The sequence below is a fragment of the Phyllostomus hastatus genome, unplaced genomic scaffold (assembly GCF_019186645.2).
Source record: "Phyllostomus hastatus isolate PE091 unplaced genomic scaffold, TTU_PhHast_1.1 phas_scaffold_55, whole genome shotgun sequence".
NCBI lineage: Eukaryota > Metazoa > Chordata > Mammalia > Chiroptera > Phyllostomidae > Phyllostomus > Phyllostomus hastatus.
This window is the reverse complement of record NW_025334035.1, coordinates 1,030,200-1,166,893: the sequence shown is the minus strand read 5'-3', so window position 1 is coordinate 1,166,893 and position 136,694 is coordinate 1,030,200. Positions and strand designations below refer to the sequence as shown.

Below are 136,694 nucleotides of genomic sequence, written 5' to 3'. Positions count from 1 at the left end.
GTTGGGGCATGAAGACCAGTGCCCCGCCCCTCCGAGACCTGGCTCCATGCCAAGTGGAGAAAGGCTCCTGCTCAGCTCATCTCTAGTCTCCCTCCCCCTACCCTCCAGCTCATGTCCCGCCCAGTACCAGGCTGTGAGGGAGGTGAGGGCTGATGGGCCTGAATGACTCCCTCCACATTCACCAGCCCTGATGTCAGCAAGCCTGTCAGGCTGCCTCCCACCGGGTCCTGGGGGCTCTGGCGCCTGCCCTCCCAGCTCCCTCCCAGCTCCCCCTCACCTGGCTCTGACCCCTCAGCTGCCTGCCAGTCCCTAACCTGCTCTGATTCTAGGCTAGAAGCAGGATGTGTGACAAGCCTTCCGAGTTCCCCTGCCAGTCAGTCCCCTCGTGAGATCAAATCCTTGCCAGGACAAAACCACAAAGTCAAGTTAGCTAAAGTCATGGACCTGAGATGGGAAAACTGAGGCTCAAGAGAGACAGGGACTGACCCTAGGCCACACAGCAAGGCATACAAAGACAGAACTGGAACCAGGGCCCCAGCCCCAGATCTGAGACACTTCTTCCCGGGTGCTGTTACCCCAGCATGCCACCCTGGGGCAGCAGTCAAATCCAGCCAAGTCTCAGAAGCCCCTCCCTGCTCTCAGCTTGGTTGGAGGCTCCACTCCTGTGGAATTGCTCCTCAGAGGTCTCCAGGCCCCCATCCCATGGGCCTGTGGCCCCTAAGGGCCAGTCCTTCCTCTTCCTCCCTCTAGGCTCTCACCTTCTTGCTCTTTCCTCCCTGAGGACCTTCCAGAGTGACTGTTCTTTCTCCCATCCCTTTTTTAGAGATAGGGAAAGGGAGGAAGAAAGAAAGGGAAAAAAACATTGAGGTGGCAGAGAAACATCGATTGGTCACCTTCCATACGCTTCCTGATTGGGAACAAACCCACAACCCAGGCATGTGCCTTGACTGGGAATTGAAACCTCGACCTCTCAGTTTGTGGGACAATGCCCAACTGACTAAGCCACGCTGGCCAGGGCCACTCATCCTTTATCTATGGTGGTCCCTAGCACTCTGACCTGGGCCTAACCCCCTTTCACCTGCACACCCTTCCCAGGGCGGGGAGGTCACCATGCTGATGACTCCCACTTCCCCACCTCTCATCCACCCTATTCCACCCCACTGTCCTGAAGGACCCACCCAATCCCCAGACTCCTCAGGTCCTGAGAATGCACACAGGCATACAGAGTGAAGGCGGGACATGAGAAGTGGGATGGCTTGGTTCTCCACAGGCCTCTGCCCACTGGCCTGGCACTGCCCCCACCCTCTGCACCAGGTCCATGAGCATGGAACAGCACTTGCACATGCTTGCATGCTGGCGTCAGACCCCACCCTTGGAGTGCAGGGACTGCCTGCCTCAGCTGTTCATTTATCCCCACACCTGGAGTACAAGTAGCTTTAGAAAGTGCTCAACAAACATTGGGTGATTAAAAGTCTGTGGAGAGGGGACCACTGGAAAGTCAGTGAGACCAACAGGACTACTGGATGGATGGACAATGGGAAGGAAGGCAAAGATGGCTTCAAAATGCTAACTCGGGTATCTGGGGGCTATGGAGTTACCACTCACCAAGATAGGTCACAGAAAGGGTGCATTAGAGGGCATGGGAAGCCATGGGCATGGTTCACAGGTGCTACCCAGAACCTATCTCCAAGGTCAAATGAGCCTTTGCACGGGGTCAAAGACAGATGCCAACCTCACTGGTCAGCTCACCCCTCCAAGTCTCTCTTCCAGGAAGGGCTCAGGTTGGACCATCATAGCCAGGTCAGACTCATTTTCTGTCAGGCCCTAATTGGCCCTATTATACCCCCAGTGCAGCCCGAAGCTTGCTGGGGCAGCTAAGAGGCTTCATAACTGGGAAGGTGCGTGGAAGCAGCTGTACCCCACTCCTCATTGTCCCAGCTGCAGGCACCCAAGAGGAGCAAGCTAATGAGGATTCCAGAGCACACTCCAGGACTGGACACCCTGGCAAATGTACCATCCCCCCTCCTGTCTCCTCCCAAATCCTGAAATCCAGCCTCTGTCCTAGAAACTGTTGCCTTGTTATGGGATCCATAGGGGTGGGGATGCAGGGCTTGTATTTATCTTTTCCTGCCAGGTTGCTGGGTTCAGGAGCCAAGAAGCGTGCTCAGGAGGGAGTCAAGAGCTGCAGTAGAGGCTGTGCCGGAGCAGACGCTGCAGGGTGGGTGAGTCTTGGAGCCGCCAGGCCTCACCTCCAGCCAGGACCCGGGAGCGGGGCTCATGGGGTTCTGCCCACTGCCCCACCACTGGGAGCAGAGCCCCTGGGGCTGATTCTGGGCAGTGGGGAAGAGACATCTGCCCCTGGTCACTCCAACTCCTCCCTACAAACCCTTCTTTAAAGTTCGTCCCTCCACCCCAGGGCCACTGTGCCAGACACATATGTAAACTCATAGTGTTCATCTTTCCCCATGTATCTGAGGGTTTATCTGAGCATGAACTGTGCTTGTACATATGTGTGTGGGGTATCTGTGTAGAGGAAAAATGTGGGAGTTACAGTTCTAAGACCAGCACACATATGTGGCCTGTGGGGTGTGTGCACATTTGCAAGAACCAATGTTTCCAGGGAGGATATTTGCACATTTGCTAGTAGTGATTAATGTATTTATAGACACACATATGTATGCATGCCTGCAGTACATGTCAGCATAGACATCAAGACGTGCCCTATGCTGTTGATAACACACACATGCTTATACACATATGTCATTTGTGTAAATGTGCTTACACATGTCAAATGTCTGTGTGGGTATCACTGTGTGAGTGTGAGTGTTTGTGTGAATTTAACCACAAGTGTCACGTTTCTTGCTGACTCTTTAACCAGACCTCAAAGTCTGTTTCTACATGGTACAGATTCTGGATACTCTGCCAAGACTCTTGTATATAAAATTCTAAGGGTGCCCCTGATCTGGGAAGGTGGTAATAGAAAGCAGAACTTCCCGCCCTCCTGGACCAACACTGGGCCCTGCTGGTCCTGTTAGCGGTGAAAAAGCAGCACCAGGTGTTAGACCTCAGCTCAGCAACCTCAGCACTTAAGTTCTAGCTAAGAAAGAATTTGATCGTGGCTCAGTGGGTTGCATACTGGCCTATGAACTGGAAGGTCACAGGTTCAATTCCCAGTCAGGACATGTGCCTGGGTTGCAGGCCAGGTCCCTGATTGGAGACGTACAAAAGGCAACTGATAGGTGTTTCTCTCTCTTTCTCCCTCCCTTCCCCTCTCTCTATAAATAAATAAAATCATTTTTAAAAGAAAGAATTCAGAGGCAAGACTCAAACTACAAAAGAAAGTTCGTTTAGAAAGTCACAGAGGTAGAAGAAGTGAGCCATAGAATAAATGGGCACAGAAAACAAGTTATAGCAAAAGAAGGGCCCTTAGAGCTAAGGCGAGAAAAGAGAGAAAAGACAGACCAAGCACCCTGGGGAAAGAAGGGGCTGAGGAGAGGCTTGGCGTGCTCCTGTTCCATAGGGACAGCCGAGCTGGTCCTCCATCCTGAGGGCTTTTATCTGAGGTCTCAGAGAGGATCTCTGTAGAATATTCATCAGCTTTCCAGGTGTGCCCACTGTGGTCTCCACTGACTGGTCTGAGCCAGGAAGTCATTAGTCAATGCAGCTGGTCCCGATGTCAGCCATGGGGTCATTCCGTCTGACTTTGCTGCTTCTCTGGGCCTGGAGCTGAAACACAGCTGAAGCCAAGATGTCATCTTCCAGGAGTTAATGCTTAAGGGAGTGGTGTGCAAGGGAGTGTAGTTTTGTCCGTTGCTAGGCACCTGGAGCTCTCTGCTCTGGGAAGCCCCTGCACCTGACCCATCATTCCTGCTCTGCCATGCCTATCTAACTGCCTACCACAATCCTAGTGGAGGAGGAATTTCCCACAGGCCTCTGCTAAAGCCCAGGCTACCCAGAGAGCAAACAGCATGCATCCCTGCATGAAAGGGCCTCTGGTTCTCTCCACAGAGGTGGGGGCTGCAGAGGGTGTGGAGTGGAGACAGCTGCTTCCACCCCAGATAAGGCTATTGGGCTGTTGGGCTCACATTTTCCATTTCCAGGATCCTTTGCCTCAGATCCCAGCCCCTACGCCCTGGCCCACAGCCAGGAGAGGTCTCTGCTGACTCACCCCAGTCCCCCACTCCCACTCTGGGAACAGCAGAGCCCAGAGGGGAGATTGAGGTCAGGAGAGGCATGCACCCCACCAAAGCCATGGGGGACTGGGGAAGTGGCCTCTGGGGTAGGACAGGCCCAGCCTGGGGCCCTTACCACTAATATCCTGACCTTTGGCCTCCAGAAGCCCACTCAGAGATAGGAGGAAGGAAGATAGGCCCCTCCTCCTATAACAACAGTCCCTGCCTGTGCTCACTGTGCAGCCGGCTGCCCCAGCACAGAGGACCCTGAGACCCAGAGGGCAAGCAGTCACCTGAGGGCGGAACCTGGCTCACACTCAGGGCTCCTTCTCCCTTTTCCCTGCCCCCTCCACAACTGCCCACCCAAAGGCCTGGCCCCTCTGGCCCTGCCTGGGCTGCCTCCCCTCCCCCTTCCTAGGCTATTTATAGGGCCTGGCTCAGTGGCCTCCAGGACTAGAGGAGCCAGAGCTCCAAGGCTAAGGCTCACCTGGCCTCCCCCAGGGGCCCAGCAGGCTGGGAAGTGTCCGCTTTCAGTCCAGCAAAGCAAAAGGCCTGTCACTCAGAGCAATCAGTGGGGGTGGGGAGGCCAAGCTGAGTCTGGGGGCTGGGCTGAGGCCTGGTCCTGGGGCACCTGCCAGGGCCTTTTGCAGTCCACAGCCAAGATGCACTCCCCCAGGAGCATTTTGGTGGCTCATGGGGGCTGGAGGCTTGTCCTGGAGGTCTCAGAGGGCACCAGCCCCTCCTTGGGAAGGCAGTGACTAGCATCAAGCTTCCACCTCCCCTGCAAGCCCCCAGAGTCACCTTTCTCTAACCAAAGAGTCCCTCTGACCCACAGATTCCCTCCACCAACAGGGGAATGCCTGAGGGTGCCATTCAAGCTCCTTCCAGGAAAACGCACAAAACTCATGCTTCTGCAGTTATGCCTGAGCTGGTCCCTCTGCCTGAAGCGTCCCTCCCACTTGCCATCCTGTCCGACAAACTCCTGCTCATTCTTCAGCTCTTCAGAGCCCGTCTTCAATGCCGCCTCTTCTGGGAAGCCACACCTGATGAAGCCACCACTGCTCCTCACCTCAACGCCCTGTCCCACCATGACCTTTGGAAAACTTCCCTCCCACCCTTCCCTGGTCTCCCCAGCCTCCCTCCTTCAGCATGGGGCTTGTATGCCCTTGAGTAGTGACCTCTGTTTGGGTGTATCTGTGAGACTCCCTGTGGCCCTCAGGCCAGGGACTCCAGAAAGGGCAGGACCCCATCACCTTCATTCCTCTGCCCCGTGGCCCAGGTCCCAACTCCATCAGCCAGGGCTTGTTGAATGAGCGAAGGAAGGGGGAGGATGCTGAATAAATGAGTGCATGAACTAGTGATCAAACAGGGAATGGCGCCAGAGAGCACAAGGCAGAAAAGACCCCTTCTCTATCTCCTGAGCCCGAGTGACTGCTTGGTGTCTCAGTGGGCGGGAAGGCCATGGAGCAGCCCAGGCCAGGTCTCAGTGACATGGCTTAGCCCTGGGAAGCAGCCAGATCGGCCACTGTCATTCTTTCCAGATCAAAGTTCCCCCAGGGAACAGCCTGGAACCTGACACGGGTGGGGGTGGGGGTGGGGGTGTGAGGGCAGCTGGCCCCATTCAGGAGGAGGGCACGGAGAAGCAAGGCACCTGTCCCCCAGCTCCAGGGACACCCGGCCAGCAGCCCAGGGAGGAGGCTGAACACACACACACATACACACACACACACACATACACCTACTCCAGCCCCAGCCCCTCCCTCAGGTACATGGCCGCTTCGGCAGGTAGGGAACCCCTGGCTCCAGGCCCTTCAGTTCCAGACTTCTCAAGGGCTCCAAGCCCCCCAGGACCCCAGGGTCTGAGCTCCTGGCATTTCACCCTCCGTGACTCGCCCCTGCCCCACCTCTCAGCAGCTTCCATCTCAGTCCCCCTCTGTGTCTATCTCTCTGTCTCCCAGTCCCTGGGCCTGTTTCTGTCTCTGCACATTTCTGGCTTAGCTCTCTATATTCTCTGCATTTTTTGATCGCCTTGGTCCTTGAATCTCTGTTTCTTTCCATTTCTCTGTGTCTCCCTGTACATGAATAATAATGATGGAGTGCTGTGTTGTTAGCCTTTCTTCGGAGGGGGAGCTGTGCTGCATTCCTCTCCCCTCTCCAGCCCTGGTCCCTACAGTCTGCAATGAAAACATTTTTCTTGATGGTGGGACAGGGGTGGAAGAGGATGAGAGAGGACAGAACCCATTGTTCCTGCTGCAACCAGGCTTTCCTGGTGCCCGAGGGCCGCTCTGGGCCAGACCTAAGCCAGACCTAGGCCAGACCTAGGCCAGCCCCGCAGCCACCGGGGCAGAGGAATGAGCAGGCAGGGAGGAAGTGGGCAGAGCCGGTCTAGGGCAGGAGGCCATGTCATCGGGCCAGGTTCCTGAGTCTGCCATTTCTTTGTCCTCTTCCTCACTCTATGGTGAGCTGTGGAAAGTCACACCACAGCCAGAGTTTGACTTCATGCCCCCACCCCCACGTACAAACTAGCATACAAGCACACACATGCTGCACAGGACTCTGAATCTCAGTCACGGCTCACTATCCTTCACATCTCAGTTGTCTTATCTATAAAATGGGGATGATAATAATAGTATCTGCATCCTAAAATTGTTGTGAGTATGTTAAAGGCCCTTGGCAGATAATCATACACACACACACACACACACACACACACGCGCGCGCACGCGCGCTTCAGACTTGACTCTCAAAAACTAGGGCTTTCTCCATCTTCATCCTGCTGCCTGAGGCCAAGCCAGCCCCTGGTCACCAGCAGGTCCAAATAGGCCTGGTGCCAGTAGCTGTGATTCAAGTTAAGGAACAGCAGACAGTCCTGGGTGTGTGCATTTCTACAGATCTACTTGTGCAATGACACAGAGTTAACAGGGCTGTAGGATATGTGCGGAAGTCATATTGCTTCTGGTAAAAGATGGTTGAAACCATCTCTTCTGGATCCAAACACACAGACATGAGATTTTAAAAAATTAATAATCACACAAATGCAATCAATAACAAGAGAGGGACATGTTTGTAGACAAGAAAGAGAGATTTCTCCTTAAAAGAAAGGCAGGCAGTCTGAGGGGCCAGGAAGTGAGCCAGCCGAGTGTGTACAGCGTGGGCCACGAGGTCCATGCTGAGCCAGGCTGGGGCCCGAGCCCGGACGGTGTCAGGACCTGTCCTGCCAGTTGATGACCATAAACCGGAGCAGCTATATCCACAGGTCAAGGTCATGGCAAAACCCAAAGCCACAGGCCTGTGGTTGGACCGTAAGCAGAGCCACCAAGCTCCAAGGGACTGTCCCAGAAACATGTCACTCACATAATGTGGAGTCCACCGTGGACACTTCTGAGAAAACCCTGGGCTAGAGCCCAGCCACATACAGACCAAGCGAAGGCCACTAAGCACTGAGGAGGCAAAAACAACAACAAATACCAAAGCCTCAGCAAATGGAAGAAATGATAGCTGAAAAGTAGTTTTAGAGCAATTTGGAAAGTACTTTAAAGTGGGTATCTTTAAAGTCTTCAAAGAAATCGAAGGGGTAGCAACCACAAAACAACAAAAAAGTCATGAAATAGGCACAGGACAGATGAAAAAGATTCCATTAGAAATATGGGAAATTAAAATTATAGGAAAAATACTCAAAAGGTAAGCTGAATACCTGACTGAGTACAGGTGGGGAGAGACATAATGAACTAGAAGACTGAATTGAGGAAATCTTCAAGAACATATCACTAAGAGATCAGGAAGAAAATATGAAAGAAAAAAATTAGACACAAGGAGAATAGAAATAGATATATCTAGAACAGATAGGTAGAAAGAGTGATGGAGAGAAATTGCTAAAGAGGTAATGGCTGAGGATTTTCCAGAAAGTAAAAAAAAGAATCCAAAACAGAAATCCTTACACTGGGAAAAAGTTTCACCACATGCTAAGCATGATAAACAAAGAAAAATCCAGACTAGTTTCACTTTAGTAAAATTTCAGAACATCAAGGATCAAGGGGGGGGAAGAGGGACAGAATCCTAGTACCAGAAAAAGAAAAGGCAGATTACCTAAAAACAATAAAAAAATCTGACATCAGTAACACTAGAAACCAGAAGACAATAAAATAATATTTTCAAACGGATAAAGGAAAATAAAACTTGAACCTAGAGTTGTGGACACAGCAATACTATCCTTTAAGGGTAATGGCAAATTAAATACATTTTCAGACGTCATTTAAAAGAAAAGAATGAGCCTCCAAAGGAGCCGTGGTTGCAGTAAGCACCAAGGAGCAAATAAGTCAGCTAAATGTATTGGCAAATCTAACTAACCATCATTCATTTTATTATGTTTCGCTGCTGGCACTAAAATTTTGGATTTCAAGAATGGGGAGCTGGGAGACAGAGTGCAGAGGGTGGTGCAGAGACCCGTGGGTCAGATGCTGCTGCTGTGCTTAGCACACCCTCAGCCTCATCTCCAGTTCCAGCCAAAGCTGCAGCCAGCTGTTGCTGGGGGCTCAGGACAAGGGGCTCTCTCCTCAAGTGTGTTTCACTTCCTGCTCCCAGAGCTGACGCCTCCAGAGGCGGCCCTCCACCAGTGGAATGGCAGCTGATGGACAGATGCTTTTCCCACTAACTCTGCATGCAGACAATTTTGAAAAGGCTCTTCAGATATATTTCTAAACAAAGTCCCCTACAGGAACTGAGCGTAAAATGCCCCCAGGAGAGACCTCAGGAACACACCCAGTGTGGCTTTCTCTCCATCTCTCGCTCTCTGGTCCCTCTCTCCAGCTTCCTGCTGTTATTTCCCAGATCAGCTTTCTAACACACAAGACCTTTCACAGGCTTTGCTTTCAAAAGGACTCTGAGCCAAGACACCAGGGTTCTTGTCTTCTACAGAGGATCATAGAGACACAGATTATTTGTTTATTTTTTTATTGAGATAATAGTTCATCAAGTTAATTTTATGGATGTAAAACCAGTGATTTTAGTATATCCACAGGGTGCACAACCATCACCCCCACCTAATTCCAGAACATTTTCATCACTCCAAACAGATATCGCGTACCCATTAGTAATCACTCCCCAATTCCACCACTGATCTACTCTCTGTCTCTGGATTTGCCCACTCTGGGCATTACATATACGTGGAAGCACACGCTCTGTGGTTTCCAGTGGCTGGCTTCCTTCACTCGGCATGACGTTCCCAGCGCTCGTGTGGGCCGCGGTTTGCACTGGAGTGCTTCTCGTGCCTTCCTGTGGCCAAAGGACGTCCCACTGCTTGGCAGAGCAGGCCATGGGAGCATGGGGTTTAGCAACAAGATAATTGTTTAATAATCAGGAAATAGCACACAAACATGTTATTTAGAAACATGGCAGCACTTTTTTAAATCAGCTGAGAAAGAAATAAAAAAAGTAATCGCCTGTGGGGAAGAAGTAATGGAAAGGAACAACATACAGACATATTTCTAAACAAACCTTGAAAGAAATTAATGCCTTAAACTATGTGCATATGTAACTGACGGAAAAGAAAAATAAGAAAGTATGGTAAATAGAAAATGTAAAATAAATCCAGATGTATCAATCACAATATATTTAAATTCACTTAGTAAGAAAACTAAGCCTTTCGAAATGGATAAAATCCCACTATATTCTGTTAACAAGAGACATGCCCAAGAGCTACTACAATGTGGGAAGATTGAAATGTAAAGGACGGACAAAAATACCCTTTTCAGGCAACCACCAAAGAAAAAGGAGAGCTGGTAGGGCAGTAGTGATGTCAGACAAAACTGATTTCAGTCCAAAAGGCATTAAGATTAAGATGGACATTTCATGCTCATGAAATGCACAGTCCACCAATAAGATTCAGCAATGTGAATGTAACAACGATGCCCTTTTTTGTTGTAGTAAAAAACACAGAACATAAAATTCCCCATCTTCATTACTTCTAAGTGGGCAGTTCCGCAGTGTCAAGTACAGTCACAGGCTGTGCAGCCAGGGCCACCATCAGTTCCAGGATTTTCCATCTTGTAAAATTGAAACTCTGTCCCCATTAAACAGTAGCTCCCCCTCCCCCGCCCTGCAGCCCATGACAACGGCTGTTCTATTTCCTGTCTCTGAACGCAACGGCTCTGAGTACCTCATGTACATGGAATCATATCGTATTTGTCATTTTTTGACTGGCTTATTTCACTCCACATGATGTCCTCAAGGTTCACCCACGTTGTAGCATGTGTCAGAATTTCCTTCCTTTTTAACGAATAATTCCATTGTATGGGTATACCACATTTCATTATCCATTCAGCTGTCTACACTTGGGTTGTTTCCCCCCTTGGGCTGTTGCAAATAATGCTGCTGTGAACATGGATGTGAATGAATAAGTCAATAAGTCAACTAAAAGTCGCTTATTGAACATTTACCACCTTCTCGTCACCACCCTGGGTGCAGGGAATACAGCAATGAAAAAGAGGGCACCCAACCCTCAGGGGCTTATATTCTGGGGTAGGCAGACCTGGAGCGCGCAAATGACGCAGTCACGTGATGCCAGGTGCAGGTCAGTGCCAGGAGAAACGTGAACATGGGCCTATGGGTCACAGACACTGGTGGGGTGGGGGCTGCTTTATCTAGGGTGGTCTGAGAAGACCTCTCCAAAGAGAGTAAAATTTGAGTTGAGACCTGAAGCGTAAGAATGTAGCTAAGACCTGTGTGGTGACGCTCATTCCAGGCAGAAGCAGCTTCAGAAGCAAACCCCTGAACCTGGATCCAGTTTGCAGAATTTAGGAGCAGAGACAACACTGAGCCTGCAGGGTTGCACAGATCTGGGCAGAGGGAAGCAGGACCAGGTGAAGGGTGTGGCAGGGGCGGTTCTTAAGGGCCACAGTGCAGGGAATGAGAGCTTTGGAGGATCTCAAGCACGGGGAGGGCCTGATTTGCTTTAATGTCACATGGAGGGTGGATTTTAATGGGACCAGAGAGGAGGTAGGGATTCCAGTCAGGCATGCACATAACTCATCCCTGAAGCAAGGAAACGCCAAAACTGGTAGAACTACAACAAACTGAGAAATCTATTAATCATAGTGGGAAGTTTTACCTCTAGATAAAGAAGCACCTCTCTCAGCCCATCCCATGTTGCCCTGTGTTTCCCACCTTTTCCCAAGCCCTGGAGGCCACCCCTCCCCATGCCTCACCCCGACTTCTTCCCATTACCTCCCTTTTCTTCCCAGAGTCTTCGAGCTCCCCCTCGTCCCTGTGTGTCACCACAACATCTTTCCAAATCCTTCCCGCCTCCCCAGCCTCTTCTACTCTCCTCATTCACCCTTTCTCTTCTACACCCCTGCTTAGCCTCCCCTCTATGTCTCTTACTCCATCCCCCCCATTTGAAATTTCAACTCCTCCCATCTCCTTAGGTTCCTCCCATTCCCTGCCCTCGCCAGCAGCTCAAATCCCAAAATCATTTTCAATTGTATTTCATCCAGCTCCCCAGTCCCTTCCTGACCCTTCTAGACACTCATTCTTTTTATACCCCAGGCTCCAGACTCCCTGCCAACTTCCACCCATTTCCCACACTGTGCTCCAGTCCCTCTGGTCTACTAGCCTGGTCAGAGGCTCATTTTCTAGGTTCTCATGTGGGACCAGGAGATTACTTCCCCACTTCCCAGGGGGGCCATTACACGGAGACCCTCAGTTGGCCAGATATTAGTAAAACACAAACAAGGTTTTAGGCTGCCTCCAGCCACTTCTAGACCCAGTAAGGAGGAAAGACGGGGTCCCCCAGGCCCCCTTTCACTTCCCACCCCAGGCAGGATGCAAGGGTGCTGACCACAGGGTGAGGACAGAGCCTGTCTCCGCAGCCAGGCAGCTTCAGGTCAGCCAGGGGAGGGTCCCAGCCGCTGTCACCACACAGGCCAGGGAGAGCACAGGCCAGGGAAAGCATAGTCCAGCTTCAGCAGGTGGTCTTGCACAGGGGATCAGAGGGCTCTGTTTCAAGAGGGGCTGTGCTGTATCAAGATGACCAGGCTTGTGCTCCCCTCCTGACATCCATCATCACTCAATTCCTCCAAACTCCTCTCAGCCCCTCTGAGGCAGGAAAGTTAGCACAAGGAACAGGGGTCCCGGGTTCCCCCCTCCCCTGCTAGGTTAGGACACTGCCAATGTGCCTGCTCCCCCACTGCCCACCTGCCGGGTCAGAACACTGAGGATGTGATGCAGCCACCCCACTCCCAGTTTCCTGGGGTAAAAAATAGTTGAGACAAATAAAGACCAGTCTCAGCCATGGCTGGCAGCCATGTTGACCTACATCGACGGTTTGAGGCCACTCTGCTCTCCAGATCACAGTGACATTTCCAAGAAAACCAAAGGAAGAGCACCATTGGAGGGGGGGCTGAGATGAGCTGGGCTGACCACTACCCCCTCCACTTCAGAGACCACAAGCCACCCTCATTCCCCACTTGCCCATCGCTGATAAAAACTCTCACTGAAATTCCATCGGGGTGACTGGTTCTCTGAGCTCTCCCACACTCCCCTCCATCCTGAGCGCATCATTCCAGCAAATCTGCTGTGCTTCTCTGAGTCTCTCTGTCTTGTGCCTGAATTCTTTCCTGCACGCTGACAAGAACCTGGGCACAGCTGCTGGGCTGAGGCCTCTCTGAGCCTCCCTGTGAGCCCTCAGGCACCCCCGCCCCCAGTCCTTTCCCAGGCCCTCTTAGCCCCACCCATGCCCCCAGTGCCTCCAATTCCTCACAGGGCTTCCTAGCCTCTCCTTCACCCCCCATGTCCCCCAGCCCCTCCCTGCCTCCTAGTCCCCGTACCTCGGCAACAAAGATGTCTAGGGACAAGGAAATTATGGTTTGAAATTTTCTTTGAGACAAAAAGCAGAATAGATGCTATGAGAGGCTGGGAGTAACGAGTGTTTATTGTTTAATGGGTTTCTGTTTGGGAGGATGAGAAAGTTCTGGAGATGGATTAGGGGGATGGTTGCACAACATTGTGCATATACTTAATTAACCTGTACAATTAAAATGTTTTAAATGGTAAATATTATGTGTATTTTACCACAATAAATTTAAATATTTTTCCTCTGGTCACTCCCAACCCCCACCTAGTCCTCTCTAGCTCCCTCTAGCGGCTCTTTGGCTGCATCTCTCTCCCCATGGAAACCAGATGTGCCCCCAGCCCCCTAGTCCTTCCAGCCTCCCTTGCTCCCCATCCCTCTCGTTTTCCCCATTCCTTCCATGACCTCCAGCCCCTCTAAGCCCCCTACCCACCCTAATCACGCCCACTACTCCCAGGGTCCCTAGAGCCTGTCAGTTTCTCTCAGCCCCCCAGCCCTTCCAAGTGCACTCCATCCCGGCCCCAATCATACCCACCCCTGTCCAGCAGAATCTGTCACTCTCCTACTCCAGTCCCACTCAATTGCCCTAATTAGGTCAAAATTATCCAAGTGTCCCAGGAGGTATTTTTCCTCTCAGAGCTTATATGAGTTAGAAATTGTGACAGGAACCTGCTTGCAGTGGTTCAAACGGTGTGGCAGGACATGGGCGCTCGTCTCACCAATGGCCCCCACATTGCAGAGCAGGGTGACACCACCAAGGCAGGACTTACCAAGGTGCGGTTGACAACCAGTTTTTGACCCTTAGCTGAACACCCCGTCAAGCTCACAAAGGAGTTGGAGAAGCTAAGAGGGGCTAACAAAATAGAGGTAGCATTTCTTTGGAGAGATCTGCAGAATGATTCCCACCACCAACCTCCCCTGAGCAAAGGGGAGGGGGTGGGGGTGAAGGTATGTTTGTCTCTTGCCACAGATCTAGGGACAGGGGCTTCAACAGGACCACTGGAAAAGGTTGATATGTATCAGTCAGTCATTCAGAAGCCATTGACGGTTCCAAGAACTAGGGGTTCAGCTGAGAATGCAGTGGTATTCCTCAGTAACTCAGAGAGCACAGTGGAATGGTCTCTGATACATGCCTCAGAAATCTAATAAGGGGAACTTCCACTTCTGCCTGTGAAGGGTTACCTGCCTCAGGAATTGCCCCTCCTCCTGTAAATAATTAGAAACCTGGAGAAAATATGTGAAGGATACTTTCAGGCACTGAACAAGTAGCACAGGACTGTGATCCCTGAGAGAGGAGAAACAAAGAATGTTAATCCCCTCTCTCAAAGCCTGGAGGCAGCTTCTGAGCCACAGTACAGGGAGCGGGATCCTAACCAGAGCCCAGCAGTCCCACTGGAGTTCAGAGGTCAAGGCAGCTAGAATTTGCAGGGCAAAGTCCTGAGGAGGAAGGAGTTTCCTAGAGATCTGTGGAGCACCAGGTATCTGCAGAGGGGACTCCTAGAGGTCTGGAGTAAGAATTGATATATTCATGTATGAGAGGAAATTACCCAAGGCAAGGGAAAGAACCACTATAAAATAGTAGACCAAACAATTTCCGGAGTTCACACAGAAGTGAGAATAGTCCCTATTTCCACCAGCCAGAATGGAGAGACCTCATAATACAGCAAGCACTGCAGCATTATTCACAATAGCCAAGATACAGAAACAACCTAATTATTCATCAACAGATTAATGGATAAAGAAAATGTGTATTCATATATATAAGTAGACCCAGAAATGACAGAGATGATAGAATTAGTAGATAAAGATTCTAAAACAACAATTTTATTTTTTTTAATTATTTTATTGTTGTTCAATTACAGTTGTCTGCATTTACCCCCCGCCATTCCCCCTCTATCCCAGCCTAAAACAACTATTTTAAATCTCATAAATGTGAGGCCTTAGTCAGAACAATAAGGTGAGATTAAAAAAAGGCTTACAGATTGGATAAGAAGTAAAGCTCTATTCACAAAACATGATTGTTTATGCAGAAAATCTTAAGCAATCTATTTTTAAAATCTACTACATGCAACTAATAAATGAGTTTAGTGAGTTCTCAGGATATAAGAATCAAGGACAACATACAAAAGCCAATTGCACCCTGACCGGTATGGTTCATTTGGACATCATACTGCAAAACAAAAGGTTGCCGATTGGATTCCTGTTCTGGTCAGGGCACAGGCCTGGGCTGCAGGTTCACTCCCCGGAGGGTGGGGGGGTGGACGGGGAGAGGCCACCAATCAATGCTTCTCTCTCACAACAGTGTTTCTCTCCCTCTCTTTCTGGTATTTATAATAGCAGGAAACACAATACCATTTACAGTAGAAGAAAACTCAAAGCCATTCAAGAATATATTTAGCAAAACACTTAACAGACCTGTACATGGAAAACGACAAGATCTCGCAGAGATAAACTAACCAGGCCCTAAATAAACAGACAGCTGCACCATGGTCACAAATCAGGGGAATCGATGTTGCTGTCAATTCACCCTAAACCATTGAGTCTCACTATCCCACTCGAAATTCCTGTAGGCTTTCTTTCTTAAAAACTGATAAGGTCCCTTTAAAATTTATCCCAAAATTTAAAATATATGCTGGAGGATCTAAACTACTCAATTTTCAGACTCCCTCTAAAGCCACAGTAATCAAGGTAGAGTCTCCCTGTTCAGGGCAGACACCAGTGTCAATGGAACAGAATGAAGGGTCCAAAAATCAGCTCACCCGTGTATAGAGTTGATCAATTTTCAAGAAATGTTGAAAAGTGGGCAAGAGATAATCTCTCCTAAAAATGGAGCTGGAATGGAATAATTGGGCACCTGTATGCAAAAATAAAATGAACCTTGACCCGTACTTCACACCATAGCCCAAAATTATTTCAAAATAAATCTTAGACCTAATTATAAAAGCTAAAAATATAATACTTCTAGAAAAAACAAAAAAAGCAAAATCTTTATGACTTGGGGTTAGGCAAAGCTTTCTTAAAACCAAAAGGATATAGTTTTACCAAAAGCAAAGTTTTGATCTTCAAAGGATACCATAAGGAAACCAACAGGTGGCAGAGCCCTCCCTGGTCTCCTGCCTCAGCAGTGTTTTCACAGAGCACACCCCACACCCAGGTGCACCCCTTCTTCCAGCCTCCGGGCACCCTCCAGTCTATTTTCCAGGCACCACCTTCAGAACCACCTCAGCCATCCTTGGCCTCCAAGACCGGCCAACACTGTTTTCTTACCTTACTTCCTTAGTTCTGAACAACTGTGAGCTCCCGAATGTGTCAGAATTATTCCACCCAGGTGAACAATTCTGTCAGCCGCCCAGTCACCCTGCATCTGCGGGCCTCCCACATCTACCTCTCTCTGAGCTTCTATTTGGACCAGGACAAAGTGGCTCTGGAGGGCGTGGGCCACTTCTGAGAGTTGGCCAGTTGGCCGAAGAGAAGCGCAAGAGCGCCCAGCGTCTTTGTAAGATGCAAAACCAACACTGTGGCTGCGCCCTTTTCCAGGAAGGGCAGATGGCTCCTAAGGTGAATGGGTGACAGGACGCCATGTGAAGCCGCTGTGGTCCTGGAGAAGAACCCAGACTGGGCCCTTTTGGATCTGCATGCTTCTGGTTCTACCCACACAGACCCTCAGCTCTGTGACTTCCTGGATGAGGAGGTGAAACTCATCAAGAAGCTGGGGGACCACCTGATTCACCTCCCCAGGCTACTCGGCCCCCAGTCTCAGATGCACCGCATCTCTTCAAAAGGCTCACCCTCAGGCACAACCAGGAGGAGCCTCTGGAGCCCTGAAGCCTTTGAGGGGCTCCTTTGCATCCCCTTGGTATCTGGCTTTTGCCTGAGCCTCTTCCCAAAACCACTAAGAATCCTTTTAACCACCCCAGAGCCCTGTCCCATGCATTGGACCAAATGGAATCAATAAAGCTTTTTGGAGGGAGGGAGGGAGCGAGGGAGGGAGGAAGGAAGGAAGGAAGGAAGGAAGGAAGGAAGGAAGGAAGGAAAAGGCAAACCACAGACAGAGAAAACATATTTACAAATCATGTTTATCCAGTAAAGGACTTGTATCTAGAATGTACAAGGATTTCTTAAGACTCAATAATAATAACTTATTTTTTAATGGACAAAAGATTTGAACAAACACTTCACCAAAGAAGATATATGAACAAAAAATAAGCAGATAAAATGATGTTCAACATCATTAGACATTGGAGAAATGCAAATTAAAACCACAATGAGACACTCCTACACATATACACACACTAGAGCATCTAAAATTTCAAAAAGCAATGATACCAAGTGATACCCAGAGCACAGAGCAACCGACACTTTCCTCCATTGCTGGTAGGAATGCACAGTAGCACTGCTGCTTTGGAAGATGGCTGGGTAGTTTTTCATTCAGTCAACTGTATACTTACCATACGATCCAGAAATCCCACTCTCAGGAATGGAAACCTGTGTTCACACAAAGACTTGTACACAAATGTTTATAGCAGCTATATTCATAATAATAAAAAATTTAAAACAACCCAATCTCCATCAATGAGTACATCAACTGCAGTATATAGGTGCAACAAACACTACTCAGTAGTAAAAAGAAAAACCTACTAACACTTGCAACTTGCGCATGTTTCTCAAAGGTTTTGTACTACGTGAAAGGAGCTGGATAGGAACAGTTGCATATTGCATTGTTCCATTTATAGCGTGTAAAGCCTCAAACCAGGATTCTTTTGACTAAGGCGAATGTACAAGGCCAGCAATCAGGTCCGTAGTTGCAAAGGGTCAGAGGTAGGAGGTGAGGCAAAGGGACACAGGATGATAGAAATGTTCTTTATCTTGACTGTGTCTGTAGACATTAAAATTGGTGGATTTTACTTTATGTAAATTACACCTCAGTAAATCTATTTTTTTAAATAGATTCATGACAGACTTGCTGGCCTATAGTGGTTCTGATAATAAAGTGAAAGTAGTTTACAGCATTGGAAACTGGTCCCCCTAATACCTGTTGAAAGGAAAAAAGGATGTGTGATTTGCCATGATCCAGAAGTGAGCAATTCAAGAGTAATGACCTGCACAGAGCTGTACAAAAACCTGTCCAAGAGTGCCACCTGGAGGAAAAGTGGGACCTTACCAGCAGAAAGCTACAGTCTGAGCTGCCTGTGAGCCAAGGAGAGGTCAGCTACCAGCCCACACCAAGGGCCCCAGCTGTGAGTGAGAGCCCTGGGGAATTGTGTGGGCAGAGGGTTTTGGAAGAACTTGCAAAAGAGCCCCAACAGATGAGGAATCAGCCCTAAACACACACCGAGCCTGGGGAGAGCATACGGCAGCTCACACAGTACCGATCAAAATAAGACCTTTCTTGCCTGTCTTCCTCTCGTTCCCATTTCAACTCTGGAGGAATGAACACAGCAAAGTCCCTGGCTGGTGTGGTTCACCTGGCTGGGCATCATCCTGCAAACTGAAGGGTCGCTGGTTTGAGTGGCAGTCAGGGAACATGCCTGGGTTGCGGGTTCCGTCCCCAGTCACGGCATGTGCAAGAGGCAGCCAGTCCATGTCTCTCACGCAGCAATGTTTCTCTCCCTCTCTCCCTCCCTTACCTGTTCTCTATAAACAACTTTTTAAAAAAGCAGGCTGGTAGGTGATGAAGAGACTCTCAGGGTAGTGAGCAGTGAGGGAAGGGGAAACCAGGAAGGAGATGATCAGATAGGCACACGCTCTCTCTCTCTCTCACACACATCCCCAAGCTTGTGCACAGTCATGCACACTCATGCCCTTTTCCCTGTTGCACGCTGCCTACCCAAAACAGACCAAAAAGGTGCTGGGAGAAGTTTTTAACCTTAAATGAACTTCTACACTTTCTCTTTTTTTATTGTGATAAAATATAAAAAACACAATTTACCATTTTAACCACAATTCAGTGACACCAAATACATTTATTGTCCATCCATCTCAAGACCATTTTCATCATCCCCACCTGAAACCTCTCCCCACTAAAGAGTAGCTCTCCCTACCCCCGCCGCCACCCCTGGCAACCGCTATTCCACCCGTCTCCACGAGTCTGCCCACTCTGTCTGGTTTTCTGAAGTGCCCTTACTAGAAGAAGGCTCTTATAACTGGAAGTGACTGGGAATTTCTGAACCAATGGAGAGTGTCCAGGGAAGAGGTGGACCTGCCCCGTACTCAGTGTGAAGGGTGAAGATAACCAGCCCCACAGAACAAGTTTAGACCGGGAGACCGGGGATAAAAATAAAATCATGTTAGGATGGTGCCCTGTGAGTCCTGTCTGTCCAACCTCACGCCTCACAAACAAGGGGCTTGTTTCCTGGACAACAGTCTGGGGTTTACAGCTGGTGGAAAAGCCACTGAAGCACAGGCTCCCCTTGGCTCCTTACTGCACCATCCTCAGTGTGGCCTCTGCATCCCCTCGGCCGAGCTCCAGGAAGGAAGAGAAAAGGCAAATGCTTTGGGGAGAATTGGGGGGAAATTGTCACTCAATCACTCTGTGTTCTGTGGTTCCACACATAACCTGGATGACAAAACCTGCTCTAAAAGATTAAGAAGCCAGGAGCATGGTGATGTCCCTTGGAGGGCCAGACTGATCGATGATTCTCAGCTCCAAACAGTGAAGGAGTCACTCACTCCAATTAAAAAACCTGAGGGCTATTGTGTAACTGGCTGAGTCTTGGCCACACGTCTGTACCAGTTAGGTAGCTCAAGGAAGGATTTGCTCCCTCTGCTTCTATAGGGGGAGAGAGTGGTGAGAGGCAGGCACTTGGGATTTTCAGCCTCTGTCATATAAGTGGGCGATAGAAGACCCCTGTGGGCTATGGATTGGCCTCCATGGTGTTTATTTCTTCATAGCAGGCGGGGAACTGATAGCTCAAAAGACCACCAGAGGCAAACTCAAAAACCATGTGTTTAGCCTGCCTGCTTTGCATACCTTGCAATACTTCACCCTGATGTCTGCTGCCCACAGATAAGACAAACTCGGCGACTGTTTGACCCCAAGCCACTACTGCCCTTCAGAGTTCTCAGACCCAGAGATGCCCCGTCTCACTTACGCATGTGCATAAATCCCCTCTCTGAGTCCCTTCTCCTCCAAGAGGTCCTTTGCCCATTCCCCTTCCAGGTGGTACCCAGCACTATCCCTAGGAGGTCGGCTGCAGGGGGAACTTCCCCTCCATGCAGCCCTGCCCAGGCACCACCCAAATACAGCTCACTGGGTGCTACTGCCATCTTGTGGTCATGTTCCTGTTTTCCCTTATCAGCCCCCAAACCTTGGAACTTGACAGGACTCCACACAATAGGGAGGAGTGAGGGAAGGGAATAATTCCCCTGGGGAAAATATAGATACTATTAGGAAAGAGAATGGAGAGTAGACAGCTGAGAGCCTGACAAACCCACTACAGTGGGTACTGTCCAAAGGGTTCTTGGCAGGAGGATAGGACTGGTGCCCAAAGGCAACTGGAACACTTTTGACAAAAGATAAAAGCAATGAATAAAGAGCTAGATGCTGCCAGTAAAAGGACACCAAAGGTACTTCCTAATTCAGGTTTTCTGGTTTAGAAATATTCAGAAAAGAGCTCTAGTTGGTGTGGCTCAGTGGATTGAGTGCCAGCCTGCAAACCAAAGGGTCATTGGTTTGATTCCCAGTCAGGGCACAAGCCTGGGTTCCAGGCCAGGTCCCCAGTAGGGGGCACACAAGAGACAACCACACATTGATGTGTCTGTGCCCTTTCTCCCTCCCTTCCCCTATGTCTATAAATAAAATCTTTTTAAAAAATAATAGTTATTTCTAAAATATATAATAATAATAATAAAAGAAATATTCAGAAAAGGAACTGACCAATGATCTCTTACTGGAATTGAACTCCCCAAAGCCTGGCCCTGAGACACACTCTTCCTGGGAGCCAGCAGGGGCAGGAGAGCGCACATGTCCTCCTTGTCCTCCAGGTTTTTAGGGCCTTTGAGTCAGTGTCAATGTGCTGCTTCTGCCTGGCACCATACCTCCCGCCCCCCACACCCTTCGCAAGCGCCTGTGATGTCTGCTGCCCTCCAGAGACTCCTAGCTGTCTGTCCACCTGTCAATGTTACTAGCTGTAAGCAAGGCCACACGTCCGCCTGAATTAACCAGAAAACAAATTTATAAAAGGTCTGTGTGCACACAGAAAGTGGGGGGCAGTGCTGTCTGAGTACCAGCTCAGGGGACATGCAGTATGGACCAATGCTCAGAATCATGCCACAAAGAGGCCTGGATAAGGCACTGCTGTTCCCACCTCATCTGGGCGCCTCATCTGAACATTGCACACTGTGCCACTGTAACTCTAAAGCAAGATTTTGAAGGTGTACTGCTATCCCTACTGGGTGAAAACAAATGACTTCTGGATACTCTGCTTACTGGGACAGAGACTAAAGCATTTGCCTGGGGCTGTGTTGATTTTCCCAAATAAAGAAACACCTGGAATGGCAGCTGCAGTTTGACTTACCTCTTATTACTACAACTGACCCCTGAACAACATGGGCTGGAATTGCATGGGTCCAAATCTATAATCAGAGTCAAATCTCAGCAGGTCCCAGGGGGCCACTTGTAAAGTTGACACACAGCAGGTCTGAGCCAGAGCGGCAATGAGCAGGCAAGTCAGCTTGAGGGGACTGGCAAAAGTGGACCGCTGGCCTGTGGGGGCTCTTCTGGTTGGAGGGAGCAGCCGGGTCTGCTGGACATCCAACCTTTAGCTGACCCCGAGCTCCTCACTGCCCTCCTCAGGAACATGTACCTCAGAAGAGGTACTCAATGAATGCCTGAGAAATGCTCCTGTGAGGGTATTATTTATAAGCAGCAATTCTCAAACCTGGCTATACATTAGAATCACCTGGAGAGCTTTAAAAACTCTTATGATGCCCTGACCAGGTGGCTGAGTTGGTTGGAGCATTGTCCCATACACCAAAAGGTCACAGGTTCAATCCCCAGCCAGTGCACATATAGGAGGCAACTGATTAACATTTCTCATGTTGATGTTTTTTTTTCTCTCTCTCTGTTTCTCTCCCTTGTTCTCTAAAATCAATAAACATATCTATCCTAGGATGAGGATTACAAAAAAAAAATCTCATGATGACCCAGGCTGACTGCCAGAGATACTGATGCCCTGGGTGTGAAAATAGGGGAAAAGGAGGGACCAGCAAATTGGTACTTTTTTAATCCCTGGTAGTGATTCCAGCTGCAGAAATCACTGGACTGGGGGCCCAGATAAGACAGTGAGTGGTTCACAGCCTTGGCTACACACCAAAAACACCTGAGGGTTTTTTTTAATTGCTTTTTAGAAAGAGAGGGGGATGGGGGAGAGAGAGAGAAACATCGATTTGTTGTTCCACTTATTTGTGCATTCATTGGCTGAGTCTTTTTTAAATCATTTTTTTATTAATGTTCAAATACAGTTGTCTCCATTTTTTCACACCCACTTTTCCTCACCCCACCCCCCACCTCCCACCTCCCACCCTCAATCCTACCCCCCTTTGGCTTTGTCCATGGGTCCTTTATACATGTTCATTGACGACCCTTTCCCTTCTTTCCCACATTACTTCCTCCCCCACCCCCAACCCAGCTCTGGTTACTGGCAGTTTGTTCTTAGACATTGGTTGAGTCTTGTATGTACCCTGACCAGGGATCAAACTGAAACCGTGGTGTATCGGGACAACGCTCTAAGCAACTGAGCTTCCCTGCCAGGAACACCTGGGATGTTTTAAAGGCAATACCAATGAATCTGCAACCTAAAAAGTCAGATTTAATCATTTAATTGGTCTGCCTAGGTATTAGGATTTTACCAGGTGGTTCTGCTGTGCAGGACCATTAGGATAAGATTGAAAACTATTAGGATAAGGGAATGAATGAGCAATGAGAACCATCAGGACAGGATAAGAGAATGAGTAAAAGATAAGGTGAGGACGTAGATGAAGGCAGAAGTGACTCCGTAGTTCTGTACTCAGGCTTAGAGCCATCCTGAGTGGTGTGTGCGCACGTGTGTGTGTGTGTATGTGTGTGTGTGTGTGTGCACGCATGTGGTTTCAGGGGTGGGGATTACCCACATCATTTCAGTACTGTGATATTCAAGTTCATGGAACAGAGAGCAAGGAATTCATGCATTTTGGAGGGGCCACTCTGTCCCAAACAATGACCTAATGCTTTAAACGTGTTTCCTGTTGAATCCTCACAGTAACCCTAGGAGGACAGATATGGTTAGACTTTTTTTTTTTTCAACAGAGTTGGAGTCAAGACTCCCAGAGGTTAAATGGCCTGCTTGCAGTCACGTAGTGAGTCAGTGGCAGAAACTAGACGAGACCCAGGTGTCCCGGAGCCAGTACCATCTCTGACTGCCGCTGGAGTGCCTGGCTCCACTGCCCCGGAGCTGTCTTGGCCTGACCACCGTCCATCTCCAGAGCCTGTCTGGCGTCTAACTGAAGCTTAGCTAACAGTCATCTCCTGGAATGTGGGGCAGTGCTGTCCAGGCCCAGAGCTGCCAGAGTGAGAAAGACCATGTAGGGGAAGGTCCCCATGACCCAGTCAGTGGGGACCTTGGTCCCAAAGAGCTTGTCAGGGCATAGCTCTAAGAGCAGAGGAATATTGGCTGGACAGGGGCCAAAGGGTCATGTCTGCTGGACAAATGGAGCCAGCGCTAGGAGCCCGAGGCCAGACTGGAGATGGGGCAGGAGACAGGGTAGTGGCGCAGACATACTGGGTTCCCAACGGCATTTTCTTAGGAAGAAGGACTGACCCTCATTCTGAGGCTATAACTTGCCCACAGAGTGTTAGCAGGAAGTGAAATGGAATTATTTTATTAAACAAGAGCAGATCACAGTTGGGAATCCGGTAGCCCCCCACCCAGCGCCCCCCCTTGGTAGAAAGGAAAGGTGACAGCCTGTGCTATCTCTGTTGGTTTGTTTCTCTTTTTTTATTGGTGTAAAAAATCAGAAAACCTGGAAACCAAAGGTCTCTCAGGGAGGGTTAGGGATGGAAAGCAGCTGGCAGTGGGCCGTGGGGGAAATGGGAAGCCAGGCAATGGAGACAGCAGGTACAGACAATCTTCTTGTGGATCACCGCCACTCAAAGTATGGGGTCACCTGGGAGTTAGGAAGGCAAATTGTATCGCACCTGCAAAGTCAGACTCTCTGGGAATGGAGCCCAGCAGCCCGGCTTAACGAGCTCCTGGGGGATCCCAGTCACTTCGGCACACCAAAGTCAGAGGGCCAACCCTCCCTGCCTACGGAGAGGCTGAGAGAAGCACGTGGCTGGGGAGCCAAGTGGGATTAAAGGATCATTTTTGTGGTCGGCATTTTAATGTAGAAAATACTTGAGCTTTTTTTAAAAAACGTCTTATTGAAACAAATAAAGGTGGGTGTATCATAAATGGACAGCTGGATGCCCTTGCACCATCAGCACACTCATGTCGCCAACATCAGACTAAGAAACGGAACATCACCAACGTCCCAGAAGCCCTCTCACCTTCTCCCGACGCCACCTGACTTCTAATGGCAGGAACTAGTTCTACCTGTTCTTGTACTTTATATAAATGGAAGCAAAAAGCACATACTCTTTGGTGCCTGGCTTTTTTCACTCTTCACTGAGTTTGTAATCATGTCCCTTATCGCATACACTTGTAGATCCCTGCTTCGCACTGCTGCGGAGAACTCCACTAGGAGACCACCCCACTCACACTGCTGATAATGGGTGCGTGGGCACTCTCCGGTTTGGGGCTGTTCCAATCAGTGCTGCTGTGAACATTTCAGAACATGTCTGTTGGGTCCATACCTAGGAGAGGAGTTTCTTAGGAGAGAACTCAACCCTTTGTAAACGTTGTTGAGAAGGAACCGGGAGAGAAGGTGTGAAGCTACAGGACAGAAGGGGTCAGAGAGAGAGAGAGGTCCTGGGGAAATAGGAGGCAAGAGGTGGGAGGGGTTGGGCCAGAGCCAGAGGCAAGGAGTGGCGAGAGGTGGGGAGTTCAGAGTAGTGTGGCAGAGGGGTCTGCAGTTGGGATGGATGTAGGACGCTTCTTGCTTCAGCTTTGATTTGGCCACGTGAAGCAGCAAGCAAGAGGGTGGACTGAAGTGCAGTGTGGGAGGGTTCAGGGTTTGAGGCAGGGAAGAGGGAGGTTTGAGGCCGTCATAGCAGAATGGTCAGCAGAGACATGACTAAAGAACAAATGAGACTGGAGTCCATAACTTGTCCTGCAACACTCTTTGGGATTCTGTGATTTTGCCGCAGAACAGGTCCTTGGTGTGAGTCCAGGAGTGAAGGAATTTGGAAACACCGTTTCAGGCTGAGGCTCCCTAAGAGGGTCTGTAGCGCCACCTGCAGGTAAAGAGCCACATGACTGTGCCTTCACCTCCAGATGCTTCCCAGATAGAGAAACCCAGACCCCTGGAGGAGCCTCTGGCTGAGCCCTGACCCCAGCCAGAGACTAGACACCTCTACACAGAACCTAGTCACAAGCTGAGCCCTGATCCAAGCAACAAAGTAACTGTAGTTCCAATTCAAGTTCCACTGTCTCTAGAGTAGCGTCCCCAACTGGCCTGGGGGGCCCGGGGCCGCATCCCCTAAAGAGGGAGCCAGCAAGCATCCTGGATCTCAGGGCCTATGGCTGTGGCCCGAGGATTGAGCTCCTGCTACCTCCCTGAACTGTATCCCTGATAGAGTCCTTGCCATGAGAGCCCCTAGGTCCCTGTGCCCTAATGGGACAGGCACAGCCTCCCTGGCCCCATGACCCGCCCAAACCTGTTCCAGACTCCACAACACCCTTCCCCAAGGCTGCCTCCACCTCCCACCTGCCTGGCTTGGGCAGGGCCTCCTGAGACTCCGCTGGGAAGGCTGGCAGGCAGAGAAGCTGGGGCAGGCACTGTGGGGCCATGGAAGCCACAGCAGGGCCCGTGCTCTACCAGCAGCTGCTGCTCTGGGACCAGAGTTTAGAGTCTGAGGACGAAGAGGAGGAGATATCAGAGCCACTTGTTCCTGACCCCTGGAAGCCCCAGGACTCCTCCAGGTGAGTCAGGGATGGGTCTGGGCACCTGGCAACTCAGGACTGAGGCCAGTAAATCCCTCCCTTTGGGGCCCCTAGCAGGGCCAGACTACCCTCTTCTTGGCTGAGCTCCAGGAACTTTCTGGTTGAATAGGAGGAACCCAGGCTGCAGCCCCAGGCCTGGCCTGAACCAGACAACTCACGGTCTGTGTGTCTGAAGGAACATTTGTACTAAGCCAGCCCTGCTCTGTCAAAGGTTCCCAACCCCCACCCCCTCCTGCAGGAGGCACCTGCTAAGCAGGTTGGGGCCTGGCTACACCTGGCCGGGCCCTGTTCCTGGAGCCTGCCAAGCCCTTGTCAGGCTTCTCTCCCAGCTGGCTCAACCCTGCCTCTCCAACCTTCTCTCCAGAGACTTTCTCTCTAGCTGTCCCTGGTTTCCCCAGTCTTCATGTTTCTGTTCACACTGAGCCATCTGCCAGAGAGCCCTTCTTTGTGGCAGACTTATACTCCACTTACAAGCAAGATTGACCTTTTGGGAAATATTGCCTGGATTTTCTTGGGGTCCATGGGTGTTCCCCCTGCCTTGGCCCTGGCTCAGGATACTCTTTTCTCTTGAAGAAGTTGGAAAGAAGTTGGTGCTCGGCCAGGGGCCTGGGCCCAACTAGTTGTCGCCTTGCTGCTGCTGGCCACTGGCTTCTCCCTGGCCACATGGCAACTCCACACCAGAGGTAGCACTACAGAAACCTTGGGCTCTGTGGCCCCTCCACCCAGTGGACACTCCCACCGCCCCGGCGTATACCACCATGGTGCCATCATCAGCCCTGCAGGTCAGTGATGAGAGCACCCCGGGGGGGGGGGGGAAGGGCTGGTGTCACTGGTCCCAGGCCCCTCCCCATGACAGTCCCTTCTTTGCCGTAGCCACGTGCTCCCACCTGGGCCAAGAGCTGCTTGTTGCCGGGGGCAATGTCGTGGACGCTGGAGTTGGAGCAGCTTTGTGTCTGGCAGTGGTGCATCCTCATGCCACAGGCCTAGGTCAGTGACCCACGAGCCTAAACAGTGGCCCCACCCCTGGGCCCAATTGATGATCTGGAACCCAGGCAGTCAGTTGCCCTGTCCTCAAGGCTGGTTAGTGAACATGACCTAAGACTTGGCCAGTAGCCCCAACCCTAGACTGTGACCCTGGATTCTAGGCCCATGTAATCTTAACCCCTGATGGGTCTCCAGGTCCAGTCAGTTACTCCTGACTCCAGGGTAAGTCAGTAGCCCTTCATCTGGGGCTCTGAGTGACCCTAACCAGAGCCCTGACCCTGTGTGACACCTTTATCTCCCCCAGGTGCCATGTTTTGGGGCCTCTTCCACAATAGCTCATCGGGCAATTCAACTGCCCTGACATCAGGCCCAGCCCAGAGCCTGGTCCCTGGCCAGGGGCTGCCCTTGGCTCTGCCTGCCCTGCACTTGCTGCATACACGCTTCGGCCACCTGCCCTGGTCTCGGCTGCTGGAAGGCCCCACCACACTGGCTCAAGAGGGTTTCCTGGTGGACGCACCCTTGGCCCAGGCTCTGGCAGCCCATGGCACAAAGGGCCTCTGTCCACTACTTTGCCACTCTGATGGGACCCCCCTGGGCCCTGGGGACCAAGCCACCAACCCAAAACTGGCAGCTGTGCTATACAAGGCAGCATCTGCCCCCACCCCAGACTTTGCTTGGAATGCCCTACTGAGTCTGCTGGCCAAAGACTTGGGGCTGGAGGGACACTCAGCAGAGCCCATGCCCACCTTGGAGCCAGCACTGAAGCTGCCTTTGGCCCAGGGTGTCTTGTTCACCACCCCTAGCCCCTCAGCTGGCCCAGAACTGCTAGCACTGCTGCAGGCAGCCTTACAATCTAGAGAACCCAGCTCTGACGCTTGCCCACCGCGCCTACAAGCTACGGAGACCCCTGTAAGCAGTGCCCTGGCCACTATGGACAGCAGCGGCTCTGTGCTCCTTCTCATCTCCTCACTCAACAGCTCCTTCGGCTCTCGACACCTGTCCCCAAGCACTGGGGTTCTACTCAGCAACCTAGTGACCAAGTCTGCAATTAGTACATGGGCCTGCCCCCTCATCCTTCGTGGCAGCCCAGACGACACAGAGGCCGATGTGTTAGGGCTGGTGGCTTCAGGGACCCCCACAGTAGCCAGAGTAACAACTCATGCCCTCGTCAGCCACCTGGCCAGGCCCCAAACCCAGGTCCAGCACCAGCATCAGCATCAGCACCAGCACCAAGCCCGGCAAGGACCGACAGAGAGTCCCAGTGTTTGTGGCCAAGGGATTGTGCTCCAGGTGGCAGCCCATGCAGAGCATGCCCACGTCTCCAGTGTACCCAGTGGCTGCTGCCCCTACCAGGGATTCTAAGAGGACAGAGACAGAGCAGGCCCAGCAGCAAGCGATGGAGAGCACAAAGAGTATGCATGGACTACGTGCTCACTGCTGGCTCAGGCCCTCAAACTCTGGTCTGGTCAGTTACCTGGACTGGCTCTTCTCAGCTAAGAAAACAAAGGATAATAAGAAAAGTGCACCAGGGCCTGGGGCCAGCCCTGTGTTCTGATCCAGCTCTGGGAAGGAAAGATGGAAGAATACAATCTGGGCCCCATGGGCAGGGCAGGCAGAGCCTGGGTGACTGCTGGCATCTCCGGCCTCCCCTTCAGGCCACCCTCTGCTGATCTCCCTCAGTGAGGCTGGAAACAAAATAAAGATAAAGTCCCACGGATGCCATGTGCCATTCCTGCTTTTTGGTTAATTTCCCATAAGCCTTTGAGGTGCTTAGTGTCAGGGCTTCCCTAATGGGCAGCACAAGAAACCCCCACCCAGAGAGGCAGAGGCTGGGCTGATGTCTTTCAGCTCCCACCTGCTCTGCTCACCTGCTGCTTCCTAGGGCACCATATGTACAAGGTAAACCTCTCAATCTCACTGTCTAAAACAGACACACAGAGCAGGAAAGAGGTTGAGAAGGTGAGTAGGAGGTTCCCCAGGGGGCTGGGTACAAAAAAGCCCTGACCACCCCACCTCCCTGAGGGCTGGCATCTCTCTGGACTACACCCTCCAGAGAGAGCTTCTCAAGTCAACAAGTAGGATGACCAATAGCACCTCCACAGTGTAAAAGGTATCTCTGATTTAATAGACCTCTTGATCCCACCACCTCCATCTCCCCCTGCCCGGCAAAGGAAATTCCTCCCCTGCTCAGTAAATGGTAGCCCAACCTACTCACTTATTTTAGCCCCAAACCTGGCATGCCTCTCTTTTTTTCTCCTCCCACATCCATTATCCCCTACCAGCTCCAAAGTAGCTGGAATCTGACCTGTCTATTCTCCTATTACCCTGGTTCAATCCACTATTGTCTCTGTTCTTTCTGCTTCTGCCTGTTCTGTTCACTCCTACAATCCATCTCCCCAAAAAAGCTGCAGAATAACCTTTTAAAAATGTAAACAGAATCAAGACTTGCCCCTACATAAAACCCTTTAAATTCACTCAGTTCGCCCCATCACACTCAGAATAAAATTTAAACTCTTGGTTCCTTGTAGTGAAAGCAAAGGAGTCAGACCTTTCCCGCCCCGCCCCGCCCCGCCCCGCCCCGCCCCGCCCCGCCCCGCCGCGCCGCGCCGCGCCCCGCCCCGCTCCGGCCCGCTCCGCCCCGCCCCGTTTCGCCGCGCCGAGCCCTCCCACCCCGGCTCCGCCTTCCCCAGCCCACCCAATCCAGTGCGCATGCGCCGCGACCTGACCCGGAAAAGGCAGCCTTCAGAGCCCCACGTGTTCGTGGAGCGTGGCGGAGATGGAGAGTGAAAACGTCGCTGAGGCTATGTCTCCGGGAGAGGCGACGAAGAGTGGCCCTCGGCCTGCCGACCGTCATGGCCTGCTGAAGCACAGCCGCGAGTTCTTGGACTTTTTCTGGGACATTGCGAAGCCGGAACAGGAGACGCGGCTTGAGGCCACGGAGAAGCTGCTGGAATATCTGCGCGCAAGACCAGAGGTATGATGGGGGAGCCTGAGGCAGGGAACTGCGTAGATTTCAGTAGAGATGGGGAGGCCGGCCACAGGAATTGGGGATTGGGGGCACGTGGTCGGAACCTGGATGCCCAGGTGAGGGCGGGTCGATGGTTAGGGGTAAGCAGGCGCGGTGCGATTCTTGTCACTGGTCGACCCGGGAATGCACTTGGTTCCGCAGGGATCCGAGATGCAGTACGCCCTGAAGCGCCTCATCACTGGACTCGGGATGGGGCGAGAAACTGCCCGGCCCTGCTACAGTATGGCCTTGGCCCAGGTGAGGTGGTGACTCTTGAAGGAGACTAGCCATGCTGGTCAGAACGGTGGGGAGTGAGGAGGGCAAGAGTCTCAGCTGCAGGTGAGGAGTCAGCGGTCTCCGGGGCAGGAGAGGTTGGGATGGGTGACACCTGAGCTGATGGGAGGCGTCCCCACGTGGAGGTGGAGAAAGTGAGAGCCAGGCCTGTCAGAGAAGCCCCTGAGGATGGAGTGGGAGGTTAAGCAGTTTCCTTCTTGGTGCATGGGTTGACCGGCCTCTGAGGCACATTTTACTGGGAGTAGTAAGCTTTGGAGTGGGTTCCCTTACCTCTGAAATGTTTGGGACCCTCCCCTCACAAGGGCCACTCAGCAAATTATAGGCCACCTCTGAGGAACTTCAGCAGCTGGAAGGGCAATAAAGACCAGTCCTCGAGGATCAGCCTGAGGGGAGCTCAGAGCAAGCTGTGGGGATAGTGTTTGGGAATCTAGGGGCCAAAGGGAGTACTTTCTGCAACTCGAGCAAGCATGGGCAGGGAGGCAAGATTGAGCTCCATATGAGTTGCAGGTTCTGTTGTTAGTGCTGCTTGGAGGGGCATGAGCAGCTTCACAGGCATCCTTGTGGGAGCAGTGGCCCAAGGCCCATGGGCAGAAACTGAAGGGAGTCGTGGGAGGAGGTTGAGGTCTGTTGGGTTGTGGTTGGGTCACTCCTCTGAGCCCCTCTCTTCCTCCTGCCACAACTCCTGGCAGCTATTACAGTCTTTTGAGGACATCCCTTTGTGCAGCATCCTACAGCAGATACAAGAGAAACATGACCTGCAGAAAGTTAAGAAGGTGAGAACTAGTGTCCCTGGGGAGGTCAGCGGCCCCGGGTTGGGGAAGACTTGGGCCCTCTCACCAGTGACTGGAATCCTTTTCTAGGTAATGATGAGACCTGCTCTTTTTGCAAACCTGTTTGGGGTGCTAGCCCTCTTTCAGTCAGGCAGGCTAGTGAAGGTAAGAGCTTTGGGGTAAGAAGAGGTATGTGGACTGGCTTGGGAGTGGCAGGGGACAGTGGCATGTCCTGCTCATACCTCTGCCCCTTTGTGGGTGCTAGGACTCAGAGGCACTGATGAAGTCTGTGAAGCTGCTGCAGGTCCTGGCCCAGCATTACAACCACTTGCATGAGCAGCCCCATAAGGCCCTGGTGGACATCCTCTCTGAGGTACGGGCTTGCCGGCTGTGGGACCCTGGGTAGCACTAGTGGTTACAGAAACATGGAGAAGACATGAGTTAATATGTGGAAATGCTCTATAGAGCAGCAAGATCCCATAGAAATACAAAAGTGTATAATGGACACATTTTAGTTGCTATATTGAAAAGGTAAAAAGAAACAAATGTAATTTAATAACATAATGGGCCTATTAGGTTACCTAAATAATAATCTAAAGTGGTATTTCAATACATAATCAATATACAAAGTTGTATTGCTTTGACCTATGTGGCTCAGTGGTTTTGGGCATCATCCCACAAAGCAAAAGATTGGTGGTTCGATTCCTGGTCGGGGCACATGCCTGGGTTATGGGTTCAGTCCCAGTAGGAGCACATTTGAGAGGCACTGGATCAATGTTTCTCTCCCTGTCTTCTCCTCTCTAAAAATAAATAAATATCTTAAAAAAGAAAAAGTTGTAGAAGTAATTGTGGGAGTGGAGGTCACATTAAGTTTTTGAAAGCTGGTATGTATTTTACACTTACAGCAAGATTGCATTCATGTTAGTGTAACCCGAGTGCTCAGTAGCCACTTGTGGCCAGTCTGCCACATTGGACAGTACAGTCCTAGAAAAGTACCTGGCAAGTGGAAAGTATATTAAATACATTTGCCATTGTTGTTTTTGGGCAGAGTTGGCTTCTCAGGGACCCCCACTGCCCTTCTTGGGAAATGGTGGTAGACTACTAACTGGAATCTTCTGCTACTAAGGAAAAGGCAGGGACAGCAAAGTCCTGGGCCCCAGCTTTCTGCAACTCTGGCTGCAGAGCTAGAAGGACCTGAAGCTGAATCCCAGCTCTCTACTTGGGGCTCCTTATATGAGAAGTAAGCTAGTTGGAAAATCCCAAAAGAGGAATAATTAAAATGGTGACCTCAGGCTAATTAGCATCAGTGGGATGCTTATTTAAAACACAGCTTCCTGAGAGTTGGAAATTTGAGCTTTATAACAAATACTCTCTGGTTATTCTGATGCCTACCTAGCAAGGTGGATTGTGGCTGTCCCACCTCAGACTGGCACTGCGCTAGGGCCCTCAAGGGAGCCTGGCAGGTAGAACAGGGACCATTGGACTCACTTCACAGGAAGAGACGAGGGTGCTATGAGGGAACCACCTTCCTCACCCCGTCCCCCCACACCAGGTCCCGGACACCATGTTGCAGAAGGTCCTGCCTAGGGTTCTTAAGGCCGACTTGAATTCGGTACTTGGCACCCCTGAGCATCTGGAGATCTTCCTCTTGGCCCAGCAGAAAGTGCCCGCGAAGCTCAAGCAGCTCATGGGACCGGTCAACCTATTCTCAGATGAGAATATCCCCAGGTGTGAGGGACATGGGTGGGTGGGCTCCCTGGGGCCAAGGGGCTGCGTCTGGCCATCCACAGATTTGTCGCATGGCCTGGGGCTGTCCCTGCTTCCCTGGGCACCCTGACCCTTGTCTGTTCAGTGGATGCCACCTGAGTCCCCTCTGACCTCCTCCACAGACTGGTGAATGTGCTAAAGATGGCTGCCACCTCGGTGAAGAAGGAACGCAGGCTGCCCGCTGTGGCTCTGGACCTTCTCCGCCTGGCGCTTCAGGAAAACAAGTTCCCGCGGTTCTGGAAGGAAGTTGTGGAACAAGGGCTACTGAAAAAGCAGTTCTGGCCGGCCAGGTGCCTATGGCGCTTGTCCACTCTCGACCCCCTCTTTCCTGTTTGTTAAGCAGAGATGGGTTGGCAGTCCCAAAGTCCACGCAGGGGAGCTGACGGCTCTGACCAGGCTCTGTCATGCATCCCCTTAGCTACCTGTGTTTCCGCCTGCTGGGTGCATCCTTGCCCCTGCTATCCAAGGAACAGCTGCAGCTGGTGATGCGGGGAGACCTGATCCGACATTATGGGGAACACATGGTCACTGCTAAGGTGGGTGCCTCCCCTGTAGCCCAGCACTGCCAGAAACAGCCAGCCTTCCTGCCAAGAAGGGGGACAGGCCGCCTTAGGTGTCAGTCAGCTTCTGGAAAACAAGGTTGCTCTTTGCTCCAGCATCAGGGGTCTTCCTGCCTCTGGTCCTGCCTGGTATGGGCAAGCACAGCTGCTATTGGAAGGAGCCTGGGACCTGGGTGTCCCTTCCCTCTGGGTAGAGTGAGCTACCTCAGTCCCTCCACCTCTTCTTCTCCTCTGAGCAGAGTTTTGGCAAGGTCAGCCCTCCTGCCCTCAGGCCCCTCAGCAGAGGCATTACAGCCAACAGTCTTTCCAGACCTCCATCTACCCCAGTGTGGCTCCAAGCATTGTCCGTGGTTCCCACACTAAGCTGAGCACTGGACAGGACAGTCAGGTGGTGGTTAAGAGTGTGGGATGGGGGACCAAAACACCAGGTCCCAGCCCTGGCTCCCCTGCACACTAGCTGTGTGACCTGGCACTGGTGGCTTCCGTGCCCCAGGCCTGCCTCTCCCTGTCTGTGAGATGAGAGGAGTGGTACTTCCTCAGAGTTGTGAAGATACCCAGTTAATACCCAGGGTCGCTTAAAGCAGTGCGCACTGCACAGGAAACAGCTGGGCCTGCTCCTGTCACCAGCTCACTTGCCACCATGAGCAGCTTCAGAGAGCCACGTTCTTGGTGGAATTCTGGGAGAGGGACAGGTCAGAAAGTAGATAGCAGTGAAGAGCACAGGCTGGGAGGCCAGGCTGAGTGGGCCCACATCCCAGGTGTACCACTTGGAGCCCCCAGAAATGACCCTTGTCAGCTCTTCTGTACTAATCTGTAAAATGACAAAAGAGGCCCACTGCAAAAAGTTGTTACAAAGATTAAACAAACCTTGACACAAAAACATCTGGTGCCCAGCACTCAGAAAGCATGCAAGAGGGGTTAGGTTGTAAGCCTCACTATGACACAGCTAGGAGCTGGCAGACGTGGGATTTGAACCCAAGTCTGTTTAGTGGGCCAGGTGGAGTCTGAACCACTGCTCTGCCAGGCCTTGCACCCAGAGAACAGCCTGTCCTGACCCATAGAGGGATGGAAAGAGGTTCCTTCTGGGGCCAGAATTGTGGAGGGAGACCGTGAGGATAGGCAGAAGCACTGGGGTGCTGGGGCGACTGGGCCTGGCTGTGCAGGGCAGGAGGACCTGCTGGGTCTTGGTGTACCCTGTTGTGGAAGGGGCTCTCGGGGCTGTTGGTCACTGCTGTTCCTTACGCTTGCAGTTCCCAAGTCAGTTCAAGTTTGCTCCAGAGATGAATGAGTACGTTGGAACCTTCCTGGAAGGCAGCCAGGATGACCCCGAGAGGCAGTTGGCCGTGGTGGTGGCCTTCACATCTGTCACCAACCAGGGCCTTCCTATTGTGCCTACCTTCTGGCGGGTTGTGCGGTTCCTGAGTGGCCCTGCCCTCAAGGGCTATGTCGCCTGGCTGCGGGACATGTTTCTCCAGCCTGACCTGGATGCCTTGGTGGACTTCAGCACTGGCAATCAGAAGAAAGCACAGGATGCTTCGCTCCATGGGTGAGTGGGACCTGCTGAGTCCAAAGACCGGATCCCTCCTTCCCACAGTGTTGGGGTCCATCGAAGGGGAGGGGAGGAACCAAGCTTCTCTCTCTAAGTGGTGCCTGTGACCTGGCTTCTGCCCTCCAGGCCTGAGCGAGCTGTGTTCCGGCTACGGAAGTGGATCATCCTCCGCTTGGTCAGCATCGTGGACAGCTTGCACCTGGAGAAGGAGGAAGCCTTGATTGAGGAGGTGGCCAGGTGTGCAACATGCTCAAACCCCATTCCCCGTGGGCAGGACAGCTGAAGAATTGGGCCTCTTACCTAGTCCTACTTTCGGTCCCCCTGGAGCCAGAAGTGTTGGGGTCCAGTTATCCATTAAGGGCAGACAAGCCATTTCCTTGGGAGCCTGTGAAAGGAAGGGGCTCTGGAAGTGTGAGGCTGCAGGGCCCTCACAGCCTTGGGCTGGCTCTGTGTGTCCTGCAGGCAGCCTCTGCACGTTGGCAAGAGGCTGTGTCAGGGATGCCTCTATAGCGGCCACACCTGTGCTGGGTACTCACTCAGCTCTCACTGCAGTCCCCAGGGGCCAGCCCGGGTTGGCAGAAATGATGGTGTGGCTTGGGTGAGGCCACACAGCCTTGAGTCTGTCTTGGCTCTGAGAGAGGGATGCTGGACCCAGATCTGAGAAATGTCCACTCCCTCTCATAGCCAGAGTGGCTCCCTCTTTCTCCTCCAGGTCTTTGGTGAAACCATGAGGAGGGGCTGGTGAAAATGGGTGGCACTGAGGCAACATAGCTTGATCTCCCACTCTCCCCAGGTTTTGTTTCTTCCACTCATTCTTTGAAACAAAGAAGCCCACATCCCAGATCCCGGAAACAGAGCAGCGGTTCTCCTTTCCTTTGGAGGGCCGGGTCCGAGAGGTGGTTGGCAATGCCTTCTTCAGGTAGGTCATGGGCAGCCTGGGAGAAGCTAATGGTGGGCTGGCAGGGTGGGAAGGCGGCCTTGAGGATGCTTGCTCCCTCCAGTTCTAAGCTGGGAGAAATTGTAGAGCTCCTCCCTCTCAGAGTTTCAGTGGGGGTGGGAGGTACCTGGCCATGTTTACTAACCCTGCCTGTGACCTTGACCCTGCCCTCACCTAGCCTGCTGCAGACTCTCAGCACACAGTTTAAGCAGATGCCAGAGCAGACCCAGGACAGGCAGCCCTGGACCTACCGCCTGGTACAGTTCGCAGACGTGCTGTTGAACCACAGCCGCAACGTGGCCCCCCTGACACCCTTCACTACACAACAGCGCCAGGCCTGGGACCGGTGAGGGGTTTGATTTCCATGGGGTAATGGGTGGGACACTCTGAGGTCTGACACTGGCAGCAGTGGCCTGAGAATATGCCTATCTCCAGGATGCTACAGACTCTGAAGGAACTGGAGGCTCGCTCCTCAGAGGCCAAGGCCAAGGTCACTGCCTTTCAGCACTTGCTACTCCTGGTGGGCATCCACCTCTTCAAGGTATGGCAGCCTAGAAAGGAGGAGGGGTTATGGACCTGAGGTCTGGGCCACTACAGGCTCCCTCTTGGGAGGCTTAAGGGCTCTCCCAGGGAAGGCTCTGGGGAGCTGAACTCGTCAGGCTTCCTAGGCCTGCTGGTCCTGGTGGAGCTCAGTGCCAGCAACTCTTTTGACCCTGTGGTTTCTTCTTGACTCTGAACCTTCATTTCTCCAGAGATTTTCCTCTTGTATCACATGTGGCTCTTAGGAAGCTGTTTTGAGCCTGCCTCTCCCTCCCTCTCTCTCCCTCTCTCTCCCTCTCTCTCTCTCCCTCTCTCTCCCTCTCTCTCCCTCTCTCTCCCTCTCTCTCTCTCTCTCTCTCTCTCTCTCTCTCTCTATATATATATTTTTTTTTTTCAGTTCTAGTTGACACACAGTATTAAATTAGTCTCAGGTGTGCAACACAACGATTAGACATTTCTGTAACTTACAAAGTGATCCCCCCCAGTGAGTCTAGTACCCATCTGACACCCTGCATGGTTATTGTGGTGTTACTGATTATGTCCCCAAAGCTGTACTTCACATCCACGTGACTTTTTATAACTGGCAGTTTGTTCTTCTTAATCCCTTCCCCCTTTTCACCCAGCCTCCCCCATCCCCCTCCCATCTGACAGGCATCAAAATATTCTCTGCTTCTATGAGTTTCTGTTCTGTTTGTTCATTTGTGTATTTTATTATTTTTAGATTCTACTTACAAGTGAAGTTATGTGGTATTTGTGTTTCCCTGTCTGGCTTATTTCACTCAGCACAGTTCCCTGTAGGTTCGTCCATGTCTGGGCAGGTGGCAAGATTTCGTTCTCTCTTATGGCTGAGTCCTATTCCATTGTATATCTGAACCATTTCTTTATCTCTTCATCTGTTGATAAGCACTTGGGTTGCTTCCATATCTTGGTTGTTGTCGATAACGCTGCAATAAACATAGGGAGGCACATGTCTTTTCACGTTAGTATTTTGGGATTCTTCAGATAAATACCCAGAAGTGGTATTACTGGATCTCTCTTTGTCTCTTGTAGCCTTTGTTTCAGAGTCTATTTTGCCTGATATAAGTATTGCTACTCTAGTTTTTTTCGTTTTGTTTCCATTTTCATGAATTTTTTTTTCCTGTTCCTTTACTTTGAGTCTCTGTGTGTCTTTTGATCTGAAGTGGGTCTCTTCCAGGCAGCATAAGTAAGGGTCATGTTTTCTTATCCATTCAGCTGCCCTGTGTCTTTTGATTGAAGCATCTAATCAATTTGCATTTAGAGTAATTTTTGATAAGTATGTATGTAGTTAAATTCGTATTTTTTATTTTCTTTAAAGAAGTTTCTTTTTTGTAAGATTTTATTTATTTTTAGAGAAGGGAGGGAGGGAGGGGGAGAGAGAGAGGGAGAGAGGGGGAGAGGGGGAGAAACATCAGTGTGCGGTTGCTGGGGGCCGTGGTCTGCAACCCAGGCACGTGCCCTGGCTGGAAATTGAACCTGCGATACTTTGGTTCGCAGCCCGCGCTCAATCCACTGAGCTACGCCAGCCAGGGCTAAGAAGTTTCTTTAATATTTCTTACAATACTGGTTTGGTGTGATAATCTCCTTTAGCTTTTTCTTGTCTGAGAAGTTTTGTTGTTTTGTTTTTTAATTTAATCTTTATTGTATTTTTTACATTACCATTTAGTCCCCTTATTCCCTCTGCCTCCCAGGAATCACCATACTGTTATCCATGTCCAAAAGTCCTTTTTCCTTTTTGCTTGATCCCTCCACCTCCTAACCCCCACCCCTTACTAGCTGTCATCTGTTCTCCATCTATGAGTCTGTTTCCATTTTCCTTGTTAGTTCAGTTCATTAGATTCCACATGTGACTGAAATCATACGGTGTTTGTCTTTTCTCTGACTGGCTTATTTCACTTAGGATAATGTTCTCCAGGTCCATCCATACTGTTGCAAAGGGTAAAACTTTCTTCTTATTTCCAGCTGAGTAGTATTCTGGGAAGCTCCTTATCTGTCCTGTGATTCAAAATCTAGCCTTGCTGAGTAAAGTAATCTTGGTTGTAGGTCCTTGCTTTGCAAAATCACTTTGAAGATTGCATGCTAGTCCCTTCTGGCCTTCAGAGTTTTTGTGAGAAATCAGCTGACAGTCTTACGGGAGCTCCCCTGTAGGTAACTAACTGCTTTTCTCTTGCTGCTTTTAAGATTCTGTCTTTGTCTTTCACCTTTGGCATTTTAATTATGATGTGTCTTAGTGTGGGCCTCTTTGGGTTCATCATGCTTGGAATTTTGCTTATGTCTGTTTCCTTCAACAGTTAAGGGGAGTTTTCTGTCAATTTTTCTTGAAATGGGTTTTTAATCCCTTGCTCTCTATTCTTTTTCTAGTACTCCCATGATGCGAATGTTAGTTTGCTTGATGTTGTCCCAGGGAGCCCTTAAACTGTTCTCATCTGAAGGATTCTTTTTCCTTTTTGCCTTTCTGACCAGGTGTTCTCCACTGCCTTGTCTTCTGTGGTTCAGTCCCCTGCTCAATTAATCTACTCTTGATTTCCTCCAGTGTGTTTTTCACTTCAGTTATTGTATTCTTTACTTCTGACTTTTTAAAATGCTTTCTATCTCCTTTTTTATGTTTCCTATCTCTTTGTTAGAGTTCTCACTGAGTTCATTGAGCATCCTAATAACCAGTGTTTTGAACTCTTCATCTAGAAGATTGCTTGTCTCCATTTTGTTTAGTGCTTTTTCTGGGTTTTGTTGTGCTCTTTCATTGGGGACATGTTTCTTTGTTTCCTCATTTTGGCAGCCTCCCTGTATTTGTTTCAGTGTATTAGATAGAGCTACCACCCTGCCTGGCGTGGCTCAGTGGATTGAGCATGGGCTGCGAACCAAAGGGTCGCCAGTTTGATTCCTAGTCAGGGCACAAGCCTTCGTTGTGGGCTAGGTCCCCAGTAGGGGACATGTGAGAGGCAAGCACCCAGTGATGTTTTTCTCCCTCTATTTCTCCTTCCCTTTCCCCTCTCTCTAAGAATAAAAAAATAAAATCTTTAAAAAAGAAAATAGAGCTACCATGTCTCCTGGTCTTGACATAGTGGCCTTAGGTAGTAGGTGTCTTGTGGAGCCCAGGGGTACAGCCTCCCTGGTCACCTGAGCTGGGGCTCCAGATGTGTCCCTCATGTGGGCAGCATGTGCCCTTCTGCTGTAGTCGAGCCTTGATTAGTGTTGGCATATCAGTGGGAGAGATTGAGCCTTTGACTGATTGGCTGTGGGGACTGGTCCACTATAGAGTGGAGGAACTTGTGTGGGGACTGACCCCACACAGCAGGATCCGCTTTAGCAAGGCTCTGATGCCTTCTGCGTCGGCCCTTGGAGTGTGCCATTTGTGGAGGTGGCTGGGTGGTGCTCTCTTGTGGTCTGAAGCTGGCCACTGTTAGTTCTGGGGCCTTTTGGCAGGTGCTGTAATTCAGGCAAAGTTCAGCACTGCCCTTTGCTCTACTTGGGGTCACCTGGTATGAACTACAAAGTGATCTGCAGGAGGTTGCTGCTTGTGTTGGGCTTGGAGGTGCCTAGGAGAGGCTAAGCTGCAAACTGAGGCCCCCTGCCTCTAGTGCCGTGCTTGGAGCTGCTTAGCAAGAGGGTCAGGGCACATCAAGGCCAGAGGCTACTTATTTGGGATTTGTGAACCTTTGAGAGACTTTAGAAAGGTCTGTAGTATGAGCCAAAACAAGCTATTAGTATGGAAAAGCCACTGGAAGCAGCTTGAATGAGACTAAAAGTTGGGTAGGGCAGGGTCTCAGAATTACCAGGGCTGGGGGAACAGTGTTATACAGATTGATAGAGACTCAGATATGACCCCCACCTGCTCGTTCCGTGGAGCAGAGGTCTCAGCAAGGGAACAGTAGCCTCTACCAGCACCTCTGTCTGAGAGCAAGCCACCCTTCCAACCCTCACCCTGACGCCAGACAATTATATCCCTGGCACCTTACAAGCCGCTGGAGCTCAGAGCAAGAAAGTCCAGTAAGCCTGTTCGTGGGCCCTTTAAGAGGAACTCTGGCCTGGGACTGCAGCAGCCCTCCATGCCTCACCCATAATCGCCACTGGTTTTCACACCCAGAACTTGGGGAGACTTGTCTTCCCATCACTGGAACCCTGTGCTGGGTAGCCCATTGTGGTGCTGGGACCCCTCACTTGTGGGGAGGATCCCAGCAGCTGAGGTATTCCTCCAGACTTTTAACCACCACGTGTGAGTGTAGGACCAGCCCCTTCCACATCTCTGCCCCCCACCAGTATGGCTTCTTCTCTGTGTCCTTAGTTGTAGGACCTCTGTTCAGCTCGGCTTCAAGCGGTTCTGAATGAGGGGCAGTCTACGGTCGTAATTTTGATGTGGCCGTGGGAAGGGGCGAGCACAGCATTTGCCTGGCCCTCCATTTTGACCGGCTCTGAGGAGCTGGGCTCTCACGACTGTGGGTTTTGTTTTTGGGCCCAGCCATGGACGGGTCGTGTGGGTGAAGTTTGGCCACAGTGCCCCTTCTGCTCCTTGGCAGTGGGCTTCAGGACCCTGGTGACTGGGGACATGTTTGAGCCCACCCCAGACCCAGGGTGTGTCAAACCCCCGGGTAAAAGGTGCTTGGCCAGGGCTCTGGGCTTCTGTTGTGGCCTTCACTCTACCACCTCTGGCCCCAACATTGAAACCCCCACTGTGCTGTGAGGGAGAAGTCTGCCTTTTCAGTGCCATGATCACACGGGCCGTTTCTGGAGGCCTCCTGAGGGTGGATGAGAAGGATAGGTGGCTGGAGTCTGGGCTTGTCCCCAGAAAGATTGGTTTAAATCAGTTTAAATTAGCTAAAATTGCTGTATTTTCCAAATATAATGTGCACCCACATTTTTGTGTGTGTTATACACAGGATTTTTATACCCATGGTCTGTAATCATTATAACCATATGTAATGTGAATCCTTATTTTTCCCTCAAAAATTTGGGCAAGAATGCACAATATACATGGCAAATACAGTAGTGATTTTCAGTCTTTTCTGTGTAGTAATATTGAGCCAGGTGTAGGAGGAAAAGTCTAGAATTGTGAATCGTGAGGCTGGGGCCTGCTGGCTTCCTGTGACTCGGCGCCAGCCATCCTTGGCAGGTTCTCTGCCTCTCTGGGCGTCTTGGGGTAGTTGGACTCGGTTTCCCTGAGGGCCCTCCAATCCTGTAACTGTACGTTGGATGTAAAAGGGCATCACCTCCTGGGCTGCTCCCAGGGTCTGGCTGGGGTCCTCCGTTCTGGATGGCGAGGGTGACTGGCCAAGGCAGGCTGGAGTGTTCTCAGCATCTAGTGAGAATACTCCACTTGACCAGCCCCTCCCCCGGCTCAGCAGAGGCTGGGAATGGGGCTTGGCTCCTGATTTCTGCCCCACACACAGTCCCCCACAGAGAGCTGCGACCTCCTGGGTGACATCCAGACCTGCATCAAGAAAAGCCTGGGGGAGAAGACCCGCCGGACCCGCTCCAAGGCCGCTAGTGGGTCGTTGCCCCTGGGGTGGGGGGCAGGGCATGTCCTGGGCACAACAGAGACCCGCAGTGGGGCAGCAGTGCCCTGCTCTGACTCAGACCTCCTCCTGCTTGCAGACCCCCAGGAGCCGCCATGGGTGGAAGTGCTGGTGGAGGTCCTCCTGGCCCTCCTGGCGCAGCCCAGCCATTTGATTCGCCAAGTGGCCCGGAGCGTGTTTAGCCACATTTGCTCCCACCTGACTCCACGTGCTCTGCAGCTAATCCTGGATGTAAGTTGGGGACCTCTGGGGAAACGGGTCCCAGGATGTGGCTGCCCTAGGACCAGGCTGCGCCGGTGCTGTCCTGTCAGCCCCTGTCCTTGCCATAACCTGCAGAGTGGGGGGGGCCTCACTCACACTCTGCTGCCGTGCAGTCCTGTTCCAGGGCCTGCTGAGCAGTCGTTGTGTCTGTCAGGGTGCTGGCACTGGCCGTTGGGTAATGTCGCCTTGCCTCCTAGCCTTCACTTTCCTCCCTTGACCTTTTGGCCAAGACTGGACTGAGCGAGGTCAGGGAAGTTAGTCAAGAGGGCCCAGTGTTCTGAGGAGAGTAAAGGGTCAGCCATCTGGGAATGCCCTGCAGGTGCTGAACCCCGAGCAGAGCCAGGACGAGGACGACAACGTGGTGATCATGGACGATTCCGAGAAGCAGCTAGAGGATGAGGAGGTACTTAACAGCAAGGGGCAGTGCAGGGTGGCCGGAAGCATGGTGTGCAATGGGGAGGGACTACACACTGGCCACCCACAGGACAAGAGCTCGGAGGGCGAGAACAACAAGAACTCCGAGAGTGAGGAGGAGAGCACCGAGGAGGAGAGTGACGAGGAGGATCGGGACGGGGATGTAGACCCTGGCTTCCGGGAGCAGCTGATGGCAGTGCTGCAGGCAGGGAAGGCGCTGGTGAGCAGAAGCTCCGGAGGGACTCCTGTCATGGTTTGTGTATGCACGTGCCCACGAGCTGCCAGGCTGCTCACTGGACACCTGTCCCTCAGGGTGGAGCGGGTGACGACGAGGACGATGAGCTGGACGATGAGGCCATGATGGCTCTGGACCAGAACCTCGCCGGCCTCTTTGCTGAGCAGAAGCTGCGCATCCAGGCACGGAGGGATGAGAAGAACAAGCTACAGAAGGAGAAGGCGCTCCGGCGGGACTTCCAGATCAGGGTGAGCCTGAGAACCGGCCTGAGTGCACTCCCCAGCCCAGTCGCCTTGCCCCTCTACGCCCTCCCACACCTGACGGAGCCTCCTCATCCCCTGCCACAGGTCCTGGACCTGATAGAGGTGCTGGTGACCAAGCAGCCCGAGAACCCCCTGGTCTTGGAGCTGCTCGAGCCACTGCTGAACATCATCCGTCGCAGCATGCGCACCAGCAGCACCAAGCAGGAGCAGGACCTCCTGCACAAGACAGCCCGCATCTTCACGTGAGCACGGGTGGGGTAGGGGCGGGCGTTGGCACGTCCCCCGACCAGTGCTCAGAGGAGTGCCAGGCCTTTTGGGTTTCCCAAGTAGAAAGGCTGGAGCCAAGCTTCCAGAGTGGGCCCCCTTGGCTCTCAAGGTTCACTGCTGTCCCCAGAGCCACATGTCACCCAGCAGCTCACACACAGGCCTTCATTCACCTGTCCATCCTCTCATACTTAGCAGCTCCGCACTACACCAGCAGTCCTCACTGCAGTTGGGGAACCAGCCTGGTCATCCAGTGTCCTGGGGCTGTGGTGGGGGAAGGTAGTGGATAAGGGGCAGCAGGCACACAGGTGGTGGGTGCACTAAACCCACTTGAGCTGCCAGGAAGGCCTCCTGGGAAGGTGTCAGCAGTGCTGGGAGCTGTAGGTTCCATCGGACCCAGAGACCACTGGCAGGACAGAACAGGTCCAGAAGGTTTGCAGCTGGGAAGTAACAACCCTGTGGACCCCACCCTAGCTGTGCCAGGAGCCACAGAGGTGTTCTTACCAGAAGCATAGGTAGGGGGTGGAGGCTGGTTTGCCTTTTAAGAGAAAGGTGGCAGCGTGGGCTGTACGAGAGCAGTGAGCCAGCCAGAGGGACGATGCAGGGGGCAGATACAGATCTGCCTTCCAGAGTGCAGAGTAGCTCGGGGACAGAAAGTCCTGGGGCCTTGAGGTGCCGAGCACAGAGCAGAGCAGGCGGGCAGAAAGACGCGGGCAGTGCTCCCCCAACAACTCTCTCACGCCGGCTTCAGGCTCCACCTTTTCCGCTAGTTTTCCCTGCCACGTGCTTGGGCAGTGCTGGGCTTACTCAGTGCCCTGCCTCTTGTCCCCGCTCTGTTCCCAGCCCTGCATGGCCATGCAGGGTTCTGAGCACACACATCCTGGTCTTGCTTCACAAAGGACTGGAGCCAGTGTTTCACAAGAGACAGATGTAGATGGGAATGTGGACCAGTCTGGGGGTGTTCGGCCCGTGGTATGGCCTCAGCTCGGGGAGCCAGTTTCCCCTCTGGCTTGTCCTCAGAGCAAATCTGCAGGTGGCCCTGGGCCTCCTTCTGCAGCCTTGGTCAGATCCCTTTTCCTCCCCAAGTGTCTCCCTGCCTATGAAGTGGGACTTGGGGTCCCTACACTTAGGGTTGGCTCTGCTGGGTGGGAACGTGGGTGGGAAGAGAATGTGTGACCAGCTCCACCCCTTCCTGCCCCACAGACACCACCTGTGTCGCTCCCGGCATTACTGCCGTGACGTGGGCAACAGCCTGGAGACTCTGTATGCCCAGGTGGAGCGGCTGGTGCAGCAGGCCAGCCACCAAGCCGACTCCTCTGTCTCCCTCTACTACTTCAACGCCTCTCTCTACCTGCTCCGGGTCTTGAAGGGTAACGCTGCTGAAAAGTCCACCCGCCAGACCCAGAAGAAGGAGAAAGCAGGTGCTAGCACCAGCACAAAGCCCAAGGGCCCCGAGGTGAGCAGACCCTGGCCCAGGAAGGCTCAGCCTAGGAAGTCCGGGGCCAATAGGTAGGAGCAATCCCAGCAGTAGGCCCGGACCATCTGTCGGTTTCACAGGTGGGGAGTTGAGGCCACGACTCCCCAGGGACCCAGCTTTCGGCCTTCCCTCTCCCTGGCATCACACTGACTCTTTCTCAGGTGGCCCAGGCGGCCAGCTGCTTAGATTTGAACCTCGTGACCCCGATCTACTCATCAGCACTGAGCTCCTTCCTGACCAGGCGCAACAGTCCGCTCACCGTTCCCATGTTCCTCAGCCTCTTCTCCCGACACCCGGTGAGTGCAGGGCCGGCCCGCCACCGCAGGGCCCCTATACAACTCAGTGCCCCATCTCACAGCCCTGCCATTCCCTCCCTAGATGCTCTGTAAGAACCTGCTCCCCGTTGTGATCCAGCACGTGACGGGCCAGACACGGCCTCGCCATCAGGTAAGGGCCTGTCTGAGTCCCCTACTTGGCTCATTCTGGTTGGGTGTCAGTGAGGCCCAGGAGGGCGGCCCTGGTGAGAATAAGGGTGAGCAGGCCCACCCCACCCCTTCCTCCCTGCCCTGGCCAGCCCATCCCTCACCACAGGCACACTGTAGCTATGGGGGTGGGGCAGCTTTGCCCCAGTACTTCCACTTCCCACGTGTTGGAGCCCTCCGACTACTTAGCGCTCACACTTCAACCTGCATGGGGGAAGGCCCTTGGCTGTCTGCTTGGGTGTCTGGCTGACAGGGGCAGGGTGGGGATAGGGACGAAGGGACTGGGGAGGCTGGAGGATGACAGTACCGAGTAGTAAAAGGGTGTCAGGCACTGTCTCAGTCCAGATTGCTACCTCTGTCCAGCTGAGAGCTCCTGCTCCCCCACACCCCAGGCCTCTGCTCCCTCACCTGCCTGAGAAGAGGGGACAGGAGTGGATGAGTACAGACCCCAGAGCTTCACAGGAACAACCCAGGCAGGATGGATTCAGAGCAGCAGGCTACCCCTCATTCAGGCTAGGGTTGTCTTGGCCTTAGCAGCTGCCCAGCAGGCTGCCAGAACTCTTGGGGTCCTCTCGGGCACCTTAAGCCTGGCTCAACATGAGAGGTCTCCTGGTGACCACATTCCACCTCCACAGGCGCAGGCCTGCCTGCTGCTCCAGAAAGCCCTACCTGTTCGGGAGCTGAGACTGTGCTTTGAGGACCCCGAGTGGGAACAGCTGATTGGCCAGATCCTGGCAAAGGTCACAGAGGTAACAGCCATGGAGGTCCCTTCCCACACCCCCATCAGGAATGGTTCAGAAACAGGGAGCAAGGATTTACTGGGACCCCAGTCCTCGGGTGGTTTGGGGTTGCCCCAGGAAGGCGTGTCTTCTGTCGGGGCTTTGGTCTCTTGTGTGGGAAGGGGCTTCGGCAAGCGCTGCGGAGCAGCTCAGCATGGCCACCGCCTCCTCAGAACTTTCAGGCACTGGGCGAAGCGCAGACCAAGTCGGAGCAACTGAAGGAGCGGTCCTCCTTGGAGCTGCTCAACACTGTTCTACGGATTGTTCATCATGAGGTAAGCCTTGGGTTCGGAAAGGAGGTCACCAGGCAGGCAGAGGAACTAGTCTCGGCAAAGGCCTAGGGGCGGGCAGGTAGCCATGTGGGGAAGGTTCTTGATGCCAGGGGAGGAATTGGGCTGTTTTTGTTTGCGGGGCTAGAGAGCCGTGGACACAGGTGATTGGTTTGGGTGGTGAGAGAGCCAAGCCAGAGTCTGGCTGGGCTGGGGTGAGAGGGGGCGCTGTTGTTCTTTGTGCTCTGGTAAGGAAAAGCTGAGCAGGGGCTGGGAGGGCCCGGGGTGAAGACACTCCTGGTGGGCAGCTGTCCGGAAGAAGCCAGGTCTCCAGGCCTGCGGGAGGGACAGGAGGCAGCTGAGGATGAGTGGTTCCCTCAGTCTGGCCCAGAGGGAAAGGTCTGGGAGCTCTAGTGTAGACACTGGTCACAACCCACTTGCAGGGCAAGCTTGTTGAGGGGGTCCTCAGGGAGGGGACAGGGCCCAGGCTGGGGCCTTACGGAACAGCCAGTGGGCCTGAGAAGTGGTGCCCTGAGTGGCAGTAAAAGGCCAGGACAGAAGGGTGTGTTGGAAGCCAGTGGGTCTCAAAGTAACCCAGTCAGATATGTTGGCAGGGGAGAGGGAAGAATGGCTTCGGCCACCCTGATGTCATTGCATGGTGCCCTCAGAGGTGGCCAGCGCCACCGAAGGCAGGACTGAGTGGGAGGTGAGGACATAGAGATTGGGGTTTCTGGCTGTGGGGCGAGGGAACAGACATGGCCCCTGGGGCTCCTTTTTCTCCCTAAGGCAAGTGACAGTGGTGATTCATAGGCAGAAGGATTGACTGAGGGTGCAGAAGGGGGTGTGGGGTCACCAGAGAGGCAGTAACTGGGCAAGGGTGGGAGGACCGGCAACCAAGAACTGGGAAGAAGCCCTGCTTCCCATCTCTGCTGTAGCCATAGCTTTGCCACCCTTTGCAGAAGATGACCGTGGACCTGACAGTCGTCCAGGGCGTGCTGCAGAGCCAACAGTCAAAGCTGCAGCACAGGGTGCAGCAGCGGGAGCACTCGGCCGGGTCCAGCCGCCTCTACGACCTCTACTGGCAGGCCATGAGGGTCCTCGGGGTCCAGTAGGTTCTGGGAGCGGCCCATACCTTGGGAGGGGCTGGAGAGACCCTCACGCTGCACACATCCTGCTGTGCATGCTCCAGTGTCAGAGCTTTGGGCAGTGGGTCCCATGGGACCACGGAGGTGGAGGGCACACCTGCCCTCCCTGGACACTTCCTTACTTGCTCACTTCCTCCCAGGCGCCCCAAGTCGGAGAAGAAGGATGCCAAGGAAGTCTCCACTGCCATGCAAAGCCCCGTTAGCACAAAACGGAAGAAAAAGGGATTCTTGCCAGAGACCAAGAAGCGCAAAAAATGCAAGTCAGAGGGCACCACACAAAAGGATGTGCAGCCTGCAGCCACCAGTGGGGACCAGCCCCCCAGCGCAGGCAAGAAGAGGAAAAGGAAGAAGGCTAAGGTCGCAGCCCAGGCCCAGGTGAATGGGACCCCTGTAGCCAAGAGCCCTGCCAAGAGTCTGGCCCCAGAGCCCCCTGCCTGGAGCCCCAGCACCCCTGCCAAGACCCCAAAACTACAGAAGAAAAACCGGAAGCTGTCCAAGGTGAATGGAGCCCCTCCCATGTCCCCCACGGAGCCTGCTAGCAAAAAGCAGCACCAGAAGGAGCTGCCCCAAAAGGGGGTCTCAGGCAAATCGCCCCAGTTGGTGCTGCCACGGAAAAAGGCAAGATTGTCTTTGGCCAGCAGGAGCCCCAGCCTTCTGCTCCAGAGTGGGGCCAAGAGAAAGAAAGCACAGCTGAGGAAGGGGGCAAAGTCCTGAGCGCGGGCCCTCTCCCTCAGCCCCTCCCTGTCAGCCTTAGAGACCCCTATTTTTTCACCAGGATTTTAATAAACAAGCCACTGCGTGAGGTACTGCCGTCGGGCACTGGGGCGGAGGCCCTGCCACAAGCATGCCCTGAGTCGTCTGCATGGTCCCATGGGGGCACACTAGCCGCCGTTTCTCAGGACAGAGCACATCTGAATTGTGAGGGCTGGGACCTCGGCTCCCAGCCTCGTGGGCCAGGGCCAGGGTTCTGGTGTTCAGGCAGTTAGCACAGGTAGATGCCACCAGTGCAGTGCCAGTCACCGAGCTGGCTGAGCCCAGATGTGACCACTCCTTGTGCACCCCCCCCCCACCAAGGCTACTTTCCTGCAAGAGGCCCCAGGGCGTGATTTAAATAGGTTTATTTCTTCATTTACAAGAGGAATATATTTGGCTTCTCTCTTAAGACTCTGAGATTCACAATCAGCAGCTCTAAAAAATAAAGGAGCAGTTTGGCTTCCGGAAGGAAGAGGAGGCAACACTTGGACCTGGTTCTTGTACAACAAGAAAACATTGCTGGGGCCCCAGTGGAGGCTGGGGTGAGGGTGGAGGCCAGGCCGGTCTATGGGGATCACACCCCCTTGGTAGGCCCCTCTAGGGTGCCCCAGAGCTCGGTGGGGAGTGGGTATTCCAGTAGCTTACACCACTGAAGCCACACCAGCTGCTAACTACAGGGCAGAGAGAGCTGGCTCTTAGGGTCTCCCCCTGGCTGCAAGGGGCCCCCAGACCAGAACCACCTCGATTCCAGCAAATGTGCAGGGAGGGGGTGTGGAGTAGAGGGGATGCAATGTGCTGCCCACTGGGCGCCAAGGTCTGGTGTGAAGTTCAGCAGCTGCACCCCACAGGTGGCTGTGAGGATGGGACAGTACGCAGATGGGACCACAAGTGTTCGTGGGCTCTGTAAGCAACAGCGCTGATGCTTGGGTGGAGCTGGTTCTGGGGTGTCAGCCTCTCAGGCCTCAGCCTGCACCAGCTCTTCCTTGGATCAGGAGCTCAGCGGTGGCTGCTTCTGGCTGTCAGAGCCCTGGTTGCTGCCCGTGGTTTGGGGAAGAGTCCCCCTAGGCTCTGCCTGTGGGATAAGCCTGTTGTGGGGCAGGAGTAGGTTCTGGCTTCTGTTGGGGGTCCAGGAGGATAGGAATGGGTTTTCCAGGGACTTCGAGGAGCTCTGTCTCCCAGGCAGGCAGCCCCCAGATCACAGGTCTGGGGGCACAGGTGGTATGTGGCAGCCACCAGGGCCTTCACCCCTGGTGATGCTAGCTCCCCACTGGGATGGTTCCCCACCCTGGAGCCGACCCAAAGGCGCAGAGACGAGTGACCAGCCAGGCTAGGGAGTTCTCAGTGTCGGTGCCAGATTGAGTCTGTCCATGGTCTCTGAGGTCAGAGGCCCAGCTGAAAGGCTATGGTCCCACACACCAGGGAGCCTCAGAGCCTAAAGTGACACCCTGAGGCCTGGGCCACCCTTGGGTGCAATCCAGGAGCTTCTGGGTCTTCAAAGCTGCTGCAAGTGCCGTGCCCAGCCAGCCACGTAGGCAAGTCCAGCTCCCTGGCCCCACGGTCTGGAGAAGGCAGGGCCTTGCCCAGGGTCATGTAAGCTGGTGGCAGGCCAGACTCTCTCCACACACCTGGTGGGGGCTGCTGCCGCCTTGGGTCCCAGGGGCCCTGCAGCCCTAACCCAGGGCTGGGGGTCTGTCCAACTGTGTGGCCCCAGCACACACTGCCCTCCAGGTTGGTTGAGGACACAGCTTCCTCTTGGAGCCATGGCCACCCAGCAGTCCCAGACCAAAGATTGTGGTCGTCCAGCCGTGGGTCGTGTGGGAAGCTAGACAGCCCCGCAGGGCTAGGGCTGGGACGCTGAAGGACACCTCCCAGACTAAGTGGGAGGGAGCGTTCTTCATAGTTCCAGAGGCACCTAGAAGGAGGGGGGGTCAGAGGTCAGAGGTGGGGCTTTGGGAGGAGTCATTTAGAGCTTCCTTCCTTCATTTTCCTTGCTGTTTGGAGAAATGCCTTTCTCTGGCTCTGGTGGCGTGTGGGTCTCCTGGGGCCTGGCTGTGCGGTGGTGACCTCAGGTCTCGCACTGCTGAGAAGTGCCCCTCCCAAAGGAAGGTCAAGGTAGGAGTCGGGCCCTGGCACCTCTAGGAAACCGGAATGACGGAGTCCAGGACAGCAGGGAGTCCTGGCTAGCTGTGGCCCTGACCCATGCCCCCACCTCTTCTGAGGAAGGAGGGGGTCTGGTTTACTGGAAGAGGGAACCTGCACCCCGCCCACAGGTCCTCCAGCCAACTTGGGCAACGTTTCAGGGGGAAGGACTGCCTAAGTGCTTCCTCTCCCCTAACCCTGCCTTCCCCTCCCACCAGGGTTCCCCCCAACCCCCCCACCTATGCCACCCCCCACTGGCCTGCACTCACCGCCTCAGACCTTCATGGATGCGGGCGGCATTGCCAGCTCGTTCGCCCTGGGGGAGAGACGGGCAGGGGTCAAGGCGGCGGATCAGCGGGGGCTGAGCCCGGGCACTGCTCTGGCACATCGCATCACGGGGGCCGGTTGACCGGACGTGCTGGGCAGGGACCTCGTCAGCCCCAGGGGGAGGTGGGAGAGCCCAGGGGTGGGGAGAGGAAAGAGAGAAGAGTAAAGAGAGGAGAAAGAAGTCAGAAAATGAGAGGAACAGAAGAGGGGTCCCAGCTCTGAACACCATCTCTCCAGAGAAACCCAAGTCTAGAACCACCAGGAACACCCCAGCTCACCGTGGACTCCCCCAGCTCCCAAGCCCGCTCCGGGAGGGGTGGAGGCCTGTGAGCTGCAGGCCACATGACAAGGTCAGGGAGGCTTGGGAGCTGGACCGACACCCCAGGGGCCAGGTGACCCGCCCGCATTCCCCTCGCACCACCAGACAGGGTTGTGGCAGCGCAGGCGACAGGCCCACCCTACCCCACTCACTGCTGCTCGGCCTTGGCACGGTCACTGAGGAAGAAGAGAGCAGTGGCTAGGAAGAACATGCCACCCAGGACCACGACGAAGGGGCAGAGCATGAGGGCGTAGCCCAGGCTCAAGAACTCCCAGAGCGGGGAGTCCTTGGTGCTTTGGCGGATCAGGTCGGAGATCTGCGAGGATTGTGGGGGGTGTCAGGGCGGGCCCGCCACCTGAAGCCCATCACCCACCATGGCCACCCTGCCCCGGGAACTCACAAAGCCGATGAGGTAGGGGCTGCCAGCATCCCCCAGCAGGTGAGAGGTGAAGCTCTGCAGGGCCATGGCGGTGGCCCGTCTCGTGGGGATGACCACGCACTATGGAAGAGGTGACAGGTCAGAGGCCAGAGGAGCCAGGGCCACCCACCTGGCCTCGTCCCTGGGGTCAGGACACTTGGGAAGCCCTCATATTGTCAGATCCCTTCTGCCCATGAGACCAGGCTGCCTTAGATTCTGCACTGGGCACCTGGAGGAGAGCCAACTGTGGCCCAGGGGGACATCTCACCCACCAGTTAAAGATCCGTCTTGGTCCCCTCCGTGAGGTTGACCTACAGGGGAGTGGGCAGTAGGACATGTCTGGAGAGCCTCCACCTTTAGCCATGGGCAGCCCTGGGACCAAATGCTAGGAGCCGCTGGGCTCCAGGAACCCCTCTCAGACCCAGCAGGCCCTAACCACAGGGGGCACAGCTCCAAAGCTGGGCGGGGCCAGCAGCAGCACTCACAGTGGACCCCCCAGAGGCCCTTGCCCCCGAGCTCTAGATGCCTCAGCCAGTTAGAGTGCCAGCCATCGGACAGCCTGTGAGAGCAGCCTGCCCCCCACCCCCCACCGGCAATCCATCACAGGGAGCTGGAAGGAGACCTGGATCCGATGGGATGATGTGGCCCCATTTCCAGCAATAGTCACACGGCTGAGACACTTAATAAAGTGGGACACGATTTCCCTCGGACCCAAACCCTGTCAGCAGCTGGGGCTGCCACTGGGGCAGAGGCAGGGATGGGGGTTCTGTCCAGCACCGAGGGCACTTGATTCAAACAGATTCCTACTCCTTCACTCCAGGCACGTGCAGTGACCACCCCCCAAACCCACCCCCGCCCCCCTACCTGGCTCCATGTTGAGAGCTGAATCAGACCTCCCCCTCCCCACCTGAGCCTTCTCCAGCCCATGGACTGGTGTGGGCAAGAGAGTGACCATCCCAGGTGAAACGGCTAGGCAGGGACACTCTGGTGAGGCACGGCAGCCTTCCCAGAGGGGCACAGCGGCCCGTTGAACTCTGTGCCCGATGAACTCTGATCTCCTGGGCTATCCCATATTGTGGCCCCAAACCTGAGTGTCCTGAGGGTGGCCCATGAGGAGCCCTTCAGCCTGCTGCCTCCAGGGCCATCTCAGCAGCTCCCAGGCCCTGTCCCCACCCCACCCCACTCCCACCCCAACCCTGCTGGTCCTTGCACTCCCTCCTCCCAGTCTTCTCCTGACACTGACTCGGCAGGGCCCAGAGGACAGGACCTGGTGCCACCCCCAACCCTCACCACCCTCCAGACTGCTGAAAGTCTCCAGGTCCGCAGCCCCCTCCCAGCTCCTCCCAGGCTGCACCGCACCCGCCCAGGGACGCAAACCCCTGCTGAGCTCAGACAGCCCTTTGTCCCTGGCCGGCTGCTCTGGAGCCCATTGTTGGCCCCGTGAAGACGGCCTCTGTCCGCCAGCCACAGCCGCAGGCATTCGGGCAGACGTGCCTGGGCCCCAGGCTGAGCTGGGCGGATGGCAGTGCAGACCCTGGGGGAGGAACGCTGGCGGGCAGCACCCCCTCCGTGCCAGCCTGGCACTGCCAGCCTCCCGGCCACAAACCTGAGCCTGCAGACTCCCCCACACACACACCCAGTCTCCACACCCACTCCTGCTCGGCCCTCTGATTTCAGGCCCTGCCCCATGCAGACCCCAACAGCCCTGATCCCCTCCTCGCCTCCTGGCTCAGCTTCCCAGCCTGCCGCCCCCCAACCCCACCACCAAGTCCTGCCAGCTCTTCCCTTCCTTCACCCTGCCCAGCTGCCCTGAGAGGTCTAGAGGCCTGGTCAGCGGAGGCGACCTCAGCCTGCCTCACCATGAGGATGTCTGCAGTGATGGCCCAGTTAGAAAACAGCAGCGTCTCCCCGACAAAGATGCAGATCTGCCCAGGAGAGACCAGAACAGCCGTCAGGAGACATTCACCCACCAGCAGCCTCAGGTTGCTCCCTGCCCCCTGCCTGCTGGCAGAGAAGCCTCCCACCCCTCCCCCTGGGGCCTGCATCTCTTGGCAGTCAGGCTCACGAATAATTTCTGGCTTATCGAACCAGGCCCACAGCCCAAAGGGCACCAGAGCCCTGGCAGGGCCTGGACAGAGCAGGGCAGGCAGATAGGAGCCTTCCCATGGGGATGGAGGGCCCCATAAGTCAGACTGCATCTCCTGCCGGGCCACGCCCCCCACCACCCTGCACCCCCCCACTGCACTCACATAGGCCCCCACAATGCTGCTTTTGGCGGCCACAAAGATGAGGCAGATGAAGATGGCAGAGCCCAGCATGCCCACGGCACACACCAGCGGGTCAGCTCGCTGGGTCCGAAGGCGGCACCAGCGCGTGGCTCCTGCCCCCGTCACCACACCCAGGAAGCCCGTAAAGCAGGTGATGGCCCCAAAGATGAGGCTGTGGGGACAAAGGACGGTGGGGTGTGGGCTGACAGGAAGAACAATGCTGGGGCAGAGGGCTGGCACTTCTGCCCATTGTCCCCGGCCACCCTGCTGCCCACCACCCTCGCCCGGCCCTGCCCCACCTGTCCTTGGCCCCACAGGGCGGGCTGCTGCATGTCTCTGCCGTCTTCTGCACGACCTGGGCACGGTACAGGTAGAGCGGGATCCACATGCCGAGGGCCCCTGTGGCGAAGGACACAGCCGACGTGGCCAGGGAGGAGAAGACGTAGCTGCGGCTGGGGAAGAGGTTGGGGCAGCGACACTGAGTGGGGCCAGGCCCCCTGCAGCTGGTGGGCAGCAGCCTTTCCTCTCTGACTGCTTCCCCAGGGTCAGAAGGCCTCTAATGTCTTCCCTTACAGGTTCTGGGCGGGAGAGCTATGGCTGCAGAGTAATAAACACTAGTGGCCAAAATGTTGCTCCCAGCACTGTTGGCAGCGGAGACAGCAGGGGGTCTGGGAGGGGGGTGCTGGGTAGACCGCCCTGCAAAGGGTGCCTTCTCATCTTGGCACCCCACCCCTCCCCCCAACCCCCTCCCAGCAGCACTCACTTGCGAATCAGGGCCTTCATATCTCGGAGCCACGAGGTCCGTGCCTTGAGCTGCCCCCCGAGCTGGTCGGCATGGCCTCTCTTAGTGGCCGGAACCAGGACGAGGATGAGTGTTCCTGTGATCATGCCCACAATGGGGGACACCTGATGGGGCATGGAGCACCAAATCAGGATACCAGGGCCAAGCCAGCTTTGTCTCTGCTGCACCAGGTGGGGAGTGCAGGCAAATCACACTTTCCCTGGGCTCTGGGTTCCTCCTCTGGGCTCATATCTGCCCAGCCTTCCTGATTGGCCTGCTGAGCAAAGCCACTGGGAATGAACTCAGCTAAAAGGGCTTAGGGGCTCCAGCTGCAGTGTCCACAGCAGGGGCAGGAGGGGAGGAAGACTGAAGGGAGGGATGGGCGGTCAGATGGATCGAGTAGGGAAGACAGATGGCTGAATAGATGGACCGAGAGATGGACAGGTAGATGGAAGGATGGAAGGATGGATGGAAGGATGGATGGATGGATGGATGGATGGATGGATGGTGAGTGAATGGAAAGGAAGACAGATAGATATTGGACAGACATATGGAATTGTGAGTGGGAGGGGAGAGAGTTCCTGTGGACAGGGAACCAGATACCAGCCCTGCCCAAGCCCCTGGGTCTGGGAAAGTTTCCTAAGGCAGACCCTCGCCTCGGAGGGCACTGGAAGGGGCGGGCTGGGAATGGAGGATCAGCAAACAGATCAGGTAGGTTTTCACTTGGGACAGGCCCATGTGGGCCCCAGGAGAAGAGGCTCAGGGCTCCCTTTGGGTGCTTCCTGTGTCCTGCCCAGTGGCAGGGACAGAACCACCAGGCCCCAGGCCTCTCTCCAGACAGGGGGACATCCTGGCAGCCTGGACTCCAAGATGTCAGTTCCTTCACCCGCTGATGAGACAGGGAAACCTGCTCCCATCCCACCAGGCCTGGGAGCCAATGGGCTGGGGTGTTCCTCTCCATTTACTCCCACCCCCATTAAGAAATTCCACGGAGGCTGCTTCCTTCCTGCTTTTGAGGAAAAAACACTTTGTCTTAAGCTTCCTCTCCTCTGTGAGACTGGGGATCTCTGTTTCCTCTGATTGCACTGGTCGAGGCCTTGGCATACTTGCCCTGAATCCTCACCAGGGACAGGAAGTGGCTGCAGACCTGGGGAGGCCGGGAGGCCCCCCCCCCGCCACAGAGGTCTTGTCTCAGCCTCACCCCAGCACAGTGCCAGGGCTCAAAGCAGGAAGTGCCATCGTGGACCTGGAATTTCCTGATACAGTGAGAGAATTCGTGCTCTCAGCCAGGGACCCCTGGAAGCGGGGGCTGTTGGGCTCTGCTCTCACTTGGGCCCCTTGACACCACAATGTGGACTAATCTAGAAGAGTACAGGCCCATGATATGGGGAACCTGGAGGCCAAGGCCTGCATCCTAGCCCGGGTTCTGCCCCTGAATCTCTGGGTGACCCTGGGCTAAACTGGTCTGGGGGCGTCCTTACCCGCAAGGCCCAGTGCCAGTCTCCGGCTGCCTGCTTCACACTGGAGCCGGTGATGTAGCCCAGGCCGCTGCAGAGAAGACAGGCACAGTCGTGAGGACAGGTAGTGGTGGCGGGCAGGGGGTGCTCACTGCCTATGAGGCAGGACACCTGCCCACCTACCCCAACTACCCAGCCAGCCAGTGGGGGAGCAGATCCAGCATTTCTCCAAGGCTGACCACCCATGTGTTCAGGCCACAGAGGGCCGAGCCTCAGGGATAGGGGGAGGTTAGAAGTTCAAGCGGACCTTGCCCAGATCCTCACCTGCCCAGCGGGATGGCAAAGTAGAAGACAGACAACATGAGCGTGCGTGTGTTCTTGGTGAAGAGGTCGCCAATGATGGTGGGCGCGATGGTGGAGTAGCTGGCCTCGCCGATGCCCACCAGCCCCCGGGACAGGACCAGCAGCCAGAAGTGCTGTGGGAGAGGGGCAGGGAATGCTGGGGGGTCTGTCCTCCTCCTCCGCCCGCTCATCCTTGGTCCCCACTTTGCTTCACCCCCCGGCAGGGCCCAGGATCTAGAGGAGAGGATGGAGCCCAACCCCTGCCTCAGCAACAACTACATGGCCAGGCCACTGTGGGCCTCAGCTTCGCCCTCCATAGAGCAGGTCTGCCTGGGCCTGGAGTGCTGGGATGGGACTTGACTTCACCAAGTAGAGAGCTGTAGGTCCGGTCCAGACAGGCACCTCAGTCCTTGTGAGCATGGAGGACATGAGGCTGTGTCTTCACACCCCACTCCAGTTGGGGGACTTCCTCCCTGAGTTCTGGCCCCACCTTGGGAGCCTCGAGTCACTCCCACTATGTGTCCCACCCCAGGCAGGGCAGCTGGGCTGACCCTGACAGCACTGAGGATTAAGTGTGAGGGAAGAGTGCGAGGGGCAGCCCAGTGGCTCGGCGCCCCTCCCCACACACACACATCAAAGAGCAAAGCCCCACTGAACTGGGAAGGGTGGGGTCATGCCAGCTGCCAGTGGTACTATGCCTTTGATGTGGACCCATCCCCTCTGTCCCCCCAGCTGCCCAGAACCTGAGAAGCCAGCCTGGTCATCTTTCCCCGGCCACACCCTGACCACCCATCCAGCCAGCATCGCCCACATCCAGCCCTCCTCTGGGCTCTCTGCTTCCCTCTCTCCTTCTTCCCAGCTCTTCCTTGGCCCTGCTCAGCCACCTTGGTGCCTCTCATTTCTATAGCTTGTTCACTCTCTCCGTCTCTGAGTCTCTCCCTAGGCCCTGGCCCCTGTGCTCCTTTTCCTGGGGATCACCTGCCTACAGCCTTTGCCTATTTTTCTGTTAGATTGTCTTTCTTGCCTTGAGTGCTAATAGCTTTTTATATATCATGGCTATTGATCCTTTATTACGTATGTCACAAATATTTTCCATCATCTTTCTTTCCACTTTGTATTTATGTTGTTTAATTTGAGGGCATCCATTCTGCTAATTTTCCCTTAATGGCTTCTGGATTTCCCATCTCGTTCAGGAGGACCTATTCCATCACAAAATGATTAAACTATTCTCTAATACTTTATGTTCGTTATATTTTAGAGAGAGAGCAAGGGACTGGGGGTGGGGGGGTCCTCAGCCATTCTCCTTGGTACAAGAGCAGGCAGATCAGACCTCTCTGACAAGGGACCCACTAGCTTGTGCATTTGTTTCTGCACATCCACATACTGACCACAAAGGAACAAGTCCATGCATCTTGTCCCACAACTTACTTTTCCTCCCCTTCTTATCTTTTAATTATATCTAGTTCATTCTTTTGTGGTCAAGAGTCTCATTAGGTGAAGACACCCCATTTTATCTGGGCTTCCCTCAGCCATGCTCCTCTCGGCCAGCCATTTCCCTCTATTCTATTTCAAGACTGCGACAAATACTCTTACATGCAACCTCGTGTCCACCAGTCAGAGTTTCTGTCTTGGGCATCTAACTGGAAAGTAGAAGAAGGCTGAGCCATAGGATGTGCACAGCTAGAATTTTGCAAATTCCTGCCAGTTTTGCTGAGAGTATCAATTTACACTCCTCCCAGCAGCTTTAATAACACCTGGTATTGCCAGCCTTTTTAATTGTTGCCAATCTGATGGGTGTGAAATGGTATCGCATTGTTTTAATTTGCATTTCCCTGATTCGTCCAGACAGTACTGTCTCTTCCTTCTTTCATTGCCCATGGGGTATCTTCTCCTGTCACTATCCTTTGCCCATTTTTCTACTGTGCTATTAGTCTTCTTATTGCTCTATAGTTCTAGGTTTTTATTGTTTGCTTTTTACTTTACTTTGACCTATTTGGAATTTATTTTGACACATAGCTTGAAATACAGACTCAACTTTATTTTTCCTCCAGATGGATAGTCGATTCTTCCAAAACCATGTGAGATGCAGCTCTCGTCCCACACTCAGTTCCCTGGGAGGGAGCCTGTCTCACTGATCTGTCCCTCTGCTGTGTTAGCTAGAACGGCCATATTGGAAGAACTGATGGGGCAAGTCCCCTTTCACTCTTAGTTTTCACAATGTTCTTGGCTGTTCCTAGGCATTTTCTCTGCCAAATTAACTTCAGAATCAGATTGCCAAGGTCCACCAAAAACTCCTGCGGGACTCAGATTGTGGTTGCAATGAATTTATAGATCAATTGGGGTGATCTGTCTGTATTTCTCTCTGCCTCTGCTCATCTTCTCTCCCTACCCCTTCCTCCCGCCTACGCACCCAGAGGGACCTAGCACTGGCATCATGGTCCTGGACTCACTGGTCAATCCCAGAAGAAGCACCAGGGGTCAGGAGACCAGGGGCCTGGCCAAGGGCAGAACAAGGTCTAGAGGGGCCCTAGAGGCTTGCTGTCCAGGCCCCATTTTTTACTGTGGGTGTTGGGCTGACGCTCCAGGCTTTAGAGCTTCCCTGAGCCTGACCCTCCTGGGAAGCTGCCCCATGAAGCGATGCTGAAACCCCAAACCTGCTGATTCTCTCTGCACTTGCCTCCAACCTCCTCTCAGTCAGCATAAACCTGAGTCAGCTTTTCCCTTCTTCACACTCTCCCGGGTTCCTGCGCTGCCCTCAGGAGGAAGCCCAGGCTCTGCAATCTGCCCTTTGAGGCTCTCCGTGACTGGGTCCCTGCCTTCCTTTCCAGCCAAACCACTGTCCTCGATTTCTCAACACACTCCACCATTTCTGCACCCATGAGTTTGCTCCCTCTGCCCATGCTCTCTTCACCTAATGTTCCTGTCCTGCTTACCCAGGTCAAACGCCACCTCCTCCAGGAAGCCTTCCCTGACCCATGGATTTTAAAAGACTGCTCTCTCTGCATTGAGGACTCCTGTCAAATCTTCCCATCCCCAGCTTGGGTGCTCCCAAGGACAGAACCAGGGTCTCCTCTTTCATCCCCCAGGCTGAAAACTCCTTGAGGACAGATCCTGGTATTTTCCCCTTCTTCCTCTATCTCCCTCTACACTAACCATCATGCGATTGTCCTTCCTCTGCTTGAACATCCCTAGTGATGGGAAGCTTGCTACCTCTCAAAGTAACATATCCCCTTTTTAGAAGACAGAATAGTGATAGTGATTTGCTGAACGCCTGCCATGTTCCAGGGCCTGGATATTCATTAGCTCAGTTATTTCTCATAATAAATCTTTACATTGAGAAGGCTTATCTCCATTTTAAAGGTTAAATAAATTTCTCCAGATCACAGGGCTGAGTGGGCAACAGAGTTGGGATAAGCAAACCCAGAACTGTGGGAGCAAGTAAGAAACATCTTCCTTATGTTGAAGGGATGTTTACTTTCCTAGGACTTTGTCCCCCATAGTTAGCAGGCGGTCAAATGAAGAGTGAACTGTGGGAGGCCCAGACAGGGGGAGTGGCTTCCCTACCGTCACACAGCAAGATGATGGCAAAGCCAGGACTAGAACCAGAGGGTCCTGACCCTGAGGCCCAACTAGTTGCTCTGCTCCTTGCATCCTCTCCACATCAGAGGTAGCTTAGAAAGAGTCAGGGGTCCACCCTGGGGTGCAGGTCCCTCAGTTCAGGCCAGCGTGGAGAAGGCTCTATTTGCAGGACCAGTTTATAAAAGTCTCCAAAGACCCCCTCATCCCACTATCTTCGGAAGGTAGTAGTAATCTGGGGTTCAAGCAAAGGGGCTGGTCAATCTGACTGGCCACCCACTGGAGGAACAGATGGGACACTGGGCTGCCGGCTAGGAAGTCTGCACAGGCCTCACCTGCTGGGAGATGAAGGAGCTGGAGAACGTGACTGCCGACCAGAAGAAAATGCCGCAGCTGAGGATCACCTTCCTGTTGAAGCGGTCGCCCAGGTAGCCAAAGACGGGGGCAGCCACCATGAAGCTGCAGATGAACACTGTTCAGGTGGAGGAGAGCGTGAGGAGTGGTGCAGAGTCCCTGTGGCTGAGCCCACCTGCCCACACCACCCTGGTTTGAGGCCGAGAGCCCAGGAGACAAAGCTTGGCCTGCAAGGGACCGAGGAAGCCACCCCACTGAGGAAGCAAATGTAAATGATAAATGTCCATGATAACGAGGACGCAGCCTCCACCAGTCCTGGGCCCAGGGCAGGCAGGCTGGGGCCAGGTGATGCTCCCATGACGCCATCCTCTTTCACGCAGGCCCCCCATTGGTCCAGCTGTAAGGGCTCGGCGCAAAGCATCTCGTGCATCCTCCCACCCCGTCCCACCTCGCAGATGGGAGACAAGCTCAGGGAGAAGTGACGGCCCAAGGCCCCACCAGCAGTGAAATGGCCCAGGGGGGATTTGAGCTTTGCCTGTCTGACTCCAGAGCCAGTGTTCCTTATACTTGGCCTCACTGCTTTCCTCGTTAGACTTGGGGAAGAGAGGGGAAGGGAGATACCCAAGGTCACAGAGCAAATCAGGGCAGAGCTGGGCCTGGATCTCCAGGTCTCATACCTGGCAGATCACACTGCCACCCTCCCTCCCAGCTCCTCAAAGGCTTTCTTGACATTTGGAAACATTTTGTTCATTTGTTCCCTCCTTTCTTCATTCATGCACTCATTCATCCATCCATCCATTCATTCATCCATCCATCCATGCATCTATCCCTCCCTCCCTCCATCCACCCATCCATTCATTAAAAAAACAGACAAAAATTCCTGGCTTCTGATCAAGATGGCAACATAGGCAGACATGGCTTGCCTCTTCACATAACCACATCAAAATTATAACTAAAATATAGAACAACCATCACTTAGAACTGTCAAAAATCGAGTTGAATAGAAGTCTGACAACTAGAGTTAAAGAAGCCACATCTATCCAAATGGGGCCAGCAAACTGGTGCCATATCTGAGACTCCATCAACCTGGCTAACATGGTTTGACCTGCCTTGAAGATTGCCAGCGACTCCACCCCTCCTGACTTAAGGGCCCACCCAAGCAGCTTTTCCACAAGAATGGCTGGTCTTGGGTCCTGCTGCACAACTTAAATCCTCTCAAACAAGAAATAGCTGACCTCAATGAGCCCCAGGCCCAGCACTAACAGCAGCCAGCCTAGATTCACAGCTTCACTTCACCAGGGAATCTCCAAGCCCAGCACACACAGTAGCCATCTCAGACTGCTTTATAGCTCAGGAAGGGCAGTCCTGGGCAAAACACAGGCAGAGGCTGACCTTGGCCTGCACCACCCAGAAACCCCAGAGCCTGTGCATGCAGTGGAGAGCTATAGACCTGGGAGCACCACCACCCTGCCCCTGCACAGTTGACCCTCCATGGAGGGTGGAGGTTAGTGAACAGTGGTCACAGACAGTCTTTGCATGTAACTGGCCTGGGTAAATTCCTCCCATTGACTTGCCAACAGCAACCAAGGCTCAACTACAAGAGGAGGGGGTACTCAGCCCACACAAAGGGTGTACCTCAAGTACCCAGCTTGGGTGATAGGGGAGGCTGTGCCACTGGACCCTACAGGACACCTACTATGTTAGACCACTCTACCAAGATAGAGTCAAAGCAGCTCTACCTAATACATAGAAGCAAACACAGGGAGGCTGCCAAAATGAGGAGACAAAGAAATATGGCCCAAATGAAAGAACAGATCAAAACTCCAGAAAAAGAACTAAATGAAATGGAGATAAGCAATCTGTCAGTTGCAGAGTTCAAAGTACTGGTTATAAGGATACTCAGGGAACTTAGTGAGGACCTCAACAGCATAAAAAAGATCCAGTCAGAAACGAAGGGTACACTAGTTGAAATAAAGAACATTTATAGGGAAACAACAGTAGAGTGGATGAAGCTGAGAATCAAATCATTGTCTTGGAACAGAAAGAAGAAAAAAAACAACCAATGAGAACAAGAAGAAGAAAAAAGAATCCAAAAAATGAGGATAGTATAAGCAACCTCTGGGACAACTTCAAGAGGTCCAACATTTGCACCATAAGGGTGCCAGAAGGAGAAGAGAGAGAATAACAAATTTGAAATTTTGTTTGAAAAAATAATGAAAGAAAACTTCCCTGATTTGGTGAAGGAAATAGACATGCAAGTCCAGGAAGCACAGAGAGTCCAAAATAAGATGGATGCAAAGAGGCCCACTCCAAGACACATCATAATTAAAATGCCAAAGGTTAAAGATAAAGAGAGAATCTTAAGAGCAGTAAGAGAAAAGAAGTTAGTTACCTACAAGGGACTTCCCATAAGACTGTCCACTGATTTCTCAAAAGAAACTTTGCAGGTCAGAAGGGATTGACAAAGAATACTCAAAGTCATGAAAAGCAGAGACCTACAGACAAGATTACTCTACCCAGCAAAGCTATCATTTAGAATTGAAGGGCAGATAAAGAGCTTCCCAAACAAGGAAAAACTAAAGGAGTTCATCATCAACAAACCATTATTACATGAAATGTTAAAGGGACTTTTTTAAGAAAAAGATCAAAACTATGAGCAATAAAATGGCAATGAATACAAATCTATCAACAACTGAATCTAAAAAACAAACTAAGCAAACAAGAAGAACAGAGACAGAATCATGGATACGGAGAGTGTTTTGATGGTTGCCAGATGGGAAGGGGGTGTGGGGAGAATGGGTGAAGAGGTGAGGGGATTAAGAAGTACAAACAGGTAGTTACAGAATAGCCATGGGGATAAAAAGTCACTTAGAGTCATGACCCGTGGACATGAACCATGGTGGGGGGATTGCCTGAAGGAGTGGGGGCTACTGGGTGGAGGGGGGACAAAGAAGGAAAAATCAGGACAACAGTAATAGCATAATCAATAAAATATAATTTAAAAAAATTCCTGTTCTCTTGGTGCTTTCATTCTACCGAGGAGAAACAGACCATCAAATAAAAACTATAGTGTGCCAGACAGCAACAAGTGCTAAGGAGGGCAAAGGGCAGAAACAGGAGATAGGAAATGTGGAAAACAGATACTATAATTTTAAATAGAAGGGTCAGTGAAAGTGACATTTTAGCAAAGACCTGGAGGAGGTGAGGAAACAAATCATGTAAATACTGGGGCAAGAATAACAAGTACAAAGGTCCTGGGGCAGGAGTGTGCTTAGCATATTAGAGGAAAGGCACAGAGGCCAGAGGGCGGGAGGCCAGATAGGGTAGGCCTTGTGGCCCATTGTGATGCTCTGGCTTCTGAAGGTGAGAAAGGAAGACAGTGGGGAATGTTGAGCAGAAGAATGACCTGACCTGATTTTGTTCTTGCAGCACAAGGGAAGCCTCAGGGGACTCTGAGGGGATGTCACTGCCAGTGGTGGGAGGAGCCTCGGAGGTCCCAGGTGGGATAAAGAGGGCAGCAAGCAAGGGCAGGCCTGGGTCACAGGCAAGGCAGCCCTGTCTCCTCCTCCTGCAAGGCAGCCCCACAGCTGACGGGCAGATGGTCAGACAAAGGCTGGGAGTGGGCAGACAAGGTGGCCAGTGAGTGGCCTCTGACTGCCAGGCTGAATGTGCACATGGACTGGGCTGCTCTGGGGCAGACCTGAGTCCCCAGGGAGGCAGGAGGACAGGAGGTACACTAGGAGACAGAGGGTGGACTGGAAGAGTGTGACTGTCTCCCTTATCTCAGGGACAACAGTGAGAGTGGGTGGGTGTGCAACTGGGGCCTTGGGCAGAATCAGCGGAGAGGTACACAAACGTGGGCACGCGCAACACGCTGCCTGGGCTCGAATTCAGCTCTGCTCCTTCCCAGCTGGGTGACCCTGAGCAGTCAGGGCCTCTCTGTACCTGTCAGCGGTGCACTGAGAAATGCTGCACCACTGGTGCTCTGGACGTGCAGTGTTTGCCTGTTTTCACCATGTGAATACTCTGGCCTGGGCTGATTTCAAACCGCCAGTGTGGCGTCACTGCCCCACACAGCGCTGTGTGCGCAGTATTCCTACCAGACAGATATAATAGAAGTGCGTAACCTTAGGAACACAGCTGAGTGAAACCTAGTAAAATAATTAGGGAGTGATGGATTGTATTTATTACCTTTGTTTTTAACCCTACATTTACATGATTTTGTTTTTAATAAGCCAGCTCACATAATTCCTGAAAAATCTAACAATTGACTGTCCTGAGCAGGTCTGAGCCATTCCCAGCAAGCCAACTAACTTCCCCATCTGTAGAATGAAGATAAAAATAGCAGCTCTCCAGTTGTTCTTAGCAGTGGATGAAAGAGCGTGTAAGGTGCTTAGTGCCACACCCTGCCCAGGGTGGGTCAGTCTCAGTCAACACTGGGCCCTTGTGTAGATTAATCAAGGCAGAAATCATTTCCTCATATCTAGAAAAAGAATTTTTCCTGCTGGGCTGGCCTCCCAGGACCTGCCTGAGATCAGGCAGGAAAGAGATTTTGGTCTCATTAGGACGTACAGGTGTCAGGGGGAGGAGGGAGAATTGCTCCCTCTGTGTTCGTCGGTGCTCGGTGGGGAGGGAACAAAAAGAATCTGAGTGGCACTGTGGCACTTGGACCAGCTTAAAGGGCTAAAATGCCAAGGAACCAGCAAGGAAGGCCAATTCCTACCCGTATCGTGAAGGGAGGCTTCATGGAGGTAGTGATTTCAGAGCTGGGCATTGAAAGATGCATAGGAATCTACCATGATGATAGTAATTAAAATCAAGAGTAGCCCTAGCCAGATAGTTAGAGCCTCGCCCAATACACCGAGGTTACAGGTTCGATCCCCAGTCAGGGCACATACAAGAAGATTCCACCAGTGGGTGCATAAATGAGTGGGACAACAAATCGATGTTTTTCTCTGTCTCTCTCTCCTCCTTCCTCTGTCTCTAAAATCAATTTTTAAAAGTGTTTTAAAGAAAGAAGAAAGGACTCAGATAGTTATTTGCTCACCCATATTCATAGCACCATCATCCACAACTTCCAAAAGGAGAAAACAATCTAAATATCTATCAACAGATGGATCGATCAGCACAATGCAATCCATCCACACATATGGCACAGCAAGTTGGCGCTTCTGCTTGCCCTCTCCCTTCCTGTCTCTCTAAAAATCCATAAGTAAAAAAATTTTAAATCAAGAATATATATACTAAAATATAGATTACAATCTCATAAGTAATGGTTAAGGAGCACAACGCTTATTGTTAATAATAACCTTGGTTATCATATACAGAATATTTATTACAGGCAGGGGCCAAGGATGTGGCCTGGCCATAAGCACACACAGGTGACCTCATCTGATTCTCTCTGTTATCTTCTTCATCTTACAGAGGGGACAGCAGGGGCTGAAAGCAGTGACATCACACCACAGTGTGTGGCTGAGTCAGAATTTAAACCCCAATTTGTCCGACCCCAGAGGCCTTGCTCTAAATCACACTACAGACTGCCAGCCGGGAAGGGGGTGGTCTCCCCTGATGTTCCCAAGGTCAGAGAAAGTACAGGGTGTGCTGGGGACAGCAAGAGAGGAGTTCAGGCTGCAGCGTGAGGAAGCTGTGTGGGGAGTAGCGGGAGATGAGGCTGTGGAGGGAGGTTGGGCCCTAAACACTAGGGCCAGGCTTGGCGTTCAGTTAGAGGGCAGTGGAGAACCACAGCATGCGCCAGATGCGCTGGAAAAGCCCCCACAGGGTGGGTGGAGAGGGGCTGAGGGAGGTGAGCCCGCCTTGGCCAGACCCCAACCCTCCTGGTTCATGCCCACCTGCCTGCCCGTAGCGAAGCAGGGAGGCAGCCCCTGCTTCTCAGCCCGGCTCTCTGCCTGCTGTTCTAGGTGGGCAGGGGCATCCTGGGCCACAGGGGGGCTCCTCCCAGAGCAGGCACACCCTGTCCGCACCCCTAGATCCAGCCTGCTGGGGGTCACCAGGCTCCACCCTGAGCGTCCTTGTGTCTGTCCCATTTTACAGCTGAGGCCACTGATAGTTAGGGGAACTTGCCCAAGATGAAACGGTGACCCTCCTGACCCTGGACTCCCTTGTCCCTCCATGCCTTCCTTGGGGACAAGGAAGCCCAGGGTCAGGGGGTCACCATGTGATCTTGGGCAAGTTCCCCCACATACCTACTACTGGCCTCAGCTATGAAGTGGGAGACACGACCTTCTCTGCAGCCCTCCCCTGTGCTCTGCGTGGGGCATGCGAGAGAGGACTCTCCTGGCCTTCAGGGATGTCACAGGCCCATGGAGGGGGCTGAACACCCTCACAGGAGGGGCAGGAGGAAAGTGTTGCTAGCAGAAGGAACAGCACAAAGGCAGGGACATATGAACCCGCCCCAGACAGGGGCACAGAGGCCAGTCTGGCCAGCAGGCCGCTCTGCTGAAAATAAAGACCAGCAGGGCTAGAAGCTTCCCTGTGCCCCCACCCCCCACCGCACAGGCTTTGTTTGTCTGAGGAGAGCTTTCTGGGCAGCCTGGCGGCCCCACCTCTGCTGTCCCTGGGGTGGCTTTCCCAGCAGCTCCCGAGTGAGGACATCCTGTGGCCTGGGTGTGGGGAAGCCCTCGCTCAGCTCACATGTGCTGAGCCCACAGGTCTGGGACAATGGAGTGGCCGGCAGGGAGCCAGGGGGTGGGGTGGGGGCGGGGCAGAGGCCGGATGGCAGGGCAGAGAAGTCGGGCCTTTGGCTCCACATGAGAACCTGGGCTGAGCTTCACTCCTCTCTAGTGAGGTGGGCCATGCCCCTACCTCCCAGGGCTGACGAGAGTCACCAGGAAAATGGCTTAGACAACATCTGTCAGGGCTGTCGGCCTCTCATGTCAGTCCAAGGGCTTGGGCCACTGGCTGAAGGCCCTTTCCCCTGTGGGCCCGCAGAGGGACCGGCACCCAGGAGCTCAGAGTAGCCCTCCCTGAGGACTCTGCACTGGCAGGACCCCCACCAAGAAGCTGCTGGGCCACCCTCCGTGCACACGTGGTCCTATTTGACTCCAGAATGGGTCTTGGAAGAGGAGTGGGTGAGGTCTGAGCTGGGGGAGCCCCGGGCCCCTACACTGTGGCCTTGGAGCCCGCATCCAGCCCCTTCCGTGGCCTGGACTGAACCAGGACTATTTTTACAAAGTCCAGATCTGGCTAACCTGTGTTATTTGGAATTGATCTGTCAGCCTTCACATCCTGTGGGCAGGCCCACGGTGGGCACGGGTCAGGCTCTGCCTGAGTATCCTCCCTGCCCACTGGATGTGGAGGACGGCAGCCCAGGCCAGCCTGGCCCCACTGGAGCCCAAAAGCTACCACGTCCAGGCTTCCTGCAGGAACCACTGCTCCTTTATAGCCTGCTCAGGATGTAAGCCTCAGGTTGGCCCCTCAGGCCTCAGGGGGGCCCTGCGGGAATAGCCACAGGGGCTGCCCAGCCTTGTCTTCAGAACCCAAACAGAGGATGTTACTAAGTTGGCAGAGTGGGGAGGGGAGCAAGGACAGAAGGAGACTCAGCCCTGAAGCAGAAGCGCTGTCTGGTTTCGGTCTGACCTGGCTCTTCTTCAGCCCCCACTACCCCCACCGCACCCCGGACCCTGGCACTTCCCCATGACCCCATGCTCCCCAGCCCTGAACTGCCTTCCAGCCATTCCCACCCTGGGCCCCAGAGTGAGTCCTGATGCACACACCTTACAGGGACCTGCCCCACTCTGATACACTCTCTGGCTCCCCACTGCCCCAGGACGAAATCCAGATGCTTTCCACCACTATCCAGCCTCCTCTCCTCCGATTCTCCCCATGCTCCAGCTGGGGCTGATGGACCGCCGCCACCGCCACCACCAGAGCCGGGCAGGACCACAGCCTTCCTTCTCCCTCCCCTTCCCCTGAGCTCTATTTTGCTGATCCCCTCAGATGGGTAACATGCCCTTTTTTCCTCAGCTGGGCATAGTCTACCTGTTCACAACTCTAATTTTTTATACTTTTTCATTTTAATACATATATTTTTTCAGTAGCAGAATTTAAAATTTAGGTCTTTTGGACATCTCCCTGTTTGTTTTAAAGTAAGGCACTGCTCCTGTCCTGTATGTTCTGCTCTGTCCTGTGGCGCTTCGACGATTCAGTATACGGCAGCGGGAGGCCCTCGGGAGTTCTGCTGTTCTTCGGGAGGCAGTTTTCCCATTTTCTGGGCCAGTGGACTCCCTCCCACAAAGGCGGGCTTCCTTGCTTGCTCTATCCACTTTGAATCAGTTTGTCTCCCGCGGGAACTGTCCTCTGCGCCTCACGCAAGGTCCTGACCATTAAGGCTTTCCTGAGGCGCAGTTTTGGATTTGCCCCTGCCGGTGTCCTGAAAACATCACGTCTGCCGGGAAAGGCAGTAGGAGTCCCAGAACTGCACAGAGCGGGGCTGGGCTGGGCTTTGCACAGAGGCACAGCCGGGATGAGATGCTCTTTCACAGCTGGGAACACTGCTACTGGCCTGGGGGCACAGACTGAAATCGGGGCGCTTGCCCTGGGCTCTGAGTGGAAACCAAGTCACACGGACCACACTGGACCCCAAAACTCCACCACCCAGTCCTCAGAACAAAGAAATCCCTGAACCTCAAAACTGGGTCAGACTGGTATTACCTGATGAATCGGGGTGATGACTATATGGAGGTTCATTGTACTGTTTATCTACATTTTATGCATATTTAAAATTTTCATCATGAAAAACACTTACATTAAAAATACTGTAAGGACCTTCTAAGTCCTACACTGGTCCCCGAACACTCTGCATCACTTGTCTTCAGTGCCAGCTCCCACTCCTGTTTCTGAGCTCAATTCTTTGCTTCTGGCGCCTGGAAATTTCCCTGCCAGCTTTAGCTTTCAAGCTCAGCTATGTAATTCAAATGTTTCTTGGCATAATTTAACCAGCACAGAGGGGAAAGGAGGGCTTCTGACATCTACTCCATCTGACAAACTGACTGCAAGTGCTTTCCCCTGAGTGAACTCTAACTCCAAAGTCCCACTCCAGCGGCCCCTCCTCGAGGAAATCTCCTCCGCCCGCCACAAGGCAGAGCGCTGTGTGCACTCACGCGGTCTCCCCTGGGCTCCCACAGCCCCCCTGTGCCAGGGTGGAGACTGGGTATGTCTTCTGTTCCCATCAACACAGGGAATCTACCTGAGTGCAGGGACTGAGTGAGTCTGTGGCAGAGCCCAGCACAGGGCGTGCCCTGCAGGAGCGTCAGAAGCAGCTGCCCCTTTAAGTGCGGGTTGTGGGGGCTCCTGATTTCCCAAAGCAGGGAGCACCAACTGCTACAATACTGCTGTGGGCTTTCACAGAGGCTGAGCTATGGCTGCTTCAGGAGACTCGGGGGTCAGCTGGGAGCTAGCAGCAGTCTGCAAGGGGCTACATAAAGTAAGCTCTTCCCAAGCCAGCACTCATGCTCTGGTCCCAGGGAAAACAGCAGGGGCAGGCCCAGGCCTAACCCTCAGCCACCTCCCACCCTGCCTCCGGCCCAGGAGCCCCTGGTGCCCAGAAGTAAGCAGACAACCCGGCTTTCAGCCCTGGCCCTTTGATCCGGGCAAGCACCAACACCTGGCTGGCACCCTCCACCTGACTCCGACCTTATCAGGGCTTGGGAAGGAAGCAGGTGCCTGGGGCCAGGCCAACTAGGTGATTTGCCTAGGTGCCGGATGGGTCACATCCTGGTCTAGCTCACCTGGCTTCTTGGCTCACATGGCCAAAGGGGTGAGGATGTTCTGGGGAGCCATCCCAGCTGTGCTGGAGGAAGGTGGGAGGGTGACTGTCAGGAGGTAAGACTGGAGGACCTCTCAGGGTTCTGGGACTCTCATCATGGCCCAGAGAATGCCGAGATGCTAGACCCTCAGACACCTGGGACATGACTCACCAATCCAGTGGCCACCTGGGCTCCCTCCCCAAGCCAAGAGGACAGCACATGAGGAGTTCCAATTCCAGGCCTGCTACTCTCTCACCATGAGACTAAGCAAGTCATTTCCCCTCTCTTAACCTCTGTCCCTTCATCTAGAAAGTGAAGCTTGGAGGAAGAATAATCAGACAAGATGATGCCTGTGGAGTATTTGTCCACCTCTGGCCATCTTGCCAGGGATTGTAGCGACTGCCATGCCTTCTCTCTCTTAGCCAGCAGGCAGCCTGGGACATAACCGTGGCAGCACTACAACCTCCCACCCACTCCCTGGGTGGCTGCACAGGTCCTGACCTCACTCAGTGGAGGCTGAATGGTGGAGACTGGAGCAGAGCCTTGTTGTCCATCAGTCAGCAAAGCCACGACCAGGAGGGGATGAGGCTCGGCAGGTCCCCAGTGACTCATGGGCCACAGTGGGTGGGGTCTGGGTGGCTAGGCTCTCTCCTGCCCTTTCCTCACCAGCTCAGCAGCCTGCCCTCTCCCACGCTCCCATCTAGCTTGAACTCTCTTCCCCTCTATAAGTGCAGAGCTCAGGAGGCTGCAGGGACCTGTCCCAGGCCCCAGGGCAGGCCAGCTTGCTCTGGCGCGGCCAGGGACACCCAGCAAGGGGGCAGGGGCCAGGTAAGGGTTTGGGCTCACATCCTGGGTAGAGGTGACGTCTGCAGTGGCAGGCACCTGGCCACCCTTAGGAGGGGCTGCCTTGCCCTGGTCCTAGTTCTGTCAACCCTCACATGCCAGCAATCATCACACCCCTCTTTCTGAGCTCCAAGGCCCTATCTGGGGCGGGGGTGTAGGGGGCCTGGCTCTGTGAGCTCATTCTGGAGGCCTGGCATTGTTCACACTGGAATGCCACCTAGACAGGTCAGGCAGGTTCCTGGAGAGGGCCGGCTCCCGCCACCCCTCCCTCCCAGGGAGCCCAGGCAGGAAAAGGGTCCCCAGACCAGAATATAGACTGGGGACTTCCTCCTGTACCCCTGACTGGGCCTCACACTCAGCTGAACTCCTGCACCCAGGGGAACCAGGGCCAAGGGGACTGGGCCCAGACACACAGCAAGGCTGGCAGGCACTGCTGGCTCTGAGTCTCTGCCCTGGCCTAAGGGGCCTGCTGAGGAGCCAGCCAGCATGGCCACAGTGAGTGAGTGGGCCGGGGAGCCAGGGGCTCAGACCCACCAGGGCCATGGCGTGGGCAGGGACAAAGGAGGCAAGGACCCTAGCAGGAAGGGCAGACAGGCTGGGATAATCGCTTAATGACCTGCCAACTGCCCTGGCCCAGGGGGCATGGACCCTAACGCCCCAAGCATCACACGAGGGAGACAGGGCCAAGAACCCCAGGCCCAGGGCTTGGCTCCCGCCCTGAGTCTGAGAACGGCTCTGGGCTGCCCAGGGGGTTTCCTGATTTGACATCTAAGAGATGACTCCCAGGTCGATGGCAGGAAGGAACTGGGGGTGGGGGAGGAAATGGACATGAGGTTGCCAAGGCTCTGCTGACAGTGCCCAACTTATTGACCTGAGGAGCCCCCTTCACCAGCCTCTGGATGAAGCCTGGACCCCTGGGTCCCCATGAGGCCCCAGGAGTCACCTCCAGGGCTCCAGGCCTGTACACTGATGTATCTCCCACAGCCTGGCAGGGCAAGTGCAATTTGTTTTCTTTTGCAAGAAGAGAAGCAGAGGCTGGAGAAGGGCTGCCTTTGTGAGTGGCAACCGTGGGGTTTGCACACAAAACCCACCTTCTCACCAACCAGTCAGGGCCAGTACAAGAGCCAGCAGAGAATGACCCACCAGGAAGGAGGGGACCAAGACCTGGCCGGGGGTTGTGGGCCTCACCTGATTGCAGCAATCCGGCACTTTGGTCCTTGACCCCGAAGTGCTGCTGGATATCCAGAAGGACGCCTGGAGGGGAAGACAGACAGTGCTTACCAGAGATGTCTGATGCCTGGTACCCCTATCCCCCGACCCTACGCAGGTGACCCCTACTTCCAACCCAGCCCTCTCTCCACATTGCAGGACCCAGCCTGACCCCATCTGTACAACTCCACCCTGCCCAGGTCATTGAGGTCACTGGGAACCTCGGAGGCCAAGCTCCGTCCTATCCCACTGTGCCTCCCGTGTTCCCTCAGCCACTGCAGGGGCCTGAGGCACAGCCCAGGTTCCCCTGTGGTCACTCAGCCCAGTGAGGCAGCCAAGCTTCCTATCTGCCCACCTGTGGCACAAGCCTAGACTGAGTGACGAACAGGCACTGAACCTGCAGCCCAGAGAGCAGGTGGGCAGCCGCTGAGAGCTGTGAGGGAAGCTCTCTGGCTGGGCCGGGGCTGAGGGGGCTTGCAGGCAATGCTCGCACCTGCTCACCAGCACGTGCACACAGGCATGTGAGCGCACATGCACACACACTCAGCCAGTTGTCCTCAGGATTATAACCAGGACACCCAATTTTCCGATGCAGAAGGAAGCAGGTGGGGCTCCAGGCTTGCTTTTTCTAGGGGAAGAAGATTCCTTTTCCCAAGTCCCAGCCACCTCTCTCTCCCTTTAGGGCATTGCGGGGGAGAGGCCGGCAAGGCAAACAGAAACGACCCCTAGCTGTGAACAGACTGAGCCATGGCTGCAGCGGGGCCAGCAAGCTCCTGGGCCCCGCTCCCCTCTCACAGCACTCAACCAGGGCCCTGAGTGAGCACAACCCCAACCCCGAGGGCCCACAGCACCACCACCCCAACCTTGACTCATCTCTAAGGACACCAGGACACTGGGCCACAGGCCAGACTGCCCTGACCACCACATGCCTGAGGAGGGAGGGCAGAGAGGAGGAGACAGGGCCTTGTGAGCTCCCGGTGCAGGGGAAGGGACCGGACCCTGCCTTCGGGGGATTCCCAGGTTTTTCATGATGAAGATGATGATGGTGAAGACAATGATGTCAGCATTTGAAATGATGGTTCAAATCATTGAGCAGTAAGTGCTTGGCTAGTTTAATCCTCACACAACCCTATTATGGTACGATTATCCCACTGGACAGATGAAGAAACCAAGGCACAGGAAGTTAAGCCACACACTCAAGTTCTACCATGTGAAAGTGGAATCCCCAAGCACTGTATGAGGGTCCCATCTGGTGGCCGGGGCTGTAAGTGGGGTGAGAGCAGGTCACTGTCCCTCCCACGACCCGAGGCTGGGATGCTGGGCAGTTTCCTGGGGCGCGGGTCCATCCAGCTGCTGTCCTAGCAGCCTAAAGCTGAGAAAAGCTGCTTGTTAATGTCCTCCTCCTTGTTAACGTCCTCAGTGGATTTACCATAATTACCCGTAATGAAGAGGCCGTGTGGGGCCCAGTTAATGACTTAATAACCAGGGCGGGCTGTGGCCTTGCCTTCGAAGCAGAAGCCAGAGACCAGGCCTGGGCCTGCGGAACGCAGAGCCACCGAGTGGGACCTCCAAGGTGCCCCAACTTGGCCTCAGAGGCCCAGAGTTCCATCAGGGTGGCGGGTGGCACTGTTGGGCCTGATCTTGGGGAACCGCCCACACTCACCTCCCACCCCACAGTCCACTTCCACTCTGGAGCCAGGACCTGTTCCCTCCTGATGAGTGGGTCTGATCACATCCCTTGCATAGTCACTATCAACTGTGACTCCCCAGGGCTTCAGGAGGACACAGCCCCTTCACCAGGCCACCAGCTGCAGGTTCAGCCCTGCCAGCCCTGCCCACCCTGCCTTCCAGCCTCACACCTCAGGGCATCATCCCTCCACCCCATACTCCAACCACCTAAAACTACTCATGCCCCCCCACTCCCCATCATTTATTTACTCATGCTTCCTCTTCTACCCTGGCGCAACTATGTTGGCTTTGCCGATTCCTGCCACTCCTTCAAGACTAGTTCAGGTGCCTCTTCTTCTGGGAAGTCTTCCCTGATTTCTCTCCCTCCCACCAACCTCAATAAGCTAGTCGCCCCTGGTCATCCTTGCTTTAGCATTCGTCATACCAGGATTAGTTAGCCCTACAGGGAAGACACATAGGGACCTGGGTATGAGCTCTTTGGACCTCTTGTAGCCAGGGGCTAAGAGCCACCAGTTATTGGTTCCTGCTAAGGTCCAGGTACCGTGTGAGGCTCTTCTGGTGGTATTTCTACCTATGCTCATATCTATGATTATCGTCACCTTGCTGCCTATGCTACTAACTACAATGATTATCCCCACTTTACATCTGAGGAAACTGAGGCTCTGAGAAGGGGAATGGTGTCAGAGGTGAGATCTGAAACCAGGTCTACTGCCGGAATGGAAGCTTGCTCTTCTGCCACACTGCTTCTGTGGGGTTGGCTTTCATCCCCCAGCCCGGGGCCCAGCACACAGCCCGCCCACGGTTACTGTGTGTGGAGCGGACGCACAGACATTCGTGAGTGTCCACCTCCTCCCTGACCTGACCTGGAGCCCCTTGCGGGCTGGAGCCATGGCAAGTCTGGGTCTTCAGAACCCAGAACAGGGACTGTTTAGGTCCTGGGTGAGGATGGGTGGGATTCGGAAGTGGTGGGAGGACAAATTCCCCCTGTGCCCCCGAGCCCCTGAATGGTGGGTGCTCACCCCAGCCACATGGAAGGCATGGATCCAGAGTCACTGCAGGCCCGCTGGTCACCATGAAGATGGCCTGTGTGCGCAACCGACAAAAACACTCTTGCTTCCTCCCAAGGCACATTCTGGCCACCTGCCTGGACACAGTCTCCATCCCATGACTTCAAGGCCCAGCGGTTACCTCTACCTCCAGGCAACTTCCCCGACCTCCTCTACTGCAGAGCTCCTGGCAGGGGGCAGGAACCTTTCTCCACATCCAGATGGCACCCTGGGTCCCTGGCTGCTCCCACACAGTCTAGGTCTCAAGACACTGGAAGTGTTGGATACCCCCAGCACCTCCCAGAGCCCAGGCGTAGGTGCAAGGCCTCAGCTCCAGGCAGAAAGCCAGAGAGAACCTTCCCAGGAAACAGGGCCTATGCAGGCCCTGCCCAAGCCTCACTGGGTTGTTTTCCCTCTCACAGGCCTGGAAGGGGCCATAGCCACAAGTGGATGAGGTCCCACTGGCCACTGGCACGGGAAGCGTGTGTCACAGCAGCCTGGCCGGTCGTCTCAGACTTTCCTCTGGGATCCAGCCTGGCTTGGGCACCCACAGCCCCCGCCCTTCTTCACCACAGCCTTATTTTTAGCCTCTTTCCTGGAGGCTGAGGTTTGGTGGGTCACAGGATGGGCCTCACGCCCAGGAGGAGCCTCCTACAGCTCAGGCCAAGCCCACTCCACCAGCCCCACCAGCCAGGGGCAGGCAAGGTGGGGCTCCCAGCCCACACGCAGCCCCCAGCCATCCTATAGCCACAGGTCCTGCTCCGGGCATCTCCAGGCCATCACCCCAACTCCACAGCCAGAATCACCCTCTGCCCACAGGGTCCTCCTCCCTGGGCCCAGAAAACACTCTGGAACAGCAAGAACATCCGAATTTTCTCACTCATTGATCCCTGTTACAGTCCTACTGAGCCCCTGAGGGTCCCGCCTCTTGTCTAAGGCTAACTGTCCCCTCTAGGCTGGCAGTCCCTCCGGCCTCCCAGGGATCTGGCCTTGGGCCTGCCCCTGGCTTGAGCCTATCCTCTCAGCCTCTCCCTCACTGCTGTCTCCTGCACATCAGCCTGCAAAAGTGCTCACACCTCTCTCACCCTGGTGGTAGAAGCAATCCTAACTTGTCTCTACCAACTGCTTCTGCCCTCTCCCTCTTCACAGCTAAAGTTCTTACAAGAGCCCTGCCTGATGTGACTCAGTGGATTGAGTGACCACCCATGAACCAAAAGGCTGCTGATTCAATTCCCAGTTAGGGCACCTGCCTGGGTTAGGGGCCAGGTCCCCAGTTGCGCGTGTGCGAGAGGCAGCTGATCAATGTATCTCTTGCACATTGATGTTTCTCTACCTCTCTTTCTCCCTCCCTTCTCCTGTCTCTAAAAAGTAAATAAATAAAATCTTAATTCTTGTAAGAAGTTCTTACAAGAATTCTCACCCCTCCCCAACTCGATGTCCTCACCTCCATGAAACCAACCACCTCCTGGTGGCTTAATCCAACAGACTCTCATCCCTAAGTGACCCAGCCACCTGGATTCTGAGTCCACTGCTCCACCACCTGGTCCCCATTCCCTGAGTGGTGCCATAGCACTACCCAGGCCAGATACCTGGGGGTCAGCCATGACATGCTCTCGCCTCCCACAGGCCCATGAATGGGCCCAACGATCCTCTCCTTCACCACCTGGCCTCCTCTCTGGGCTCCCTCTTCCAGCCTCTCCTGGCCCATCTAGCATCCCTCCCGCAGCCTGATCTCACAAGCCCTTACTGGTGTACTGAGTCCTGGGCTGTGAGACCACAGACAGTGACTCAAGGATATGGGGGTTGTCACCTGTGGGTAGGACTCACAGTTACCCATGTGTTCTCCAAAATGCACTGGCCCAGACCACTGGCACAGTAATACTACTACTAATAACAATAATACTCTGGATATTAACATGTATTAATGCGTGCTATGAGCCAGACACTGTTCTAAGAGTGTTACCTGCCTTAGCTCAGTGGTGTGTCTGCCCAACAATGCTTAGTGTCTCCCCTTTGCTCCAGCGAAGGCCAGATTTCTTCTAGCATTTGAGGCGCCCATGACCCACCCCTGCATAATCACCCTGTCTAGAGTGAGACGCGCAGATCTGTTAACACGCAGCCCAGGTGATTGGGAATCACTGGTGGGGCTGATCTGAGGCTGCTACGATGGCACATCACAGCCTGTGGACTTCCAAGTCTTGACTACAGCCATGACCCCTTTCTCTGTCAGGGTGTCCACATCTACTTGTTAAGATGCACTTCATCTAGTCCTGGCTGGTGTGGCTCAGGGGATTGAGTGCGGGCCTGTGAACCAAAGGGTCACCAGCTGGATTACCAGTCAGGGCACATGCCTGGTTTTTGGGCCAGATCCCTGGTAGGGGGTGTGCAAGAGGTAACCACACATTGATGTTTCTCTCCCTCTTTCTCCTTCCCTCCCTGTCACTCTAAAAATAAATAAATAAAATCTCTAAAATTTTTTTTAAATAGTAGATTTCTCTCTTTAAAAAATAAAGAAAGAAAAGATCCACTTCATCCAGAGCCCAGATCCAAAATCACATCTGCCAGGATGCCCCACCCCCACCTAACCCCTGCTCTGTGGCTCTTGCTGACCACGGGCCTGTAACCTCGAGGGCAGCCCCAGAGCTGGGTGGCATCTGGCCTGGCTCACCCAGCCAGCTGGCTTACAGACACTGACGGTGATCCCCCCTCACTGCCAGTGCCCTCAGTAGCCCTGGTGGAGTCAGGTCTAGACCCAACCTGCTGACATCACAGAGTCCTCAAAAAGGCCAAGGCGTACCAGGGAACCCACAATGACCGCAGGAGCCCCCAGCTAAGACCAGCCACTGTAGTCCCGAGGTCTCTTCTTGCCTCATCAACCCGGCCAGGCCACCTGCTACTCGAGCTCACTCCTCCAGCACAGTCATCGTTGCCCCCCATTCACCCTGCCTCTCTCAGAGCAGCAGACAACCGAGCTGAATTCCCAAGAACATGGGCTCTAGAGACAGATCATCTCAATTCAAATCCTGGCTTCTCTACCTTCCCTGCTGTGTGACCCTAAGCAAGTTACTTAACCTCTCTGTGCCAGTTTCCTCTTCTGTAATATGGCTTCATTTTAAGATCTGCTTTCTACAGTTGTTGTGAGGCTTGATCCACATAAAGTGCTTAGAATGATAACTGGCAGATAGGTGGTAACCAATAACAGTTATCATAGATCAATAACTCATGGGGCAGGAGCCCTAGCCAGGTCAAGACCAGTGGGAACTCCTACCTCAGGGATCTTTTCTCCAGAATGGGGGTGGATGGCTAGAGAGACAGAGCCTAGGGACCTGAAGGGATGGGCCATGACTGCCATTGGTTGTTCCTCCTAGGAGGGGCCCTGGTAGCCCTGTGGAGCCTCAGGGCTGGCTTACTCTCAAGTCTCACCCCTGCTTCAACACTGGGCCACAGCTCCCACCCCAGTAATTACAGGGGCCCGAGGGCCTGGCTCTGCTGACCTGGCTCTAGATAGCTAAGTCAGGGAAACCACAGCCTGGCCCTGCTGACCACACACCTTCCCCGCCCCCTGTCCCAACCTTTAGCCTGAGAGGACTGGCCAAGGTGGACCCTGAGCTGGAGACCCAGGCTCTCAAGCACACACACTTCTACCTGCCCCAGAGCTTCTCCAGGACAAGATCCTGCCCCCCCAGCCATCCACAAGGACAAGGACAAGCTGAGTGACCTCCGGCAGCATCTGGGCCCTGCTCTGAGCCTCAGGTCACCCATGAAAGTGACCCAGGACCCCCATACATCCCTGCTAGGTCCAGCCTAACTCTCAACCACATTTGTTCTACATATGCTGACCCTGCTACCACCATGCTGCCCTACGAACCTGGTCATTAATGTCAGGGCAGCTAAGTGGTCATCTCAGCAGGGACTGTGAGTACAAGGACCCAAACCCTCCCTGGACGATCTAGACTCCATACTTGTCTGCTAAAGAGCACTCCAGCTGGAGGCCATGACACCCCTCCCTGCCAAGAGCCCAGCCTGCGAGCCCTGGAGAGGAACCACCCCCAGAGCTCAGAGAGCCCTCCCTTCTCCCCACCAAGTCTCTATGCCCAGAGTGGGCGGGGACAGGCAGCCTGGCCTCTGTCCTGTGGTTCTGGTCTATCATTTGGGGCCAGCTTTCCTGGAATCAGGCTCAGCCTTAGCAATTTGGGGGCTTTGCACAGCCACTCCTTTCCCAGCTCAGCCTCCCTGGTCCGGCCCTGTCCTACCTCTAGGGCTCCCAGGACAAAGGACAAGGTGGCCACATCCTCATCATGATCCTCGGAGGGCGTGGCCTGCATGATCACAGGACCCCATAAGATAAGGGGAGGTGTGGGGAGAGAGATAAGAGACCCCCCAAATGGCACAGCTCAAGTCCACAAACCCCCAGCTTCTCCTGGTGTGCTGCTTCAGTGGCCAAGGGACCAGTGACTTCTGCTCCCACTTCTGGGGTGGAAAGTTGAGATTCAGAAGGTGAAGGGGACAAAGGCCAAAGAAACAGGCAGGAGCGAGGCTGAGCTGGCCTCCAAGCTCCAGACCTGGCCTCCCCGCAACAAAACCCAGAGAAGAGGTTGCAACCAGCCCCTTCTTGACATCCACATCCACAGCCCTCACATGGGTACGAGAAACAGTGAGCGACCAAGTAACATGCCCTCCCCAGGCACTGCCCTTTACACTTTACAAAGCCTAATCATGCTCCTAGCCTCCTGGGACCCCACTGGAAAATCCGTGCTTGACAGTGAAGGGACCATGAAGACCTCCTGGAACTACCAGGTAGCAGGGCCACCCCAGCAAGGTCTCCATGATGGCAGAGGATGAAGGGAAGGTAGGAAGCCGGGACCCAGCCTGAGCCTCCAAGCTCTGGCAAGTACATGGTTCCTGCTTACTTCTTGCTTTAATGCAACTGCTTCTGCCCACTGCTACATCTCCGCCAGGCTCCTTCCACCAACTTCCCAACTAGCTACCAGGAGAGGGCCAGGCCCAGAGCTGACTGTCGTAGTGTGTGACCTGGGACCAGCCATTCGCCTCTAGTGCCCTCTCTGCACAAGAGGCTGAGCAGGGCCACCACAATGCCCTCCTGAACATACAGAAGCCACTCTGCCCAGCATGTTGGTGAGGGGGCCCCACTGCTGAGGCTGAGAGCTGGGCAGACCACGCAGACCACTTCTCTGATTTCCTTCCCAGAGATGTAAGGTCCCACAGCTCACTGTGTGACCTGGTCAGAACAGAAGAGTAGTGCCATCCACTTTGAGAGAAGCCCTGGCCTCGGTAATAGGGTCCTGGTCCTTATCTAGGGTTGTCCAAACCTTTCCAGGCCCCTTCAGTTCAGAAGGATGCGCTTTGGGGGTCAGGCAGGTCTGGGTCAACCCAGCTCTGCCACTCAAGTCCATCAACAAGGGCCAAGGCTGTGCCAAACCTCCACACATATTGGGATCACAAAGATGACCAGGCTCAGCCCCTCGAGGCTGGAGGAAGACGGCCATGCTACACACGAGGGTAGGTGCTGTGGTGGATATGGGGTAGGGTGCAGCTGAAAAGCAGGAGCTAGGTGCCTGGCTCAGCCCAGAGAGCTGGGGAAGGTTTCTTAGAAGGAGGGCAGAGGCACCACTGAGAACTACCCAGGAACTGAGGTTAGCTGCTGCAGCCCCTGGGGCACAGAGCTGGTTATCCTGGGGGAGGGAGGTGCAGGCTGAGCAAGGGGCCAGCAGACACGAGTTCCTGAGACCAAGTGCCCCACGCTACCCTCGGGAGCAAGACACTGATGGCAAAAAGAGAGGAGCAAAATCACCTATGGTGGATTCAGAGGTCAGAGAGGGTCAGGATCTGCATCAGGTCACACAGCAAGTTTGGCAAAGTTAGGTGCTCAGCCCAGAAGGCAGTCAGAGCCCAGCAGGGAGCCCAGTCCCCAGGCCCGGGGATCACACCAGCTTCCTCTTTGCCTCCCTCCTCTCACTCCCTTTCTACTCTCAGGATTTCAGGAGCCCACACTTGGGCAGAAACAAAAGCCACTTCCTTTCTGGGGAAGGGACTTAGAGCTCCTTCCTGTCTGAGTAGCTCTGACCCGGCAGCTTTACTAGCAGATCAGGCCGTAACCTACAGTCCTGCAGCCTTCCTGCCGCACTCATAAAATGGGAAACTAAGGCACAGGCTGGGGCATTAGATGGCCCTGGGTCCCAGTCCAGTAGTGAGTTTCAAGACACTTCCTCGGATAAGTCAACAGCACCGCCGAGGGGCTGGCGAAACCAACCGCAAGATGCCTGAGGAGGAACAAGGATCAAGGAAATGGGCAGCTGGCAGTGAGTCATTAGGGTGCTGGCATTCCAGGCTGGCCTGCGGTTCACCTGGGGGCTGACCTGCCAGACAGGTGCTTTGGAATGCGGCCCTGGGACACCCTGCCCTGCAGACTATTGATAGTTATGATGTGGAAGAGGCCAGGGCAGGGCCACCTGAGGGGACGATATGGAGGTGGTACTGACTATCCTTATCCATAGTGAGAACCGGAAAGGTGAGGCTTAACTTGGCCTCTACCCACACAGGTGATCCTGTAAAAGACCCTGGGCCTCCATTGCCCCATCTGTCAGCTCTGTACAGACTCAAGCAGGCAGACAAACAGAAAAAAAGGAGCTAGAACACCCAGCCTGGCAGTCCTCTCCTGTACCCAGCTCAGGTGTCTGGGGAAGCCCCCAGTCCCTGCCAGGCTTGTGTTCTTGGCTGGGTCCCTATGTTCAGCTACCCTTCTGGGTTTGTGTTAGTGAGTGGTTGCCATGGATACCAGTCTCAGCTTCTGTGGCAGAAAAGGACTTCCCCAGGGCAGGGTTCTGCCTCTCCTCAACAGCCCCTGCCCCACTCAGTTTCAAGCGCCAATCTACATGGGCTGGATCAAAGGGAAAGAACTTGGGAAGGGACAGGTACCCCCGAGAAGTTGGGGAAGGATCCCAGGTCTCAAATAGTCATTCTCCACCCACGCACCGGGCCAGCACCAGCCCCCTCCTGCAGGGCCTGGTTCCAGAAGCAGAAGGCGGCCACCTACACCCTCAGCTCTGCTTCCATTTTACAGATGGGAGAATGGGAGGCTAGGGGCAGAGGCAACCCTGGCACTAAGAAGCAGAGCCGGGAAGAGGGGACCCGGGACATTCACCTGAGGGCCTCCCTCCTTCTCCTAACCTGGCAGGCGCAGGTGAACGCAGAATGAAGAGTGGGTGGCCGCCAGGCTGGTAGGGGCCATGGGAGCAGAAGCCACACACCCAGGGGGGCTCAGACTGTCTCTGTCAAACTGAGCTGAAATTAATCGGTGTAGATAAGAGTCTGGCCAGCCCAGTCTCTGAGCTTCTAGGCCAGAAGCAGGGGGCATGTCCCCACCTCCACCAAGAGAACACTGCACTGGGGGGTTCTGGTTTGGCTCCACCCTGCTGTGTGACCTTGGACAAGTGTCTGCACTCTCCAGGCATCGGTGTCCCCATCCGCACAAGGAGGCAGAGGGCAGAGTCCAGAGGCAGTTGGTTTCTGGGCTACCTCAATTTCATCCAACTGAAGCAATGCTCAGGAAGGAAAGCAGGAGCGGGAGCCTAGCCCTCCTCCCCTGCTCTGAGGCCTGCTGCCTGCAGGGGGTTCTCAGGGCAGGGAGGAGAGGCCTTAATTAGCTGGATCACTGGGTGGTGCTGGGAATACTAGGGCAGAGGCAGAACCTACTGTTGTTCCCAGGATGCAGACCAGTCGCCCTGGTGGCGGAGGGAGAGGTTCGGAAAGGTGTCCTCAGAGAGACTGTCTGAAACAGAGATAAGTGGGCAAGGTGTAATGGCCGGGCACAGATTGAACAGAGGCATAGAAGAGAAGGCAGCTGACATTTGTGAAGCTCTCCTAAGAATCTGGCCTTGTCCCAGAGGTCTAAGAGACAGTCCCATTTGCTCCATACAACCCAGGAGGTGGAAAGGAGGAAATGATCACCCGGAAGGCTCAAGCAACATCCTCAAGGTCACGCAGCTGGTCGTTGAAGAGCCTGGATCCAGACTCTAGCATCAAAGACTCTAGAGCTGCACCATCCACTGCAGTGACCCCAGCCACGGAGTCTGCTGAGCACCTGAAATGCGACTTGTCTAAACTGACACGCGCTATAAATGTCAAACACCCACAGAGTCAGAACTCAGTGTGGAAAAGAAGGCAAAGTATCTCATTCATAACTTTTATATCAACTACATGTTGAAATATGTTGGGTATATTGGGTTGAATGATACCTACTAATTCACTTCACTTACTTCTTTTTACCTTTTTAAAGTGCCTACAAGAAATTTTTAATTAAAAATGGGGTTTGCATTCTATTCCTTTTGGACAGAGCTGATCTATATCCTGAAGACAGAAATTCCTAGGACAGATTTCAAGGGAGAGAGTGGGAATTCCCTTTTATGAGGGGGCAGCCAGGACCAGCGTGTGAGGTTTTGGGGGTGAGAACATCAAAGTGACTGAGCAGTGGACTGTCAGCATCCTCACTCTCTTTCAGCTGGGCCAGCCAGCAGCAGGTGGACTCGGCCTGGAATGAGCCTTCCCCTGCCCCACCCCAAGACCATCAAGCCTTTGTAGTTTCCATAGACACAGTAAATCTCCCTAAAAACTGAACTCCGGGCTAGGGAGCGTGGGGGAAATCTACCATAAAGCGAGGGAGAGAGAGCCAGGCCTATCCGGAGAGGAAATTGTGTATGTTGTGTGTTGGAGGCGGGGCGGTGCACGAGCTCCGGCCCTGGCTGGGAAAGGGAGGGATGCACAGCCCAGGCTGCTGTTTGCACAGGGCTTTCCGGGCCTTCCTCCCTACAGCCCACACCCCTCTTAGCCACTGCTCCCCATCCCCCCTACCAAGTCACCAGAAATGTCCTATCTTCTTCCCCCATTCTGAAATTCTGACTCTGTCACCCAAGCCCACCCAAGTCGGGGTGGGGGCAGATAAGCACCAGACCTCCCTGATCCCACGCTCTCCCCATCAGCCCCTGGTAGAGTCAGCTTCCCTAACAATATCAGAAGGGGTGGTCTGGGGCTGGAAAAAAACAAGTTGGGAAGTGCTACAGCACCAGAAAGCAGCACCATCCATTGGTCAGCTGAGAAGGGGTGGAAAACTTCATCCTAGGCGAGTTTTACTGGTAGATCTAATGCCATCCTCTTGTGCACTCTCTGGGCTGTCTTGGCCTTGGTTTCCCCACCTGTACACAGAGGTCTATTTTGCACTGACTATAGGGCCCCAGTGTTCTCTGACTTCTGTCACCTTAGGGTGGCACTTAATTTCCCAGGTCCCAGGCTGGAACATGTATGACAGGCTGGTGCACCTGGGCTGTACTCGGTATTCCTGCTCACCAGAGAAAAGTAAGAGCCTCCTGGGCAGAGCCCACCCCAGAAACAGGTGCCACTGGTACCCACTTCCAACCTGCAGTGGAGGGATGGAGAGAGTCAAAGGTTTTGAAAGCAGGGGTGAGGGAAGGGAAGCCTCCACTCTCCCATTAGAGTTCTTCCCTTCCACTTGACACAAAACCCCCATCCACAGAGGAGGAGACAGAGGCCCAGAGAAAGGGACCCAGGCAGCACCTGCTTTATGCCATGGCACTCCTCTCTATCACCACAAAGTTCTCTTTAAAATCCATCCAAAATTCCTCCAGCTTTTTTTTTTTTTTGGTAGTTCCAGATTTTACTAAGCCGTAGTTAGGCAGGTCTAGATCAGCATGCCAGGAATACTGTCACAGCTCTCTCCAGCAAGGGGCCCCCACCTATGCCAGTCTGGCCAGAGTCCTTTCCTCCAAGGCTGCACCATCCCCACCTAAGGGCAGCTCAGTCTAGGGAAAGTCCCTACTGGAAGATACTGAGAACTGGGGGAGGGGAGAGAGCAGACTGGAATTCCATCCCCAAAGGGCCCAGGAATCAACCACCTCACAAACAGGGAAACAGACTTAAACACAAGCTGAGACTGGCCCAAGGTCACACATAAAACGCAGGAGGGGCAACCTGGGACTAGAACCCGGTTGTTCTATGGACCCCCATCCCATCCCAAAGGCTGGTTCCTACAGATGCTCGCAGAGGGTAAGGCAACCCTTCCCTAGCCTCAATGTTCTGCGTCCTACCCCAGGCCCCAGGCGCCATAGGGCACCCGGAGGCGTCTACAGGCCTCTGGCCAGGGCCAGCTGCAAACCTCATCCTGGGTCCCCAGGCGCCACGGACCCGCCCCTCCCCTCCCTCCTCTCCCCGCAGCCCAGAGCCTTTGTCAGCCACGCGCTCGCACGCTCACACACACATCCACGCTGTCCCCGCTTGGTCTCCCCTAGCGCACACCCGCAAGTGGCGCGCGCACTCGCCGCAGGGACGCAAGGGAGTGAAGCCAGCGGAGGAAGGAAGGAACTGACCGGCTACGGACCCACAGACCGCCTAGGCTGGGGGAAGGGGAGGAGAGGCCCGAAAATCTGAGGCGGGGGCGGAAGGGGGCGCAGAGGCGAGAAGGCAGAGAGACATAGAGGAGACTCTCGGAAAAGAGGACAACGGATGGGACGTCAAGGGCTGGCGAGGATGCGTGGGCTATTCCAGGGGTGGGGACTCCCCCAACCCTTGGCCCTGGGTGGGGCTTGGTCCCTGGATTGGACCCGTGGATCTCCGGGCATCACTTGCCCAGCTGTGCCTGAACAGAGGACCCTTAGGGACCCCACGTAGGCTTGGATATAGAGGGTCTGGACCAAAGGCTCCCCGGGGTACCTCGAGGCGGGGGGTCCTGGTTGTCGGGCTGGGTGGGGCACTAGCTCACCTACTACGGTGTACCTGTCCAGGTAGTTGAGCACGTTGCCCAAGCTGAGGATGGCGGCGGCTGCCCCTCGCCTGCGGCCCAAGCTGGCGGGTTTGGGCTGCTGCGCGCTCGGGCCCTTGGCAGCGGCTGCGCAGCTGGGGGTGCTGGGGGTGCTTGGAGGTCCCGACGGGGCCCGCCTCACGCTCCCCGACAGCGTCTGCACCTCATCGTCGGCGGCCGCGACTCCAGCGGCGCTCGCTGCCCGCGCCCCGCAGCAACCAGCTCCGCTAGCTCCTAGCTGCGCCCCCCGGCGCCGGCGCCGCTCCGCGTCCGCCTCCTCCTCCTCCGCGCCGCCCGCCGCCGCTGAGGCGCATTCCAGGCACATCATGCCGGCCGGGATCGCGGCGGCGGGGGGCGCGGGGGACGCGCGGCCCAGCTTGGGCCCACTCAGTGCGTGTGTGCGCCGCGGAGCCGCCGCTGCACCATCCCGACCCGGCCCCGTCGGCTCCTGCGCTTCAGCCCCGTGTGCAGCGCAGCCGAGGTTCAGCACCGAGCGCCGTCGCCGCCGCCGCGGCTGTGACAGCTGAGGTCCGGCTCCGCCCTCAAGGCTTCGCCCAATCAGCTCCAAGTTGGAGCCACAACTCCGCCCCGCACGTGCCGAGCCGTAGAGTCCGATCTGCCCGACGGGGGCGTAGACTTGCCGGGGCCGCGCGACCTCGGAGGTGGATTAAGACCCTAGGGGGCTTGTAGGAGCTACGGAGTTAGGAACGGGGTGCAGGAAGCAGGACTCCCCTGTACCTAACTCAGTGCCCTCCCCCCGCCACTCTCTACCACGAGAGTGGGCTCTTGGCTGAGACTCTAGGAAACAGCTGAAGGCTCGAGCTCAAGGCACATGCACATTCTGGACAGAGCGTCTCAGTTGAGGCTCGGGCTTCTGTAGAAGAACCCGTGGTCACTCTAGCCGCTGTTCACTCGCCCTGATTTAATCAGTTCAGGGAGAGCTGCGTAAGAACCAAGAAGCATGACCCGGGTGCCTGGGTCCCAGGACTACAAGAGACACAGAAGGGTATGTTGGTAACCTCTCCAGGGAAGCCCAAATCAGCCTCCAACGGGAGCTCCCCCTGGGCCCATTCCCGTGTGTGCACTGAGACCCTACCCCTGTCTCACAGAGAAGCAGCCGCTGGCAGGGAGAGCCAGGGCACTAATTGGAGCCCACTAGAAACAGGGCATTAAGAAGGGTCCTCCTCTCCTGAGGGTGTGGCATTCCCAAGCCTCAGACTTCCAGCTGTGCACTAGGTATGGGACAAAGCTGAATGGAAGACAGGAAGCTCGGTCCTAGCCCAGCTTTGCCCCAGAGGGAGGCATGGCCCTGGACTAGAGCCCTAACTCTCTCTGGGTCTGTTTATCTCTGGGTCTCAGTTTTTCTCTCTGGGGTAGGTAGAAAGATAAGATTTAGACAATCTGGAAGTCAGTAAGTGGTTAGTGGAGGGAGGAGTCCTGTCTCGAATGTGTAGCTTCTGTGTTCAGGACCACAATCACCACCCTCACCCGTCTCAGAGGTGCCATGGTTCTGTGCCCGCCCCCCACCTCACCTCACTCATCTCTTTGAGGCTTTGATTGAAATGAAAATTCTGTACAAACAAAGCACTGAGGACAGAATGGTATGAGGCTAGACAGAACCTGGGAAACAAGAATTATTCCTGTGTTTCACAGACAGGTCTCAGGGCCCAGAAGTCACCCCGTCACGGATATGTGGCTAGTTAGTGGCAGGGATGGTGATGACCCACAGCTCTGATACTAAACCCCTGAGTTAGAAGCTCAGTTCCTGCTGCAGGCTCCTCCAGACCCAAAGCCCGAGGGCAGGGTATCGGCTACAGTGAGTTATGACATAGCAAACGAGTGACACAGCACAAGGCAACCCCCCCCCCACACACACACACACACCCCACTGTCTCTTGTGAGCAGAGTTAATCCCCAAGTTGGTGGGGTTTGGTGCCCTTGAGGTATATTTTAAATTCTACGAGGTGACTAAAAATAGGCTTTGGTGTGTTGGATATGAATGACTGTGATGGAAGGGTTAGAAAAGCAGATTTCATTCTGAAAGTTGCCTTGCTGCTTCTTTCCAGCTTGCTGAGCTCAAGCCTGCCTAGCCGGACAGGGGAAGTTCCAGTGGGTGGCCTAGGGTGATGGGTGACTAAAAGGCAAAGACAGACCCAAGAGCTCCATGGGGCTGGGGCCGGGCCCTGGCAATGACTCTCATATGTGACGGTGATGGTGCCAGCTGGAGCAGTGTCTGGCTGTGAGACTGTCTCCCCCTGTGAAGGAGGCATAACCATGACTCTAACCCTAGCCTTAAGGACCCTTCCCACTCCCCCAAATTCCTCATCTTTTCAGCCACAGCCCTTTCTGGCTGTGTGGCCCTAGGAAAGTTACAAGGGCCTCCTGACAGCCTCTGGCAGTCTCAGAGGACCACTGGTCATAGGACAGCTAAGATTCTTACCTCCATATCACCAAAGAAGAAACTGAGTTCCAGGGAAAAGAACCAACCTGCCCAAGATCACGTATGTAGTAAATGATGGGGTTTGCACTAAGCCGTCTACCCCCAAGCCAGTGTTTCATCTACTGCCCCACGATGCTGCTCTTAACTTCTCCAAGCCTCAGTTTTCTCATCAGCATAATGTGAGGCTGAACTCAGTGATGGTGCAGAGACCTTCTGATAGTCATTCATTAGGTCTAGACCATAACTTCAAAACAAATGGGGCACAGGACATTAGTGGCCAGTATTCCAAGGGGAAGTACATTTGGGAAGTGGTGGGGTAAACACAGAGAAGTAGATTTCATTACTGAGGGACTTTTCAGAGCCTTAAATCTGAGAGTGTACACTGTAAGTCTCCCAAGGGGAGGTACAGGCTGCCACGGCCCCATGTGTGCTGGACCACAGAGCATCTTGTAAGATGACTAGAGCTTTGCAGAACACAGTTTGAAAAACACCAACTCCCCCAAGGCTGGTAAGTGGGAGCTCAGTCCACCTCTTGTCTACCCATCCTCCTACATGAGAGTGTTTCCAGGGCTTGGACCTGTCTCTTCCCTTCTCACTCGGCACGCCCTCCCTTGGCAGCCTCTCACCTATACATGGGCTCTCAGCAATCATCCCGTGCCCATGACACACCGGTTTCCATCTCTGGACATGGCCTCATCTCCAAGCACCAGGCTCATATGCAGTCTTCTGCACATTCTCTCCTAGACATCCCACAGCACTTTGAACTCTGCACATCCAAAATGGAACTCCTCACCTTTCCCCTAAATCTCTCCCACCCCAGAATCACTTATTCCTTGACAAATAGCACCATCATCCACATTGTCACCAAGGAGGAAGCCTGGAAGCCATTTGGGGCTCCTCCTTCTCCCTCAACTCCTATGTCTAAGTCCTGTCCATTTCTTCTTTAATGTCTCCCAATGTCCCTATTGCTTACTAACTTAGTACAAACCTCTCAGTCTCGCCCTTTTAAAGCTTAACACCACCTGCCCCAACATCTCCCTCCAGTCTTTTCTCCATACTTCTTGCCAGCAATCTTCTAAATCAAACATATGACCCCACCACTACCTTGTGCCAAACCTTTCCATGGCTCCTTACTGCTTACAGGGTTGAAAGTACCTAAGTTCCTTAACATGATCTCCAAGACCTTTCATAACTCTTTATGACCTGTGCCAATCTCCAGCTTCAGGTACTACTACCCATCTCTCAAAATTACATTCCATCACAGTGAAAATTGAGCTCCCTAAACTCACTCACAGTTATACTTCCTGGAACCTAGAGGAGTGGCAGGAATTGGGGGCACTTATGTGTATGAGGCCTGTTTGGAAACAGTCCAGCCATTGTTAATACAATGAGGACAGTTTGCACAACATCGATGTAACCTGGCAGCCAAGGAGAGTGGACTGGAATTCACATGTGTGAATGATGACAACTTCACTGTACTGGTCAGTGGGGATGGTAGCTGCTATTGGGTGAGCATGTGTACTGTGTGGCTGTCACATTCAAAATGACCAAGCAAGTAGATCAATGAACCTGCATCAAATTTTGCATTAAGCTTAAACATTCCTCTGCAGAAACTATTCAGATGATTGAGAAGGCATAGTTTTGGGCAACTGGTAATTGATTGGCAGCTTCATCATGACATTTCACTCATGCATCACATCTTGTGCAGAGTTTTTTGGAGAAACATCAAATCACCTAGGTGACTCAGACCCTCTACTGCCCAGATTGGGTGCCTTGTGACTTCTGGCTTTTCCCAAAACTAAAATCACCTTTGAAAAAGAAGAGATTTTAGGCCCTCAGTGAGATTCAAGAAAATACCACAGGGCAGCTGATGGCATTTGGGAGAATTATGTGAGGTCCCAAGGTGTCTACTTTGAAGGGGACAGAGGCTTCACTGTCCTATGTACCATGTTTCTTTTATCCTGTATATTCTTTAATAGATGTCTCTATTTTTCATATTACATGGCTGGATACCTTCTCTACAGACCATATTTCCTGCTCTCCCTTCAACACAAAAGCCCTTGTCCTACTAATGCAATGATGGTTCAGTACCACGGAGAGCGTCATATGGGCAACGCCCTCACCCCAGGCTCTTCAGTCATGCTCTGCCTATGCTGTCTACCTAGTTCCCTCCTACCTGTCCTTTAGAAACCCAGCACACACATAACTTCCTGTAGGAAGCCCTCTCTGACTCACCTGAACAAATGTCATTTCGTCTTCTGGACTACCTGTATATCCCTTCATCACACCAAACACATCGTGCTGACTATGTTTGTACAGGAGTCCACCCCCCACCCCCACACACACCCACACCACAACAGACTGTGAGCCTGGAGGGCCCATTCCCTGTCTGATTCATCTCTGCAGATTAGTACAGAGGAGGTGTTCAGAGAATGTTTGTTGATTGAATGAGTAAATGACATTTAGTAGGTGCTCAGGAAGTAGGTGTTGATTTGTATCACGTGTATGTGTGTGTTGCTCTGAGTGACTCAGAAACCAGCCAGATTCCTCTCCTGGCCCCTCTGGAAAAGGCATTTTCTTCCTAATTGACTCCACCCTCCATTAGCTTCCACATGCCATTTGCATCCACCCTTTGATTGCCTTCTCCACAGGTCACCAGCCCACAGGCACCTCCCCTCTGCTCCTGGTGTTGCCAAGCTGGGCTTTGTGGAGCCCCTGCATCTCCCAGCCCAGGCCTGACTTACAAATTTTGTTCAGAATGCTTCATCTCTGCCTCGCTCTCCTGCTCAGAACAGATGGCTCTGAGTCCCCACAAACACAGACATTTCTGTTTTGTCATCTGGACATTTTTAACACTTTCTAAACTATAGAAGCTTCAGCCTCCTTTGATCATGGCCTCAGACCATCAGAAATAAAAAACCCCTTGAAGGACATTGAGTGTAGCCCCTTCCCTTTCCCATGGAGAGAAGGCATCTGCCAGACGACCAGTAGCCTGCCCAAGATCATCGTAATGAACACCGTCTTTGCTTTGTTTTTGTTTTCTTTTTTTGGGGGGGGTCTTTTTTCCCTTTCACTGCTGTCTTGTTCTGATGCTCAGAGTCCATACCCTTTCCTAATAGCGCCCTGGTTTCCTGGTCTTAATGGAGTTATAAGTCAAGGCATGGCACGGGATCCAGCAAGCCCCTCTTACCCAGTGTTTGAAGTCTTGAGTAGTGTGGCAAAAGAAATAGGGAAAATTTGTCTGGAGCAGGGGGAAGGCCCCCCAGTAAGAGGGCCCAAGGAACCCTGGCTCTTGAATCTCTAGTTTTCCCATGGATTCTATGAACTCCTGATATGTTTCCAACAAATTTCTTCCTCACTTAAGATAATCAGTTTCTGTGGCACACAACCCTACAACTCTAACAGATAAGGCCACACAGAAGAAGCAGCTGCAGTCACATACCTCTTGCTGCCTCCTGACAGCCCTTTCATTAGAGTCAGCATTAAAGCAAACAACCTCACAGGCCCACCCAGGCATGGAGGAAAGATAGACGCTTCAGGGAATAAAACAGACAGCCTGATGTCTGGTGCTGCAGGGGAAAAAGCCAGGGTTGGGGGATCACCTCGATGCATATGTGCAACCTTCCAAGCCTGAGGTCAGGGTGGTGGGAGAGTTTTCATCAATACCCCACAAACACTGCTCCCCACATGCCGTGCACCAATGCAGAAGCGAGCATGTACAGGCACACGCACACCGACAGGCACACTGGCATGCCAGGGTGACGCCTGGAATCTGGAATGCTGCATGTATCTGGAAAGAGCAATTAGCACATTATGTGAGCAGGCCAGGCTTGAGGACCGAAACCTGCTGAGCAGCATGTTCCCTCATGACATTCCCAACAAACAAGTCCAGAATATCAGGGGCTGGGATTACAAAGCAAGGGCCCTTTGAGCTAGACAGGTGTGTTCTAGTAGCTGCTCCCACTCTAGGCTGAGTGGCTGAGCTCTCACAGACCTACACCTGTGACCTCAGCCCCCTGGGGCCTGATCTGGTACTGGTCTCTCCCTCCAGAGTCCACCAGTCCCGAAGTTCCCACCTTGCCTCAAAACATTTTAGACATCACATCCTATACACTCCTGGCTAAGCATTTTGTCTAGCTCAGTCCTAGCAAGCACTATCTGCCTGGTCTAGTGACCCAAACAGGGGAATGCACTGGAGTCAGAAGAAACTATCCCAGATTACAGGATTCAAACCCCAGCTCCTCAGCTGACATCTGAGCCCCTCTGGTCCCAGCCAGTCTCACCTACCTCCTTTCCATCCCATAAAACACACACACTCTCCTCTCCATTCACCCCATGCCCCTCTGTGATTCATCCCAGATCTGCTCCATTCCCCTGTACCATGGCCTGGGCTGTTCCTTCCACTAGGAATTCCCTTCCCCATACCTTCTCCTGCTATTTGCCAGCTCCTAGGCCACACGCCCCAACCCACCAAGACTTCTGAGGGATGTAATCCCTTCCCCTGCCCAAAGATGTGCCTCCCTAGACCTAGCAGAGAGTTTCTCTGTCTTATCTTGGGTTGTGAGGTCCCAGGGCAGGGCTGACACCAAGGTGGGCATCTGCAGATACCAACACATGTTCCGGAATGGGCACAAGTGAGGTTTCTGATCTTTCTCCCCAGCCACTGGGCTCTGAGGTGGGGGAGGTGTGGGTGGCTGGTGTTTGGACTCTTGGGAAGCCCTCACCCTTTTCTGAGAGCCAAGCCTTGCGGAGCCAAGCCTGTGGGGAGGAAGGTTCAGAACCCTTTGCTGGGTTTCTGCGGGTCTAGCCCCAGCCCATGAGAATCACACAAGGCCTGGGCTGGAAAAGCCACACTCAACACACTTCTTAAATATAGCTGGGGACTCTGAAGCTCAGAGAGGACAGGGAAGGGCCCAGGTCACACAGCCAGTAAATGCTGAAGGGACCATGGCATCATGGCCCACAGACTGGCCTCCTCCTTCTCGGGAGAAACAAAGTGTGATATTGTGATTTATAATAAGTATGTTTCTGGCACAGAGCTCCTAAAGCCCTTGGAATTTCCTCAGTGATAAGAACTCTAAAAGTGTCTTGTTTGTTAATGAGGTGACTTTTGGACCCCTCCTAAGGATGGGGGCTGGTTGCCAGGGGAACCAATCATGTGATTAGAGGGTTAGAACTTTCAGCCCCACCAGTCCCCCAGCCCCTGAGGAGGGTAAAGGTGCTAGAGGTTGAGATCAAGCGTCAATGGCCAATAATTTAACCAATCATGCCTATGTAATGAAGCCTCCATAAAAACCAAACAGTTTGAACTTGGGAGCTCGGGCTGATGTGCACACGGTGACTGGGGAGAGTGGCCCCTGGAGTGCACATGGCAACTCCCCCCCTTCCCACACCTTGCCCCACGCACCTTCTGCCTGGCTGTGCCCAGTTGCACAAGAGCATCCTGAGTTCTGTGAGCCACTTTAGTGGGTTAATCAAACCCAAGGAGGGGGTCAGGGGAACCTCTGATTCATAACCGGTTGGTCAAAGCACAGGTACCAAACTGGACTTGGGGTTGGTGTCTGAGTTTGGGAGGTGGTAGGCTTGTGGAACTGAACCCCTAGCCTGTAGGATCTGACACTCACTATCTCTGGGTAGACTGTCACAATGGAGTTGAATTGCAGGACACCCAGCTGGGGTCAGAGAATTGTTTGGCAGTGTAGGAACCTCCCCCTGACACACACTAATTGTAATTGGGCGCAGAACCCTTTCTGAATATCCTCACCAACCCTTTTTGTTGTAGCAGGGCAGCTCCCCCCTTTTCATGAGCTCCAAGTGTCAAACCGTGGGTTGAGGGCCCAGTCAACCTGCCTGGCGATGGCCTCTCCTGAGGGAGGGCTGATTCTGGGAACAAGCGTGGGCTGAGCTGGAGAGTCTGGCTCCTGCAGCTTGTCCCACCCATCAGTAGGCACAGGCACAGGGAGGACACCGCAGGGGGCAGGGATGGAGCAAGCAAGGGTCAGGAGGTGAGTATGGGGCTGGGTCACTGCTCTGCCCACGGCTTCTGGGAGGCAGGCACAGCCTGGCACACAGTGAGGGGGCCACCGGCAAGTAAACAAGTGATCGCCTGGCCGGGCACCAGGGGAGGGGGAGAGAAACCCATGCTCACAGGCAGAAAAACATGTCGTCCCACTGCTGCCCACCTGGAAGCTGTTGATCTCCTGCAGGGCCTGCTGTGCCCAGCTGCTCTGAACCCAGTAGCAAGTGCGAGTCCCACAGAGCCAGCCCTCCCCATGGGCTGTGCTAGGGCCAGAGCATGGGCTGTGGGGGTGGGGCACCAGGGCGCAGGGCGAGGCACTGCCTTGTGAGCACTGCGGTTGGGGCAGCTGGCTCTGGGCAGGCTTAGGCGCTCCTCCACATAGTTCTCTGAAACCTGAAGCCACACCTCCATCCCAGCACCCTAGTAGACATCTATCTCCAAGACTACAGATTTGACCCCCACTTTTTGTTCAGAGGATGAATTCCCTAAGAGGGGTGTCCTGTGCCCACCTGACCCTGTATAGTGGGGAGGCTGAGCCACAGTGGGAGGTCTAGGGAGGAGACACCTAGAGACCCATCTGAGCAGCTCCTTCAGTTTCCCCACTTCAGGGGCAGCCCTGCCTCCTTGGCCAGGACTGCCCACCTCTTCCTCTCCTGCTCCCACTCCAGCAGAGTATTATCGAGACTATAAATAACAAAATTGTCCAAAGGCCTGAAATCCACGAACTTTGTACCAACTTTACTTTAATCAGGGCCCACTGGCAAACAGGCTAAGAACCTCAGGCCGGAGCAGCCCCGTGCTGGGTGCAGGCACAGGCCCAGGCCTCCCACGGAGGGTGCTGATCGCTCAATTCCCAGCCCTACCACAGGCACTGCCAGATCCCTGGCTGGGAGCGGAGATGTGGCAGGTGCAGCTCGGCCGGAGCCCCTGAGCCACAGCCAAAGGCAAGCAGAGGCACCGACACCATGGAGGCCAGCAGGAGGGCTGCAGCCAGGGCCCTCAAAAGTCCTCTGTGGAGGCCCCTGTGCTGGGAAGCAGGTGTTGGCTCTCCACGTCCTCGCTGTCCAGGGTCCCTGTGGAAGGAAAGCAGCTTGGCCAGTCCCAGAAGGAGCAAAAGGGGTTTGGGACCAGCCCCGGGTACAGTCTGTCAGGAAATCCTCTAGTTTCCATTTTCAAAATAAATTCCAGATCCAACCCCTTCTTCAGTGCCACCGTCATGGCCCCACCCTGTGGCTCCCCCTGATGGTGCAGAGCTTCCTGTGGCCTCTCTGCCTGGATGCCAAGCCACTACAGTCTGTTCCCAACACAGCGGCCAGAGTGGTGCTTCTGCAGGGTAAACCAGTTGCCTTAAGGCTCATTGCAAGAAATCCCACAGGGCTCCCATCTCAGAGCTAAGGCCATGGTTCTGGCCAGGGCCCCTCAAAGGCCCCTGTGCCCCGGCCCCATCACTGTCCACCTCGTCCTTCTTCCCTCATTGCCACTCCAGACCTGCTAGCCTCCTTGCCAGCCCTCAAACACAGTCCCACCTCAGGGCCTCTTCAGGAGCAGCTCTTCCCCACGGAGAGCTGCATGGCTCCCTCCCTCCCCTTCTCCAAATCTTTGCTGCAGTCTCACCTGTGCAGTGAGGACCTCCCTAAGCATCCTTTCAAAAACAGCAAACGGCCCCTACCTGTTCCTCTCTACCCACTTCCCTGCTTTATGTCTCTCCATAGCACCCATCACCTGAAACATACTCTATCTTTTGCTTTTGTTTGTTTGTTTGTTTCATGAATGCATCTGCCTTCTAGAGCATCAGCTCCATGGGAGCTTGGATGTGGCATTCTTTCTGCAGCATCTGCAACCTTGCCTGGCAGATGGTAAGGGCATAAGACCTATTTTTGAATGAATGAATGAATGAATGAATGAATGAACGAACAAACGAACGAACAGATGAATAAACTGGCCAGGGGCTCAGGGGTAGCCAGTGCTCCTTGCCCCTATGGGGTTCAGCCCGGACCTGGCATGGGTGTGAGGAATGGGGGTACCTGCGCCAGGCTGCTGGGCCTCAGCCTGGTCTCTCTCCAGGTGCAGTGCTGTCAGCAGAAAGCAGCCACCTCCCAGGGCAATGACAAAGGCACAGCACAGGAAGCTCTTCTGAAGGCTGAGGAAGCGCTGCAGGTAGGAGTCGGGGTACCTGGCCCGCAGGGCACTGGAGATCTGCAGGGGAGGGAGGCTGGGTCCACCAGGCATGCCAGGCCCACCAGGCCAACCTGCAGGCCTCACTGTGTACAGTTCCTCCCCAAGCCCTGCCCCACCTTGCACAACTCAAGTGCGACTGCAGCCCAGCCACCCCACCCAGCCTTACAAGTCCAATAAGGTAGGGGCTGCCAGCGTCACCCAGGATGTGGCCAACTGTGATCTGAAGTGCCTCTGCTGTCCCCCGGCATCTGGGCACCACCACTGACTGCAAAACACAAGAGCACCAGGGGAGCTCCCCAGGCAAGGGCAGTGAGAGGATGCCCCTGCCCCAACCTCCTGCTCCCCACTTGCCAAGAACCTGCCTGGAGGTGGGACAGGCAGACCAAGCGCATCAGATGAGAGGGAGTCCATGACCCCAGTGCCTGAAGCCTGCCACCAAAATATCAGGCCCCACTGAGGTTTGGGAAGACTCCCCTGTCCTCCAGGATGGGGTGCCAAGGCCCCTCATGAGGCCACCCCTCTTGAGGGTTTGCTCTTAAACTAGTCAGGGACAGGGCATGGCTGTGACAACAGAGATGGGGCTGAGGCCTTGTAGATCACAGACTCAGGCAGTAGTAGTGCAGGCTGGTGGGATGAAGAGTGGGTATGCACCCAGGAGCCTGCATGTGTGGGCATGTTGGCAGGAGAGTTCAGATAGCTTAGTCCTTCTCTCAGGAAGTTCAAGCCCCACTTGGCAGAGACCAAAAGCAGCTTTGCTGGAAAGGCCCACATAACTCCACAGAGGAGGATAGGGAGGTTAAAAACATGAATTCTGAAGCCAGAATGTCTGGGTTCCAATCCCAGATCCCCCACTCACTGGCTGTGTGACTTTGGGCAAGTTGCTTCACCTTTCTGTGCCTCAGTCTCCTCAGCCCCAAATGAGGATAACAACGATACCTACATAGAAGGCTATGTTCATTGTCATTCTTCATCTGGTGCCTGGAGGCTTCTAGGAACATCAGATGGAAAAAATATCCCATGATGCTTCTGGGCTCTGGAGCATGCTGTGCCTTCTGCCTGGCCAGCCTCCCCTCTCTGCTCCCACTGGACCATCCTTATTTGTCCTTCAGGACTGACCTTTGGGCCACCTCCTCTGAGAATGCTTCTCAGAGCTCAGGGACCTGCCCTCAATTCCCATAGCCCTTGTGTGTGCACGTCCCCCACAGCTGGGACGGGTTCTTCTTTGTCCACCTCCTCTTATCCCTACACCTGTCTGGGAGGCAAAGCTCCTGATTTCTCTTGGGGTCCCTGGGGTACAGCAAGGCACCAGGCACAGAGGAGGCTAGCTGAAAGTTGGACAACTAAATAAATCAAGTAGGACTGTCTGGGAGACTGGCCCCAGGAAACACCTTGTCAGAACACAAGATAGGGAATGGGGAGGGCGGGTGCAGGCGTGGAGGAAGTGGGGTTCAAGCAGAAGCCACACTTCCCATGGTCCCGACAGAGCAGCCACAGGGGAGCTTCCCTGAGATAAGGTGTCCCTAATCTGAGCCCATCAGAGAGTAATAACAATTAAAATAGTCACCAACATTATTTTATATTATGTATGTTTATATTTTATATTATTTATATGCATTTTATATTTTATATATATTAATCTATCTATTCAACCAAGCCATGAGGGAGAAATTAATATCATCCACATTGCACCAACAAGGAAACCCTCCACAGGGAAGGTAAGTAACTTGCTCAGGGCCACACAGCCAGGAAGCAGCAGGCTGAGCCCTGATCCCAGGCCTTCTCCCTCCAGAGCCTGGCCTTTTGACAACTCTGCTGCTATGAGCAAGGAGGAATCTTCCCAGCAACATTCATGTGTTTGTTCTAGAACATTTGGGAAACAGAGGGAAGGATAAAAGGACAAGTTCATCCCAAGCCCTGCAAACAGGTAACTGTGGAGAGCCTGGGGAAGGGGATTTTCCAGCCAGGGACAGTGAGAGCAAAGGTGTGCCAGAGGCCAGGGACAGGGAGCCACAGGGGGTCTGGTAAGAGGGGTCTTGTGGGTGGGCAAGACAGCGTGACAGGAGTCACTCTGGTGGGTAACAGTCCTGGGGTCACAGGTGCTGAGCCACCCTTTCCAGGTGCTGGGAAAGCTGGGCACACCCACCACCGCCATCTGCCAACAGGCCTGAGAAGGAAATGACCACAGCGCTGCACCTTCCCCAAGTGCTTCCTTCTCACCCCATAATTATGTGATTACTCACTAGGAGTTTGGGGGAAAAGGTCAGGGACTCCTACAGGCAGGGCCCTGAGTGTCCAAAAAAGTCCATTCAGGGGCCACGGCTGCTTGGACCCTCAGAGTGAGGTCCAGCAAGCTGGCCCCATCCTCCCCTCCCAGAACCCCAGCCAGCTGGGCCCAGACCAAGCCACTGCTGTGAGTTGTGAGAGAGGTAGATGTCCCCCAGCCTATCTCCATATGACCAGAAGGCCAAGGCTGGGCCCACCAGCAGCTGGAGAGCCCAGCTAGTAATTTTAAAAGTAAGAAGCTTTGGGTTCCCAAAAACCCAGGCTTGCTCTATTCTGAGACAAATACACCTTTGTTTTTTTTATTCTCCCTTCTTAGAAGAGCTGTTCCCTTTATAGCCTGGGGTCTAACCAGGGCCAACCTTGGGCCCACAGAGTTCACAGTGGCAACCACCTGGTGCAGACTCCCCAGCAGCCTGCCTCCTCAGTTCCCCACTCAGCCCTTACTTTCCCCAGCTACCTGGGGCGGGGGGGGCAGGAGGCAGAGCAGGGAAGCACTGAGATGGGGTCAGCAGAACAGGAAGGTGTTAACCCCCCAGGAGTGAGGGGGAAGTCTGCTGAGGAGGGGAGATGAGCCTGATGGGATTCCGGAGCCTCAGAGGACAGACCTGGGAGAAGGAGGGGGCTCTCCTTCTGCTCTACTCCCCACTGCTGGGGTGGGCCGAGCAGGCTCTGGGCCACCTCAAGTGTGGCCCAGACAGACAGGAGGGTTAGGAGGGAGCTGGACACTCCATCAGTAGGTTTAGGGAGGCGGGGAGTTCAGCCTGGGGACACAAAATGTCAGGCTTCCTGGGAGCCCAGCCGAGTTAGGGGGAGCTTGCCCAAGTGGGTCTGAGATGGGACTTGGCTGTGATGGAGCCAAATTTTCATTAACAGAGCCTCCAGGAGACAGGGGCTTCCCAGGGCTCGGGGAGGGAGCTCCCTGTCTGAGCAGGTGTGACCCAGGGGAGGGACCACACTAGTCAGAATGGTTCATGGACTGGAGAGTTGGCTGCACCAGACCAGTGATCTCCAACTGGAGGTACTTCTATATTAGGATCACACGGAAATTTCATTAGAAAGACAGATCCCTGGGCCCCAGCACAGGCTTACTGAATTAGATTCTGAGGATAAAGAGCCTGGAATCTGAGTTTGTGACAAGCTCCCCAAACCTGAATCAATAAACTTTGAGAACCACTGGACGAGAGAGAATCTGGCTTCTCTTATTTGTGGATGTGCAGATCAAAGAGAGCAGTGTTTCTGAGGCAGGACTGAACCACAGGCCAGTGGAGCCCTCGGGAACATTCACGATGCGGGTAGCAGGTATTAGCTAACCTGCCCCTACAGCCTCCTCACTCCCTGGATCTCGCCCAATGAGACCCCCTGTGCCTGAGGAGCAAGATGGGACCCTAACGCAGTTCCTGCCACACCCACATCCCCACACACTTCCTGTCCCTGTCCTGCTCCAGGCTGCTTCCCTCCAGCACATCCCCCCCCAACCCCACCCACTACTGACCCTCTCTCCACCTTCCTCCCCTCCCTGGCCCAGGATGCTGCTCCTGCCTCATCTCTGGAAGAGCAAAACCCTCTTCCCAGAATCTGCAGCCAACTCCACCTCCGGTCCTCTGTCCTCGGACACAGCTTCTTGTCTACCCTCCAGCTCTCCTTCTTCACCTCCCACTCCTCCCTCACCCTGCTCCCAGCTGGTGTCTGCCCCTCCACTCCACAGACTGGGTGCTCACAGCTGCCCTTCACCTGCATTTGCCCCAAGGCCACTCTCTGTGTGTCCCCTGTCTCTGTCAAGGAACTGAGCTCCAAGGACTGCAAGGTCCAGTTCCCACCAACAAAGGATCCAAAGGCAATCTTTTGTTAAGGGGCTTTAGGGAGGCAGGAGAAGGGCAGGAAGCCTTCCTGGGGTGATGGGTCCTGCTAAGCTTTGGGGGCTGGAGGCCTCCAAGCCAGGGAAGGAGCCCAGGGAGCCCCAGGCGGTCTGGATCATGGCCAGCTGGCCCCCTGGACAGCTCTGGCCAGCTCCCCAGCAGAGCTGGATGGGTCAAAGTGCGGCTGAACAGCCTCTTGGCCCCCCTACCTGCCCCCTACACCCTGTCACTACTCCCAGCACACACAGAGCTCTACAAAGGACCTGGCTTGCCAGGTTAATCATTCTTGCAAACACAGACACTGGGGGAAACATAAGCGCAGTCTTCACATATTTGTGGTGCTGTCACGTGGAAAAGAGAACAGCGCAGTGGGGGGCAGGTGGAGGAAGCTGTGGGGGGTGAGGGCAGGTTCCAGCTCCACCTCAACTGCCTGAGAGAACAGCTATGTTGGAGCCGGGGAGTAACTCCCTGTGCCTAAAAGTGGGCACTTCTTCAAAGAAAATGTTTGCCAGCACTTTCCTGCTTTCCCTTTTACCCAGGGCTTTCCTGCAGGCTCTCTTGCTTACCCTGCCAGGCTGGCATAATTACTCCCTTTTCAGAGACAAGGAAACTGAGGCCCAAGGCCATTCAGCAGGTCTGTAGCTGAGTTTGGGCATGAACCCGAGTCTCCTGCCTGGAGAGAGGAAGAGAGAGCAGGAGAGAGGAGGAGAGAAGCCCTGCCAGCCCTGTAGCCAATACACCCACCCAGAAGTCGAAGGCAGGGCAGGCCAGTCTACACCGCCATGCTGGGCCGTGGGGAGGAGACGGGAGGAGACAGAACATCTAGGCAGAAGGTGAGCGTCCCATCAACAGTGGTGTCCGAACAGGCCTTGTTGGCTAACTGAACGGCTGCATTTCCCCACAGCCCTTTCAAACTCAGATTCTAGGACTCCTGGGTATCTCTGGGAGATGGAAAATGAGGAAGTGGAAACCTCTGCATTGCTTTCAGAATCCCAGCCAGCACTCTGCGCCAGCCGCTGGGCCACAGCTTCACACGTGTCATCTCATTTCACCCTCACAATAACCCATAAGGCATTTCCATCCCCATTTGCCACACAGGGAAACTGAGGCTCAGAAACACCAAGTGACTTGCTGAGGTGACAACAGCAGGCTGAAACTCAGGTCCATTTCCTGAATCCAAGTTTGTGCCCTGCCACACCATCCTCAGGCCAGCCCTCAGCCAACTGCCAAGCTGCTCTGATTCCCTTGGCTTACACTGCTGCCAGGCTGCCAGAAGGCAGGATGAGGGCTCTTGGGGTGCTCTGAGGTCTGAGACCCTGTGTTATCCGCAAAGGCACAGCCCTTCTATATTCAAAGTCCTTCCTTCATGTCTCCTAGAACGAGGAAAGGAGGCTGGACTCTGGACCTAGCAGAGTCATGTGGTCAGGAGAGCATCAGGCCTCATTATAGCCTAGGACGTGGGAGTGAGTAAGGCCTGGCTCCACCTGGGCTCAGTGGCTTTAACCCTAAAGTCAGGCATCCCTGCCTATAAGCCCGGAGGGGAGGCCAAGGGGCCTGCTCGCTGAGAAGGAGTGTAGTCAAGAAAGAGAGTGGGAAGGAGGGAGCCCTGGAATCAAAAAGTTGCAGTTCTGGCTCAGTGTGCCTTTGCATACTGTGTGTCCTTTGTCCAGGCACCTGCCCTCTCTGAGCCTCCATTTGCTCATCTGCAAAATGGGGGTGAAAGTCAGAGGAGATATTTAGGAGTGTCAGGGAGGCCCCTGGCCCCAGGCAACTATTCAGTGACCTTGGTCCCTGATCCCAGGGTCTCCCTCCCAACTTCTAGGCCACCAAATAGCAGAACTCCAGCCTTGAGCTAGACAGACTCCAGTACCCCCTGCTCAAAAGGCCCCAGGTCCAGCCCCAACTCTGACTCCCCCACCTACCAGCAGGATATCAGCAACCACCGCCCAGTTGCAGGACAGAAGCAGCTCCCCAAGGGCCAGGAAAACCTGTTGAGACAGGGCAGCCGGGGTGAGGCTTCCTGGCCCTCAGCCTCTGACCCCTCCGAGCAATGTCTCTGCACGCTGTGGGTAGGGATGCTGGGGCTGCACAGAGGAAGGCCCCAGCAAGACATACTGGAGGCCAAAGCCTGGAACCGAGCTTCCGGTCCCGGCAGTTCAGGATGGGCAAACACTCCTCCGGGGCAGACTGGCAGCCATGACCCAGAGGACAGTGCCATCCCTGGGCCTGGGAACAGCACTGTCCCTGGTGGAGAGCCTCCAGGGTTCAGGGCTTGAGGTCACCCACAGGGCCCCAGTAGGAGGCAGCCAGGACATCCAGGCCACTTTTAAAGGTAGGGAAACAGGCTCAGAGAAGAGAAAAGCTCATCATTCCTGTGTTCCCCTAAGGCCTGTGTCTATTGTGTGGCCCCCTCCCTACCCCGATGTCTGTCGGTAACTGGAGGCCACTTGGGGCCTGTCTCTTCCAGCTCCCTGAACCCTCCTCCTCGAGCCAAAGGATTAGGACAATCCTCATTCCACTCACTCAAGAAGAATTTAATGAAGCAGCAAGGAGGGAAAAAAGTCTTAGTCATTCCTGGAATCACGGGGCTGTGCCCTGGGCAGCCCAGGCTCTAGCTCCCTAAGGCCCATGCGCACCCAGGGCAGAGGAACTGAGGGAGCACCACCTGAACACCTATTCTGTGCCAGGCATGTCCAATCTAGTCACCTGTCTAACCTCTTAGCCACCTCGTGAGGTAGATACCATTACACCCATTTCACAGATGAGACTGAAGCCCAAGGTCATACACCAAGGCACTTTCTGGCAAGCCCCTCACCCTGGTGGCTGGCCCTAGGCAAGGTGAGTGAGATTAAGCTGGTGTGGGGGATGGGGAGAGTCTCTATAGATGCCTCAGCAGTCACAGTGGCCAGGGACGCAGGCAGGAGGGAAACTAGAAGAAAGCCGAGGATGGAGAGGACCTCCCGGTGGAGGTGGTACTAAGGAAAGCCCTGAAGGATGGGCAGGATCAGGATGGGCTGAGAAGAGCCCCACGGCAATGCCAGCAGAGGACCCACGAGAACAGAGGGAAAAAGGCTGAAATGCAGCCACTGTGCTGGACGGGGCAGGAATATGACCTGTGTCAGGGAGAGAGGGCAGAACCCACCGAGGAGGGAGAGCAGCTGGGTGTGTTCTCTCAGCTTAACCAGTCCCTGGCCTCCTACGCCTGAACTTGGGAACCTTTTAGGGCGGGGTGGTTCTCTCTCTGGGCCTAGAACAGGGGCTGGGCACCCACAGGGGTGGAAATCAGACCTGCTGGCAGGCAGGTCTCAGGTGGGGCCCAGGCAGGCTGCAGACTCACATTCCAAGCTTCCTGAGGCCACGAGAAAGCCTGGGCTGGGCTCACACCTACCCTTCCCTCACATTCCAGCCACTTCCGCCTGGACTGCCAGGCCCTCCCCTCCTTACACCTCCAGCTTGTCACTACCTTCCCCCCAAACCATGGGGCACCAGCCATGGGGACCAGGGACCCACTGAGCACCCGGCTGGCGCTGCAGCCTTCCCCTGTCTGTCCCTGCCCCCTCACACCCACAGCACACACTGAAATACACCTTTTCCTTCCTCCTGCTGGGGCAGGGTGGATCCTGACCCCAAAATAGAGCTGATCAAAGGGAGGCTGCAGCCACAATGGGGCCATTCAGGCAAAACAAGCCGCCTGAGGATGCCAGGTTTCCTCAGACACACCTGGAAACCGGCACGACGCCACAAAATCCTCGCCCCCACACAGCGGTTTTGAGGGGCCGAAGGCCTGACCAGGGAGAGGCCGCCTCCCAATCCCATAATTACAGAGTCTCCTGAGATGGCTGCCCAGGGAGGGGCTCTCCAACAAAGGGGTGTGACCCCCTGGGGTGGACAGACCTGGCCCCACCCTGCCATGCTGGGTTGCCCTGGGGAGGCCACCACCCTCTGGGTCTTGGTTTCCCCAACCATATGACACGACAATCAGGGTGGTGATGCTCCGCCAGGCACCTCCAGAACCAACAGCCTGTGCTTCCAAAGCCAGGATCCTCGCCCAGCACTAGGCACTCCTTGTGTTCCCCACAGGTTGCATGCAAATTGGGTCTTAAATTCAGTGGCTTCCATGACCAATTCAGATTGGAGTCCCTCAATTACAAATGAAATGAACTAACCAAAGGGGCTGTGCAGGAAATAAAGTCACCATGAAGAATCTAGTCACCTGTTTAAAGCTATGCCTGCATGGTTGCTTCAGCTGCACTGTGCCAGGCACCTCCTGGGCACCCTCTCCTTGACAGCCACATCTCTGTCCTTACTGTGGCTGAGCCAGCTGGGATGCAGACCCCAGGCATAGACTGGCTGCCAGCAAGCTGCCAAAGCTGCTTCTCTGGGACAGCCTGTTGTGGCTTGGCTGGGACCAGACGTGGGCTGGGGGAGGCGGGCAGCTCCTGTGTGCCTGGCTCCCCCCACAGCCCTCCAGTCACTGACTCCTGTCCATTCTGCATCCTGAATGTCCCTCCAGTCAGCCCGTTCCTCCCCTCCACTGCTGCTGGCCTGGTCCGGGCCTCCCCTTCTCTCTCCTCCTTACCAGTTTCCCAGGCCCCACAGCACCACCCCGGCCCCCAGGCCTGGAGGGGACTTCCGAAAGGGAAATCTGATCCTGCCCTCGTCCCCTTAGCGCCTGTGCACGCTTCCCTGCACCCTGGCTCAGTCCCCTTGGGCCACAGGGCCTGGGAACACTGCCTGGAGCCTGAGAACCCTGTTGCCCCTCACCCTCTGGCCTTTTCCATTTCAGACTCCAGAGGATTTCCCCCTTGAGCTGGGGCAGCGCCGATGACTACCCCCGGCCTCAGTCACCCCTGACCAGAGAGGGGGGCACACACACACACACACACACCCGCTCACACTGTGACGCAGGCACTCATCCTCACACACACAGGCACACAAGCATGCACAGACACGTGCATACGCAAGACCTCACACACATGCACACAAGCTTCAACACACGTGCACAGTTATATATGTGCACACACTCATGGACACTTATAACCTGGGACACACACAAAACTCACACAACACAAATACACACACGTGCAGAAAACATGGTTGACATTCGAAATGTTAAAACTTGGATGGCAAAAGCACCAACCAACAAGACAGTGCCTGTGAACATGGGCACACACTTGCTGGGGGGAACTTGGTGAAAAACAGCCTAGTGTGTGCATGTGCATGCTTGTTGTCTCATAATATGGGCAGCACACCCATCATGTGTGTGCACACATGTACATGTACACAAACATGGTTGTACCCTCACACTCAAACACACAGACACTCATACCTTCACACACACACACACACACACACACCTCCCCTCAGGCACACCTGCAGGCACAGTAGGCATGGGAAGGAGCAGGAGGGGAGACGAAGCCCCTGCCCAGAGAAGGCTCAGTCCCTGTGGGGTGGAGGGGGCAGTGTCTTCCCCTCAGTCCATCTTAGTCTTCCAGTTGGGCAGTAACTGGTCTCTGGCCTGCAAAGAATGGACTCCAGGTCCCGGCAGTAAGGGAGAAGGCAAACATCCCCCATGTGCCTGTAGAGACTGGGGAGAGCTAAGCCCCAATCCTCTCCTTTCATGGACCGACTCCTCTCCCCGTGTGGCTGAGCCAGTCAAGACAAAGGCCCCAGGCACAGACTGGCCGCCAGCAGGCTGCCGCGATGGCTGGCACACTTTGCCCTCGGGCCTGCCAACCTGTAATTGCAGGGACTGGCTTCAGGGCACAAGGGCACCACCTGTTTCCCAGGGGCCAGCAGCAACCCAGTAGCCTGACAGGCAGGCAGACGGGGAGTGAGGCAGTGAGGGAGCAGAGCTCTGGTATCCTCCTGGAGAATTCAGCAGAGATTGTGGGCTCTCCGGGTGGGTTCCACTGCCCATCCAAGAAGAGACACCTGCTAGATCTTGGCAGGGAAGTGGGGCCTTCAGAGGAAGGGCGGGTGGATCTCTCTCAGTCCCTATGAGGCAGCCCCTGGCAACTCTGGTTACTCCAGCCCAAGGAGCAAGAGAAAAAGGGCTTATTCAAGAAGCCCCCCAAAGGGCTCAGTTGTAGGAGGCCTCCAGAGCTGGGGCACCTGAACAATCCAGCTTCCTATGCCTCCCACCCAGGGGCCAAAGAGCAGAATCCCTAGCCGACCCCAACTACAGCTGTAGTGGGCACGCCTCCTGGCTGATCCCAGCCAGCCACCTCGCAAGTCTCCCCCATGGGCACCAGGCCAGTCAGACACTGGGCCTCTGAGCCTGGTCCTTGTTCAGGAGCCTTCAAGGCTCAGAAGGACAGCATCCCCTCTGGATGTAAAGGCCCTGGGACAGCCAAGCTGGCTCTGCGCTGTGTGATGGTGGCCCTGTCCCTCCTTGGGCAAGCAGGAGACTCAGAGTTATGATCTAGTTTGGGCTGGAAAGGGCCTTAAAGATCATCTGGCACAGCGCCTGTGCTGAGATAAAAGAATGAAATTGCAACATAGACTTCCTTTCTCCCCCACCCCGAAAGTAAAAAAAAAATAGTAAATCAGAAAAAGTTGTTTTTTACCAAAAAAAAGAACAAAACCTAATGAGATAAACATTAAATATTGGCAGACAAGGGGGAAAAAACCCCAGACAATTCAGGACTAGAGTAGAGCATATGGCCCTTCTCAGCTCCAATGCCCAAAACTACTCTCCAAAACCCCCGTACCAGAGGGAAAAAAAACAGGGAGTCCTTAGTCCCCATTCCTGACTGAGAACCAGTAGGAAAAGCTGCTGGGGAGAATGGATGAAAGTGCAGAAAAATGAACAATGGCTCCAGTTACTGACACCACTCACGGCCACTCACAGCCCCCATCCCAGGAGGAGATGTGCCCTGTAATTAGGTACAATGTGGTAGAGCATTTACCTAAATCCCAGAAGAGAGAAGAGCACAGGTGTTGGAACAAAGACTCCTCACTGCCTCACCTGAGCCCTGCAATTCCCTCAGGCGACAGAAAACCTACTGCTCGGCTCTCAAACTGCAGCTCCTTTGAAGAGAATGGTCACAAAGAAGGCTGGAAGAGAGTCAAGAACAGAGTCACCCACACTCCATCAAAGCACATCTGGTATCTGAGCAGAGTTGCTCAGGCCCAAGTCAGTGGAAAGTATTCAGCAGAGAAAGAGAGAGATGAAGAAAGGGAAAGAAAAGAGGAAAGGAAAGGAGAGGAGAGGGGGAGGGGGAGGGAGGGGGAGGGGGAGGAGGGGAGGGGAGGGGAGGGAGGGAGGGGAGGGAGGGGAGGGAGGGGAGGGGGAGGGGAGGGGAGGGGAGGGGAGGAAAGGAAAGGAAAGGAAAGGAAAGGAAAGGAAAGGAAAGGAAAGGAAAGGAAAGGAAAGGAGGGAGAGAAGGAAGGGAAGGATTGGGAAGAGAAGGGAGAAAAGGGAAAGAAGAGAAGGGAGGGGAAGGAAAGGGAAGGGAAGAGAAAGAAAGAGAGAAAGAGGAAGAGGAAGAAGGAGGAGGAGGAGAAGGGGAAGAAGAAGAAGAAACCACCAACCTAGAAGATAGATGATAGGAGAAGCAGCAGAAGAAAATTCCTTATAATTGCTTCAAACTACATTGAATGTTTATTCAAACAAGTAAGAGTTCAAAGATAAAATGAAACCACATAGGATGAATTGTAAAGGGATATAAAAAACCTAAGGAAATAAATGGGGGGGACAGCAAACAACATTACAGAACAAATAAATTATAAACAGCTAGAAACAGAGTAGGTATTAATGAAAGTAGACTTAACTGATACAGAGCAAAGACTTAATATAATCTCACTGACTGGTGATCTTTAAAAACACACAGAGAAGAAAACATTAGAGAGAAGTAAGTGATATGGAAGGCAGAAGAAGCTGATCAGACTGGGACTAGTGTGCGGCCAGCAAGGCACCTGAGGCAGCAAATGGAAGGAGCTGCTTACTCTCGGGGTACACCAGTGCAGAGTCCAAGCCAGAGAGTGAGCCCCCCTTAAATGTGTGCCCTCAGTGCCCTGCTTGCCTCACCCTAGTCCCAGCCTGGAAGATGAGCCAACCCAAGTGAAAAAATAAAAACCAAATAAACACACTTAAATATTCAAGGAGACAAGGGGAAGGAGGACACTCAGTACTGAGTCAGCAGGTAAGAACATTCCTAGGAAGAGATTTTGTCATGATACAGAATACTTAATACGGAGCTGTAGCCTAGCTATGGTCAGCTCCGGAGACCCCTGCCTCTGGCTTCCTCGGCCTTGCCTCGACTGCGGCTGTAAGACACCATGAAGCCGAGGACCCAGCTGGACCATGCTGGCTTCCTGACCCACAGAAACTGAGAGGTAATATGTGTGTGTTGTCTTAAACGGCTAAGTTTTAGGATGAGTTGTCACATAGCAAGAGATAACTTACACACTAGCTAAGCTATTGAATTTCAAAAATGAATAATAAAATCTTCAGGTATCCAGATGGAAAAAGTGACTCAACATTGAGGATTTTTAAAAAATCAGGCTAACTTTATTCTCCATGGCAGCATCTGATGCCAAAAGACAACAGAGCAAATGTTTGCAAAGTAATGAGGGAAAGAAAATGTGAGCCAAGAATATTATACCCAGTTAGATGTTGTTCAAGTAAAACATCAAAGAGAAGACAATGTCAGACATAATGAACCGAAAGAATACAACCTCTCTACCCTTCCTGGGGCCACATGGGGCGGGGGTGGGGGGATGGATACAACTACTTAACCACAAAAATCAACCCAATTAGCAGCTGAAGCAAAATAAAGAACTCATGAATAGAGGATCTACATAAACAGACAGATAATGAGCATTGCATCCATTTCAGTCGGGGACTGAAACAACTGTCAAACAACTATAAGAATTGTGCTCAGAGAGCAGACGGTGAGTGTTATAAATGTAGAAAAAGGAAAACGAATAATATAACTAACAAAACTCTGGGGGCTGGGAAGAGAAGAAGCAGGCAGCATGAGAAGCCCAAGTTATCAAATTAATGTGAAGTTAAATAATTCCTGTGATTTCACTTCAATTTCTTCAGGTAAATCTATAGAAACTAATTAAACATATTATATGATTCCATTTACATGGAATACCCAGAATAGGCAAGTCTATAAAGACAGAAATTAGATTAGTGGTTGCCTGGGGCTGGGATGAGGGCGGGCTGGGGAGAGACTGAAAGTGGGTGTGAAGTTTCTTTTGGGGGGATGCTCTATTCCCAGACTGCCGTGGCCACGACCGCACAGCTCTGCGAATACATGAACCCCCACTGGATTGTGTGCTTTAAGTGGGTGAATTGTACAGTACGTGAATTACAGATCCACAAACCCATTTTCAAAATTGCACTACCATATGACCCCAATTTAATGAAAATATTGGTAAGCACACAAGTCTGTGTGACACGTCTAGAATGACAATCACCTGATTATATAAAAGTGGACGCAAATAGGCCAAGATATTAAGAGAAGTTAATTCTGAAAGATGAGAAAATGGGTCATTGTTGTTCTCTTCTGTGTGCTCTTCTGTCTTTGCTTTTGTTTTTAAAATTTCTCCCAGATAAAAATGGAAAGGGCATTTGGTGCAGGGTGGTAGGTTGACTCTGTGATCCCAGTCTCGGCGCCGCCCATCCCCCGCCTGCGGTGCCCCAGAGCTCAGTCCTCCGTCCTCTCCTCTCCCCTCCCCATGCTCACTCCCTCCTGGTCTCCTCCAGCCCCACGGCTTTAAATAACCAGCCCAGGCTGGTCTCCTGAACTCCAGACTCATCTAGATCTAACCGCCTCTTAACATGTCCAGTTGGCTGTCCTAAGAGGCATCTTAAATTTAACGCATCTAAAATTGAATTGCTCATTTTGCCCCTCTAAAAAGACAACAACAAAACCTGCACCTCCCTCAGTCTTCTCCCTCTCAGTGGACGCCGACTCCAGGCTTCCTTCCGACCTCGCACACTCCCGCCTTTGACACACACGCCACACCCAACCTGGCAGGAAATCCTGTTGATTCTACCTCCAAAATATCCCTATAATCTGACCACTTCTCCACACTTCCTCCATAACTGCCCTGGTCCCAGCCACAGTTAGGAATGTGTCCCAATTGTTTTCCCTGTTTCTGTCTCTGTCTTTTGTTCTATCACCAACACACAGGAGCCAGAGAGACCCCTTAAACCATGTGGTAGGCGTTACAAGATGGCCCCCACTGGATCCTGCTTCTCGGCAGTCATGCTCATGTACAGGGCCCTTCCAAGGTGAAACTGGGCTGGCCTTGCACCTGGCTTTGAGCAGTGGATAAGGTGGAAGTGATGCTGTGCTGTTCCTGGCCTAGGCCTTAAGAGACTCTGCAGCTTCCACGTTTGCTTTCTTGGAATGCCGCCCTGACATTGTTGTGTAAGGAAGTTGTCTAGCCCTGGCCAGTGTGGTTCAGTGGGTTGGGCATCGCCCCACAAACCAAAAGGTCACTGGTTCAATTCCCAGTCAGGGCACATGGCTGGGTTGTGGGTTTGGTCCCCGGTTGGGGTGTATACGGAAGGCAACTGATTGATATCAATGTTTTTTTCTCTTTCTCCCTCCCTTCTCCTCTCTCTAAAATCAAAATTAAATTAAATTTTTTTAAAAAAAGGAAGTGGTCTAACCTAGTGGAGGCTGAAAGGGCACATGGAAGAGCACCAAGGACCCTGCAGACAGCCAGACCTGAGTGAGGCCTGCTCAGGTTCCGGCTCCGACCATCCTCCAGGCGGAGGAAGCCGCGTGAGTGAGCACAAATACACAGACTGGTCAGGCAACCCACTGAATCTCAGGAAATAATAAGTCATTGTTTCAAGCCACTAAGTTTTGGGGCAATTTGTTGTACAACAGATACCCGATACATCCATATGTCAGATAATTTCACGTCTGCGCTAGACATCTTCTAATGGCTTCCCATTTCACTTAAACTTGAAGCCAAAGTCCTTACATGCATAGGGCCCTACACAATCTGCATCCCCACCGCCATTACCCCTGACCCCCGGGCCCTGCTCCCCCTGGTTTACCCCATTCCAATCACATTTCCTCAAACACACTGGCCGTGCTTTGCCCTTCACGGCCTTTGCACCTGCTGCCCCCTCTGCATGGAGTGCTCTTCCCCACTCCGCCACCACAGCCACATGGCTCCCTCCCTCACTTGCTTCAGATTGCTATGGAAGTGTCACTGTCTCCGTGAGGCCTCGCTGGCCACCCTGCACAGCCCGTGTCCTTCTTCAAGTCCCTTCCCTGCTCCTTTATAGTCCACAGCACTCACCCCCATCTAACACACCAATTATTTTACATGTTTATTTCATTACATACATATTTTTGCCTGTTCCCCTCACTGGTGTATCCCCAGAGCTGCAACAGAGCCTGGCACACAAGAGGTGTGTAGGAAATACTTGGTAAGTAAGAGAACACTGCCACTCATCCAGCCACCTCTCTATGACCTTGCCTCTGCCCCTTGAGGCCTCTGCTCCCGCAGCCTGGGAGACCCAGCAGGGGTTTGAGGTGAAGACTGGACCCCAGGGTTTCTCACCTGTGAGACCAAAAGAGCAGCATGGAATTAGAGACCTGCCCAGGCAGGGGATGGCCCCCATTTGTGGGGGCTTCATGGCCACGTGCCCGGGTGCTCCCTGCCACCATGCTGGATGTCAGCAGGACCCAAACCGCAGAGGAGGAGGTGCCCTTGGGGCACTATGGCAGGTTGTATTTACCCAGAATACCCACTGCGATACTTCCACATGCTCTTTAGATCACCGTTAGTCCCCACCAAAAAGCTGAATATATTTTCTCTCCCCTCAGATCTGAGTGAGACGCTGTGGCTCGAGCAAAGAGCAGAATGCCATGAAAGTGATGCTGTGTAACTTCTAAGGGTAGGTCATAAAAGGCGATACGGCTCGACAGGCGCTCTCTCTCAGGATGCTGGTCCTTGGAACCTGGCCACAATGTTATGAGGAAGCCCAGGCCACATGGAAAGGCCACAGGCAGCTATTCCAGTCAATGGCTCTAGCTAAGGTCTCGGCTGATAGCATCAATCTCTGACTTCCCTCAGCCTTAGATGATCCAGCCCCATTCTGCCTAGTTAACGCCCAGTGGGAAAAGGTAAGTTACCCCTACCCCCAACCTTGCCCAAGATGCAAATTTGTGAGCAAATATGTGTTTTTGTAGTTTTAAACTGCTAAGTTTTATCCATAGTAACTAGAACAAACACAAAAGTTCATTTAGTTCCTGAAGGAAACCAAGAGGTAAGTACTAGCACTCCCATTTCATAGCTGAGCAAATCGAGGCACAGCAGGGCCGAGATCTTACCCTGGCTCACAGAGCTAGTAAATGAGAAAGCAGGGACAATGTCCAGGTCTTGCAGACACCTCAGTGAGTGCTCACTCCCATCCCCAACTCCTGCCCTCCCATCTGGACCACAAAGCCCACCCAAGGGGTGACTACCAGAGTTCAGCAATGTCCTCCAGCAACCGGGACAGGACAGTGGAGCCCCTGCATTGGGCTCCATCCCTCCTCTGTGTACAAACCCCTTCTCCTCTGAAGGACAGACACTTTTGGGAAGAAGGCCAAGGAAGAGGGTGTGAGCCAAGACCTGCTGTGCATGTCTGGATCCCAATTAACAGCCAAAAAGTCCACCTCCTCTGCCAAGGGGACTGGCAGGAGGGAAGAGATAGAACCCTCTACCGGCAGGTGGGCCACAGGGCAGAAGCTCCCCCAGGGAAGGTCCCAAAGCTGACTTTTTATGCTCAAGAAACCTCATTGCCCTGAAAGAAACAGCATGATTTAGCCACCAAAACCCCTCCTTGCCACACAATGCAGCTACAGCCACAAAAGCAATGGAAGAAAAACTATATTCAGCTGCAGACACATGTGCACACACATCCCACACAATTACCTGCATGCCCTGATACACGCTCACACACAGACATATTTACAAAATGGCACACACAGACACACTTATACACACCATGCACATATAGAATGAATATACATGTACATACAGTATACAACATACATAGAGCATGACTACACCGGTACACACAAGAGCACACAGCTACACTCCTATTCACAGGACTGAATGTATTCACACTTAGGTGCATGCGCACACTAGCACACATGCCCAAATTCCCATGGGCTCTTCCCAAGGATATCTTGGGGCCCATTAGTCTTCCCAGGATTTACCGAGACTGTGCAAGAACTTTGGTTGCTGGTATCCGAGGAGAAGTGTTAAATGGATGGATGGAAGAGGCTCTAGTGACTCTTCCTGTTTTAAAGCTCAACATAAGCCAGTTCCTCAGCCCCTTTAGACAGACACCTTTCTGGTGTTGACCCTCATGGGTTCTTCAAACCTAGTGACATCTTTCATGGTGGCCTGCAGCCAGTTCCCACCCATTGAAGTTTTAGGGCTGATGTCACATCTCCTGGGCCCTAGACTCCGGTACCTAACTCTCCTCTTGGAGGGTTGACCTCCTAGCACAAACTCAGAATATACGAAACCATGCTGCCGATCCTAAAAAACAAACAAACAAACAAACAAACAACCCCCTGCTGCTCCTGCCTGCTTCACTATCTCAGTTAATGGTGCCTCCCTCCTTCCCCCTGCTTGGGCCAATATCCTAGAACTCACCTTGGACTCTTCTTCCACACACCACATTGAATGCATCAGGAAATTCTGGTTGCTCTCCTTTCAAAGTATATTCTCTCCATCTCCACTACTTCCGAGGCCTGCAGCTCCCCCCTGGGCTTTGGCAGTAGTCTGATTTTCTCTCTGCTTTTGCCCTTGCCCCCCAAGTCTATTCTCAACAGAGACACCAGAGTGATTCTATGAAGCATAAGCCAATAATAGAAAAACAATAGAGAAAGTCAATAAAACCAAAATTTGGCAGCCAAATTGACAATTCTTCAGTTAAACCAGCCAAGGATAAAGAAGTGAAAACTCAAATTATTGAAATCAAGAACAAAAAAAGGAACATTACTACTGACCTTAGAGAAATGAAAAGGATTAACAAGGGAATATACTGTGAACAAGTGTATGCCACAAGTTAGATAATCTAAGTGAAATGTACAAATGCCTAGGAAGACCCAAACTACCAAAACTGACTTAAAAAGAAATAAAAAATCTTAATTGACCTACAACAAGTAAATATTTAGTCAGTAATCAAAAATTCTCCACAAACAAAAGCCCAGACCCAGATGGCTTCACCAATGGATTCTGACAAACATCTAAAGATAGATTAACACAAGTGCTTCACAAACTCTTCCAAAAAGTAGAAGAAAACACATTTGTCAACCCATTTTATGAGGCCATCACCCAGAAAACTACGGACCAATATTCCTAATAAATATAGATGCAAAAATCCTTCAGGAAATACTAGCAAGCCAAATTCAGCATCACATAAAATTGATTAATCCAGGTGTCTCTCAACGCCAGGAGAGGGCTGGTTCCAGGACCCCTGCAGCTACCAGAACCCATGAATGCTCAGGTTCCTTATATAAAATGGTGTAATATTTGGATATAAGCTACCCACATCCTCCTGTATGCTTTATTTTTTAAGATTTTATTTATTTATTTTTAGAGAGGGAAGGGAGAGAGAGAGAGAGAGAGAGAGAGAGAGAGAGAGAGAGAGAGAGAGAGATCAATGTGCAATTGCTGGGGGCCATGGCCTGCAAACTAGGCATGTGCCTTGACTGGGAATGGAACCTGTGATGTCTGGTTCACAGCCCATACTCAATCCACTGAGCTACACCAACCAGGGCTATTTATTTAGTTTTAAAGAGGGGGAAGGGAGGGAGAAGGAGTGGGAGAGAAACATCGATGTGTGAAGGAAACATTGATCACTTGCCTCTCACAGGCCCCCAACTGGGGACCTGACCCACAAGCCAGGCACCTGCCCTGACTGGGAATCAAACCAGTGACTTTTCAGTTTGCAGGTTGATGCTGGACTCTCTGAGCTACACCAGTCAGGGTCCTTCTGTATACTTTAAATCATCTCTAGATTACTTATAATACCTAATACAATGGAAATGCTATGTAAATAATTGCTATACTATATTGTTTAGGGAATAATGATAAAAAAAAGTCTGTACATGTTCAGGATAGACACAACCATTGTAGGTCTAACATAGTACAGGTCAGCAACACATAACATTCTTTATCCAAACATTTCTGTTTGAGATTGGTGGAATTCTCGGATATGGAGGAGGGCCGACTGCACACCACAGCCAAGAGAGGATTTATCCTGGGAATGCAAGGTTGGTTAAACACAAATATCAATCAGCATAACACACCATATGAATAGAATAAAGGACAGATCCCATGCTTATCTCAGTAGATGCAGAAGACATAAGCCAGATCTCCCACTCCTCAGCACAAAACCCCTGTCTCACTCTCAGTAAAAGCCGATCTCACCTGAGGCCCACAAGGCCCTACATGATCCAACCCCTGTCACCTCTTTGTCCTCTTCTCCCGCTCTCTCCTCACTCTCCCCACACTAACCACAACATCCTTGCTGTTCCTTGAATCCACCAGGTACACTCCTGCCTCAGGGTCTTTACAGTTGCTGTTCCTTCTGCCTGGAAAACTGTTCCACCAGATAGCCACATAATTCACTCCTTCACCTCCTATAGGTCTGTACTCAACAACCACCTTCTCAGTGAGGCCTCTCTGGTTACATTACATAAAATTTCAGCCCTCTCCCCACAACCCCATACACTCCCTATCTCCCTTCTCCACTCTGTTTTTTCTAAGCATTGGTGATGATCTAAAATATTGTGAAATGTACTTATGTAGCTTGCCTGTTGTCTATCTCCCCCAACTAGAATGCACACTCCTTAAGGACAGAGATATTTCGGTCTTTTTTAAATCCTCGTCTGAGGGTATGTTTATTGATTTTAGAGAGAGGGAGGGGAGAGAGAGGGGTGGAGAGAGAAACACCGATGTGAGAGAGAGACGTCGATCAGCTGCCTCCCACATGTGCCCTTTCGTTGTGTGGGATGGCACTCCAACCAACTCAGCCACCCAGCCAGGGCTATTTCAGTCTGTTTTATCCACTGCTACATCCATAGCATTTAACTAGCATGCCACTTTATAAGAATTCGATAAATATTTGTTGGCTAAATAAATGATAGCAAATAGCTAGTCACCCAACCATTCACCCAGCAAGCAGTGATACCCCACCCACCCCAAGGGCCTGGTGTTTTTACCTTAGGTTGGAGTGCTAAGAAAGATCAAGACCACTCTGGGTCCTGCTGGGAGAGGGGTCCGAGTATAAGTAACCATGAGCCAAGGAAGACAATGCTAAGGAGCATCGAGGATGGAGAGAGGGTCAGGCCTGCCCATCAGGGAAGGCTCCATGGAGAGATGGTGCTCAGCCTGGCCTGTGAAGGCCCAGAGTGATTCGGGCATATGGAGAAGGGGTGGGGGTAGAGAGGAGAGAGGGAGGCCCCAGATGTGACAAGCATGCGGCGTGTCCCGAGAATTGAGAGGGGACCTGCACGGGAGGACCACCTGGGGATAAGGCTACTAAGATTGTCAAGACAGCTTGTGAGGATGAAGAATTCGACTTGGTTCCAGAGGCACCAGGGAGCCATACAAGGCCGTGGAGCAAGGAAGGTCCATGGTGTCACTCTGGCCTTGTGGGAAGAATAGATTGTGGTGGGTGAGCGGGAAGGTGAGGAAACCAGAAAGGTGGGTGGCTCCCAGAACAGTCTTGGAGAAAGAAGGTAAGGCATGAGCTAGGAAAGGACAGAGAGGCCTGAGAGAAGAGGGTAGGTTGGAGGTATTAAGAGTTTTATGACCATGTTGGGGGGAAGGGGCTGGAGCCTGAATCTCAAGTGAAAACACTCAGGTGGACTTCAGAGGAGCAGAGGAGCCGTGGAGGCAGGCGTCTGTCAGGAGGACCACAAGAGCCCCCCACTTCTGGAAGCTGGAGTTCCACTGAGGGGGCTCCGCACGCTGGGCATCGTGCCAGGGCCAAACACGAGCCACAGGAAGGAGAGGCTTCCCAGCACTGGGAGACTGATGCATCCCGGCCCCACATGCCTTCCTGTCCTTAGGCCCCTCGCCCCGGGGCAGGTCTAGAGAAGAGTTTCTCCAGCTGGCTTTGTCAGCCAAGACACAATGTCATTGCTAGATGAGCCATCCAGCCTTGGAAATGTGCCAGGCTGTGGGAGGGGGGACAGCTGTGTCCCCAAAATACAGCCAAGGAGCCGCCTCCCAGAGCCAACCAAGACAGTGGCAGAAGCAGAGCTGGCGGGGTTCCGCAGCCCCAGCAGATGAGCAGGCACAAGCCTTCGAAGGGGCCTCCATCTGCCTGGGCCTCAGCCTGCCTGCAAGGTCAGGCCCATTCATCTCCTACAGGCTGGAGACAATGGTCCCAGTCACCCTTCTGCGCTCTCAGCCAATAAGCATTAAGGCATTTATTGGCGCCTAGTGTATGCACGCTCTCTCCCCCACATGGGTGACAAGCATCAGTACAGCATGAAGGACACAGACTTTATTGTCTGCAGGGCTGAGTTTGAGTTTTGTCTGTTCTGCTGTTTGTGTTGCGGTCTCTGGGCCTCAGTGTTCTGATCTGTCAAGTGGACACAAGAAAACCCCCTCCTTGTAAGGGGGTCATAAAGACCAAACAAGAGCAGAGGCAGAAAAGAGTGCTAACAGGACTTGTCTGTTCTCCAAGAATGTCAGCAGGAGCCCAACCAAGGCTGAGGACTCAGGTGAGAAGCACCAACCTCAGAGAGGCGCCAGACACCCTCAGAGCTTACAGAGAATGGGAACTGTCCTGTGTGGCTCCCAGCTTCTATGGAAGGCTGGAGTCTTGGCTTGGGGAGGGTTTCTTTGAAGAATGAGAGAGCTGAGTGAGGGGCCTCAGGCAATCCCCTCACAGACAGGACAGTGCCTGCCAGGAAGGAGACTGGCCTTTCTCCCTGGCTGGACACCAGTGAAACTCTGATCCTCCTGCCCTGGGGCCACCTGAGGGGCATCCACCAAGGGCAGCCTCAGGGCATCCTGAAGCACGCCACCTAGCACTGGGAGAACATGGCCTAAAGGGTGCCAGAGGGAGCAGCCCGCAGGGCCCAGTGAGGAGAGAGGGAGGAATGGGGGCAGCTTCACTTCCTGAGTTCACCTGGGGAGTTAAATGGACAGGGTGCCTCTTGGGGAACACAGAGTCTAGCAGAAAGGGTTGGAAGGGCAATACCTGAAGAGGAGCAGAGGGGAAGATCCGTGAGGACAGAGGTGGCCATGTCATCCGCGTCAAGGACTTGAATATGCTGAAGCCAGAGCCACGGGTTTGAAAAACCACAAAAGCGCCCCCAAGAGAGGAGTTAGCCAGCATCTGGGCACCTGCCACACAGAGGGCACTGGCAGTCAGCAGAAACAACTCCCATTTTCAGTCATCCTTCCTACCTGCCCAACCCCGGAGGGGTCAGGATCTTAGGGGGGAGCCGTGTTGGGGATGAGGGACAGGGATAGAACAAGCAGAACAGAACCCACTAGAGCTAGCCCTCTCCCACTCTCTCCAGTGCAATTTTCTGGGCCTGGATAGAACCCTTAGGGAAATAGAACCAAAGTTTTGATTTAAATGGGACTGGCTTTTAGTCCATGAGTGTGACTGGAAAAGCTATGGGATCTGGTCACTGGCGGGAGACCCACCCAGACTGGTAGGAGAACAATAAAGCTGTTACTGATTTGCTTTCTGAGTCGTCTGCTCAGTGAACCGGCACACAGGTGAGAGGCATCATGTTCACAGCAGGGGGTCCCCAGGCCCTTGGGACCAGGGGAGGGGAAGGGAGGGGAGGGCAAAGGAGGAGAGGGAAAGAGAGGGGAGTTCAAGCCTGTCTGGCTGGGGCTAGGCTAGAGTCATCTTCCCAGAATCAGTGGCCCCTTCCCATTGGGTGGGACGGTCGGGGCTGGGGCTTTGGGGAGGCAGGGACGCTGCTGCACATGTGTGTGTGTATGTGCACACAGCCTCACCCATACACCATGGTGCCTGCTGGGCCCCAAACATGCACTGAGCCCAAGTGGAAACAGTGAATTCAGATGCAGACAGAGTAGTCTGGAAAGGCATTTGCAGGAGGTGGCCTTTGATTTGGACCTTGTGGAAGGAGAGGGACTTCCAGATGCACAGAAGAGAATGGTGCCCCTGGCAGAGGGAACAGACACGAGCAAAGGCTGGTAGCTGTAAGCACCTGTGGCCGGTACAGTCAGAGTGTGATGTGCATGAAGAGATGTATGGGACATGGATCTGGAAGACATGGCACCTTTAAAGCAGTGTCTGCACTGGCTAGAACCAAGCTGGGCCTCACTTTCCTCACCTGTAACCTGGAAAGGCTCACCCTATTTCTTCATGTCCTGGGAATAACTGAGTCTCATTATCTCCAATCAACCAGGGGCTCACAGGATACACTTTTGAGTCAGAAAAGCTTAGGCTCAAATCCCAGTTCTTCCCTCTCCTAGCTGTGTAATTCTTGGTAGGCCTCAATTTACTCATCTGTGAAATGGGGATAGCAAGCTCTACCTGAAAGGACTGATACACATGATGTACGTAGAGACCTGGCACAGTGCAAGCCTACCTGAGGCAGGAGTGCCCTACCCACTGCATCCCACCCCACCTCCGATGCGGCCCTCACTTACATAGGAAGCCAGAAGAGTGGTCGGAGCCAGGGTGAGAGCCAGGTAGAGACAGGGCGCTGCAGCAAGCAGACTGGAGGCACAGATGAGAGGCTCGGCCCGCGGGTGGACTTTCTTGTACCTCCTTGAAGCCTCTGCTCCCAGGACAACCCCAACGATGCCAGTCACGACAGTCAGTGCCCCAAAAATCAGGCTAATGGGAAAGGGCCCAGAGGGGTTGGTCAGTGGGTGGGATCAGGAGAGGGATCCAGCCACCTGCCCCTGTGTATGATCTAGTACCCAAATAAAATGGGGCTGTGGGCCCCTTCCCCTGCCTCCTTGGGAGCCTGATCAGGGAACCTGGTGCTCTCCCTCCTCCATCCCCTTCCCTGCCTCATCCTGGGGATCCCACTGGCCAGGTGGTGATCTGCTCAGCAGCCCAGTTCCCAGCCTCCCCCAGCTCCAGGAGCCTCCAACCTCTTACCACACAAAACTATCCCCCTCAGAAATCTCAATCCCTTGCTCCCAGTCTGACCCCACTCTCCTAATATTCTGGCCCCCAATGCTAATGGGAATGGAGGCAAGGGAACATTTATTTACTGAGCTCCTCTGACACGCTCAGCTCTTGTCTAGGCATTCCACACACCCTCCCTCCTTGAATCCCGCCTGCCACTCTCTGTCCCTGAACACCTCTCACGCAGCCCCCTGCTGATGTCACTACCTCCCCCACAGACTCCTGGACCTTCCTCAGTTCTTACGCTTCCCCTGTGGAAACCTGTCCTTCCAGAACAACTTCTGTACGGTCCCCAGAGGGTGCTTTCTAGAACATAGAGCTGACAGTCCCCCTGCTAGCCCCAGGCTGAAATTCTCCACCAGCTCTCAAACATCGGCCAGATTTGGTGCCAGCCCGTGGCATACATGGCCCTTCAGATCTGACCCTGGCTGACCTCAACCCCAGCCTCCAGCTCCATCCTCCTCTGCCTCCAAACTAGTTATTGGGCCCACTTTACACTTTTATTCCTCCATCTTGGTGCCCTTCACTACTCTTCCCACCTACTGAACTCTTACTCGTCCTTCTAGACCCATCACAATGGTCTCCTTTTTGGAGATGCCTTCCCCTGGCCCTTTGCCAATTCCTCATGCCCTTCAGTTCCTATAGCAGCTTCTGTGTCTCTATCATCAAGGTGATTACTTACTACCTGTGAGTTACTGGAGAACAGAGACCGGCTGTCTGGAATCTGTGCTGGGAGCATAGAGCCTGGACCGCAAGAGATACATGTTGAGCAAATGAACTCATTGAGCCCTCCCAGAATTCCAAGGTGGGCAGATGAGGAAGGTTAGGCTGAGAAAGGTTAAGGTCAAGATTACCCTGCTCATACGTGACAGAGACAGGATTTAAATTATGTCTTTGTCTCCTAGTCTATCCTACTCTGCCAAGCCTCCTATTAACGGATCTCAAAAGGGTACTGAGACTGACCGACGTGCACTCTTGAAAACGCAACTGTAACCAGGCCCTTTCCAGTCCTGGTGGCTCCCCGTTGTCCTCAGGGCATGCTCATGGCCAGCACTGCAGACTGGCCCCTGCAGAGCCATGTAACCTCCCCTCTCTTCTCCATCCCTCCCTCTGCATGAATGACTGGGAATTCTCTAAGCTCACCCTATGCTTTCTAGCTTCCCTGCCTTGGTCCACCCCCTTCTCTTGGCTTCAAGTACCACTCCCCACCACCACCTTCTCTACCTGGCCAGTATCCCCTCCCAGACCCAAACATTTCCAAAAGTACATAGGATGGCCAGGTGCCCTGCTATTACCTCCATGGAGGCTCCCACCAGGGTATAAGCACATGACAGATACAACACTATGGTCACTGACAAATTGAGTGTCACAAAAAAACACCTCTCCTTTAAACAATGTCTGTAAAATGTCCATTCCACAGGCTGAGTACCAGTGGGTTTGCTTCTCTGCCCCACCTCATTGGTTTATAGGAGAGAGTATTAGAGCCCAGAGAGGGCAGGAACTGGCCTGAGGGCGCACAGCCCCCATGGGCAGGGCCAGGGTCTGCTGGCCCTCTGCCTACTGAAACATGTGGGTATTTAGGCAGTTTAAAGGTGCTCACTGAATCCTCCCACCCTTCCAAGCTGTGCAAGGCTCCAGCTCAGCCCAGTCAAGTGACCCAGAATCCTGGGTGAGTAATATCTGCTTCTGAGCCCTTGGTCTGAGCCACACTTGGCAGATTCATGAGACCTTTGTGAGACTTAGGGTTGATTACCAGACAGGCAGTGTGGACAGGGGAGACCCCTCCCCCAACAGCCCTGAGCAGAAGATGTGGCCAGAGGACACACCCAGCTACCAAGCCCCTCTACCTCCACAGCGCCTTCCCAGTGTCAGACTCTTAGAGCCAAGAGTGGGGATCCTTAAAGGCCTGCAAGTTCTATGTTGATTCTCTGCACAATGATCTTGGCAAGCAGCTGTACAGCTTCCACTTACATACCCCTAGTGGCAGGAAGCTCACTACCCCCATGTGACCCCTTCCATTTGGCCAGCTCTGAGTGTTGGAAGTTTTCCCTCTGGCCAAGCTAGAATCCTGTGTCCTATGGCTTCCTGCCCTCACCACACCCTCACCTGAAGGCTTATACTAACCACAGAGGGTGCATCAATAGCTAAAGTCTGTGCAGAACCTCAACACAAGGACCTTCTGTCCATTCTGCAGTAGGCTAAGTAATGGCCCCTAAGGTATCTTCATCCTATTCTCTGGAACCTGTGATGTTACCTCATATGACAAAATTACATTACACTAAGGATCTTGAGATGGAGAGATTACCTTTCCTTGTTTAGTGGGCCCTGAACACAACCACAAGTGTCCTTGTAAGAAGGAAGCACAGGAAGAGCTGAGACAGAAGAGAAGGAGCTGTGTGTCTGTGGATGTAGAACCTGGAGAGATGCAGCCACAGGCAATGCCTGCAGCCACCAGAAGTTGGAAGAGGCAAGAAAAGTTGCCTCTTTCTCCCATAGAACCTCCAGAGGGAGTGTGGCCCTGCTGAACTTGATTTTGGCCCAGGGAAATCATTTTGAACTTCTGACCTCCAGAACTATGAGAAAATACATTTCTGTTCTTTTAAGCTACGGAGTGTGGCAATCCATTGCATCAGCCCTAGGACAGTAACACAAACTCCCGTGTCAGTTTCTCACATGGGTTCTATGAAGGAGATGAGTTAGGAAGCCGAATGAAGCTGAGAAAAGGGGAAGAGAGTTGCCCAGGGAACACACAGCCAGTTAATGCCTGAGGTAGAATTGAGCCTTATTCTCCCCCCACCACCTCCCCACCCCCGATTTTTCAAGCTGCTGGGGGCTTTCCGGACTGTCTTTGCCTCCAGGGAGATAACAATCTAGCTGGGGCACCAAGGCAGACTCGCAGCCTCATCTGATGCACCCGTTCATTCACTCACTGGATGCTCTCCTGGAGCACCCATGGTGTGTGTGCCAGGAAACTGCTCCCAGCGAAGTGGAGAGATGTTCATGTCAATTCACAGCAACAGGCAGTCGCCAGAGGCAATAGGATGTGCTTAGAAGTACGAACTTTGGAGTAAGATGGGTTTGAATCTTAACTCTACTACTTGTTCTCTGCATGACCATGGACAAGTCACTTAACCTCTCTGATCCTCCATCTCCTCCTGTGTAATACGGGAATAATATGGTTAATCCTTGTAGGGTTTTCTTCATGTAGAATGCATAGGTTGGGGCCTGAACTACAGCTGGAGCTTAGGAAGTGACGGTGAGAAAAGGGAGGGGTGCTATGAGCAGAGGGCATGGCTTGGGCAAAGGCACAAACAAGGGAGAGGGCACGGGACATCCCGGAGACCACATGAAGCTCTCCCTCTTGGTACCTGGGCATGAGGAGGAGGCTGGGGAGAGGGAGGTAGACGTGCTTCCGGGCAGAGGACTGGTGTCACTGAGGCCTCAGAGAGCATGAGGAGCCCTCAGGGCAGGGAGAAGGAGGGCACCACAAGGGTCTGAGAAGCATCCGCTGGAGAGGAGGAGGGAACAAGGATTAAGGGTTTCAAGAAGGAGAAGAGAGCAAGTCAAAGAGGATTGAGATGTACCCTGGCATTCAGGAGGTCACTGAGTCCCTGGAGAACGGGGTGGGGAGGGCGGGCCGTGGGACAAGCATTCCCTGAGCACAGCAGCTTTCCCGGACTTGCAGTGCCTCAACTGGCGCAGGTGAAGTCCCTAAGCCCGAATAGTAATGAGGCCTCCAGGGCCTCGGTGTGCCATCTGCAAAATGGGATGGCCTCACACTATGGGTCCCTTCGAAGGAAGGTTGCTTGAGTCCCCTCATTCTTGCCCCCACCCCAAGTGCCCTCTGGACCTCCACAGCCACCCAAGAGTGGGGATATAGGGACAGGGGCCCAGGGAGGACAGGGGAGCTGCCTCTGGACACCCAGCGCAGCAGGGGCTCAGCCAGAGGCAGAAGTGGCCTACTGCCTGCCAGCCAGCTCTCCAGCTCTGCGGTCTCTTCACAGAGCACTGTGTGCCCAGACAGATTGAGTTTTGGCACTCAGAACCTCCTAAGACTTCCCCATTGAGAGCTGCCCTAACCTGAGCAGATGCCCAGGGTTCCCAGAGGACCCTCACCTGTCCTTGCTGTCACATGGCTCCTTGAAGCAAGGAGATTGCAGCCCATGTACCACACGAGCCTCGAACAAAAACTTGGGGGCCCAGAAGCCCAGGGCTCCAGTCACAAAGGCCATGGCTGTCACTCCAAGGGTGGACCACACAAAACTCCAGCTGCAAAAGAAAGCACCCTGGCTGAGGATGGGAGAGGGCTGGGGCCACAGGGGATGTCCACTCCTCTGCGCACCCCTTCTCCCATCTCCTGGGCACTGAGGTCATCTGGGCATCCAGGTGGGCTCTAGGCTCCACATCTGCCCCAACATTCCCTGAGAGCCCTGCACACCCCATCTCCACCCCTTTACTCATGTTTTGCCTTCCTCCCTCCTCTCTGCAGGACCAGCTCTCCCATCCTGAAAGGCCCACATAGACCATCACAGTCTCCAGGAGGTTGAACCTGCTGCCCTGCCTTCCTCTGGCTGCCCCCCACCAGCCTCATGGCTCTGGAACAGACAGAGTTGGGTGCTGCTCATGCTCCACATTTTGGTAAATCATGAGGCCTGGGAGTGCAGTTGACTCCTGTCCGCCTCCCCGACCAGGCCTGGAACAGAGGATAGATGCACTCCCATGAGGCTCAGAGAGGCATCCTCCCGGCATCCTCCCAGCAGCCCTGAGAAGCAGGCACGGCTGGAAGATTCTGTCCATTGAATAAATGAGGGAAGTAAGGCTCCAAGTCTCAGGTCACTTAGGGATAAGGCAGTGGCAGAGCCAAAGCTGGAGTTCACGCTGCCTCCCTCCCTTCTCCCTGCCTTCCTTCCAGCCCTGTGCTGCTGTCATGTGGCTGGGGGAAGGGGGCCTGAGTGAGAGACCAGCTCAGTTGGTGAGTGGGAGCTCAGAGGAGGAAGAGGGCTGTGAACGATGGAAGGTCACAGGGGCCTCTGGTCACAGGGGTCTCCCTAGAGGCAGAAAGCAGGAGGCCAGGGATGCCGGGGCAGACAGTGGAGTTTTGGGTGACAGGCAGGAAGGAGCAGGAACACTCACTTTCTCCACAGGTATTTGACATCTGCCCACCAGCTGCTCCTCAGGGCCCCTGGAGCCACCTGCCTCTGCTTCTCAGCAGCTCCCCGGGGCGGGTCTGGAACCAGCGCGATAAGCAGAACCAAGGCCACAGCTTCCAGGCAGGGCATGATCTAGGGACAGGAGGACCCAGGGAATTCAGTGCCACGTGCCCCTGTAGCCCAGAGATCCTAGGGTGACTGAACTCTGTGGTCCAGGCCCTTGAGGTGCTCTGTGCCCTGGGTGGGAGGCAAACAAGTGGTGTCCTGGGTGCTGGTTACACAGAACCTAACATAGCACTGTCTCTCATCCCATCACCTCTGACAGCACAGCCTCTCTGGGGAGCAGTGTCTCCCTGAGAGTTGATTAAGTAGCTGTCTGTCCAGTACAGACACTACTCTATCTGAGCACTGAGCCTGACACAGCTGAGCACTGGAGTACCTGCAGTCGCCATAACTGCCCCCTTTCCCTCCATCTGCCACAGTATCTGCCCTAGTATCTTTCTGTCTCTTGTCTCATTAATCCTCAAGAGTCCCTAAGGCAACATTTACTCCCTCATTTTACAAGTCGGCAAAGTGAGGCTCCTAAGAGGGAGGCGACTGCTTCAAGTCACCCAGTTAGTAAACTGAGCAGCCAGGATTTGAACCCAGGGCCACAACTTCCATACCCACGTCCCACGTGAGGTCCCAAATGTCTGAAGCTGCTGACGTCTGACTGCCTCCCATGGCGCCGGGTAACATGCCAAGTGGCTAAGGCCACTGGAGGCTGGAAAGTCCCTGTCGGCCCAGGGGCAAAGCAGGAGGAAGAAAAGGAAGCTGGACTCACGCGGAGGGCCCAATGCCAGCTCCCAGTCAGCGCCTTCACGGCTGACCCCAGCACATAGCCCAGGCCACTGCAACAGAGGGGTAAAGGGGACAGGCAGTGAGGGCAGAGCGGCAGCCCAGGGCCCCCAGGCTGGCCTGAGCCAAGGTGCCCCCAACGCAGGCAGCTGGCTGTCTGCGGATCACAGCCCTTTCACTGGAAAGAGTGAGCCACGTGAAGCCCAGATGTCCACTGCCCTTGGTCAAGTCACCGGTGACCTCTGGCTCCTAGCCCATCCCTGTGCCACTGTCCCCCGACTCCCTATATGAGGACTCCCTCCCTCACCTGAGGCTCAGCCCTGCCTGAGTCAGAGATTTCAGGAAACCAGGGTCAGAGCTCAGGGACCTCGCTGTAAATCCCACTCTGTCCTACCCCTCTGTGGGGTGCACTGCCTGGCCCTAATGTGCTTCCCTGCCCCATCTTCCAGAGTCCACCACCCCCCCTCAACAGGCAGACTGCCAGGACGCTCCTTCTCACTGCCCCCCCCCCAAGTGTACTAGCACGTAGAGAGCACCTTTATTCTCTCTAATCCTCGTCACAGCCCACCAGTGTTACTGTCCTCATTTACAGACGAGGAACTGAGGTGCAGAAAGGGTAAGTGACCTGGTGAGGAAGGGGTACGGTTGGGATGGAAATGCCAGCCCTCCTGGTCTGATGTGTCTTCCCCAGCCCAGCTCCTGTTCCGACTCTTTTGGGCCTTGGTTTACCAGCCGCGGGAAGTGGGCCCAGGGTGATACCAACCTTCCAACAGGAATAAAGATGTAGAAGATGGCCAGTACCCGGGTCCGCTGGTCTCTCACGAAGAGGTCGCCCAGGATGGTGGGCGCGATGGTGGAGTAGCTGGCGGTGCCAGTGCCCACGACTCCCCGGGACAGGAAGAAGAGCCAGGAATACTGGGGCAGGCAGGTACAAGAACAGGGTGAGTTCCAGAAGTCACCCACGGGCAAAGGACTCAAGGATTTGTCAGAGGGGTTCCAGATACAGGCACCTCGCTATCATCCCAGCCCTGGTTCCCCGAAATCACACGGGTGCCCCCTGCTGGTGCCTGAAGCTGCTGCGGGCGCCCCCAGGCTGGAGGAGCCCTTCTCCAGAGCATCGCCTTTGCTAACCAGGCCAGTTCCCCCATACCGCAGCTGTTACCCCTCCCCCACCGCCAGGGCAGTGGGCGGAAATGAAGCCACCAGCAGCAGCGAGAGGTGCAAGAGAGGAAGGCTCCTGTTAAGAAAGCCTAACGGGCTGGCCCTGGCCGGGTCGTCATTTGGTTGGACCATTGTCCCAATACAGTTGCAGGTTCCATCCCCATCAGAGCACATGCAAGAGTCAACCAATGAATGCATGAGTTAGTGGAGCAACATATTAATGTTTTTCTCTCTCTCAAATCAATCGGTCAATCAATCAATCAAGCCTAATGGGCTCCTCTCTCAGCCTGGAAGGCAATCCCCAGCAAGCCTGGCGCCTTGATGGGAACAGAGGCAGCCCCACCCGGCTGCCATGGAGCCAGCAGGACAAAGTTCCCTAGGGCCTGCGCAGGGGTGAGGGCACCTACCCGGGGGGAGATGAAGGAGCTGGAGAGGCCCGCTCCTGACCAGAGGAGGATCCCAAAGCTCAGTGTGGCTTTGCGGCTGTGTCGGTCGCCCAGGTAGCCAAACACGGGTGCAGACAGCAGCAGGCAGACAGTGAAGACTGGAGGAGACAGGCAAGGGGCAGCCTGCATCTCCCCCAATGTTAGGTGGGCAGATGGTCCCCATGGGCCCACAGAAGGGCACCTTAGCAGTGAGTGGATTGAGGCCAAAAAGAGGAAAAAATAAGGTGAACCCCCCAATCCTCCCCTAGCACATAACCCATTGCCTAAAGTCAGGGGGCTGGGCTGGGCTGTGCAGCAGTGGGCTACTAGCTCCACCTCCCTGATCATCACCCAGCACAGGTGAAGTCAACAACCCCCATGCCCACTCCTATATGCCCTCGGAGGCAGCGTAAAGGTGAGACAGAAGTGGCCGTGGAGCCAGGCATGGAGTAGCCAGTGGTCAGGGCACACCAGAGCCCTGGCTTTATCAGAACTCCTGCCCTCTGTGAGCCTGATGCTGGGGCTGGTCTGATTTTGCTATCACACCCCTCCTGAGGGTGGAGGGTGGCAGAAGGGACGGGTGGTCTGCTTGGGCCCTCTTGGAAAGGCAGATGAGCACCGTTTAGAATGAGCACAGTGATTCATGGGAGCTGGAAACGTGCTGGTTTTCCTAAGTAGGTAGAATATTCCCCTGACACTGTCAGTTGTATGCATACCATTTTTTAAAGTAAATCCTTAAGAACTGGCGGCTGGATTAATGAATACGTAGGCTATTCTGTGAAGACAAAGAAACTGCCACGGTTCATGGATGTGTACCCTCACCTCTTCTGTTCCTTAAATAAATCGCCTCCGCCCTCCCGGGAGGACGTGTCCCAGGCCTCCGAGAGTCCGCAGGCAGTGAGAGGAAAGTCTGGACCCTCCCCACCTGCTCCCACCATCCAAGGGCCTTAGGCTTTGGAGGGCCCCGCCCACCACTTGGGTCTCCATTCATTGAGCACATATGATTGACATTTCCTAAGCCCAAAGAGTATCCAGACTCCTCTCAGCTGAGGTTCCAGTCCCTCCCACTCCTCCAGTATTGGGTGGAGCCACTTGCAATTGAGGAAATTAGGGCAGTTTTGACCTACAAAACGAGAATTTAATGTGGTTCGACTTAATACTCCACAGAGAATGGTCTTTGGTGTCAATGACATTTATAATTTTAATAGCTACTGCCAAAATAGGCCTCCATAAAAAGCTGTATCGATCTACACTTGCGTGGAAGCCTATGCCAGCACCCTTGTGACACTTGATAGGATCAATCCCTTTATTTTTGTTCATCTAATGGTTGGAAAACAAATGGCGTCTCGCTGATGTTTTTACCTGCACCCTATTCCTGGTGAAGCTGAGCACCCTCTGCCCATTTTTCTCTTGGGCCTTTTGTTGTTTGGAAATAGTTTCTCCAGTCCTTCACACTTGTTTTAAGGATTTAAAATGCAAGTTGTGAGACTGAACTACCTGGGCTCACATCCTGACGCTACGGCTTCCTAGCTGTGTGACCTTGGGCAAATTCCTTAACTCTCCTGTACGACTTTCATTAACTACACAATGAAATAGTAAGAGTACTTGCCTCATAAGATTAAATAAAATAAAGCATATAAAAGGCAGTGGCTGGCTTTATATAAATTAGGCATATAAATGCCTAATAAATGTTACCTGTTATTAATTATTGCACTTACAGTTTCAATCACCACGATACAGAAGAGTTCAGCTTTGATGTAGTCAAATTTATTATCTTCCTCTAGGGAGGTTGTTTCGGGTCTTGTTAATGCCTATCTTTTTTACCCAAAGGTTGTAAAAAACATTTCACCAAATCTAATACTTTTATGAGATCTGGGGCAGGGATCCTCAACAGGACACGATCACCTTAGCTGTGCAGTTGCCCTGAGACGAGAGACCTGCCCCTCAGGGGAAGACAGGCACTCCTTCTTTCCCTTCTAGCATCTCCACATTCAAATACTTTCTGTGACAAGGCAGGAGAGAGAGATTCAGGGGCACCAGGAGAGAAGGACTGTACAGGCAGCTGCCTGGAGTTGAATCCCAGCTTCGTCACTCACCAGCTGTGTGACCTTCAGCAAGCCCCACAGCTGCTCTGTGCCTCAGATTTGGCATTTGTAAAATAGGCCTATAATAATACCTGCCTCATGGGAGTGTTGGGAAGATTAAATGAGTTAATATTATAAAGCACTTAAAATAGTACTTGGCACATGGTAAGGGCCACATCAGAGTTTGTTTTAATATTATTAATCAATTAACCAACTGCAACAGTTTCTCAGTCCCAGTTGGGAGGGAGGGGGTCTGACCACTCTTTCACACATCCCTCTACCCCATTCTTGTAACCTGACCCCCTACTTAGTTCATACAGCAGCCCTGTGGACACAGAGCAGGGTGGGTCTTTGGGCCATTGCTTGGAAGTCTTAGAAAGGTAAAAATACTCACCTTAGGTCACCGAGACAAGCCTGGTCATCAGGACTCCAGCCCACTGACCTTTCCATATGACTTTTGGGACAGTTCCTACAGAAATAACCCTTCCCATCATTCACTCCCAAACACACACACTCACATATCCACATCCACATTTTCTTTTTTCCTTTCTTCCTTTCTTTCTTTCTTTCCTTCTTTCTTTCTCTCTCTCTCTCTCTTTCTGTCTGTCTCTCTTACACACACACACACACACACACACACACCCCTCTCTCCCTCCATGGTATCTCACTGATCAGCAGCCTTGTAGTAATAATCCTATTCACCATAGTAAGAACTGGGAAAGGAAAATGTTGACTCAACTATCATTATCTGTTTCATCTAGAAGTTTGAAGGCATTGAGCTGAGATGGTCTCTCTTTAGCTACGAAGGAAGCTCATAGATTTACCTATGAAGGGAGATCAGCCCCGGCCAGCCTGAGACAGGAGCAACGGGAAGACCCGTGGTCTAAAGCAGGGCTCTGCTAACTCTTTCGCTTGGTGCCTGTTAAAGAAGTTTATAGAACTATGCACTCCTTCACATGTTTTCTGCTGACATTTAAAATATTTTCATCATCAGTTTAAACAGTTACAGATGTGATTTCCAGCATTATCGTATTTTTTAAACTATATTTTCATCCAGATCCTTGAGGCTACAGATCAAGTTCATTCAATTTACGGGGAATGCCAGCCATAGAGTCTAATGAACAAAACCAGTCCTGCCCTGACCAGGTGGCTCAGTTGGTTGAGCATCATCTCATACACCAAGAAAATGTTGTGGGTTCGAGTTCCGGTCAGAGCACATACCTAGGTTGTGGGTTTGATCTCCAATCAGAGCAAGTAGGGAAGGCACTGATCAGTGTTTCTCTCTCACATCTCTCTCCCCACCCCTCAAACCAATAAACGTCCTCGGGTGAGGATTTAAAAGAAAACAGTCCTTATTTGTCAAATCAATCAGACAAATCAGACTGGTTGTCTGTAAGAAAGATGTTAAAATGTTGGCTTCATTTTTTATTGAAATAACTGTGCTGACACCTGTCCCGGAGACAACCTTCTCACTTCTGAATTTTAAATCATAGATAAATAGCAGACTGTCACACACCGGCAAGACAGCTAGATAAGGCTTGGCGTCTTGCCATGGGTTTGCGGCCTGGAGAAAACATCCCCAATGGGTTTCTACTGACTGTCTGCTTTGCTCCCCATCCTCCCCAGCTGAAGCCAAGCCCCTCTGTCTGGCACCCTGGAGGTTTCTACACCCAGGGCTGCAGCTCCTGGAAAGTTCTCATGTCTCCCCAGGGGTCCTCGTACCCCAGTTTGAGAGCCTTGTTCTAAAGGTTGAGATAGTGGACTATTAGGAAGAGGAACCATGCATGTGCTTGTGACCGGCCAGGTGTGTTCACATACATGTATCTATGTTATTACAGTGTGTGCACACATACAGGGGGTGAATACATGTGTCACCATCCAGGCGTTCATGGACCCACTGCCCCCTCCTTGAACAGGAAGTATAGCTGCTCCCCAAAGCTGGACTGAAGGTGCATGTGAGCCCAGACCCCCTCTGAGCCCACGTCGGGGGGTAGGGGGGGTCTCGGTCTGTCTGTGTGACCTGGCGGTCAGATTTTTCAGGTCCACGAGAGGAAAGCAAGTGTCAGGATTTCTCAACCCCTGCCAGTCTCCGGTACCCAGAGGAGCTGAACAACAGGAAGGAGTGAGTGGCCAACTCCACAGCCGTGGTCAGAACTGCAGGAGCCCTTCCCAGCCCCAGCTCCTCCTGCTCTTTGGGCAGCACCTACACTTAGACCTGAAGGGGCTGTTCAAGCATGAGGTCTCAGCCCATGCGATCTCCTGTTACCTGGACTCTCCTCATACCTGCCGCCACTGTGTGCAGTGCCCCTTCCTCTGCTGGGGGACTTAGGGCGGCTCAGCCTGGCTCCTGTTCCCCAGCAGCTGTAGCTGGGCACAGAACAGGACCTGCCAGAAGACCCCAGCCCAGCGTGAGGCCAGGACCCCAGCTCCAGGGCCAGGGCTCACTCCTTACCCGTCTGAAGCAAACCAACACTGCTGTCACTGATGTGAAAAAACTTCTGTACATCCAACAGCACTCCTGTGGACAGACAGATAGCACTCAGGAAACAGGAAGTAGCCCACTGGGCCTCTAAAGCCACCACCACTACATTTGGGACAGGACCACAGCTGCACAGCACAGGACAGGCATGGCACCCGAGCCCACTGATCTTTCCCCTGCTCCTACACATGCACACAAATCACAGGCACATAGAGAGATGTGTGTACATCAAACACATACAGAAACATGCATCCCAAAGGCCCTGACTTGTACACACACATTCACGCATGACATTCACTCCCAGGAAATGACATAGTCATGCAGACACAGACATGCTGATCCACATACATACATACAAACAGGAATGCCCAGGAATATACACTCATAGAGGCTTAGATATACATACACACAGGAGCCTGCACTCACAGATGTGTAAGCCCAGCCTCACACATACACACACACACACACACACACACACATAGCCAGACACACATACATACACATATACACTGAAATGTACATATAAAGACACACCCAAAGTCATGCATGCAAATGCATGTATGCAGGACTGCCATTCACATCCTAGTCAGAGTGACTGGCAGCTCCCTGTTGCTGCACAATGCACAGCCATTCGATTAGACTACAGTGTAAATGGAAGTCCCTGGGATTGTGCTACACAGCAGCCCTGCTAGTGTACAAACTCCAGATGCTCATAGACATCATATACATGCATGAGCATGTACATACAAAGACATGTGTGCCTTGACCTGCACACATGGCCCCACATGTTCTTCTGGGGGCATGAGCACAGACGTGAGAGTGCACATGAAAGCTTCAGAGATAGGTTCTATTTAGGCCTGACCTTGACCTTGACTCCCTGAAGGTGGTAAGTGCTTGCTCTCCACTAGCCAGGTCTCTGAAGCCCTTCTAAGACCTCACTAGGCCATGGGCCGGTGCAGTGCGTGCTCAGCCTAAAACAGAGAAGAATCAGGCCTTCCAAAGCCAGGTCCTGCTCCCTGAAATCCCCTCAGCCCTTTAGTGTATTTTAGAAAAAGTTAATCAGATCCTAGGCACCTGCTTATCTGAGCTGTGAGGCTCTGGCCCTGCCATGATGAAGGACAATCATTACTCTCATTGAATTATGAGATGCCCGAGGGCCAGACCCTGAGCTGACACTGCAGTTTCCCTCAGAGGTGGGGGCTGTCATTGTCTCTATGACACAGATGAGGAGACAGAGGCTCCAGCCAGCCATGGCTGCACAGCTGGAAATGGAGGAGCTGAGACCAGAATCCCAGCCAGAGGTAGTCTGCCTTCCTGCCCAGTGTTGCAGAAGGGCAGAAGTGCCCCAGTGGGGCCCTGCAGAATTGCCCACGGGGTTGGGGGAGAGGGATAAAACCCCCTCCCTCATCCACACCTCCAAGACCTGTCAGCAGGTGAGGAAAAAAACAAAGAATCAGAGAAACAAAGTAAGATTTTTGTTCAGATGTTTAATTTGGGCCCAGTTGCCACAGTATCTAGGCATACCAATGTACATGTCCTTTCTTTCCCTTTTAATATGTTTAATTACATGAATAAGACATATTCGTTAAAGAGAAAAAACAGACAAGCAGATAAGCAAAATAAATAGCTAGATGAAAATTCTCTCTAACCACACTCATCTTCCACGTTTGGGATGGGGACCTACCCCCGCACCCAGTCTGCCCCCAGGTCTGGGGTGCTCTGGGGGCTTGGGCGCAGCCTCATTCTTTACCTGTAAGCTGTCACTCCAGCTTCCCACAGGAGAACCCCAGTCACCGGGAGACTTGCCTGCAGTCCCCCAACTGTCCCTACACACTCTCTTTGGTTTCACTTCTCCTTCATCCCAATAATGGCCTTGCTTCTCTCACAGCCAGGGGAAGTCCCAACACGGAAGGGGCCTCATGCAGGCAGAGCTCAGGGCCTGACGGTTCAGCCAAAGGCTTCTCAGGACAAGTGGTGGTGAGAGCAGGGACCTGAGCCTGTGGGGCTCAAAGAGCTCTACACCCACAATCACCCTGCTGTCACCTGTGCCCTGCCCATCCCCTGCTCTTCATATACCCTTCCCACACTCCGATTCAGGTCTCCTCAGCTTTGGCCTGGCCCACTGCAGCTGCCTCTGTATTGACCTCCTGTTTCACTATGCTTCCATCATATACCTCAAATGCGATTATAGACCCCCCACTTAAAAACATCTTCCCACCTCCCCATTTTCCTGGCCTGTTCCATTGTTTCAGCAGAAAGGCCAGGCTTTTAGTCTGGCACCAAAAAACCCCCTATGATCTGGCCCAAAACCCCCTTTTAGAAAAATTTCCTGCTTTCTCCCCTCTCACCATACTTCATCAGAGCATAGCCTTTGGCTCTGTGTGCCCTGGCGCATGCTGACCCCTCTGTCTGAATGATCTTGCCTCACCCCTTCCCCACCTTGCCAATTTTCACAGCCTTCAAAGGCCCAAATCAAATACTCCCTCCCCTGTGATTCTACCAGAACCCTCAGTCATTGATCCCGGGCTGCTCAGCTGACTCTCACCCCACTCTCCCTGTCTTAGAGCTACTTGTTCACGTGTTCTGTGTCCCACTGAGCTCATCAAAGGCAGATGCTGGGTCTGGGGCTGTCTGCAAGCCCTGATTCCCATTCATTCCACAGCCACTCTCCAGTGTGCTGCGCTGGTAACTGATGACTCAGTATCCTGGTCTCAGGGATGCCCAGCAACTACAGGTGCCACCTCTGAGCTCCCCAGACCAGCTGGTACCTCCCTCATCTGGCTGCATCTCCCTGCCTTGCAGGAATCTTGCTAATGAGCTTCTTCTCCCTCCTCCCTGTGAAATGGTCATTCCTGAGTTCAGAAACTACCAGATGGACTTCCCCTCCCCTGTGTCCACAAGGTCCACCCAGAAGGCCCTGCCTATAGTTAGTGCTCAGTTGATCTTGAATGAATTAGTGATAGAGGAAATGTTGAATCCTGAATGAATGAATGAATGAATGAATGAATGAATGAATGAATAAGTGAAAAGTGAATGAGTGAGTGACAGAGGAGACTGAGCCCTGGGGCCTACAGGAAGAAAGGCAGAATGTGCAAGGTTTGCACGCAGCCTGCTATCCCACAAATACCCAGCAAACTGTTTCTTGCTTGGGAGCTGGGCCAGGCTGCCCTGTCCTCCACAGCCTCACCCTGGCATTCCACCCAGAGCCTCCAGATCTTTGCCTGAAGGCTCAGTTCCCCTTGTCATCCTCATCCACCCCCCTATCACCATGCACCACACCTATGTTCACACTCCTAATTTGGGCTGGACTGGGAAGTGAGATTGGCAGGACAGCAGGGATATGCTCCACAAGAAGAAAGCTTGCTGGACAGAAGGCCACCATGGTGGCAGGGCAGCCAGTGGGTGGATGGGTAGGGGCTGCCCAGGATGTCTGTCCCCTTCCTCACCTGCGATGATGAACCAGTTCATGTAGTTCAGGAGGTTGGTGTAGCAGAGCACCCCTGCAGCCACATAAGCTCTCCAGCGGGGCAGGCTCCAGGGGACAGGCATGGTTGGATGGGGACACTGACCTGAGCCCAAGGCCCCAGAGTGCCCACCTGACCCTGGGAACCCGCCTTGAGGCCCCTGTGGCCCAGGCTCCTGGCACTCCCCAGACATGCCCCGCACCTTGCCGGCCCAAAGCTTCTGTCCCAGGAGGCACGCAGGGGCCAAGATGCATCAGTTCTGTATTGAGTCACTTCCTGTGGTCTCCCAGCTTCCCAATCTGAAAGCGGCTACCCTAACTGCTAAGCATCTTATCACAGGTTCCTGCTGAGCCCACCACAGCTTCAATGGTGAGATTTCACCATCCCCAGCCTCCGGGGCTTGCTCGAGGGGAAGAGGGCTCTTGCCCTCATGCCCCATCCTGGGTGACCGAAC

The 136,694-nt window shown here is 53.5% G+C and overlaps 4 protein-coding genes across 8 annotated transcripts; 2 read left to right on the top strand and 2 right to left on the bottom strand.

Moving 5' to 3' along the window:
* Nucleotides 1-25,877: 25,877 nt before the first annotated feature.
* On the top strand, nucleotides 25,878-28,797 carry GGT6 (gamma-glutamyltransferase 6). Its single transcript, XM_045824401.1, has 4 exons — nucleotides 25,878-26,075; nucleotides 26,670-26,878; nucleotides 26,970-27,083; nucleotides 27,385-28,797. The coding sequence occupies exons 1-4, from the start codon at nucleotides 25,942-25,944 to the stop codon at nucleotides 28,440-28,442; spliced, it is 1,515 nt and encodes a 504-aa protein (XP_045680357.1). The 5' UTR covers nucleotides 25,878-25,941; the 3' UTR covers nucleotides 28,443-28,797.
* A 1,017-nt stretch (nucleotides 28,798-29,814) lies between these two features.
* On the top strand, nucleotides 29,815-48,856 carry MYBBP1A (MYB binding protein 1a). Its single transcript, XM_045824079.1, has 26 exons — nucleotides 29,815-30,054; nucleotides 30,250-30,345; nucleotides 31,071-31,154; nucleotides 31,242-31,316; nucleotides 31,417-31,524; nucleotides 32,704-32,879; nucleotides 33,041-33,208; nucleotides 33,337-33,454; nucleotides 34,729-35,024; nucleotides 35,154-35,264; nucleotides 35,821-35,946; nucleotides 36,143-36,310; nucleotides 36,400-36,505; nucleotides 41,907-42,003; nucleotides 42,112-42,263; nucleotides 42,613-42,696; nucleotides 42,778-42,927; nucleotides 43,020-43,190; nucleotides 43,290-43,447; nucleotides 44,673-44,925; nucleotides 45,108-45,242; nucleotides 45,325-45,393; nucleotides 46,064-46,177; nucleotides 46,381-46,482; nucleotides 47,436-47,584; nucleotides 47,762-48,856. Exons 1-26 carry the CDS (start codon nucleotides 29,857-29,859, stop codon nucleotides 48,333-48,335), a joined length of 4,038 nt encoding a protein of 1,345 aa, XP_045680035.1. The 5' UTR covers nucleotides 29,815-29,856; the 3' UTR covers nucleotides 48,336-48,856.
* SPNS2 (sphingolipid transporter 2) lies at nucleotides 48,724-86,240 on the bottom strand. 5 transcript variants are annotated; one of them, XM_045824081.1, is made up of 13 exons: nucleotides 85,695-86,240; nucleotides 72,150-72,215; nucleotides 60,336-60,472; nucleotides 56,407-56,558; nucleotides 56,107-56,173; nucleotides 54,608-54,750; nucleotides 54,144-54,296; nucleotides 53,827-54,016; nucleotides 53,437-53,502; nucleotides 51,560-51,658; nucleotides 51,312-51,475; nucleotides 50,783-50,974; nucleotides 48,724-50,286 (listed from the first exon to the last, which is right to left on the bottom strand). In XM_045824081.1, exons 1-13 carry the CDS (start codon nucleotides 86,059-86,061, stop codon nucleotides 49,800-49,802), a joined length of 2,283 nt encoding a protein of 760 aa, XP_045680037.1. In that variant the 5' UTR covers nucleotides 86,062-86,240; the 3' UTR covers nucleotides 48,724-49,799. The 5 variants fall into 5 exon arrangements, 4 of the variants coding, with proteins under 4 accessions (XP_045680037.1, XP_045680036.1, XP_045680038.1 ...); XM_045824083.1 differs by having other exon boundaries at nucleotides 50,149-50,286; nucleotides 50,783-50,829; XR_006783973.1 differs by having other exon boundaries at nucleotides 50,185-50,286; nucleotides 50,783-50,943; nucleotides 85,695-86,211.
* An 8,678-nt stretch (nucleotides 86,241-94,918) lies between these two features.
* SPNS3 (sphingolipid transporter 3 (putative)) lies at nucleotides 94,919-136,433 on the bottom strand. Its single transcript, XM_045824498.1, has 12 exons — nucleotides 136,223-136,433; nucleotides 132,750-132,815; nucleotides 128,196-128,332; nucleotides 127,391-127,542; nucleotides 126,614-126,680; nucleotides 125,774-125,922; nucleotides 124,757-124,909; nucleotides 120,151-120,340; nucleotides 102,432-102,497; nucleotides 96,537-96,635; nucleotides 96,217-96,388; nucleotides 94,919-95,265 (listed from the first exon to the last, which is right to left on the bottom strand). Exons 1-12 carry the CDS (start codon nucleotides 136,431-136,433, stop codon nucleotides 95,192-95,194), a joined length of 1,536 nt encoding a protein of 511 aa, XP_045680454.1. The 3' UTR covers nucleotides 94,919-95,191.
* Nucleotides 136,434-136,694: the final 261 nt, after the last annotated feature.

What these genes read in the sequence shown, in the direction of transcription:
- GGT6 (XM_045824401.1), top strand. Translation starts at nt 25,942, where the DNA reads ATGGAAGCCACAGCAGGGCCCGTGCTCTACCAGCAGCTGCTGCTCTGG. An exon ending in TGCCATCATCAGCCCTGCAG is followed by an intron (nt 26,879 to 26,969) that starts GTCAGTGATGAG and finishes TCTTTGCCGTAG; the next exon opens with CCACGTGCTCCCACCTGGGC. An exon ending in TCCTCATGCCACAGGCCTAG is followed by an intron (nt 27,084 to 27,384) that starts GTCAGTGACCCA and finishes TATCTCCCCCAG; the next exon opens with GTGCCATGTTTTGGGGCCTC.
- MYBBP1A (XM_045824079.1), top strand. Translation starts at nt 29,857, where the DNA reads ATGGAGAGTGAAAACGTCGCTGAGGCTATGTCTCCGGGAGAGGCGACG. An exon ending in ATCTGCGCGCAAGACCAGAG is followed by an intron (nt 30,055 to 30,249) that starts GTATGATGGGGG and finishes TTGGTTCCGCAG; the next exon opens with GGATCCGAGATGCAGTACGC. An exon ending in CAGGATGCTTCGCTCCATGG is followed by an intron (nt 35,025 to 35,153) that starts GTGAGTGGGACC and finishes TCTGCCCTCCAG; the next exon opens with GCCTGAGCGAGCTGTGTTCC.
- SPNS2 (XM_045824081.1), bottom strand. Translation starts at nt 86,061, where the DNA reads ATGATGTGCCTGGAATGCGCCTCAGCGGCGGCGGGCGGCGCGGAGGAG. An exon ending in CCCTGTGGGGCCAAGGACAG is followed by an intron (nt 54,017 to 54,143) that starts GTGGGGCAGGGC and finishes TTGTCCCCACAG; the next exon opens with CCTCATCTTTGGGGCCATCA. An exon ending in GCCCCTACCTCATCGGCTTT is followed by an intron (nt 51,476 to 51,559) that starts GTGAGTTCCCGG and finishes CAATCCTCGCAG; the next exon opens with ATCTCCGACCTGATCCGCCA.
- SPNS3 (XM_045824498.1), bottom strand. Translation starts at nt 136,433, where the DNA reads ATGTCTGGGGAGTGCCAGGAGCCTGGGCCACAGGGGCCTCAAGGCGGG. An exon ending in TGGTTGCTGATATCCTGCTG is followed by an intron (nt 96,636 to 102,431) that starts GTAGGTGGGGGA and finishes TGTGTTTTGCAG; the next exon opens with TCAGTGGTGGTGCCCAGATG. An exon ending in GGCCCAGCAGCCTGGCGCAG is followed by an intron (nt 95,266 to 96,216) that starts GTACCCCCATTC and finishes TTCCTTCCACAG; the next exon opens with GGACCCTGGACAGCGAGGAC.